This window comes from Neovison vison, chromosome 11 (assembly GCF_020171115.1).
Source record: "Neovison vison isolate M4711 chromosome 11, ASM_NN_V1, whole genome shotgun sequence".
NCBI lineage: Eukaryota > Metazoa > Chordata > Mammalia > Carnivora > Mustelidae > Neogale > Neogale vison.
The window spans coordinates 175,740,266-175,884,444 of record NC_058101.1 but is presented as its reverse complement, the minus strand read 5'-3'; the positions used below and the strand labels follow the sequence as shown (position 1 = coordinate 175,884,444).

The 144,179-nt window shown below is 38.2% G+C and overlaps 2 protein-coding genes across 2 annotated transcripts; both read left to right on the top strand.

The window, feature by feature from the left end:
- Window positions 1-33,067: 33,067 nt before the first annotated feature.
- On the top strand, window positions 33,068-48,180 carry IDO1 (indoleamine 2,3-dioxygenase 1). The gene is made up of 10 exons (XM_044268199.1): window positions 33,068-33,368; window positions 37,604-37,699; window positions 37,827-37,946; window positions 40,838-40,956; window positions 42,130-42,144; window positions 43,877-43,976; window positions 44,766-44,883; window positions 45,932-45,983; window positions 46,448-46,596; window positions 47,594-48,180. The coding sequence occupies exons 1-10, from the start codon at window positions 33,270-33,272 to the stop codon at window positions 47,905-47,907; spliced, it is 1,182 nt and encodes a 393-aa protein (XP_044124134.1). The 5' UTR covers window positions 33,068-33,269; the 3' UTR covers window positions 47,908-48,180.
- A 15,165-nt stretch (window positions 48,181-63,345) lies between these two features.
- IDO2 (indoleamine 2,3-dioxygenase 2) lies at window positions 63,346-119,344 on the top strand. Its single transcript, XM_044225333.1, has 10 exons — window positions 63,346-63,574; window positions 78,419-78,514; window positions 88,623-88,742; window positions 91,223-91,341; window positions 93,578-93,592; window positions 94,849-94,948; window positions 96,314-96,431; window positions 110,620-110,671; window positions 117,008-117,156; window positions 118,347-119,344. Exons 1-10 carry the CDS (start codon window positions 63,476-63,478, stop codon window positions 118,700-118,702), a joined length of 1,224 nt encoding a protein of 407 aa, XP_044081268.1. The 5' UTR covers window positions 63,346-63,475; the 3' UTR covers window positions 118,703-119,344.
- The last annotated feature ends 24,835 nt before the right edge of the window (window positions 119,345-144,179 follow it).

Below are 144,179 nucleotides of genomic sequence, written 5' to 3'. Positions count from 1 at the left end.
AACCAAAAACCTCCCCAAAGAGAAAAATCTTGCACCATAAGATTTCAATGATGAACAATGCCAAGTATTTAAGAAGATTTAACACCAAACTTTGTTAAACTCCTCTAAAAAAGTCAGACAGGATGAGACACTTCCAACTGTGTTTTATGAGGTCAGCATTTCCTTTAGAGCAAAGCCAAACCAACGTACCACAAGGACGTGGTCTTTTGTTCTGTTGACTGTAACCTCTTAGACATTGGCCACATCAACTTCTTTCAAGACTCAGCTCCAAAGGTAAGGGAAACAAAAATGAAAATGAACTTTTGGGACTTTATCAAGATAAAAATCTTCTGCACAGCAAAGGACATCACCATAATAGACTAGGGGACATAAATATGATCATTTCAGTTGATTCAGAATAAGTATATAACAACATTTAAGAAACATTTAAAATAAAAACTCTCATAAAACTAGAAATAGAAGAAAACTACATCCACATAATAAAGGTTATAGAGGAAAAGATCATATACCCAATAGTGAAAGATTGAGAGCTTTTCTTCCAAGAGTAGGAACAATATGACATGCCTTCTTTCACCAGTTCTATTCAATTCAGTGCTGGAATTATAAGCCAGAACAAATTGATAAGAAAAAGAAAAGTAAAAATATCTACATCAGAAAGGAAGAAGTAAAATTATTTCTATTCACAGATGACATAATTTTATATCTGTAGAAAACGCTACAGATTACACACATACACACACACACACACACACACACTGTTAAAACTAATAAATTCAGCAAAATTCAGGATATAAAGTCAATATTCAAAAATCAATTGCATGTCTGTACAATAACACTGAATAATATGAAAGGAAAATCAATAAGACAATTTATTTAACAATAACATCAAAAATAATGAGATAATTAGAAATAAAATTAACCAAGGAAGCAAAAGACTTGTATGCTGAAAACTGCCGTACATTGCTGAAGAGATTTTAAAAGATATGAACAAGTGGAAAGACCCTGGTGTTCACAGATTTGGAGTTTAAATATTAAGATGTCAATTCAATGTAATCCCTATTAAAAACCAAAGGGTATTTTTTGGAAAAAATAGAAAACAACATTTTATAAGATTTAATTATTTATTTGAGAGAGAAAAAGAAAGCACAAGCAGGAGGGGCAGAGGAAGAGGGAAAGAAAAAGTCAAGCAGACTCCCAATGCCAGGCTTGATCTAGACCTTGAGATCACAATCTGAGCTGATACCAAGAGTCAGACATTTAATCGACTGCCACCCAGGCACCCAAGAAGAAGCATTCTAAAATACATATGGAATTTTAAGAGATCCTGATTAGAGAAAACTATCTAGAGGGAGCAAACTTGGACACTCATGAGTTCTGATTTCAAAATTTAATACAAAACTGAAGAAATCAAAATAGTATAATTCTGGCATAAAGATAATATAGAATACTGCAATAGAGAGCTCAGAAAGAAACCCTTATCTATATGACCAAATGATTTTTGGCATAAGTACCAAGGCCATTCAATGAAGAAAAGACAGTCTTTTCAACAAATGGTTCTGGAAAAAGTGGATATTCACATGCAAAAGAATGAACTGGATTTTTATACCATACATAAAAGTTAACTCAAAATAGAACAGCAACCTAAATGTAAGAGCTAAAAGTATAATATTCTTAAAAGAAAACATACATGAAAAGCTTCACAACATTGGATTTTGCAACGATTTCTTGGAAATGACAACAAAAACACACCAACAAAAGCACGAACAGGTAAGTGAGAATATATCAAACCCAAAAGTTCCTCCACAGCAAAGAAGAAAAAAAAAAAGTGAAAGGCAACCTATGGGTTGGGAGAATATGTTTGCCTACTGTACATCTTATAATGAGTTAATGTCCAAAACAACAAAAAACAAAACCAGAGAGTTTGATTTTTAAAAGGGGAAAGGTCTTGAACAGACATTTCTGCAAAGAAAACAAACACACAGCCAACAGATGTATAAAAAGATCTTCAATCACTAATAATCAGGGAAATTTGAATCAAAACGATAATGAAATATCACCTCATATCTATTAGTAAAATTAATAAGAAAGATAGATAATCAATGATATATAGCTAGAAAGGTGATGGATAGATGATAGACAGATAGATAGAAGATAGATTAAAAAAGGAAATAACCTATTGGCAAGGATGGAAAGAACTTAGAAAGCTTGTAAACTATTGGTGGGAATATAAAATGATATCTTTACTTCGGAAAACAGTATGGAGGTTGCACAAAATAAGAATAGAACCAGCATATGATCCAACAAGACCAATTTCAGATATTTATCCACAAAAATTGAAATCAAGTCCTCAAAAAGCTATTCCACTCCAGGGCACCTGGGTGGCTCAGTGGGTTAAAGCCTCGGCTTTCGGCTCAGGTCATGATCTTGGGGTCCTGGGATTGAGCCCCACATCAGGCTCTCTGCTCCGTGGAGAGCCTACTTCCTCCTCTCTCTCCCTGCCTGCCTCTCCTGCCCACTTGTGACCTCTGTCAAATAAATATATAGAATCTTTAAAAAAAAAAAAAAAAGCTATTCCACACCCATTTTCTTGGCAGCATTAGTAACAATAGCAAAAGGTGAAAACAACCTAAATGTTTGCTGATGGATGAATAGATTAAAAAAAAAAAAAGGTCAACTAAGCATCCAATTTCATTATTTTGCCTGTGGATGTCCAGCTTTTAAAAATACCGCTTGTTGGGAGCCTGGGTGGCTTAGTCAGATAAGTGTCTGCCTTCAACTCACGTTATGATCCCAGATTCCTGGGATGGACTCCTGCATCTGACTCCCTGTTCATCTCCCTCTATCCTTCCCCTAGCTTGTGATCTCTTTCTCTCTCTCTCTCAAAATGAATAAATAAAATATTAAAATACCACTTATTGAAGAGGCTTTCCTTTCCTGATTGTGTATTCGTGATCCATGAGTTGGTCAATTTTTTGTGTTTCTTTCTATGCTCTTAATTTCCTTCTGCCTACATGTCTGTCTTTATTCCAGGACCATGCTGTTTGATTACTGTAGATTTGTGATATGTTCTGGAATCAAGAAGTGTCAAACCTCCAGCATTATTCTGCTTTCTCAATATTGTTTTGGCTATTTGAAGACCTTTGTGGTTTCATATGAATGTTAATTATTTTTTCCTATTTCTCTAAAAAGTGCTATTGAAATTTTTATGGGAATTGCATTGAATCTGTAGAGTGCTTTTGGATAGTATGAACAACTTAGCAGTACTTAGCAGTACTAAATTTTCTAATCCATGAACATGGAGTATCTTTTCATTTAATTGTGTCTTTTAAAAATTATTTTCAGCGATGTTTACATTTTCAAATGTACAAGACTTTAAACTCCTTGGTTAAATTTATTTCTATGTATTTTATTCCCTTCAGTATATTATAAATAAAATTGTTTTCTTAATTTCCATTTTTAGATTGTTTTCCACAAGTGCATAGAAATGCAACTGATTTTTGTGTGTTGATTTTGTATCCTGTAACTTTGGTGAATTTGTTTATTATTTTTAACAAATTTTTGTTGAATCTGCAGGGTTTTCTACATTTAAGATCACATCATATATGAACAAAAATAATTTTACTTCATATCCTATTTGAATGCCTTTTATCTTTTTCTTAACTAATTACTCTGGTTCAGTCTTCTAGTACATTGTTGAATAGAAGTGGCAAGAGTGAGCATCTTTGCCTTGTTCTTGATCATAGAAGAAAATCTTTCAGTTTTATACCACTTACTGATATGTCTCCTGTGGTCTTTTCATGTATAGCTTTTGTTATACTGAGGTAATTCTCTTCTATTTCTAATTTGTTGAGTCTTTTCATAATGAAAATGTGTTGAATTTAGTAAAATGCTTTTTCTGCACCGGTTGATTTTTGTCCTTTATTCCCTTAATGTGATGTGTCATATTGATTTACTTCATATATTGAACCATCCTTGCATCCCAGGAATAAATCCCACTTCATCACAGTTTATGGCATTTTTAATGTGCTGTTGAATTTGATTAGCTCATATTTTGCTGAGGATTTTTGCATCTGTGTTCACCAGGGATATTAGTCTGTAGTTCTCTTTTCCTTAGTTTCTTTGCCTTGGTAAGGCTAATGTTAGCCTTATAAATTGAGTTTTGAAGTGCTTCCTTCTCTCCAGTTTTTAGGGAGAGAATTATTATTATTAGAAGAATTATTGTTAATTGTGCTTTAAATGTATAATAGAATTAACCAGCGAAGCTGCCTGGTCTTGGGATTTTCTTATTGGGAGGTTTTTGATCACTAATTCAATCTCCCTACTAGTTTTAGTTCTGTTCGGATTTTCTGTTTCTTCATTAATCAACCTAGGTAGGGGGTTTATGTTTCTAGGAATTTATCCATTTCTTCTAGAGTATCCAGTTTGTTGGCAAATAATCATTCATAGTAGTCTCATAATCCTTTGTATTTCTGTAGTATCAGTTGTAATGTTGCCTTTTTAACTGTGCATATTTTTATTTTAGTCTAAAGGTCTGTCAGTCTTCAAAAAACCAACTCTTACTTTTGTCAATGACTATTCTATTTCCTGTATTGTGTATTTCTGCTCAAATCTTTATTGTTTCCTTTCTTCTGCTAATTTGGGATTATTTTTCTTTTTCTAATTTCTTGAGGTATAAAATTCTACTGTTTAGTTACCTTTCATTTTTTAAATATAAGTAATTAGTGCTGTAATTTCCTTTGGGGACTTCTTTTGCTGTATACCATATTTTGGTGTTTTCGTTTTTATTTTTGCTTGTCTCAAGATATTTTCTAATTTCTCTTTTAATTACTTTTTGACCCATTTATTGTCAAGAATGTGTTATTTAATTTTCACACATTTGCTAATTTTCCAGTTTTTTTTCTGTTATTAATTTCTAATTTCATTTAATTATGGTAGAAAAATGTACTTAAAGTGATTTCAATCTTAAATTTGTGAAGAATGGTGAACTGACATGTGATATATCCTGGAGAATGGTCCATGTATGCTTGAGATGAATGAGTATTTTGTTGCTTTCCGATGGAATGTTCTGTATATTTCTGTTAGGTTCATTTGGCCTATAATGTTCACCTTCTTGATTTATTTATTAATCTGCTATCAGGAAGTTTTCTTTATTATTGCTTTTTCTCTAGTTTTGTTAATATTTGTTTCATATACTTAGGTGTATTGATGTTGGCTGTTTATATATTTATAATCATTATATCTTCCAAGTGAACAATTTTATCACAATATAATGTATTTATCTCTTGTGGTAAAACAAAAGCAAAATGATGTATTTAGGGATTATAACATCTTTACTTCAATCACATAGAAAAATTCTGCACTTTTATTTCTCCCCACCGCAAACTTTGTTATTATGACACATAACATCTTTTTACATTGCATATCCATTAACATATTTTTATATATTTATCTCTTGTGGTAAAACATAAGCAAAATGATGTATTTAGGGATTATAACATCTTTACTTCAATCACATAGAAAAATTCTGCACTTTTATTTCTCCCCACCACAAACTTTGTTATTGATGACACATAACATCTTTTCACATTGTATATCCATTCACATATTTTTATTGTCAGATTATTTTTAACCTCCTTATCTTATATGTTAGAATTGAAAGTGATTTATGCATGGCTGTTTCTATAGTACAGTATCCTGCACTTGTCTGTATACTTGCCTTTAACACAGAGCTTTATACCTTCATATGCTTTAGGGTTCTTTTTTAGCATTGTTATGTCAACTTGAAGGATTCCCTTTGGCATTTTTGTAAGATAGGCCTAGTAGTGATGGACTCTTTCAGCTTTAATGTGAGAAGGTCCGTATCTCTTTCAAATATGAAGGACTTTTTTTTGTCCAATATACTATTCTTTATTGGCAGTTTTTTTTTTTCTTTCAGCACTTTGCATATATCATGCCACTTTCTTTTCACTTTTTTACTGGCAAGTCTTTTTGTTTGTTTGTTTGTTTTTACTGAAAAACCTACTCATTGTTTTATAAGGGTTTTATTTATGTTAAAAATCACTTTTTCTGCTTTCAAAATGATTCATTTGTTTTTAAGTTTTGACAATTTGATTATAATGTGTTTTGTTGTGGGACACTTTTGATTTATCCAATTTTAAGACTTTGGGGCTTCTTGGACCACATGTTCATTCCCCAAATTTGGAAAATTTTTGCCTGTTATACATTTCTTTACTTAAAAAAATATTTCTCCAGGTTCACTGAAGTATATTTGACAAGTAAAATTTACATATTTAAGGGGTACAATATGATGTTTTCATAATCATATACCTTGTGAAATGATTATACCAATTTAACTAATTAACATGTTCATCACCTCACATAATAACACTTTGTGTGTGTGTAGTAGGAGCACAAGATCAATGATCTTTATAAAATTCACATATACAAGAGAGCATTATTAACTATAGTCACCATTTTGTAGGTTAGTTCTCCAAATTTTATTTATTCCCCATAAGTGAACATTTGTACTCTTTGACTAACATCTATCCATTTTCTACACCCCTAGCCCTGGAAACTCCATTCTGCTCTCTGTTTTTATGGATTTTCTTTAATTAGAGTCTACATAGAAGTGATACCAGGCAGCATTTCTCCTTCTATGCCTGGCTTATTTTACTTAACTGAATTTCCTTAAAGCTTATCAATGTCACCACAAATGGCAGGATTTCCATCTTTTTTATGGCTGAATTATATTTTCACATTTTTTCTATCCATTCATCCACCAATTGACATTTAAGACTAGTTCCATATCTTAATCATATCATAAATAATGCTTCAATGAACATAGTAGTGTTATATTTCTTCAAGATACTGACTTAATTTTCTTTGAATATATATACCAAGAATTACAACTCTGGATCATCATTTAGTAATTCTATTTTTAAGTTTTTTAGGAATCTTCATGCTGTTTTCTATAATAGTTGTGTCAAATTACATTCCCAGCAACAGTGAGCAAAGTTTACCCTTTCTGCATTGTTGCTAACATTTGTTATCTTATATCTTTCTTATAATTGCTATTTTAAGAGGTATGAGGTGATATTTCACTGTGGTTGTCATTTGCCTTTCTCTGATGATTAATGATGTCTATCTTTGTCCATTTGTGTATAATTTTTAGAGAAATGTCTGTTCAGGCTCTTATCTCATTTATTTTGTTGTTTTTTAGCTATCTGTTTGAGTTCCTTGTTTGGTTTTGACATTAGCCCCTCACCAGTTATTTGGTTTAAAAGTACATTCTCCCATTCCGTAGGTTACCTCTTCACTCTGTTCATTGTTTTCTTTGTTGTGCAGAAGCTTTTAGTTTGATATAATCGTATTTGTGTAATTTTGTTTCTGTGGCCTGTGCTTTGGGTGTCATATCCAAAAAATCATTACCAGGACCAATGTCAAGAAGTTTTTGCTTGTGTTTTCTTCTAGCTGTTTATAGTTTCAGGCTGATGTTTAAATGTTTAATCTAATTTGAGGTGATTTTTGTATATAATGGGTACTAAGGGTCCAATTTCATTCTCTGTGGATATTCAGTTTCTCCAACCACTTATTGAAGAAATGATCTTTTCCCTATATTGTGTTCTTAGCACCCTTTGTGAAGATCAGCTGATCAGGCATTTATTTTTAAGCATTCTATTCTATCCCATTAGGTAATGTGTCCTTTTGTGCCAGTACCACACTGTTTTGAATACTGTAGCTTTGTAATATAATTTGAAATCAGGAAATATTATGCCTCCAGCTGTGTTTTTCTTTCTCAAGATTACTTTAGCTATTTGAGTCTTTTGTGCTTCCATATGAATCTTATGATTGTCTTTTCTATTTTTGTGAAGAATATCATTGTATTTTGATAGGGATTACAATGAATTTGTAGGTTGTGTAGATTACTTGGAATAGTATGAACATTTTAACAATATTAATTCTTGCAATCCAAAAACATGGGGCGCATTTCTATTTGTATCTTTTGTAATTTCCTTCATCAATGTTTTGTAATTTTTCAGTGTACAGTTTTTTGTGTTTTGTTTTGTTTTTACCTCCTTGGTAGTTTGTTCTTAACTTTAAATATTTTTTATTTTAAAATATCTTAAAATATTTATAAATATAAAAATATAAAAAGTATTTATAAAAATATTTTTAAATATGTAACTTTAAATATTTTTGTCAGTATTGTAAATGGCATTGTTTTTTCTTCTTTTCCTTTTCAGATAGTTCATTGTATATAGAAATGTAACTAGTTTCTGTATGCTACAAATTTGCAGAGTTTATTTATTAGTTCTAACAGTTTTCTCTTGATTTTCTAAGGTTTCCCACATAGGTGATCATTTCATCATCTGCAGAGTGAATTTTATTCAATTTGAATGACTTTCCTTTCTTTCTTTTTTCTTTCTCTCTTTCTTTGCTTCTTTCTTTTTAATCTAATTGTTCTTGCTAGGTCTTCCTATACTATATTAATAGTACTGATAGTGGGCACTCTTGCCTTAAACTGTATCTTATAGGTGAAGCTTTTAGATTTTACCCCACTGATTATATTATCTGTGGGATTATTCATATATGGCCTTCAATGTGTTAAGGAAGCTCTTCTGTACCTAGTTTGTTGAAAGTTCTAATCATGAATAGATGTTGAACTTGTAAAAAGTTAAAATGAACCAAAAAGAAATAGAAAACCTGAACAGACTAATAACAAATAAGGAGCTTGGATCAATAATCAAAAGCCTCCTAACAATGAAAAGCCCAGGAACAGAGGGTTTCATCAGTGCATTCTACCAAACATTTAAAAAGGCATCAATACCAACTCTTCTCACTATGACCAAAACAGATGAAAACAATTTCAAACTCATTTTATAAGGCAAGTATCACCCTAATACCAAAGCCAGAAAAAGACAACACAAGAAAAGAACACTATAAGCAATATCCTTGATGACTACAGATGCAAAAATTCTTATTAAAATGGTGGCAAATTCAATTCATTAGTACATTAAAAGGACTATAAACCACATCCAAATGGTATTTGTTCCTTAGAGTCAAAGATGTTTCAAGGTTTGCAAATTAACTGATGTGATACAACACATTAACAAATGAAAGAAAACAACATATAATCATCTTAAGACAAAAGACATTGGCCAATATTTTTCTCAGTAAGCTTTTTTCTCTTTCTCTCCTTTCCTTTTGGGACTCCTACTATGCATATATTGATCTATTTCATGAAGTCTCCTTAAGTCTCTTAAGGTTTCTTCACTCTTTTTCATTGTTTTTGTTTTTGCTTCTCTGATAGGATAATTCCAAATGTCCTTCCTGTCTTTGAGTTTGTTGATTCTCTCTTCTAGATGATAGTCTGTTATTACACCTTTCTAGTTAATTTTTCAGTTTGGCTATTTTATTTTTCAGCTCTAAAATTTCTATATTTTTTTCTATCTCTACTTGAAAATTTCTAATTTATTCATAAGTTGTTTTTCAGAACTCAGTGATGATCTTTATGATCATAATTTTGAATTCTTTGTTTTGAAATGAAACCCCCTTTTCTTTGGTTTGGGTTTGTAGAAACTTATTTTGTTACTTTATTTGAGCTTTGTTTCCTTGTTTGTTTGTTTGTTTGTTTGTTTTTTAAATGCCCTCAACAATGTTGGTATCTGCATATTTGAAAAAAAAAAAAAAACACAGCCTCTTTTCTTGGTTTCTATGGACTGGGTTCATACATGGGAAGACCTTCATCCATTAGCCTGGCTAGAGGGTCTGGTGGAACTCTCAAAACTTTTTGGTGGATGTGTCTTTTCTCTAAACTCATCCGTGTAAATTCATAGTTTGCTGGTTTATTTTTTCAGGAGTTTATAATATCTTGCTCCCTCTGGTGTCTGTCTGCCATCTTGCAGGTCCGCTGGATAAGTCACATTCCATTAGTTTTTTTGTTGTTTTTGTTGTTGTTTTTAGCATACAATGTATTATTTGTTTCAGGGGTGCAGGTCTGTGATTCATCACTCTTACACAATTCACAGCACTCACCATAGCACATACCCTCTCTGATGTTCATCACCCAGCCACTCCATCCCTCCCACTCCCCTCCCCTCCAGCAACCCTCAGTTTGTTTCCTGAGATTAAGAGTCTCTTATGGTTTATCTCCCTCCCCCATCCTATTTTGTTTCATTTTTTCCTCCCTTCCCCCACGGCCCCCCCACCCTGCTTCTCAAATTCCTTATATCAGTGAGATCATATGATAATTGTCTTTCTCTGATTGACTTATTGCACTTAGCATAATACCTTCTAATTCCATCCACATCATTGCAAATGGCAAGATTTGGGGTTTTTTTGATGGCTGCATAGTATTCCTGTGTGTGTGTGTGTCACATCTTCTTTATCCATTCATCTGTTGATGGACATCTAGGCTCTTTCCATAGTTTGGCTATTGTGGACATTGCTGCTATAAACATTCAGGTGCACGTGCCCTTTTGGATCACTACATTTGTACCTTTAGAGTAAATACCCAGTAGTGTGATTGCTGGGTCATAGGGTAGCTCTATTTTCAACTTTTTGAGGAAACTCCATACTGTTTTCCAGAATGGCTATACCAGCTTGCATTCCCACCAATAGCATAAAAGGGTTCCCCTTTCGCCACATCCTCACCAACACCTGTCATTTCCTGACTGGTTAAATTTAACCATTCTGACTGGTGTGAGGTGGTATCTCACTGTCGGTTTGATTTGTATTTCCCTGATGCCAAGGGATGCTGAGCACTTTTTCATGTGTCTGTTGGCCATTTGGATGTCTTCTTTGCAGAAATGTCTGTTCATGTCTTCTGCCCATTTCTTGATGTGTTATTTGTTCTTTGGGTATTGAGTTTGATAAGTTCTTTATAGATTTTGGATACTAACCCTTTATCTGATATGTCATTTGCAAATATCTTCTCCTTCTGTTGATTGTCTTTTGGATTTGTTATTTCCTTTGCCGTGCAAAAGCTTTTTATCTTGATGAAGTCCCAATAGTTCATTTTTGGACTTGCTTCCCTTGCTTTTGGCAATTTTCTAGGAAGAAGTTGCTGAAGCTGAGGTAGAAGAGGTTGCTGCCTGTGTTTTCCTCAAGGATTTTGATGGATTCCTGTCTCACATTGAGGTCCTTCATCCATTTTGAGTCTATTTTTGTGTATGGTATAAAGAAATGGTCCAGTTTCATTCTTCTGCATGTGGCTGTCCAATTTTCCCAACACCACTTATTGAAGAGATTTTTTTCCATTGGACATTCTTTCCTGCTTTGTTGAAGATTAGTTGATGATAGAGTTGAGAGCCCATTTCTGGGCTCTCTATTCTGTTTCATTGATCTACGTGTCTGTTTTTGTGCTAGTATCGTACTGTCTTGATGGTTACAGCTTTGTAACAGAGCTTGAAGTCTGGAATTGTGATGCCGCCAACTTTGGTTTTCAAAATGTCTTTTATTCTTTTATTGTCTTCATTTTGGCTTTCCACAGCCTCCCTCACTATCTCAGAGCCTTTCAACAGGTTTGTGGATTTCTAACAAAAGGAATTGGTCCATGTTGTTGAATCAGCAGGTTTGTGAGAGCAAGGAGGGTCCAGGGTTTTCTTTTCTGTCTCTTGCTGATTCAGATATAGTAACTTTGAGAAAAAAAGAACTTTCCAAAACTGACCTAACAACATATGGAAAATTGGAATAGGCATATGTTTGTTAAATAAATTAAAACTGTAATTTGAAATTTTTCCATAAAATAAACCCTTAGGCCCACATTGTTTCATTAGTATATCTATGAAAAAGTTAAAGCAAAATAGTATCAATCTCACCCAAATCCATTCAGAGACTATAAAATAAAGAAATACTTCTATGCTTATTCTTTAAAACCTGTGTAATCTTGATATCAAAATCTGGCAAGCATATGAGAAGTAAAAAAGAAAGAAAGAAAACAAACAAAAAAAAATAGAAAGAAACTCCAGAACATAAAATTTTAAATAATTAACAAAATATTAGCAGAGAAAATCTAGCAATATATAACAAGAATAACATATTATGAGAGTACACTTATCTTGAAGAGCATGAGTGATATATGGAATTGTTAAACACTATATTGTACACATGAGGTGAATATTACACTGTACTTTTACTACAATGAAATTAAAATTTAAAAATAAGAGAAAGAAAGGGGAAAATTTTAAAAATATGTATTATGAACAAGAGAGATTTAACCTGGGGATGACAGATAGCTCTAACAGTCATAATTAAAGGTATTAAGTAGAAAAACTATATAATCTTCATGGATTTCGAAATGTGTTCAATAAGGTTCAAAACCAATTAAAAATATTCATTCCTCTCATGAAAGAAAAAAAAAACTTCTTCAATAAGTAAATAGCATTCATACTATATATATATTCTGATATTCAAATACTGAATGCTTTTCTCTAGGTCTAAAATAAGGCAAAAACATGTATCCCATATATTCTATATATTGTTGTCATCAAGGAACTAATAAATGCACTAAGTTAGTTAAATAGATCAAAGCAGGAAATCAAATAGTCATTATTTGCATATGATTTTTGTATATGCAGAGAATCTAAAAGAGTATCAAACCACTATTAGAACAATTAAGAGAATCTGAAAAGGTCAAGGGACAATATGCAAAAATCAGTTGTACTTATATACCAGAAAGAAAAAAAAAACTATTAGAAAATGAATTTATAGGAGATTACTGTCTATAAAAACATACCTAGAAACAATTTTCAAGATTTCCACAGTAAATGCTAATCAAATTTTTTTACACAACTTGAGCAGATAACTAAATTGATGGAGTTGTATTTATATTCGTAAATTATAAGACTCAAAATAAGATAAATTCTCTTCGAATTGATCTAAAGATTCAATGCAATGACAATCAATAACCAAAGAGGTTTTATATTCTACTTTCAAAAAATAAAATGCAGAGGATCTGAAATAGCCAAAAAATCCATTAAAAAATAGTTATTTCAATGAGTGGTGTTGGAACAACTGAATATTCATATACAAGAATAATTAAAAAGAAAGAAAATATTTTTATTCAACAATATAAAAATTAATTGAATGTGAATAAAAAACTATAAAATTTACTAGCACAAAACAAACTAGTCTTCATGAACTTGGTATAGACAAAGTTTTCTTAGATACGATACTGAAATGTCCCAAACATGAAAAAAACTGATATAGTGATTATTTTTAAGATTTTATTTATTTGTTTTACAGGGAGAGAGTATGGGCAAAGGGAGCAGCAGGCATAGGGAAATGTGGGCCTCTATCCTAGGACTCTGGGATCATGACCTGAGCTAAAGGCACCTAAGAGACTGAGCCACCCAGGCACTGCCAATATATTGATCTTTAACTAAAAATCCTTCATCAAATACACCATTAAGAAAGTAAAAAAGCCAGAGACTGGAGAACACGACATGTACCTGGAACAGTATTTGTATCCAGAATGAATCAACAACTCTTACAAGTCAATAATAAAAATTAAATCACATTTTTAAAAATTTTATGAAGTCGTGAATCAGCACATTAGAAAAGATATCTGAATAGCAATTATTACCATAAGGAATCCACAGTGTGATACCACTTACATCTACTAAATTAGCAAGGAAAATGTTGGTGAGAATGTGAAGCAACTACAAATTTTATAATGACAGTGAGAATATAAAATGGAAAACGACCTTGGAAAACTATGTAGCAGTTTCTAATAAGTTATTACATAATAACTCCACTCTTAGATGAACACCTCAGAAAAATGAATTCACACACACAAAGACATGGACCAATGTTCACAGAAGCTTTACTCTTAACTGTCAAAAGCTGGGGACAAATTAAATACTTATAAGGAGAATGGTCAAACAACAAAATCAGTATATTTATATAATAAAAAATGACTGAGCAATAAGAAGAACAAGTTATTAATAATGCAACATGGATGAATCCTCAAAACACTATGCTGTGTGAAAGAAGCCAGATCCTAAGTGTACGTATTGTATGATTACATTTGTATTAACTTTAAGACCAGACACAATTAATCTCTGGTGATAAAAATCAAAATAGTGGTTGACTCTGGGTGAGAAGGGATTGAAAAGAGGCAAAGGGAACATTCTAAATGATGTAAATTTTCTCTATCCTAATCTAGGTGATGGCAAATCTTATTAATCTTTAATGTAACACTATTATTTATTCTGTCAATGGCTCCTTGAGTGCCAGCACCTGCCCGGTATGTTTTGAATTTATCCAGCTATTTCCCATGTCTGGGTTTCTATCCTCAATGTGTGTTGAAGCAATAAGTCTCATGAAGATCTCCCTATTTTATCCCTTTTCTCTTTTCCATATTCAAATATCCAATGTGAATGCTTCCAGGATACTTCAAACTACCTCACTCATGACAATAAAGGTATTTACTCATTGCCCATAGGTAATTCCTCTGCTTCTTTCTTGCCTACTATGATCAAACTTTGGGCTTTTGGAGACTGTGTGGCCATCTGGGTCTATTTTGCCTCTTTTTTTAGAAACTGTGAGTGTAATAAATCCTTTAATTTTATTCTCATTTCAGAGTGTAATTTCACAACCGCACTGAAATGATCCTTAAAGAATCCACAAGGGGGAGTTACTCTTCCATTTACAACACAAATCCCTAACTGAAAATTTAGGTACTTTCCTGTATATGAATTATATACCTATTAAGTCCTGTTTCCATATGAAATTAAATACTGAAAAAATAGCGTTCAAGTGTTCTTACAGACTTTTTTTTTCCTTTTTTTTTTTATCTTTTTTTAGTTTATTTTTTCAGTGTTCCAAGATTCATTGTTTATGCACCACACCCAGTGCTACATGCGGTACATCCCCTCCTTAATACCCACCACCAGGCTCACCCATTTATTTCTCAGAGTCCACAGTATCTCATGCTTTGCTAAGACAACCATTCTTTTTTTTTTTCTCCCAATTTATTTATTTTCAGAAAAACAGTATTCATTATTTTTTCACCACACCCAGTGCTCCATGCAAGCTGTGCCCTCTATAATACCCACCACCTGGTACCCCAACCTCCCACCCCCCCCGCCACTTCAAACCCCTCAGATTGTTTTTCAGAGTCCATAGTCTCTCATGGTTCACCTCCCCTTCCAATTTACCCAAATTCCCTACTCCTCTCTAACGCCCCTTGTCCTCCATGCTATTGGTTATGCTCCACAAATGAGTGAAACCATATGATAATTGACTCTCTCTGCTTGACTGATTTCACTCAGCATAATCTCTTCCAATCCCGTCCATGTTGCTACAAAAGTTGGATATTCGTCCTTTCTGATGGAGGCATAATACTCCATAGTGTATATGGACCACATCTTCCTTATCCATTCATCCGTTGAAGGGCATCTTGGTTCTTTCCATAGTTTGGCGACTGTGGCCATTGCTGCTATAAACATGGGGGTACAGATGGCCCTTCTTTTCACGACATCTGTGTCTTTGGGGTAAATACCCAGGAGTGCAATTGCAGGGTCATAGGGAAGCTCTATTTTTAATTTCTTGAGGAATCTCCACACTGTTCTCCAAAGAGGCTGCACCAACTTGCATTCCCACCAACAGTGTAAGAGGGTTCCCCTTTCTCCACATCCTCTCCAACACATGTTTTTTCCTGTTTTGTTAATTTTGGCCATTCTAACTGGTGTAAGGTGATATCTCAAGGTGGTTTTAATTTGAATCTCCCTGAGGGCTAATGATGATGAGCATTTTTTCATGTGTCTGATAGCCATTTGTATTTCTTGATTGGAGAAGTGTCTGTTCATATCTTCTGCCCATTTTTTGATGTGTTTGTCTGTTTCGTGTGGGTTGAGTTTGAGGAGTTCATTATAGATCCTGGATATCAACCTTACAGACTTTTAATGTGAATAACTGCTATTTCATTCCTAACCTTTTTAAAAATTATGTAATAACAAAAAGTTGTAAGTATATTGGAGGTTCTCTGTATACATTAATCACTTATTCACACCCATATACAATGTGTATAATTTTTATAATTTTTTATAAATAATGTGTACTTAAAAATAAATAGATGCATTGGAAATTAAATGTGCATCTGTTGGCTCTAGTAATAAAAATGTGGTATTTTATATTTTATCCATTTTATTTTATTTTTTTAGTAAATAATTTGTATTGCATTTTTCAAAAGCAATAGTTTAATAGGATTGAAAATAAAAAGAATATCTCATTCTTAACCATAAATAATTTGAGAAGTACTTACCTACAACACATAATTGTATAAGAATTAGTACATTAAAATATTAAAAACTACAGATCAATACATAACTATAAACCTCTCCAATCAAAATTAGCCAAAAGACACAATTATTTCACAGAGTAGAAAATACAGTTTGCCTTAAACATCTGAATAGATTGTTAATCTCACCAGTAATCATAAAATGCAAAGTTAAAAATAAAAGGAAAAAAAACTGAAAAGTCTACATACTATATGATTCTAAGTATGTGACATTCTGGAAAAGGCAAAAGTATGAAGACAATAGAAGATTAGTGGTTAACAGAAGTTTGGAGGGGTTGAGTTGATGAGGCATGGCAATTTCTAGGAAGTGAAGGTGCTCTATATAATACCGTAATGATGGACACTTTGATTATATATTTCTTGAAACCCATGGAATGAACAACATAAAGAATAAAACCTGATCAACTGTTACAAAAGCAGTGACCAGTACAAGATATAAATAATAGAGAAACAGTATGGAATCAGAGTAGAACTGGGGAGAGGGGAACTCTGCATTTTTTTAATCAATTGTTTGTTAAACTAACTCTGTTCTAAAAAAATTAAACATAAGTTCAAAAAGTACAAGCACACAAAGAAATGGCATTTTTTTTTAAAGATTTTATTTATTTATTTGACAGAGAGAGATCACAAGCAGGCAGAGAGGCAGGCAGAGAGAGGAGCAAGCAGGCTCCCTGCTGAGCAGAGAGCCCGACGCGGGGCTGGATCCCAGGACCCTGAGATCATGACCTGAGCCAAAGGCAGCGGCTTAACCACTGAGCCAACCAGGCGCCCCAAGAAATGGCATTTTTACATTAGCCATATGAGCAAAAGTTAAAATTACAAACACTAACAAATATTTGATGAGGTTGAAGAATGTCTCAACAAAAATATGATGAGACATTCTTACACACTTGGTTGGAAAATGTTTTGGCAGAAGTACCTTGTAAAAAGTGGCACATCTTTACCTTTCTATTCAATAGTTCTCCTTTTCTACATGTATTACTTTAGTCACTCTCAATCACGTGCAACTTCTGCCCTCAGGGGACATTAGGCAAGTTAGAAGACATTTTTGGCTGTTAGAATTGGATAAAGAGGCACTACTAGTATCAAGTGTGTGGAGGTCAGCGATGCTGTTAGACATCCTAAAGTGCATATGAAAGCCCCACACCTAACCAAGAGACGTGGCCCAAATGTGAATGAGACAAAGGTTGAAAATTTTTGCTTTAAATAAACTCTTTTATAGATTCACCAGAAGATTTTTGTAACACTGTTCTTTATAGCAAAAACAAGAAAACAAATAATAAAAAAGAAACAACCCAGAAATAGCTTTTATGTACAGAAACATGAAAATTGATAAATGTAACATATTTATAAATTGAATGCAATAAAGCAGTGAAATTTAATGACAATTAAATGTATCAATATGGATGAATGTTACAAAGATAATGATCATTGATAAAGGAAATTGTGAGACATAACCAATGGAGTATCATTTTCAAAAATTTTAAAAGCAAGTAATAGTCAACATATAGTTTAAGATTACATGCAAAACTTGTAAAACTAAAAAAAGCAAAAATAATGTTTAAAAAATGCATTCATATTTATTTAGGTCCACTGCCCATTTTATTAATCATACTGTTTCCTTTTTCGGTGTTCAGTTGTGTAAGTTTTTTATATATTTTGGATATTTAGACCTTTTCAAATATATCATTTGCAAATATCATCTCCCATTCAGAAGGTTGCCTTTTTGTTTTGTTTATGGTTTCCCTCACTGTGCAGAGCTTTTTACATTAATGTGGTCTCAATAGTTTATTTTTGCTTTTGTTTCCTTGCCTTAGAAGACATACCTAGAAAAATGTTACTAGGGCCAATGTCAGAGAAATTGCTGCCTGTGCTGTCTCCTAGGATTTCTATGGTTTCAGGTCTCATATTTATCCATTAATCCATTTTGAGTTTATTTTTGCATATGGTATTAGAAAGTGGTACGGTTTCATTCTTTTCCATGTAGCTGTCTCATTTTTAAAGAATCCTTTATTGAAGAAACTGCCTTTTCACCATTTTATATTCTTTCTTCCTCTGCCATGGATTAATTGACCATAATAATTGTGGATTTATTTCTGCACTCTCTACTCTTTTCCTTCAATCTAAGTGTCTATTTTTTATGCCATTGCCATACTATTTTGATTACTATAGCTTTGTGGTATATCTTAAAATCTGGAATTGTGATAAGTAAGATGTGGTAAACACACACACACACACACACACACACACACTCACAGGAATATCATGCAACCATAAAAAAGGACATGATCATGGCATTTATGACAACATGGATGGACCTAGAGGCTATTATGCTAAAGTGAAATAAGTCAGACTTGAGAAAGACAAATACTATGATTTCACACGTTTGAAATTTAAAAAAATGGAAAAACAAACAAAAAGTAGAATTAAACATGAAAACACAGAGACCAAACTGATGGTTGCTAGAAGAGAGCATGGTGGGGAAATGGGCAAAATGGGTGAAAGGCTTCCAGGTAGGCAAGGAATAAGCTATGGAAATAAAAGGCACATCATAAGGAATACAGTCAATGTAACAGACAGATGGTAGCTACACTTGTGGTGAGCGTAACATAATGTATAAACTTGTTGAATCATTATGTTGTCATCTGAAACTAATGTAATATGCATGTCAACTACACTAAAAAATCTTAATAAGAAAAAATCCCCACACATGCATTCAGGATACTGTTTCCCTGAAATAGGAAGGGGGTCTGGGGGAATGTGATTGAGAAGGAGCATCCAGTTTGGGTATTTGGTGATATTCTATTTCTATAGGCTTGTTTTAGTATTATCCTTTATAACTTAAATGTAGTATTCATATGTTCACTGGTCTTTACCAACATTTCACGATAAAAATATTCAAAATGTAAAAAAAGAAAAAAACAAAAAACAAACAAATATTAGGTGAAAGATACAGTGATAAATAAAAAGAAATTTCCTCAAGAACATGTTCCTGAACCCTGTCTTTGTCTAGTTGCCCCTCACAATACTTTATATTACTGGACCCTAAGCAAAATATTACAAGATCTATTTGGAGAATATTTAGAAGTTTGGGTTGGCAACCTGGCATTCCCTTTGGCATTAGAATGAAGTAATGAACTCAGAAAGATACTTCCACATATGTTTTTATAAATTTATTTAAAAGGAGATTAAATGATAATTTCCTATTGTCTCAGAATTTTGGCTGAAGCTCAAAGCGGAGAATAATGTTCACCTAAATTCATAACAATTCTAATTCACTGATTTTCTATATAGCTGTATAAGTTCTGCTATTTATTATGAATGTTAACTACTACTTTTTCTATACCAAACTTCTGTCCTTGGTTCCTTTTCCCCTTTCCCTGTTTTATTCTTATTGCAAATTGCTTCTCACTTTTCCTTTTATTATTTAATATGTGGATATTTCTAAGTACAGTTAAGTTGGGATCTCTGACTAAAAATACATTTGCTCCATGTAAAAGTGCTCTCTTGACTATGGGATGTTTGAGCTATAAACAAATAGAGGTATACTAGCATAAATTTCACAGAATTATCACAACATGTAATTAGTTTGTAGAAAACCACTCCTGGAAACTTGTGTAACTTGTTAAACCCAGGAGTGAAAGAAAACAATCAAACAAAACCAGTGCTTTGTAGTCTCTTACCGGAGGCTCCATAGCATAACAGTTTTAAAATCATGGACTCTGGAACCAGACTGCTTAAACTCTAATCTTGTTTTTTCACACTTATTTTGTGAACTTGGACAGTTCCTTAAATTCTGCATTTCTGGGGTGCCTGGGTGGCTCAGTGTGTTAAAGCCTCTGCCTTCGGCTCAGGTCATGATCCCAGAGTCCTGGGATGGAGCCCCGCATTGGGCTCTCTGCTCAGAGGGGAGCCTGCTTCTTCCTCTTTCTCTCCCTGCCTCCCTTTCTGCCGACTTGTGATCTCTGTCTGTCAAAAAAATAAAATAAAATAAAATAAAAAAATAAAAATCCTGCATTTCTTATATTTCTCACCAGAAAAATGAGAATAATAGCATACATACCATTTATGATAATTGCAAGGATGATATGATTTAGCACTTATAAATTGTTCAGAAAAAAACTTATTTAAGGATTTCATAATTAAAATATTGATGATGATTTGATTTACAGGGCATTCTTACAAAAATTCATAAGAAAAATTCATATTTATTCCATATAATTTGGACTTCATTTTAGTTAAAATTTGCAACAACAAAAAAAGTGGCACATAGTCTCACTTGAATTTTAATGTTTTAATTGACTGTAGCATTCTAGTGATGTTCCTTTTTTCATTCCCGACCTTAAGATATTTGGTCCTTTATTTTTTTCTTTATTATTCTTATCAGCGGTCACATTTTTTTTTCAAATATATGTATATATTTTTCTTTTTCTTTTCTTTTTTTTTAAATTTATTTTTAATTAATTTTTTATTTTTTATAAACATATATTTTTATCCCCAGGGGTACAGGTCTGTGAATTGCCAGGTTTTCACACTTCACAGCACTCACCAAAGCACATACCTTCCCCAATGTCCATAACCCCCCCCTTCTCCCAACCCCCCTCCCCACAGCAACCCTAAGTTTGTTTTGTGAAATTAAGAGTAACTTATGGTTTGGCTCCCTCCCAATCTCATCTTGTTTCACTTATTCTTCTCCTACCCCCTTAAGCCCCCATGTTGCATCACCACTTACTCATATCAGGGAGATCATATGATAGTCGTCTTTCTCCATTGACTTATTTCGCTAAGCATGATACTTTCTAGTTCCATCCACATTGTCGCAAATGGCAAGATTTCATTTCTTTTGATGGCTGCATAGTATTCCATTGTGTATATATACCACTTCTTCTTGATCCATCCATCTGTTGATGGACATCTAGGTTCTTTCCATAGTTTGGCTATTGTGGACATTGCTGCTATAAACATTCGGGTGCACGTGCCCCTTCGGATCACTACATTTGTATCTTTAGGGTAAATACCTAGTAGTGCAATTGCTGGGTCATAGGGCAGTTCTATTTTCAACATTTTGAGGAACCTCCATGCTGTTTTCCAGAGTGGTTGCACCAGCATGCATTCCCACCAACAGTGTAGGAGGGTTCCCCTTTCTCTGCATCCTCGCCGGCATCTGTCATTTCCTGAAAGATGACAGGTGCTTGTTAATTTTAGCCATTCTGACTGGTGTGAGGTGATATCTCATTGTGGTTTTGATTTGTATTTCCCTGATGCCGAGTGATATGGAGCACTTTTTCATGTGTCTGTTGACCATCTGGATGTCTTCTTTGCAGAAATGTCTGCTCATGTCCTCTGCCCATTTCTTGATTGGATTATTTGTACTTTGGGTGTTGAGTTTGCTAAGTTCTTTATAGATTTTGGACACTAATCCTTTATCTGATATGTCGTTTGCAAATATCTTCTCCCATTCTGTCAGTTGTCTTTTGGTTTTGTTAACTGTTTCCTTTGCTGTGCAAAAGCTTTTGATCTTGATAAAATCCCAATAGTTCATTTTTGCCCTTGCTTCCCTTGCCTTTGGCAGTGTTCCTAGGAAGATGTTGCTGCGGCTGAGGTCAAAGAGGTTGCTGTCTGTGTTCTCCTCAAGGATTTTGATGGATGCCTTTCTCACATTGAGGTCCTTCATCCATTTTGAGTCTATTTTCGTGTGGGGTATAAGGAAATTGTCCAATTTCATTTTTCTTCATGTGGCTGTCCAATTCTCCCAACATCATATATTGAAGAGGCTGTCTTTTTTCCATTGGACATTCTTTCCTGCTTTGTCAAAGATTAGTTGACCATAGAGTTGAGGTTCTATTTCTGGGCTTTCTACTCTGTTCCATTGATCTATGTGTCTGTTTTTGTGCCAGTACCATGCTGTCTTGATGATGACAGCTTTGTAATAGAGCTTGAAGTCCGGAATTGTGATGCCACCAACTTTGGCTTTCTTTTTCAATATCCCTTTGGCTATTCGAGGTCTTTTCTGGTTCCATATAAATTTTAGGATTATTTGTTCCATTTCTTTGAAAAAGATGGATGGTACTTTGATAGGAATTGCATTAAATGTGTAGATTGCTTTAGGTAGCATAGACATTTTCACAATATTTGTTCTTCCAATCCAGGAGCATGGAACATTTTTCCATTTCTTTGTGTCTTCCTCAATTTCTTTCATGAGTACTTTATAGTTTTCCGAGTATAGATTCTGTGCCTCTTTGGTTAGGTTTATTCCTAGGTATCTTATGGTTTTGGGTGCAATTGTAAATGGGATTGACTCCTTAATTTCTCTTTCTTCTGTCTTGTTGTCGGTGTAGAGAAATGCAACTGATTTCTGTGCATTGATTTTATATCCTGACACTTTACTGAATTCCTGTACAAGTTCTAGAAGTTCTGGAGTGGAGTCTGGGTTTTCCACATATGGTATCATATCATTTGCAAAGAGTGATAGTTTGACTTCTTCTTTGCTAATTTGGATGCCTTTAATTTCCTTTTGTTGTCTGATTGCTGAGGCTAGGACTTCTAGTACTATGTTGAATAGCAGTGGTGATAATGGACATCCCTGCTGTGTTCCTGACCTTAGCGGAAAAGCTTTCAGTTTTTCTCCATTGAGAATGATATTTGCGGTGGGTTTTTCATAAATGGCTTTGATAATATTGAGGTATGTGCCCTCTATCCGTACACTTTGAAGAGTTTTGATCAGGAAGGGATGCTGTACTTTGTCACATGCTTTTTCAGCATCTATTGAGAGTATCATATGGTTCTTGTGCTTTCTTTTATTGATGTGTTGTATCACATTGATTGATTTGCGGATGTTGAACCAACCTTGCAGCCCTGGAATAAATCCCACTTGGTCGTGGCGAATAATCCTTTTAATATACTGTTGAATCCTATTGGCTAGTATTTTGGTGAGAATTTTCGCATCTGTGTTCATCAAGGATATTGGTCTATAGCTCCCTTTTTTGATGGGATCCTAGTCTGGTTTTGGGATCAAGGTGATGCTGGCCTCATAAAATGAGTTTGGAAGTTTTCCTTCCATTTCTATTTTTTTGGAACAGCTTCAGGAGAATAGGAATTAGTTCTTCTTTAAATGTTTGGTAGAATTCCCCCGGGAGACTGTCTGGCCCTGGGTTTTTGTTTGTTTGGAGATTTTTAATGACTGTTTCGATCTCCTTACTGGTTATGGGTCTGTTCAGGCTTTCTGTTTCTTCCTGGTTCAGTTGTGATAGTTTATATGTTTCTAGAAATGCATCCATTTCTTCCAGATTGTCAAATTTGTTGGCGTAGAGTTGCTCATAGTATGTATTTCTTATAATTGTTCTTAAAATTGTTTCTTATAATTGTTTGTATTTCTTTGGTGTTAGTTGTTATATCTCCTCTTTCATTCATGATTTTATTTATTTGGGTCATTTCTCCTTTCTTTTTGATAAGCCTGGCCAGGGGTTTATCAATTTGATTAATTCTTTCAAAGAACCAGCTCTTAGTTTCATTGATTTGTTCTATTGTTTTTTTTTGGTTTCTATTTTATTGATTTCTGCTCTGATCTTTATGATTTCTCTTCTCCTGCTGGGTTTACGGTTTCTTTCTTGTTCTTTCTCCAGCTCCTTTATGTGTAGGGTTAAGTTGTGTACCTGAGACCTTTCTTGTTTCTTGAGAAAGGCTTGTACCTCTATGTATTTTCCTCTCAGGACTGCCTTTGTTGTGTCCCACAAATTTTGAACCGTTGTATTTTCATTATCATTTGTTTCTATGATTTTTTTCAATTCTTCTTTAATTTCCTGGTTGACCCATTCATTCTTTAGAAGGATGCTGTTTAGTCTCCATGTATGTGGGTTCTTTCCAAACTTCCTCTTGGGGTTGAGTTCTAGCTTCAGAGCATTGTGGTCTGAAAATATGCAGGGAATGATCCCAATCTTTTGATACCAGTTGAGTCCTGATTTAGGACCGAGGATGTGATCTATTCTGCAGAATGTTCCATGTGCACTAGAGAAGAATGTGTATTCTGTTGCTTTGGGATGAAATGTTCTGAATATATCTGTAATGTCCATCTCGTCCAGTGTGTTATTTAAGGCCTTTATTTCCTTGTTTATCTTTTGCTTGGATGATCTGTCCATTTCAGTGAGGGGAGTGTTAAAGTCCCCTACTATTATTGTATTATTGTTGATGTGTTTCTTTGATTTTGTTATTAATTGGTTTATATAGTTGACTGCTCCCACGTTGGGGGCATAGATATTTAAAGCTGTTAGATCTTCTTGTTGGACAGACCCGTTGAGTATGATATAGTGTCCTTCCTCATCTCTTATTATAGTCTTCGGCTTAAAATCTAATTGATCTGGTATAAGGATTGCCACTCCTGCTTTCTTCTGATGTCCATTAGCATGGTAAATTCTTTTCCACCCCCTCACTTTAAATCTGGAGGTGTCTTCGGGCTTAAAATGAGTTTCTTGGAGGAAACATATAGATGTTTTTTTTTTTTTTTTATCCATTCTGATAAATTTGTCTTTTGATTGGGGCATTTAGCCCATTAACATTCAGGGTAACTATTGAGAGATATGAATTTAGTGCCATTGTAATGCCTGTAAGGTGACTGTTACTGTATATTGTCTCTGTTCCTTTCTGTTCTACCACTTGTAGGCTCTCTCTTTGCTTAGAGGAACCCTTTTGATATTTCCTGTAGAGCTGGTTTGGTGTTTGCAAATTCTTTCAGTTTTTGTTTGTCCTGGAAGCTTTTAATCTCTCCTTCTATTTTCAATGAAAGCCTAGCTGGATATCATATTCTTGCCTGCATGTTTGTCTCATTTAGTGCTCTGAATATATCATGCCAGCTCTTTCTGGCCTGCCAGGTCTCTGTGGATAAGTCTGCTGCCAATCTAATATTTTTAACATTGTATGTTACAGACTTCTTTTCCTGGGCTGCTTTCAGGATTTTTTCTTTGTCACTAAGACTTGTAAATTTTACTATTAGGTGACGGAGTGTGGGCCTATTCTTACTGATTTTGAGGGGCATTCTCTGAACCTCCTGAATTTTGATGCTTGTTCCCTTTGCCATATTGGGGAAATTCTCTCCAATAATTCTATCCAGTATACCTTATGCTCCCCTCTCTCTTTCTTCTTCTTCTGGAATCCCAATTAATCTAATGTTGTTACGTCTTACGGTGTCACTTATCTCTCAAATTCTCCCCTCGTGGTCCAGTAGCTGTTTGTCCCTCTTTTGCTCAGCTTCTTTATTCTCTGTCATTTGGTCTTCTATATCGCTAATTCTTTCTTCTGCCTCATTTATCCTAGCAGTGAGAGCCTCCATTTTTGATTGCACCTCATTAATAGCTTTTTTGATTTCAACTTGGTTAGATTTTAGTTCTTTGTTTTCTCCAGAAAGGGCATTTATATCTCTCGAGAGAGTTTCTCTAATATCTTCCATGCCTTTTTCGAGCCCGGTTAGAACCTTGAGAATTGTCATTCTGAACTCTAGATCTGACATATTACCAATGTCTGTATTGATTAGGTCCCTAGCCTTCGGTACTGCCTCTTGTTCTTTTTTTTGTGGTGAATTTTTCTGCCTTGTCATTTTGTCCAGATAAGAGTATATGAAGGAGCAAGTAAAATACTAAAAGGGTGTCAACAACCCCAGGAAAATATGCTTTAACCAAATCGGAAGAGATCCCAAATCATGAGGGGGGAGAAAGGGGATAAAAAGAGGTTCAGAAAGAAAGAAAAAAAAAGAAATAAAGAAAGAAAAGAATTAAAAAAAGAAAACGAATAAAGAAAAATATAAAAAAAGAAAATATATATATATATAAATTAGATATACTAGTTAAAAAACATTAAAAAAGAAAAGGGTAAAAGTTAAAAAAACATTTTAGCAGAAGAAAAGAAAAAAAATGAAAAAGAAAAAAATAATAAATTAACTGCAAGACTAAAGAATCATAGGGAGAAAGTCATGAGTTCCGTGCTTTGCTTTCTCCTCCTCTGGAATTCTGCTGCTCTCCTTGGTATTGAAACTGCACTCCTTGGTAGGTGAACTTGGTCTTGGCTGGATTTCTTGTTGATCTTCTGGAGGAGGGGCCTGGTGTAGTGATTCTCAAGTGTCTTTGCCCCAGGCAAAATTGCACCGCCCTTACCAGGGGCTAGGCTGAGTAATCCGCTTGGGTTTGCTTTCAGGAGCTTTTGTTCCCTGAGCGCTTTCTGTAGAGTTCTGGAGGACAGTAAGATAAATGGCGGCCTCCTGGTCTCCAGCCCGGAGGAGCCGAGAGCCCGGGGCCCCACTCCTCAGTGCGCCCTCAGAGAACAGCACCCAGTATCTCCCATCTGCCTGACCTCCAGTCACGCTCTGAGCTCTCCGAGCCTGTGACCGGTTCAAGGTAACCTCGAGCTGTGAGCTCACTGTCGGCTCTGTCTCTGTAGCCAGCTTCCCCGTTCTAATACCTGCAAGCTCTGCGACACTCAGACACCCCCGATCCTTCTGTGACCCTGCGGGATCTGAGGCCATGCTGACCCCGCGTGGGCTTCACCCCGGTTTAGCCTCTAAAGCAATATCCCTCAGCGGAACAGACTTTTAAAAGTCCTGATTTTGTGGTCTGTTGCTCCGCCGCTGGCCGGGAGCCGGCCCCTCTCACTGGGTCTATCTTCTTATCACTTTGGATTCACTTCTCCACCAGTCCTACCTTTCAGAAAGTGGTTGTTTTCCTGTTTCTAGAATTGCTGTTCTTCTTCTCTTCGATCTGCCGGTGGATTTGTAGGTGTTTGCAATCTTTAGATAAGCTATCTAGCTGATCTCCTGCTAGCTGAAGTAGTTTCAGCCTGCTACTTCTCCATCATCTTGACTCCTCCCCCTATATTTTTCTATTTTTTTAATGTCTTCACTTATCTACCTCCTTTCACATCATTATTTACATTTCCCAAAATCATGAGAATAGATGTAGAGTCTTTTTTAAATAATTTATGCATCATAGATTATGCATTTTCCTTTCAATATGACTTTAGCTGCATCCAGAAATTTTGGTTTTTTTTAACCATTATTCAAATAAAAATAGTTTCTAGTTTCCGTTTTGATGGGTCTTTTGACCTATGAATTATATAAATTTATGTCTTCATTTTCAAACATATTTTCAAGTTAACTTTTTGTTATTTATTTCACCTTTGTTAAAAAATATATTCTGTAGGATTTAGTCTTCTGGAATTTTTGAGATTTGACTATGCACCTGCATGTACAAATACAGTCATTTTCTGTAAATATTCCATTGTACTTGAAAATAATACATATTCTGAAATTGATGAATTTGATATCTATACATCTTAATTAGATCAAGTTCATTAATCCTGTTTTTTAAAATTGCTTATATATTTAATGATTTTTGACTAGCTGCCAGTGAGAATTTAAATAAAAACCAAAAGTTGAAGTCTAATTATGGGTATATCTCTGTCTTTTGTGTTCCATCCCCATCAGTTTTTGCTTTACATGGTTTGAGATTATGTTGTTAAATGTATAGAAAATTTAGTATTGTTATTTATATCATCTTTGTAAATTAAACACTGTATTATAAAGTACTCCCCTTTTAGCTCTGTGATACTTTGTTTTATGTCAACTTGGCTTAGCTATAGCACCCATTTATTCAAGTAAACACTAAGTTAAACTGTTCTGAAGGTATTTTGTAGAGGTAGTTAATATCTATAATTAGTTGGCTTTAAGTAATAGAGATCAGATGTGATAACTTGGGTGGGCCTCCTCTAATCGTTGAAAGGACTTAAGAGCAAAAACCTAAATTTCACTAAAAAAGAAGAAATTTTGCCTATGAACTGCAACATTAGATCCTGTAAGAGTTTCCAGTTTGCTGGATTTCCCTCCAGATTTCCAGGTTTCACACTTCCTAGCCCCCACAATCATGTAAGTCCATTTCTTGATATCTGTTTATCTATCTGTAAATCTACATTACTACCTATCTGTCTATCTACCTATCATCATTATAATCATCTATCTATCCTCCATCTCTGTCCATCTAAAATATCTCCTTATTGGGCCTGTTTCTCTGGAGAACTCTAACAATAGTACAATCTCTAGTACTGTTTGGACTATGCTACTTAGTATTCATATAGGTATGACAGATATTTGTATTAGTGTTTGCTAATATAATATATATTTGTTATTTTATTTATTAGACTTTTTGTAGTCTTATATTTCCAATTTTATATTTCAAACAGCATATAACTATGCTTTCAAAAGTGCAGTCTGATAATCTTTGTAATTTTAGATGAGAAGGCTTGGCTCATTTATATAAAATATAATTACTGATATATATGATTTTAAATCCAATGTTAAATTATTTGTTTTCTTTTTTAAATTTTATTTATTTATTTATTTATTTAGCCATTCATTCATTCATTTATTTGTTTGTTTTGAGAGAGAGAGTGAGTGAGTGAGCAGGGGGAGGCTCAGAAGGAGGGAAAGAATGAGGGAAAGAATACAAAGCAGACTCTTCATTAAGCATGGAGTTCAATGTTGGGCTTGATCTCATGATGCTGAGATCATGATCTGAGCAGAAATCAAGCATTAGATTCTTAACTGTCTGAGCCACCCAGGATCCCCAGCATCTTTTTTTTTTTAAATGTTGATGTTTATTGATTAAGATTTACTTATTAATCATTTTTTCCATCTATTGGCTTGTTGGTTTTCATTATTACATTATTTATCTGTTGTAACCCTAGGGATTAAGACAAATGTATGCAAGTTTTCAAAACCTTTATAAATTAGTTCTTATCAGGAAATGCAAGGAATTTAATTATGTTTCTATCCCTCCTCATATTTATACTGTTGTTGATGTATATTTTTAATTCAATCCATCTATCTGAATAATAATTTATCATTTTTTGTTATGCCTGAAATTAGTTTTCCTTTGTAAAAATAAACACACAAACAGAAAACCTTAATTTTTCCTTGATTGTGGGTTAGCTGGTAATACATTCTAATCTTTTGTTTGTTTAACTGAAAATATTTTTATTTGATTTACATTCTTGAGTATTATTTTTTGTGAATATATAATTATGATTTGATTTTTTTCTCAGCATGCTTTTAAGATATTATTCCATTGTCTTCAGGTCCCAATTGTTCTTTGAGAATTTAACTGCCAGGCTTTTAGCTTCTTTGAAGATAACTTGTTATATTTTTTTCTAATTTTAGAATTCAAAGATTTTGGGGCTGCCTGGGTGGCTCAGTTGGTTGAGCATCCATCTTCAGGTCAGGTCATGATCTCGGAGTCCTGGGATGCAGCCCAGCATCTGGCTCCTTGCTCACTAGAAAGTCATCTTCTCCCTCTCCCTTTGCCCCTCCTTCTGGATCATGCTCTCCCTCTCAAATAAATAAATAAATACAATCTTAATGAAAAATAAAATAAAATTTAAAGACTTTTATCTTTTTTTTCCTCTTTTACTATTATGTCTATAGGTTTCGTTTCATTTAGCCCTTTTAAATAGTGTTTGTCTATTTGTGACTTAGAGTCTTTTATCATGTTTAAAATTTTCTCAGACTTATTGCTTCTCTCTACCTTCTATCTTTTCTTCCTTCGAGACTGAGATTGCATCTATGCAAGATTTCCTCACTTTACCCTCTCTCTATGTTCTTCATTCTATTTCTCTCTCTCTTTTCCATCTCTTTTTTTTTCCTCTTCAGGCTTTAATCCATATTTTCTTCTGCTATAGCTGCAAATTCATTAATTCTCTTATCAGTGATGTCAATTCCAGAATACTCATTTGGTTTTCACATTTTCTGAAAAATTTCCCAATCTTGTCTCTTATTTTTTTAATATATTAAACAAATTACTTTTAAAGTCTGTTTCCCTTTTCTTTTATCTAATTCCCTATGGGTCTCTTCTATAATTTGTTGTTTCCATGATACTACACGGTGTGCCTGATTATTTATCTAATAACTGCCAGATCTCTATAAAAGTGACAGAAATACTTAGGGGTACTTCTTTCAAGGGAGTATTTAATTTTATTTTGTTCAGGCAACTAGAGGCACAGGAAATCCTGAGCTACCTTAATTTCTTCTTAGGGTTATCATGAGGATTTCCTCATAAGATAATAAATGCATTAAAAAATCTTAAAATTCCTGACACATATAAGTATTCAGAAAATTTTTAATATTATTAATGTAAACAAAAAACAGTAGAAAACATAAAAGCTAAACATTAATGGTGAATGTCAGTGGATATCAGTATTTCAGTGATTTTCTTCATTCTTCTTGTATGCTTTTGATCACTTTATTTTTTAACTGAAAAATCCTTTATTTAAAACAAAGCTACTCTCTACGTAAACTAGCATAACTTAATGGCAAAGAGACACTTGAATTATCATATGTGATCCCATGTTATCATGGAAAATATTTGTGTTTATCATGGTCCTGGATAAAAGTCCATTTGTAGGTCTCCTCACAATAGTTCTGATATTGTGCCCTATGAAACAAGATAACAGAATTTCCAGATGGAGATGTTTACCAGGCAATTGGAATATAGTTTATAGCTGTGGAGATAAGTCAGGCAGTACAATTATTATCATCAAAACGGGTGATATATACAAGATAGATTTATATCTGTCAGAGCTGGGAGGCTGTAGAGCAAAATGCTGAGTTTCAACTTTCAGGAGCCTTCTCTCACAATGAGCTGGCCACAGGTAAAAAGTGAAAGAAAAAGATAAAGAATCTATAGATAATAGTAAGATCAAGATGTTTTTCCAAAGGGTTGCCTGGGTCAGGCATCTAACTCTTGATCTCCACCCAAGTCTTGACCGCAAGGTTGTAAGTTAAAAAACAAATAAATAAATAAATAATGTTTTTTGGACACCACGTGAAAAGGGATTTTCTTTTTTTCTTTTTTTTTTAAGATTTTATTTATTTATTTGACAGAGATCACAAGTAGGCAGAGAGGCATGCAGAGAGGAAGAGAGGAGGAAACAGGCTCCCTGCTGAGTAGAGAGCCCCGATGCGGGCCTCGATCCCAGGACCCCGAGATCATTACCTGAGCTGAAGGCAGAGACTTTAACCCACTGAGCCATTCAGGTGCCCCTGAAAAGAGATTTTCAATGAGATGTGATTATTGCTGAAGAAAAAATAAGACAAATGAGGACTGAGGATCAATTGAGAATGTAGTTTCAGAAATATGAAAAGGGTAAAAGTGTGTAAATAGAGATAAATAGGTAAAGAATGAAGCAGGATACTAAAGTATTATTGTTTCTGCAGTCAAAGGTAGGATGGATTTTTTTAAAAGATAGATTTATTATTCATTATTTATTTAATTATTTTAGAGAGCGGGTGTACAAGCATACATGAGAAGGGGAAGGGGTACAGGAAGAAGATTCAGCACAGGGCTTGAAGTGAGTATCAATCTCATGACCATGAGATCATGACCTAAGTCAAGTCAAGAGCTGGATGCTTAACCTACTGAGCAACCCAACCACCCCCCCAAAAAGTAGGACAAATTTAATGAAGTAGTTGGATAATCAGAGTCAAGAAAAGTTTTTATCAAGCTATGCTTCTTAAAAAAATTCAGTCTTTTTCAAGACAAAATTATCTGAAACTCCATTCCTTGTATCTTTTTTTGACTCACCCATGAAAAAAAATTCAGGTACAAAAAGTGAAAAACCATAGGACTAACACATTCTCTAATTCTTAAAAGTTTTTTGGAATTTTTGGCTTTCATATAGACATGATAGCCCAACATGACACATTTTTTGTTTCTTTTGCCTTGGGCCTGTTTTCAGGAACATCAGCCTTATGAATCATTCATTTTCAAGAAGCTTAGCCAAGTGTTCTCTTTGCTGTATAATTTTGGTTTCAATTTCTCTTACTTTTATTATCAGGAGACCATATTCTTATAAAACTATGATGTAGAGGAAACCCATGATGTAAGAGGAAAGAACAGTGTGAGAGATATTCTAGAATGCAAAGTCATGCACCATCAAAAATTACTTCAAGTACTGATAAGCTGGATTACAAAACTGCATTTTTATAATGTACTGAACACTAATTTCTCCTTTTGATCATCAAAAAGAACGATATGGTTTCTGCTTTTGCTTCAGCTTCATTAATAAGATCGAACAACACCTGTAAGGGACCACAGAACTGCCTGCACCTCAAAAACTTTTACCAAATGCAGTTTTAACTTACAGTTTGAAAGAGACATTTTCCGAGCATTTCATCCTTTATTTAAACTTCTAACACATCACAAGCTCTCTAAATGTGAAAGACCGTTGCCTCATCATCAGTCCTGAGCAGTTAAATATAGTAGAGATGCAGAAAAATCTTCCTAAAAAGGACTTTTAAGGAATAGGAAGAAGAAAGAATTGTATCATTGTGAGCACAGATAAAAGACTGGGTAAGAAAATGGGGGTGTAGGGGTACTATCTTAATTCCTCATGTGTTTCCATTTTTTGCTAGTTTGGAGTCATCAGTTGGTTCAGTGTACCACAGATTGCCTTTTAGGGCTGCAAAATAAGGCACTAAAATGTTCAAAGAACCCTGGAGACTTTAAGGAAAAACCAATGACAGTGCTGACTAAGTGATGGTTTAGGACTTTGGCCTAGGTCAAATTTGTTATCTTAATTCAAAGATTTAAATGGTCCCATAAAAAATGTTTTTTTTCTGCTTACCTATTTACATGGGTTTGATTATTTCAGTTTCCTTCTGACTTCCCTGATGGCAGTAAACAGATGACGTTCTCATTAATAAACACTTCATAAGAAAAGAAGCTTTCAGTTTCTTCATGTGATGAATAGAGATGCTTTTGTGGTTTTATTGTTTATCAAATTACAAAGAAAGAAAATGAAACTATTCCAAAAGTGGAAGTAATTTTTTACTGCCTACGTGTTAAGTTTGTGGTCATTGGCTATGGCCACCTTTATAATAAATAGATGCTCTGAAACCCCATCAAACTGAGAAGGACCAAAGGAGAAGACCGCAAAGATGGCACACAATGAAACAGTTTTTATGGGAAGTTCTCAGGAAATTTTTGAAAAATACCATATAGATGAAGAGCTGGGCTTCGCTCTGCCAAAACCACTGGTAAGATGGGGGTACTGAGATATGGGCAAAAACGTTTTATTATCATTGCTAACCTGGACAAGTCTACTTCTATTGAACAAATGTGGTTCAGTAATTTTTACTAAACAATTGGATAAAGCAGTGCCAAAGTTAGAGGCAGATTTTAATAAACTGTTCATACTTAACTTAAAATTTTCTGCCTAGAAATTTAGATGCAGTTTTTAGTTACCTTACACAGATAAGGAAAGTGATGTGATAAGGAAACTATCAAAGTTTTTTGTTTTAATACAACTGCATTTTTGGGGGGCATTTTGAAAAAGCCAAAATAATAAATGATCCATGAGTCAAAGGAACCCTCTTTCTTGGGTGATATATCATAAACTGAATGAAGTATGTGTGCCTGCTTTGATTAGGTTTTTGAGATGATCTATCAAGCAACTTTGTGTTGTATTAATAGTGCTTGTTGTTACTAAGCGTAAGATTCAAGTGAGTCTAAATTACCTTTAAATTACCTTTAAAAAGAGGTAATTTAAGCTTTGCTTAAAAATAGTAAAAATAGTAAGACATGTAAACGTTTGCCTTTAAAACTACATTTTTCTAAGTCATATTCCAAAGAATGCCATGAAAACCATCTTATTATCTATTTCAATTATCAAATGTTTATATAGCATCTTTAAGCAATTTATAAATATTTTTACTTCATCTTTACAAACATGCTAAAAGGTATCCTAAATTTTCCTGATGAGAAATTTAAGTCATGAAGAATTTAGGTAATTACCCAAACTCATACAGCTAACAATGGCAGAGATGGAATGTGAACTTGACTCATCTGGCTCCAGAGTTAATGATCTTAAAATTATTATAATATGCTGCTTCTCTTAAGAGAAGAAGATATCATAAAGCATTACTTTCTCCCTACCCCACTCCTGAGTTTAATAAGGCTCATGAGATTTCAAACGATTTCTAAGAACCAGTTGCATGTTGTGACAAGTCTATGTACAAATATGTATCTATTTATTGTGGCTCAGACTCTGTATTCTAGAGGACATCTTTTACCTTAGAGAGAGAGAGAGAGAGAGAATGAGCGAGGGATGGGCAGAGGGAGAGAGAATCTCAAGCAGACTCCCTGCTGAGTGCAGAGCCTGATACAGGGTTCAATCTCACTAAGCTGAGATAATGACCTGAGCTAAAACCAAGGGTCGGACACTCAACTGATTGTGACATCCAAGTTCCCCTATAGGGCATCTTTAAATGCAGCAAATACATTTTTAGTAGAGATCCAATTTGACTGTACTTAGAAATAACATCCTGTAAATACCTTGTATAAATAAAGGCAAATCTAAAGCAAATTCTTCCTCCCAATCTTATTCTTCTCTTCAAATTATTAATTTAATTTAAATTATTACTGATAAAAGCACCTAGTTTGCCTTATATTTGCAAATCAGTTAATACTCAGACTTGCTACTGTTTCATTCAAGAACACCAAAGTGAGAGAATAAGATGATTTTGAACATGTACAGTGGTACAAGAACAAAAATCTTTTTTCAGGAACTGTGAAACCTCATATCACTTTTCCCCCACAGTAAGTTCTCTTAAAATTAAGACAGTTGGGGTGCCTGGGTGGCTCAGTGGGTTAAAGCCTCTGCCTTTGGCTCAGGTCATGATCCCAGGGTCCTGGGATCAAGCCCTGCACTGGGCTCTCTGCTCAGCAGGGAGCCTGCTTCCCCTCTCTCTTTGCCTGCTTCTCTGTCTACTTGTGATCTCTGTCTGTCAAATAAATAAATAAAATCTTTAAAAAAAAGACAATTATGACAGTTATGGAGACCTCTAGAACAGATTCCCAGGGGTAAAGCAAAACCCCCAAACCAAAGCAAAACAAAACCCTTCCTGAACTGTTTAAAAAATAATGTTGTGGGGTGCCTGGGTGGCTCAGTGGGTTAAAGACTCTGTCTTTGGCTCAGGTCATGATCCCAGAGTCCTGGGATCAAGCCCCACTTTGGGCTCTCTGCTCAGCGGGGAACCTCTTTCCCTTCCTCTCTCTCTGCCTACTTGTGATCTCTGTCTGTCAAATAAATAAATAAAATCTTTAAAAAAAATAATGTTGCTACTTAAAATCTTAGGAAGTTAGATCATGTCCCGAAACAAGAAAAATAAATTAGGAGCTATTTTTATTTCTTCACTGAAGATACTTCCTTGAAATTATAAACTCAAAAATGTCCATTTCACCTCATATAATCTATTAGCTTTCTATTCCAAAGGAAAATTATGTGTCTTCTAATTCTACATAAATACAAAATACATTATATAATCTAGCAGTAGTTGAATGACCCGCTGCGTTATTTTTCACTGATTTATATTATCCCATTTAAGCACCCTCTGAACCAGAAGTGTGTGTGTGTGTGTGTATACACTTCTTATATATCTTTAAATATATATATAGTTAAAGATTTTATTTATTTATTTATTTGAGAGAGAGAGGGAGAGAGAGAGCACAAACAGAGGGAGCAGTAGGCAGGGAGAAAAGCAGGTTCCTCACTGAGCAAGGAGCCCAATGTGGGACTCGATCTCAGAACCCTAGGATCGTGACCTGAGCTGCAGGTGCTTAACTTATGAACCACCCAGGCATCCCTGAACCAGAAGTTATTATTGATTGAATTTCACGTCTGTTGATAGTTCTGTCAAACAGGAGGCTAATCATGATATATAACCAAAAAAAGAAAAAAGAAAAAAAAATCCATTCTTTGGGGAAAATAGTAACAACCAAAAATTCAGTTATGTTAGATGGTAGAAGACAAAACAAAACAAAACAAAAGATATGTGTATTACTAAAAACACTAGATGATAGCATTTTTTGTGGATAAGGAGAAAAGTTCAGAGAAACAAGAAAGGTGACTATCTAGTGCTTGGATCTTTCATTGTTAAAAATCTGCCCTGACAGAGACAAAGACTGTTCAGTTACCTGCAGCCCGTGAAAATGTTTGAATTTTATGTTACATTTGCCTTTTTGTTTTATAGCTTACTTATAATATTAACTTTGTTTTGTAGCTTAAAACTTCATCTACATTGGTTTGAGTTAATCTAATGTTGCTATGTCTCCATAGTTCAGAATTGATGACCTCAAGGACATGTCTGGAAACAGCTTAATGAAGGAGGAATAGGAAAGAGCATATAGGAAGTTGTGCAGAGATCTGAATCTCATTTCAGGGTGTTGTCTAGGTCTTTGTTACATGTTTTCCTTTGAGATGAAAGTACAAATGTAATAAGAGCCAAGGAGAAACTTTTGTTTGGCTTTTATTTGCACTTACTGGTTGAAATATAAGCCTATAGTACCAAAGCATACAATCAATATGGAAATATATACAGCATTTCCTACATGTCCAGTATTGTCCCAGGTTCTGTGAGAAATAGAAAATTAAAAGCATGATAAAATCCTTGCCCTCAGATAGTGGGATTTTAAGATTTTTTTTTTTATTTATTCGACAGAGAGAGATCACAAGTAGGCAGAGAGGCAGGCAGAGAGAGAGGAGGAAGCAGGCTCCCTGCTGAGCAGAGAGCCCGATGCGGGGCTCGATCCCAGGACCCTGGGATCATGACCTGAGCCGAAGGCAGCGGCTTAACCCACTGAGCCACCCAGGTGCCCCAGATAGTGGGATTTTAAAAGAGCATTGATTTTTCAAAGCTGGAAACACTTATATATTCAATGACAATAAACTACATATTGGAAACAACTTCATAAACTGAGCTTTGTTTTCCTTATTTATGAAATGGAGATAACAATAAACATTTTTGGTCATTATAACATTTAAATATTTATTGAGCAAAATGTCTAGTCTATTGGTGACATCTAAAAAAAAATCTCATTTTTCTTCCATTCAAAAAAATTTTTAATTTAGCCAGGAAGAAAAAATAAATAGCAGATAACAATAAATTACTTAATCGTGTAAAGGTATAACACATAGGATGCATAATTGGGGCTATAAGGGTAGACAGGAATAATCAGGATGATTTCAGTGGCGCTTTGGAGATGAACTGTGAAAAAGAGGCAGGTGAAAGCACTTGAGAAGAGAAAAAGAAGGTTGTGAGCTCTGGGTGTACAGGTGGCCATGCAGGGACTGGAATTACTGGACCGGGAAGTGTGTGACAGTACAGCATTGCACAGAACAGATCTAGAGGCGAGAGAGACTATCAGTCAGAAGCAAAACTATTTTATAAAAACTCTTGATACTACATAAAAGTCCCCTTTCTTTTTTTTCAAGGAGGAGCTACCTCCACCTTATGATGAATGGATTTCCATCGCTAAGAATCTACCGGAACTGATTGAAAAAAATAAACTACGGGAAAGAGTTGACCAGGTCTGGAAAAGCATTACATTACATTATATTACGTTACTCCTATGATAGCTTCTTAACATTTTTAACCTGGCTTTGAAGCTGTGCTATCCCCCATATCGATTTGAATCAACCTCTCTTTTATTTTCAGTTACAAATTCACAGTATTGATGGCCTCAAAGATCACAAGTCGCAGCGCCTTGCACATCTGACCCTGGGGTATATCACCATGGCATATGTGTGGAATCAAGGTGATAAAGATGTTCGAGAGGTTTGGAGATTTTTTTGATATTTCTTATGGTACATGACAATTGACATCCAACTTAATGTAAAAGCATTCTGAAAGTATTATAACTAGATTTTGTGATGCTTGGATAACAGGAAAAAAATAAAAAGGAAAACAATCATTCACTGATTGAATATCCAACTGCTATCATTATTGGATTTTTAATCTCTTACTTATGTAACACACTTGCTCTATCCTGTGTATATAGGTGTATGTTCTGTATCTTTCTCTGAAAGTATACTGTAAGCATTTCTTAGTTACTACACAGTCCTTCTAATCATCATTCGAAATCACTTTATAGTTTTTTAATGAGTTCCTGAACTTCATTTATTCTGTACTTATTTTTAATATTTTACCATTGTAAATGACACCATAATCAATATATTTGAATATGAAATGTTTTTTCTATTAATGAGTTTTGGGAGATGTGAACATATTATGGCTTTTCTTAATATTAAAGTGCTATCTTACATCCATCAACATGGAAGAATATATGGGTTTCACTCTACTCCCATGAACAATAGATAACTTTAGATTTAAAATATCATCTTGTATTTTATCTGACAATTCTAATGTCATAAAATCAGTGCAGATTGTAATACTGACTCTTTAAACCACAAAGAGATAAAATAGATTCCAGAAGCACCTTCTGCCATTTAGGGAATATTTTTTTCCCTGCTTGACAAAAGTAATTGGAATGTTATCTTGTTTGTCTTTCCACATGCTGTTTAAATATACAACAACACATATTGTCCACCTATGTGATATGTCATCCCCTGATATCTAAACAAAAGGAAAAAGCTTCTCTGCATAATCATGGGATCATCTTATATTTCTTTATAATCATTAAACTATCATGTCTAAATTTTTGATACAAAGGTATTAGATAGCCTGACAACTTAAGCACCTAGCCTCACTAGACTTGCTAAAATCTGAGTCTCGCTAAATGTGTAAGCATTATATAGAAAGATCATCAATAATAAAGGCAGCCTGTGCTAGATGCTGAAGCACGAGAGCCCAGAATAGCTAGAGTAGTTGGTATAATAATGAAATTGGGAAGGAAGAAGCGGGACCTGAACTACTTCTTGAAAGATTGGTAGAGCTTACCCAAAGAGGAGAGGAACAGAAAAGAGAAAGAAAGGACCAGCAAAAAATATGGAGACCAGAATGTACATGAATTAATCAAAAGACAATAAATTTATGAGAGTGAAGTCAGAATTATAAAATAAAACATGAAAATATATTTTCAATTTATCTAGTTTTTATATACTACATTATTCCAAAAAGGATTTTAAAAGCCAGCAACAAATATATTTAAGTGAGAAAATTGTAGAAAAGTAAAGTAAATGGATAAAAAATAAGATACATCAATATAAGGCACAATTTTCTTTACAATGGGCTAGAAACTAGCATCTGAGTTTCTTAGTAACTGCATGTCTCTAATAGATTAAGATGTGTTTGAGCATTTCTTTTTCCTAAGTCATTCCAAATTAACTTTTTAATTAAGCAAGTTTCCTTTTGTTTCCCTTTGATCTTTTCTTTAATTCAGAAAGAGCAAAAAATTTCCTTTTGAAACAAGTAAATCAGTTGCAAACCAAAATATTTCAATTCCCAGAGGCACAAGCTCTGTACCGGGAAGCACACATCCAAGTGTCACTTTGATAGCCAATGTTTTTCCTTCTAACATTTTGTTCTTTGTTAAACCATCATCTCCAGGTCTATTAAGTTAATATAAAGCCACTTAGGTTATAGCTCCCATGAGTTTTGCAGAACTATGGAGAGGACCTCATCATCATACCGCCTCTACCATTGCAATCTCCAGATGAGCTACACATCCCTGTCCTTTGCCTGGTTGGATACACATATTCCAACCATCAGCTGCTGATGACAAGTGTGACCTTAATTATTATATAGGACCATCTTAGTTATAAACCAAATGATAGTTAGATGAGGAAGTCAGGGAGATAAAGAATAAAAGGTCAGCATTATGATTAATAGGGCAGTTAGAAAATATGGCTTGCATGTGTGGTAAAAATGGGCCTGCTAGAAAAGCATATACCCATCAGGATTGCCCATGGGGGCCTTTTAGAGTGTGGCCAAGCACAGAGCAGATCCAGAGTAATGGGGTCAGGAAAAAAGAGTTGAAAAGAGTTGAAAACAAAGTCTGCTGAGCAGCAGTCCCACTCCCACAGTCAATGGTCAGATAAGCCTCTATACCTCCTCTGAGGAAGGGTGAGTGAAAGAGCCCAGTGTCAGTCCAGTTGGTGTACTCTGCATGGAAACAGAAAAGAAGGCTAAAGGAGATTCCTTCGGCTGACACAAGCAAGTCTTCAAGGATGAGCCCCAATGTTACTCTCAAAAATCATCCAGGAGAGAGTTTCTGTTAGCGCTGTGCTCAAGGGCAGCCAACCACTTGTCCTTTTACGATGTATAATATCCCAAAGTCTTAATTACAAGTGATTTTAAGTTTCTTGAAGACAATTGACTTTATTCTTATATTGCCTGTACATAAAGAGCTCCTCACATAGAGAAGCCATCTAACAAATATTTATGGGATGGATACATGAGTAAATAAATGACTACAAGTAACTCCAGGCCATTAGAAAGTCAAGGATGCATCCTTGTTCCTTGTACCCTCTACGTCCTTTTGCTCTGACTAGATTATGTACACAACCCACATCTAAAACATAAACATATAATGATTACTGGGACTAAGTTATGAAACGAGGGAGAGAAAATTATGATTGTTTGGTTTCAGAGTGCTGTGATGAACAGCTCATGTTTTGGCACTCATAGAGTAGTTGGAATGGTAGCAGGAAGCAGAAGAAAATGTAAGACACTTCGAAGGTTAATACTAAATTTTGTGTTTTCATTAGGTCCTGCCAAAGAATATTGCTGTTCCTTACTGTGAACTCTCTGAGAAGCTCGGTCTGCCTCCTATTCTGGTTTATGCAGACTGTGTCTTGGCCAACTGGAAGAAAAAGGATCCCAATGGGTATGTGAATTGTGATTATGATAGGAACTAAAGAAGCGCATGCTATTTTCATCAATAGGGCACTAGCCATTGGTTTAATTTTCGGCAGCACAGCTTTCTTCTCTGTTTTGGGGGTATGATTACTTTTGCTGGCATATAACTAAAAATATATAAGAGAAAGTTGTGTAATTAACATAGAGTGAAATGCACCATCCTAACTGTTCAGTTTGTTGATTTTGCCTGTTCTATATACAGGGTTAGCTCTAAGCAAGATACAGAATATCACCTCTGTGGCTCTTTCCATTCAGTTTTCTCCTCTACATCCATTCTGATTTGTCATATTAAAAATTAATTTTTTCTGCTATTGGATTTCATATTAATGAGATTATAGAGTATGTACTCTTTTTGTGTCTGGCTCTCCTTAATTAACACGTTTTGGAGATCCTACAAATTTGTTTTTTAACTATTCAGTTAAGTTAAGAGTTGACACATTTTCAGCAGTAGAGATGGCAATGCCTGGGCCTTCAGTGCCATCTGCTGAGGTTCTAGGCCCCTCCTCTCCTTTAAGCAATGCGATCTGTTACTATAAAGGGACCTGAGACTTCTGGTGTCCCAGGACTCTGGGTGTGTATCTGCAGAGGAGTACTGTAGACAGCAAAGTGTAAACCAAAAGGATTTGATCTAAAAAAGAATAGAAAGGTATCAGAGAAGGAGACAAACCAGGAGAGACTCTTAACTATAGGAAACAAACTGACGGTTGCTGGAGGGGAGGAGTGTGAGGGGATGGGGTAACTGGGTGATGGACATTAAGGAGGGCACATGATATAAGGAGCACTGGGTGTTATATGCAACTGATGAACTGCTGAATTCTACATCTGAAACTAATGATGTACTATATGTTGGCTAATTGGATTTAAATTTTTAAAAAAGTTTATTAGTAGCAACTGGTTTTGACTGACCATGTGTGTTCCTTGAATATTTATTTTTTTACTTACAAAGTCCCAAGTGTTTGTAATGCATAGTTGATATTTTTAAAAACCACACATGAATATATTTTTCTCTTTTATTTATATCTTACCTTTGATAATTCAGTAATATTAAATTGAATAAGAATAACTCAAAGCTATTTTATTTTTAAATTGATTTTCTCTTTCTCTTCTAATTGATCCATTGCTTCATGGCTGTTTTCACAAGGCCCATGACTTATGAGTAAGTATTTGCTTCTTACTTTATTATAAGAATTGTTATTCAAAGTGAGTATAGGTTTATCAATATCCTCTAAATGTACTTTTTAAAAGACCAATTGAATTCAGGCAAAAAATAACTTGAGTAATTGTTTAAAGAGCAAATAATCCCAATCCTTAACTAGTTCTATGACTGTGATAGGACTCTGTCTGCTTGATATAGCTATAGATATATACAAAAATAGCACATGCATATATAAAAATGCAATTAATATGCATAAATGCAAAATGCATATACATCTGTGTGTCTTTGACTTAATGACCATAATGCCCAGATACATAAACCTGTTCTTTTTGACCCAATCCTTACCATTTTGAGTTTATGTATCGAGCAGAGGCTAGGAGTTAAGGATACAAAGGTAAATAACCTAGGAATAATCCTGCCCTAGTGAAGAAAGCAGATATAGGAAAATTATGTAAATTTCTTTGTGATTAAGAGGAGAGTAAGAGGATAAAGTACTGGGAACTCCAACTAAATGAAAGGGATGAATAAGGAATCCCTGTAGCGAGTTATTCAAGCTGAGTTCCGAAGAGCAAGTAGGAAGGAATTAGCTAGAAGGAAAAGATGAGTGTCCATAGTGGAGGAAACAGCAAGAGTGAGGGCCTCAAAGCGATGAAAATTGTGTTGCATTATCAGAACTGAAGGAAGGCTAATGTCACTGATAAGTAGTGACTGATGGACGTAGTAGAAAAGGGATGGAGAAGTAAACAAAGCAGAAAGATTATATAGGACTTTTGGCTATGATGAGGGGTTTAATCTTAAAATCAATGGGAATCTATGGGAGGTTTTTAAATGAGAAGATGATATCATCAGTCTCCTTTTAAAGATGAGAACAAGGAGGCAGAAACATGTCACGCAGCAAGTTAAGTTGCAGAAATGGACTGGCTTCAGAGTCTGTGAATTTAACCACCATGAATGTATAGATCTACAGATATTGAGACCTTGTTTGCTCTAGTGCAAAACTACAATAAAAGAGAAAATGGCGAGGGGGCACCTGGGTGGCTCAGATGGTTACATGTTTGACTCTTGGTTTCAGTTAAAGTCTTGATCTTATGGGTTCTGGGATCTAGCCCCACATAGGGCTCCACACACAGGGCAGAGCCTGCTTGAGATTTTCTCTTTCCCTCTGCTCCTACCACTGCTCGAGCTGTCTCTTTCTATTTATCTGTCTTTCAAATAAATAAGTCTTTAAAAAAAAAGAAAAGAAAGAAATTAGGGTCTAATCAGTTATTTGCATTTCCCAAATTCATGTAAATCAGGTAAACCACTGAAAAATTGAATCAGGTTCACAGACAAAAATATGGACATAAATATATTTATTTAAAGCCAAAAGACTACTTAAAATTATACCTTACAATTGTCTCCATAAGCATTGAGTATGTATAAACATACAAATACAGTAATATATATGCATGTGAGAAATTAATGAGAGAATAAAAACAGAAATGGTCTTGGTATTTCTAGCCCTAAATTCTAAAATGGAATTTCAAGTCCCAATTTACCCTACTGTTAGATCTTAGACAATGGACCTAACACTCATATTCCCAACAATGTAACATAGATAGTAAAACTTATGCTTAACCTCACAAGATTTTTTTTGAAACTAGAATGGAATAAAAATACTTGAAAACTACAAAGCACTCAAATACACCAGTGTTACTGCTCAATTCTTGACTTCCTTGACTTATTTTCTTAGGAACATGGATGTTCTGTTTTGGTTTCCTGGTGGAGACTGCTGTAAAGGATTTTTCCTGGTTTCACTATTGGTGGAGATAGCAGCTGCTTCTGCAATCAAAGTGAGTCCATCCCTACGAGCAGATTTTTATCTCTATTTGCATAAGCAGAGCAATGACTTAGTAACTGAACTATATTATGCATGAAATATATCTTGATATATGTAATATCATAAATATTATGATTTATAAACATGTAAATCATAACATAAATAAATAAATACTACATTCGATTATTTAATTGGCTGGTAAGTGAACATCTGGTAGAAATATTTTATTTTTGTGTATCACCTAAATAAAAAATGTAAGACCTATTTATTTATTTATTTATTTTAGAGAAAGAGAGAGCACAAGCGGGAAGGGGCAGAGGGATGGAAAGAATCTTAAGCAGGCTCCATGCCCAGCATGGAGCCTGATGGGCTGGATCTCATGACCCTGAGATCATGACTTGAGCTGAAATCCAGATTTGGATGCTTAACCCACTAAGCCACCTAGGCACTCCAAGGCCCATATATTTAGAATTAAGTTTAAAACCTTAATAAGAGAGATTTTTAATGCAGGTTGGCACTGAAACTAGATCACATAGTGACATAAATCTAATGGTTTTGATGATTAGAAATAGAAATGAAACTATATAAAACTATATAGGTTTATCTCTAAGTGATAAATAAATAAAAATAAAACCAAACTTAATTAAATATAAGGAGACTAGTCAAACAATAAAAGGATACTCAGCCCAAAAATGAAGTGGAAATCCTACATTTAATTTAGGGATTAAGAATTAGGAGAATTTTATTCTATGCCAATATTTAATGCTTGTAAACCTTGTATGTTCATCTTTTTTTTTAAAAGGTAATTCCCGATTTATTCAAGGCAGTTACAAACGAGGACCAGAATGCTTTGCAAAAAGCACTGCGTTATATAGCTTCTTCTCTGCAGCAAGCCCGTAAAGAGTTTGAAAAAATTCATAGTAAGTATTGTATACCCGAAAACATGCAAGGCTCACAGTCACGTGATTCTGATTTTCTGAGACTAGAGTTGTTGAGAAAACGGAAGAAAAACACTCTCACTTAGTGAGTGTGTTTTCACTTTATCTCCCTAAATGACTATATTTTCCTGTGGAAGGTTTTATTATGTGCATTTTATGGATAAGGTAATCTAATGGAGAGATAAGATAAGTGGCCCAAGGTTACACAGGTAGTAAATTGTGAAGCCAGGTCTGCTTAACTGTAAATAATGTCATTGCCTCTCACTGAAATCATGGAGAAACCTGCGGAAGGTTCAGGCTGTTCTAAGTTCTGAAGTACTTAGCTTCTGCTTTATAGGAACTCCCCCAAAATTCTGCTTTCTCACAATTTAAGTAAGAAACAACATAGAAAAGCCACTGAGCTCAAAAGTTATTACAAAATTAAGAGCCAAAAACCAGCAATAACTAAAAAAGTATGTAAACAAGGATTTACACACACACACACACACAAATTGTGCCTTGCTGGACAGCCTTAACAATATGTGATTGTGTACCACTGGGCTTTGAGTTACTACTGATTCGTCCTTGGCAGAAAGATTGACCTTTAAATCAGAAAAGTTAGTAATGTTTGGGGAGGGAGACTCAGGGATGGTGTCCATAGAGCCCCTGAGGCTCTTGTTTCTGCTTTTCATTTTGTGTAGTTTTGTTTCCTTATGTAAGTAGTTGATCTGTTCTATCAGTAAGCAGATGAAATAGCTTTAAGGAAACGTTGACAGTTTAATTGCTCTCCGGAAGACGAGTCTTGGGTGGGCCTATGTTCTTTGACCCAAGCTGTGTGTCAGCTGATGGCAGACCCTTTGAGTAGATGTGGGCTGCCCTCGAAAAGGTCAGGTGAATGAGAGCTTGTTCTCAGGGACTTGTTCTGCACAGGCTGACATAATGCCTTTCCTGCAGCCTAAACCAAAACCCATTATCAGTTGTTTACAATATCTTGATCTCCTCTGAAAATTCTGATAACTGCTTAACTAAACACACCTCATCTTTTTTACAGAATATGTGGATCCGAACACATTTTACAATGTTCTTCGCATATACTTGTCTGGGTAGGTAATCTTATGCTTGAATTTGTTTTAAACAATTCACATAAAGTACACATCAAATTCCCACTGATAGTCCCCATTATCCATTGGGTTTAGGAAATAATTCCTATCGTAAAATACATGTTATAGAGAAAGAATAGACTGTCTCTCTGTTATTCCTTGACCAAGCATGCACTGGAGTATGAACAGGAAAGGTAATCATTTAGAAACAAACAAACAAAAAAAGAATGACCTTTGCTAGTGCAAAGGTAAAATTCCATTTTTAGACTACTTTTGCCAAATTTGCTCAGACCATGTTATTTGTTATTTGTCTTTCTCAAACATGAACATGACTGGAAGGGGAATGTGGAAGAAGAATAATGAAGTTGATCTTACGTCACTTTCCATTCATCCTCTAGTATAAGATTTTATACCAGAAAATTTGGCAATTATCCAAATAGTGATTATTTTTTTCCTTCCTGGCCTAGGTGGAAAAACAGCTCCAAACTGCCAAAGGGTCTGAAGTATGAAGGTTTCTCGGACACTCCAAGGGAGTATGCAGGGGGCAGTGCTGCCCAAAGCAGCATCTTTCAGTGCTTTGATGTTCTGCTGGGCATCCAGCAACAATCTGGTGAAGGTGAGTGGACAATGACAAATAATAATCATCTCACATACAATAGTGTTCTGATGTCTAAAAAATCAGCATCTCGTCTGACCTTATCTGATACTTGTAGAAGAATTTGTAAGGCAAGACCATATTGTCATCATCCCATTCCACAGACAGCCAAGCAGGAACTTCTAAGTTTCTTCAGAGGATAAGTGATAGGCTCCTTATTAACCAGCTAGAAAGTAGTGAAGCCAGAACCAAAAACCAAGTTCATCACCCTCTCAATCTTGAGATTTGGGCATGTATATCAGGTCCGAATGGTGAAGCCCCTAGCACGTGTTCTGGAAATGTACGAGATGAGTTTAAGAAAGGGAAAGTCCCCTGCAAATGGGATGGGACTGAAGTTGGGGAGGTGGAGACCTCAGTGATAAGGGGAGGCTTGGCAGTGCTCTTGGCCGGCTTACTGTCCCATTCACTCAAATTTTAAAGATGAACCAAAGGTGAAAGATGAACCACATTCATTATATTCCTTCTAGGGGTTTAGAGCAGGCAGAAGAAGCTCCAGTAAGAACTTTTGTACTTTTCTCTCTTTTCCTAAACTTCTACGTAATTGTCAAAGGGAAAGATATTGACATAAGTGAAAATATGCTTTTTTCTCTTAGTTAATTCATTTATGTAAAAATTGTCCCTTAAACTCTCTTGGACTCAGTGTCATGATCTGTCAGGTATAGATTAAATATACCCTATATATATCATCAGTTTTTTAGAAGGATCAGATACAATAGGGAAGTGAGAAAGGGCACACAAAAAACTTTATTATGAAAGGATGAGTTCAGCTCATGTGGTTTTCAGCATTAAGTATATATTACAATAATTATCATTACTAATAGCAAGACCAATAGCATTAATAGGATAGTTGTAAACTCAAGCTGCAATGGTGATGTGTGATCTCCTACCCACTCTTCTCACATGCATTGGGGGAACACTTTGGCTTCTCTTCTACCTAATCTCTCTCTTGTTCTTTCAGAATCTGCTGCCAGATTCCTCCAGGAAATGCGAAAATATATGCCACCAACTCACCGGAAATTTCTTCTCTCATTAGAGTCAGGCCCCTCAGTCCGTGAATTTGTTCTTTCAAAAGGTGATACTGAGCTGCGGGCAGATTACAATGAGTGTGTGAAAGCTATGGTTTCCCTGAGAAACTATCACCTAGAAATAGTACGTAAGTACATTGTGGATCCTTCATGCCAGCAAGCCAATAAAGGAACTGGAGGCACTGACCTCATGACTTTCCTGAAGAGTGTGAGAGATACTACTAAGAGCTTCAAGCTTGAGAAATAATTACTGGAACTCAAACAACGGCACATTTTGCCAAGACAAAGATGTGTGTGTGTGTGTGTGTGTGTGTGTGTGTATGTGATTTCTTATTATACCAGACCCGTGAATTGATAATATACAACTCTTTAATAGTACTTGTAAAAATTTTCAAAATGATTTTCCAGTATCTGTGCCTTCATTGTATGAATGTAATAAAAATAAATTAGATTAGATTATAATCTATATTATGTGATTAGAATATAATGATGAAATTCAATAAAAATTGATATAATAAAATGTCTAAAAATTATTTAGTCATAACTATAATTAAATACTCCTCCAGATAAGACCTCATCTACACTGTTATCTTTAAAGCATAGCTAATCAATTTCTATACTTTTCCTACAGTAATATCACACTTGTTTATAAATACCTGTGTACTTTTCTATTTTCTTATTACATGTTAAATAAGCTTCATGATATCAGGTATACTGACCCATGCATCCCCCAACCTTAGAAAATGCTTCACAAATATCTGTTGAATAAATATATAAAAGATTGAGTGACCTCATGAGTATATTAATCTGGGCTAACAAGAAGAGGGCACTTTTGAAATATAATTTCTCCTGGGATGTCAGGGTTATTTGACACTCACAGTCTGGCATGAATTTACTTAATAATGGAATCTAAAAATGCTGGAGAAAAGCTTAAAAATTATATAAACCAGATTCATTTTAAAGATGACAAAGTTGAGGTTCAGAGGAGTGAAGTTGCTTACTTAGGGTCACACGGTTACTTATAAATGGGAGGAAAACTTAAGTTTTTGACAGCTCTCATCTTTTTCACTGGACTTGACGTAGACCAGGTTCAAGAGGAAGGGAACTTGGGAAGGAGAAGGGGAGGGAATGATATGACTTGACAGAATCTCATGAAGTAGTAGGATATGATTAGCTGGAGTTTGGGTGTGCTAGTAAAGAAGAAAAGAGGTAAAAGGCACAACAGTTGCCTGGATGCAGAATTAGCAAGAACTTTCAAGCCCAGGTTGAAAAGATGGGTTGGGTGTACACAAGCAGATTCAAGGAAGGAAATGTAGTTACATATTTCTAAGGTCAAACATCTAAAAACTATTTTAACTTTTTTTTTTTAATATTTTATTTGTTTATTTGACAGACAGAGATCACAAGTAGGCAGAGAGGCAGGCAGAGAGAGAGAGAGAGAGGGAAGCAGGCTCCCCGCCGAGCAGAGAGCCTGATGCGGGACTCGATCCCAGGACCCTGAGATCATGACCTGAGCCGAAGGCAGCGGCTTAACCCACTGAGCCAAATACACCCTAACCCAGTAAAATTAATGAAATCTCCCTGCTCATAGCAATGTTCTTGATTCTGGAGAAAATATACTAAGTGTCAATGGTAATAGGTTTTAGGTGCATGGGACACATTTTCTCCTTCATTCTCTTGTCATTATTTCTGCAATGAGCATAAATAAGATTATAATTTAAAAAGTATGGAGCTGCCTGTGTAGCTCAGTCAGTTAAGCATCAGACTCATGATTTCAACTCAGGTCATCATTTCCAGGTCATAAGATCAAGCCCCACATTGGGCTCCATGCTGTGCGTGGTTTCCACTTAAGACTCTTTCCCACTCTCCTACTGTCCCTCCCCACTCCCTGCTCATGTGAAGGTGCAATACACACATCATCTCCCTCTCTCTTTCTCTTTCTCAAACAAAAAGTATGCACGCATGCATGAACATACGCATGTAGACTAAATACACATATGTCTGTAATTTTTAAGTGTTGGCCAGAAAGATCATCATGTCTTAGGATTTGATATAGTTCAGAAAGCACTAAACTTAGACTCAGGAGACCAAGATGTGGGTTCCATTTTGCATATCTATCACCTTTGAGACCTCAGGCAATTCACTTTGTATTTCTGTACAATGAGCAGCATGATTCCTGTCCTGCTTCATTGACAAGGTTACTACTGAAATATAGTGTTGAAATATTAGAAAAATACAAAGTACTACTAGAATATAAGTAAATAAATTGCTAAATTTGTTGGCTCCAAGTTAAGAATTTTTCCTGTTCTGTCTTTTACACCGATCACTCTGGCTTCACAACTACACACCTAAAGCTTACACATTAGGAATTTCTCCTCCAGAGCTGGTTTCACCTAATTAGTAATGAATCACCTTGACATGCAAAACATCTTTGATTCCTTCAGCCGGACCCTGCACCCACATCTTCCCTTTAAGAACATCATTTATATCTGAGCTAGAGGGATGAAAAGTAGGGAGAGGGAGGGAGAAGCAGGGGGCATTGTCCCCAACACAGCACTGTTGTTAGATAAGTAGTAGACAGACTGAAACTGGGCTTCAAGTTCTCCACAAGTTCTCCTCCATGCTTATTCCTCAGAGGCTATTCTCTTCTATCTGTCCAAATAATAGAAATCATGATTCTTGCTTTACTTCTCACTCATTCAACTCTAGACTAGAATACAACGAAATACTAGATATGTTTCTAAAGAAGTACTGGTATTCTTGCATCCATGTCACGTGGGCTCTGCTCATCACAGTGAGTGCTCCTGGAAGAGGGGTCATTGAGTCACTGGAAGAAGAAGAGAGTCTACTACCATAAGAGAAGGTTTTTAGCTAAATTCAGTCGATTCTTAGTAACATGGGTTCTATTTGAATAGAATTTAAAATGGATTCTATTTGAATAGAATTAACAATAATTCCATCCCACTCTATGTCTTAGGAAAATTAAAAGTGTATAGTGGCATATTCCTCAAGGAAAACTTACCTAATAATATGTATCTTTTTCATATCAAATATTCAGAAAAGTAAGTAGCCCCTCCACCCTTCCTTCTATAATATCTTCTGCACAATAAATGATTGAAATTCCTTTCATAAAATTCATATATTTTTCTCACTCTGATATATTAAATATAATATTACATCATAGAGAGGGAATATTACTCAATTCATACACTCTGGATTCCTCATACATTCCACAAGAGTGGAATTAATATTTAATTATTAGTAGTAATTATTGTTATGTTATTATTGTTATGACTAAAGCAATTTTAAGACATTTTATTATATCAATTTTTATTGAATTTCATCATTATATTCTAATTACATAATATAGATTATAATACATCTAATATAATTTATTTTTATTACATTCATATAAGGAAGGCACAGATACTGGAAAAATATTTTGAAATTTTTTATAAGTACTATTAAAGAGTAGTGTATTTTCAATTCATGGGTCTGATACAATGAGCAGTCAAACACACACACACATCTTTGTCTTGGCAAAATGTGCCCTTTTTTGAGTTCCATTAATTATCTCTCACAGAGATATACCGTTCTTATGGTGAGCCATGAACTAAAGATAGGAATTTATTCATTTTTCACAGAATTGTTTTATATAACAATAAACAACTGAGGAATGCCTGGGTGGCTTAGTTAGTTAAAGTCACCTTCAGCTAAGGTTACGATCCCAGGCTCCTGGGATTGAGTCCCACATTGGGCTCCTTGCTCAGCAGCGAACCTGCTTCTCTCTCTTCCTGCTGCTCCCCCTGCTTGTGTTTTCTCTCTCTCTCTCAGACAATAAATAAATAAATAAAATCTTGAAAAAAAAATTGAAAAATCATTTCAGTCAGGCTAAAAATTTGGCATATAAACATGCACTTGGGGGCACCTGGGTGGCTCAGTGGGTTAAAGCCTCTGCTTTTGGCTCAGGTCATGATCCCGGGGTCCTGGGATTGAGCCCCACATTGGGCTCTCTGCTCAGCAGGGAGCCTGCTTCCTCCTCTCTCTCTGTCTGCCTCTCTGCCTACTTGTGATCTCTGTCTGTCAAATAAATAAATAAATCTTTAAGCATACACTTGGTGGTCTCTAAGGTTCTTGCCAACTATGAGATATAATGGCCCATACAACATATGAATCCCTCTCCAATGCCTCTAACAATATAGAAAACCATTTGGAGCTTATACATATCAAATCACTTAATTATTTCAATGGGCCAATGAGATAAATACTAGCTACTTTTAAGGAAATTGAGACTTGATGTAGTTCAGTGGCTTTTAAAAGCTACATAGCTAGTGTATGGCAAAGTGAAAGATTAAACCCAGGCAAACTGACTCCAGAACTGTCAAACCATTACAGAGTAAAAACTCCACTAAAAGAAAAACTGTCTGTACACGGAAGCTCTACTTCTTTTGACCGTTGAATAGAAGTATTGGGTACTTGATTGCATGGGCATTCCCCCAAATTTCCAATGCATGCATGAATTTTTTATTATGTTGTAGTAATGAGAGTAATGGAGGTCAGAAGGTATTATTGTTCCCATGACTGCTATTTTGCAAGCCAGCCTTAGTTTTCCAAAATGGAAGTTCAGAGGCATAATCCTAACTTGGAAGATGTCTTGGAGACCTTTTTGTGGCTGTGTTTTTGCCATTAGTACTGTAGCCATGGGTAGCCTAATGGAAACTGAGCTTAATAGGAGCAAAGCCAGTGTCTGGAAATATGTGACCTCTATGGGAGAAAAGGTAGGAAATTTGAAAGTTGGAAATCTGCTTGGTAAAGGATCATTTGCTTGTCTACAGAGCTGAATTCATTCATACCGACCTTGAAGTTGCAGTCAAAAAACAGATAAGAAAAGAAGAATGGGTAAAAATAGTCTAAAAGGAGGTAGAAAGGCATTGCCAATTGGATCAGCCTTCTACTCTAGATCTTTATAACTATTTTGAAGATAGAATGTATGTGTACTTAGTATAACTCAATGCTGTAAAAGCCATATATGAAAAAGTCACAGCGAATATCATCCTCAAGGAGAAAAAAATGAGGACTTTTCCCCTAAGGTCAGGAACATGACAGGGATGTCCACTCTCAACACTGATGTTCACCATAGCACTGGAAGTCCTAGCCTCAGCATTTAAACAAAAAGAAACAAAAGTTATCCAAATTCCCAAAGAGGTTAAACTTTCACTCTTCAAAAGACTGCACCTCAAAAATGCTAAAACTCATACAGGAATTCATCAAAGTGACAGGATATAAAACCAATGCCCAGAAATCAGTTGCATTTCCATTCACTAACAATGAGACAGAAGAAAGAGAAATTAAGGAATTGATCCCATTTACAGTTGCACCAAAAACTATAAGATATCTAGGAATAAACCTAACCATGAGGTAAAGTATTTCTACTCTGAAAATTATAGGATACTTATGAAAGAAATTGAGAAAGACACAAAGAAACGGAAAAACATTCCATGCTCATGATTTGGAAGAAAATATATTGTTAAAATGTCTATGCTACTCAGAGCAATCTACACATTCAATCCAATCCCTATCAAAACACAATCAACATTTTTCACAGAGTTGGAACAAATAATCCTAAAATTTGTATGGAAAAGAAAAGGCCCCAAATAGCCAGAGGAATGTTGAAAAAGAAAACCAAAGATACTGGCATCACAATTCTAGACTTTAAGCTATATTACAAAGCTGTCATCATCAAGACAGTATGCTGGCACAAAAACAGACACATAGATCAATGGAACAGAAGCAAGAACCCAGAAAGGGACCCTCAACTTTATGGTCAACTAATCTTCAACAAAACAGGAAAGAACATCTAATGGAAAAAAGACAATCTCTTCAACAAATGGTGTTGAGAACATTGGACAGCCACATGAAGAAGAATGAAACTGGACTATTTTCTTATGCCATACACAAAGATAAACTCAAAATGGTTGAAAGACCTAAATGTGAGACAGGAATTCATCAAAATCCTAGAGGAGAACACAGGGAGCAAGCTGTTGACCTCAGTTGAAGCAACTTCTTGCTAGACACATCTTCAAAGGCAAGGGAAACAAAAGCAAAAATTAATTGTTGGACTTCAAGATAAAAAGCACAGCAAAGGAAACAGCTGACAAAACCAAAAGACCACCTATGGAATGGGAGAAGATAATTGCAATTGTCTTATCAGATAACAAGTTGGTACCCCAAATCTATAAAAAACTCATTAAACTCAATACCCAAAAAACAAATAATCCCGTCAAGAAATGGGCAGAAGACATACAAATGGCCAACAGATACATGAAAAAATGCTCAACGTCACTCTGCCTTGGGGAAATACAAATCAAAACCACAATGAAATGTCACCTCATACCAATGGTTAAAATTAACCAGTCAGGAAAAAACAGGTATTGTGTTGTGGTGTTGGTGAAGTTGTGGAGAAAGGGGAACCCTCTTACACTGCTGATGGGAATGCAAGGTGGTATAGCCACTCTGGAAAACAGTATGGAGGTTCCTCAAAAAGTTGAAAATAGAGCTACCCTATGACCCAGAAATTGCACTATAGGGTATTTATCCAATGTCACAAACTATGGAAAGAGCCAAGGTGTCCATTGACAGTTGAATGGATAAAGAAGATGAAGTGTATATATATATTTTTTTTCCAATGGAATATTACTCAGTCATGAAAAAATGAAATCTTACCATTTGCAGTGATGTGGATGGAACTAGAAGGCATTATCCTAAACAAAATAAGTCAATCAGAGAAAGATAATTATCAAATGCTTTCACTCATATGTGGAATTTAAGAAACAACACAGAGGATCATAGCAGAAGGGAGGGAAAAATAAAATAAGATGAAATCAGAAAGGGAGACAAACCATAAGAGACTTTTAACTCTAGGAAACAAACTGAGGGTTGCTAGAAAGGAGTGGCTGGAGGATGGGATGACTTGGTGATGGGTATTAGGAAGGGCACTTGATGTAACTCCACCTCTGAAACTAATAATACATTATATGTTAACTAATTGAATTTAAATGAAAAATGAAATGTATTATAATAAAAAAATATGTAAAAAAAAAACTGAATGAAAGCCTTTTAAAAAGCAAAGTTATGCACCAGATGGTCACAATAATATTGTATCCTCATTTCCATTACATACTACCCTAGGAACTCTCCTCTATGTAAAATGTGAAGATTAAGATGGCCCATTTTATACTAGCAACTTAATTGAAAATGACATTATAAAAAAGCACTATAATTTATTTGATACTCATTTACCCAAGAAATTGCAACTCAAATTGCACATGGACTTGGATAACACTTGGTCCATGGGCTGTAGGCTTTAGACATTACTTATTTGGAGGACAGCTTTGACACTGACATAGTAAAAAATGCATTAAATAAAGTAGTATTGGCAGATTATAAAACGCTAACTCTTTTTTTTTTTTTTCCTGAAGAAAGCGAAACCTGAGGTGTGGAACCACAGTTGTGTTATCAGAAATGTACATTGTAAACCATCACATCTTTTTTTAATTAGTTACAGGTTAAAATCAATCAGACTGAAAACCATAAATGTGTTGTGAATATGCTTTATTCAGAGAATGGGTGAGCAAATTTTCTAAAGGAATTCATAGATCTGCTCTTTGAAATGTGATTATTATTTATTACCCAAATGATGTAAAAAGTTTTCTCTTGTTCATAGAACGTGCTTACCTGCTGACAATATCATAGGTGCAGACTTGACAAATTACCAGAAGTATTGCAGGAAATAGGAATATACATCCAGGTTCAGCTTATAAGATCTAAGACTCTAAAAATCACCTACTATGCAAGGTAGTGTAAATGCACTTTGATGGAAAAGTATTCTGTGTTGGCTTTGAGGTTTGGTTTTATGATGGGCCAAAAATACCCCAAAGAGAATATTTAAGTCAGGTGGTTGATACAACTGGGAAATCTTACACCTTCATAGCAGAAAGTAAAATTAATAGCTTGAAAGAGGACGTGAAAGATATATATGGTCCATGTCATTGAAAGTCATTGCATTTGCTTCACATTGGGACCCATAATTTGAGGAAAGGAAAATAAAATTTATGTCTACACAAAAATGTGCACATGGATGTTTAAAAATTGTTTCATATTTATTTATTTATTTATTCAGAATTGGCACAACTTAGAAAAGAGCAAGATATCCTACAACAGGGAAATGCAAAAAGAAACTGAGTTACACCATAGCGATGTAATATTATTCAGCACCTTATTTTTTATAAATAAAATAAATCTTTATATTTTATAAATAAATAAATCTTTATTCATTTTAGAGAGAGAGAGAGCACAAGTTGGGGGGGGGAGCAGAGGGAGAGGGAGAGAGAGCATCCCAAGCAGACTCCCCACTGAGTGTGGGCTCAATCCCACCACCCTGAGATCATGACCGAAGCCAAAATCACAAGTAGGATGCTTAACCTACTGAGCCACCCAGGTGCCCCTTATTCAGCACTTTAAGGAAATGAGTGATCAAGCAAAAAAAAAAAAAAGAAAGAAAGAAAAAGGTGGAGGAAAACACCATGCATATTAGTAAGTTAAAAAAGTCAATCTGAAAAGGCTATATACTGCATGATTCCAACTATATGACATTCTAGAAAAGGCAAAAGCATAGAGACAATAAAAGAATCAGGATTTTCAGGGGTTAGGGAAGAGGGAGAGATGAATAAGCAAAACAGGATTTTTAGTTCAGTGCAATTATTCTGTGTGACACTACAATGGTGGATACATATCATTATACATTTGCTAAAACTCATAGAACGAACAACTCTGGGAGTGAACCCTAATATAAATTATGGACTTTGGATAACAGTGATGTGTCAATGTAGGTTCACTGATTTTTAACAAGTGTACCCCTCTGGTATGGAAAGCTGTGCTTGTGGGGGCAGATTAATGGGAATTCTCTGTACTTTCTTCTCCATTTTGCTATGAATTTAAAACTAATCTAAAAAATAAAGTTACTAAAAAGAAAACAACAATGTGAGCTTAATAATTCACTTACCTTCACTGGTCTGTTTGTACACTTGTAAAAGATCAGAAATAAATAGACCATCTTAAGGTGATTTCCAACTATGATTCAATCATATATGTGACCTGCAAATTCATCCATGAAAAAAAATCAAATGACAGTCTGGGTCAATCTAATGGAAATTTTAAACAACCTAAAGTCAACATGTGTTCAATTTTAGAACAGCACTGATATTTCTTCTAGATTACAAAAACAATGATTTTGATGTAACAAATATTTTTATATATTTGTATATTTTACAAACTTATAAAGTCAACAGCATGGTTTCCCATCAGTAACCCTGCCAGTAAATCACCACTGGCAGGGTTATTGATGGGAAACCATGCTGCTGATTTTATGGAAATTCTTTTCATTTTTTGCTAATTTTGTTTTTGTTAATATTTTAAAGTTTATTTATTGGAGAGAGAGAGAACGAAAGCAGGGGGAGCAGCAGGCAGAAGGAGAGGGAGAAGCAATCTCCCCACTGAGCAGGGAGCCTGATGTGAGACTTGATTCCAGGTCCCTGGGACCATGACCTGAGCCAAAGGCAGATTCCCAACAGAGGCACCCAAGCACCCCTATTTTTTGCCAGTTTTCAAAAATGTTGGTGGCAGGATGAATGAGGAAAGAGCAGTACCAGAATAACCTATCTTTGGAAGAGACTGTCTTTTGAAGAATATGCATTCCAGGCCCTCCAAAATTCTAAGGATGCGTAAAGCCTTGTGAACCCTGAGAAGAGCTCCAGTGATCATGCTGATACCACCACCTCCCACATATTCATTTCTATTTGACAACCGCTATTTTAGGCCATTGCCCAAACCCAAACTGAGCTGAAAAATCAACTTGTAGGGAAGTTTCTCTCAACTTTCTTCCCATAGAGTTTTAAAATTCTATTTTCGAACATGTCAGTTTTGCTCTTATATTGTGATTATGGCACTCTCTGTGGGGTGTGTGTGTGTGTGTGTGTGTGTGATCTCAACTGCTAATTAACCAGTTTTCTATAGATGGGCTCCATGGCTTTCTCACTCTTACATCATAGCACTTAGCAAGGCATTTAAAATTTTGGCTGCTAAGAGAAGAAATACACAAATGTGTATCGACTCAAGCATAATTTCATTAATGGTGTTAAATCTTACCCTATACACATCAGAACTTCTACCCTAATTACTCATCTGTTCAGTAACTATTTAGTGTGAAAACATGGTTTGCTAGTCCCTAAGCTAGATAGTAGAGATAGAAAGATTAAGAACACTTACCTTACTTTAAGGAGCTCACTAGTGGGGAAAGGGACCAATGAAATAATTCAAAACAATGGGATGGAAGCTATGCAAATACAAACAGAGAGAGCCTTTGCCCCTGCCTTCATGAAAGTTAACTTAGGATGTGTTCTATTTGTTCAGATTTTCATATGGAGCTTCCATGGAACAGTCAAGTGAAGACATCTAATAGATGGCAGAAGAGATCCAACTAGAAACAAAATGTTGAGAATCATCAGTCTAGAGATGACAGCCAAAATCTTTGAATGGATGAAGTCACCGAAGAGGGAGCAAAGTAAGGAGAGGGAGGTTGGGATCTGAACTCTGGAGATCACCAACAGTAAACTGTAACTAGAATTAACAGGAGAGAATAACCAAAGCAGGGAAGTCCTGCCCCTACTGGCTAGTAGTGGTGAGTTTATTTTATTTTATTTTTATTTATTTTTAATATTTTCTTCCCTCCACCTCCCCTAGGAGTGGTGACTTTTTTTTTTAAGATTTTATTTATTTATTTGGCAGACAGAGATCACAAGTAGGCAGAGAGGCAGGCAGAGAGAGAGAGGGGGAAGCAGGCTCCCTGCTAGGCAGAGAGCCCAATGTGGGGCTCGATTCCAGGACTCTGGGATCATGACCTGAGCCAAAGGCAGAGGCTTTAACCCACTGAGCCACCCAGGCACCCCAGAAGTGGTGACTTAAAAGTCAGATTGTTTATGTCCCAGTCCTTACACCACTTATAAAATGTATGACCTTGGGCTTTTACTTAAGTTTTACAAGCTTCAGTTTCTTCAACTAAATTATGGGAATAATAGGACCTAAGTCTCAGGACTGTGTGAGGATTAAATGAGATAATTTGTTGAAGAAGACTTGTCATAGGAGATAAATCACTGAGTATTAATTACTATTTTTTCCTTATTATTTTTAAGTACAATCAAACCAGAAATAATAGATGTCCTAGAAAATGTCAAGAAGAGGAGAGTTAAAAAGAAAAAAAAAAAAAGGATAGAGGGGAAAGAGAAGAAGAAAAGGCAAAATACCAGATTCCCACATGGTTCATCAAAGAGGAATGAAAAGTCCCACTGAAATTACAAAGAAGGGATTGATGAGCTATACAGGAATAGCCCCAGTGTACCAGCGCTATTTGGGTTGAATGTTGGCGACAAGTCAGATGAACTTAATCAGTTTGAAACTGAGACTAAGTATATCTGAAATTTCCACAATTAAACATATAAATGATACCTTGGGGTGCCTGAGTGGCTCAGTCAGTTAAACCTACTCTTCATTTCAGCTGAGGTCATGATCTCAGGGTCGTGAGATTGAATCCCACATCAAGCTCATGCTCAGCACAGTCTCTTTGTCCCTCTCCTCTGATCCTCCCTCTGCTTGTGGTTTCTCTCTCTCACTCAAATAAATAAATAAATAAAATATCAAAAAATAAAATAAACATATAAATGATGTCTTAAAAATTTCAATTCTGAATATTTTCCTTTTCTGAAAATCCCTCATTCCATTTCCAAAAGGCCCTAATACCCAGTAGAACAAAAGAACGCTTGTTGCACACGGATTCTATTGTAATCTGTGAGAAAGCTGATTATTGAACCCAAGACTCTAAAATTCCAAACCTTTCTCTTAGGAGAGGAAGTTCTTGTTCTCAATTATATTTCACCAACTTCCTCTTAGTAAATAAGAAAGATGCCAGGCAGAGGTTCGTGGACTGTGTGGCCACTGTGTTCCTTAGGGCAGAGTAAGTCTCCAGGGTGGGGCCAGTACAAACTTCTACCTGGCATCAAGACACTGGTTCTAAAAATATGAGGTCCACCATGAGACTCCGAGAGACCACTCACTTAACAAAGACTTCTTTTTTTTTTTTTTTAAATTTTATTTTTATTTATTTATTTGTCAGAGAGAGTAAGTACAGAGAGATAGAGTGTCAGGCAGAGGCAGAGGGAGAAGCAGGCTCCCTGCGGAGCAAGGAGCCTGATGCGGGACTGGATCCTAGGACGCTGGGATCACAACCTGAGCAGAAGGCAGCCGCTTAACCAACTGAGCCACCCAGGTGCCCAACAAAGACTTCTTGAGCACCAAACATTGGACATATGCTGCTAAAGGAAGATGCAAAGTGGGTATGAATTCTTCAAGCAGCTTGCAGACCTAACAGAAAAGATGAGATAAATATGTTGGTAACTGTCAAACCAGAACTTGAAGAACTTGAATGGGATATGAAAGAAGTCCAAAGTGATTATTGAATTTTGCACAGCTAGAAAGATGATAAGGTGTCAGACAATGAACATTATTGAATGCCAGATCAAAAAACTTGAACTTTATTTAATTTACAGTGAGGAGCTCTTTTAAAAAAAAATTATTTATTTGAGAGAGACAGAGAGAGAGTGCACGGAGGAAGGGGCAGAGGGAGAGGAAGAGAGAATTTAGGCAGACTCCACACTGAGTGCAGAGCCCCATGTGGTGCTTGATCTCGTGACCCTGCCCCTGAGATCAAAACCTTAGCTGAAACTAGGAATTGGATGTTTAACCGAGGGCACCACCCAGGCCCGCCACAGGGAGGAATGCTTGAATGATTTTCTGGCAGGACCTGAGATGTTGTTCACTGACCCACAAGTAAACCATAAAATCTAAACCTTGGGAGCCAGGAAGTTCAAGACTGAATATGCAGGGCTAGGAAACTAGGCAGATAGAATTGATAGCTAAGATCTGATGGAAATGCATAAGCATACTGAAGTAGAGAATAGTTGTAATAACACTACAAATATGTATACGTTCAGGGCCAAAATGTAAAAAAAAAATAAAAGGAGTCAGTGATTGAAATAGAAGAGGATATAATTGGAATTTTTATAAGAGAGAAAACCAGAGAAACATATTAAAAAAGGATTTCCAGGATGAGATGAAAAGAAAATGAGGTAAACAGCATTTGCTATAGTCTGATAAGTGCTTCACTGAATGGTTTCCCGTTTATTTATCCCAAAATGCCTCTAGGATAAATATTACTATTTCCCACAGAGGTGGACAAGAAGGCTCTAAGCCACCTGTTGAAAAGCCTCATGGCAGATAGGTGATAGAAATTCACACTCCTGGGGCGCCTGGGTGGCTCAGTGGGTTAAGCCACTGCCTTCGGCTCAGGTCATGATCTCAGGGTCCTGGGATCGAGCCCCACATTGGGCTGTCTGCTCAGCAGGGGGCCTGCTTCCCTTCCCCTCTCTCTGCCTGCCTCTCTGCCTACTGTTATCTCTCTCTGTCAAATAAATAAATAAATATCTTTAAAAAAAGAAATTCACACTCCTGCTCACCAGGTAGGCCCCACTGAATCAACAGTGAGAAATACTGGACAGAGAAGCAGCAAGTCAAAACCCCAGTCCAATTCTTATGTTCACTCCCAGGGTAGCATGTGATAAGCCATTTCACGCCCATAAATTTCAGGCTTTTCATATATTTAGTGAGGTGTTGAACTAGATCATGTACTCTACAATGTTCCTTTTTAGTTCTGATATTTTATGATTCTACAGTTTTATAATTTTACAGTAAATTCTGGAGAGGATACAGAGGAAATGGATGCAAACTAACATGATTAGCATCAACAAAAACAACTGGGACTTCTTTTCATCTGAAAATGAGGGAGAGAACAAAATGATTAAACATATAAAGCTGGAGACATTGCACTTAGAAGGCAGAGGAGACAATTTCAAGACTGGTTGGATATTGGGTGGAGGGAAAGTAGACTACTAAAAATGGCTATCAGATGTTTGATGAACCATAAATCAATTGGGCTGCTTTTGACATACATACATGGAAGTTTAAAGTTTAAACTTCCATGGGAATGGTTCAATGAATGATCAGAGAACTTCCGAAGAGAAAGAGTATGTATGATGGGTGGGGGAGAAACAGAGGGGAAGGGGGAGACTGGAGGAAAGAATCTCAAGCAGATTCTGCACTGGAGCCAAACTTGGGGCTCAATCTCACCACCTGAGATCATGACCCGAGAAACCAAGAGTCCCGTGCTCAACCCTGTGCCACCCAGGCACACTTTAGCTTTTCTACTTCTCTTAAAGAAAGGGAAGAAGGGGAAGATGTGTTTAGATAAATTAGCTTCCAAATAAATCTGTTTAAGGGGCGGTGCTCCTGGGTGGTTCAGTTGGTTAAGCATCTGACATCGACTCAGGTCGTATCTCTGTATGTTGGGTGTTGGGATCAAGTCCCATGTAGGGCTTCCTGCCTGGTGGGGAGTCTGCTTGTCCCTCTCCCTCTTCCTCCCCTCCTCCCTCAACTTCTACACATGTGCTCTCTCTAACTCTCTCTCTCTTTCAAATAAAAAAATAAAATCTTTTAAAATACATCAAATAAATTTGTTTACAACATTATGAACCAAGTTCAGGGTCCATCTGAAAAAAGGCAGAATCTTCACAATTTCCATAGTGCAGATCTATGGCCTGGAACATATAACTGGGCTGCATAGTTAAGTGAATTCAGACTCTGATAGCACTTTTAAAAGACAGCCTGGTATCCTGATCTGGTGAACACAGTAAAGGCTTGGAAGTCAAGATACCTCAGCTCTAGTCCTCTCTCTGCCAATAATTAGTGGAGTGACAATAGACAGAGTTATTCACATGTGTGTGCCCCAATTTATTAACCTGTAAAATAGTAAAATTAGTAGGTACTTCATAGGTAAAATCACCTATCTTAGGGGTAGGTTCTCAAAAGATGGTGGATAAACGGAGCTGGTTAAGTCAAATCATCTGTTCAGGCTCTTAAGTTTGTTAATATCCACTACCTATTCATTCAACTTAAAAATATATATGCCTTCCTTATTGTGCTTAATGATTTTGGAAAATGATTAAACATTATTTCTCAAAGAAAATCAAAGCAATTGTGTGTTAGAGTATGTTGTTCAGTGTGTTGGAGTATGTTGTTCAGTGTGTTAGAGTATGTTGTTGTTTGAAACCCTCTTTGGTTCTGACATGCATTTAGAGTCTTCCTCTCCACGCCAGTCATCACCAGCAACTGAATTATCTGTCTAAATGGAACTAACATCCAGTTTTAACAGTTTACTCCTTGGAGATAAAGACCCAGTGTGTCAAAAGTCTATAAGGTTACTGTCAGAGTGTATGGATCAGTCACTACCAAAGTTCTAGTTTAGTTTTCCTTTTCCAAAGGAAAACATACTTATGTCTGAATTCAAAACCAATCTTTTCATATACTACACTTTTGAGGAAAAAAAATATATTTTTTTTCTGTTGTGGTTTTGTTTGCCTGTTTGTTTTAATCAACAGTCTCTAATTGTTTACTCAGCCTTGTGTCAGAGAAAGTTCATGGCAGTCTGGAATTCAACCTCAGACCAAGGTCCTTCTCCATTGCTGAGGCACTTGCACAATTAACCTCAGAGGGAGGATGCTATTCTGAAGGTCCCTTACCCCAGACCTTTGATATGTATTGGGGAGAGGGCACTCAGGAACTTAGGCTTTAATGTAGATACTTCAAACAAAATTATGGAGCCTCCAAGTCAGAATGTGAAGACAACACCATTATTATCTTTAGGAAGATTTCACATTTCTGAAGAATATGGCTTCCTTCTTCCAAATCCTCTGGTAAGTATAGAGCCTTGGACCAGGGCAGAATAGGTTTCTCAAGATGCCGATTTGTTCCTTCTTTTGTTTGCTAAATTTATGTGGGCATCGGGAGACAGGTGATCTAAATCCCTGGACAAGACGTGACGACTTAACGTATAATTATAAACAAAAGACAAGTGACAGTCCTGGCTCAGCATAGCACAGCTCAAACAGAATGTTTTAAGGCCAGCCGCTTTTAATAGATTGTCAGTCAGTCCAATAAACTTATGAGAAAATCTGTAGTTACCAAGGAAAAGTCGGAACTTATAGATCAATTAAAAGAACAAATCAGTTTTTCTTGGCTTGCTCGTGGGAGAGCAAAAAGAACTCTGGAGGTCGGGGTACTTTGGGCATTGGTGGGAGGAATCAGATATTCACAGACATTGATGAGGAGAGGAAGTAATCCTTGAGAACTAACAATACTTATTTCTTAATTCTACTGAAGTTACAATGTAAAGAAATTCTTTCATTACTTAACTTTTAACAGCACTGCTTACTCTCTAGCATGTTAAGCTGTAAGAGTGATTAGAAACCATCGTGTCCCAACTTCCTGCTTTTACATTTGGGCTACCTAAAGTTCAGAGGAAGTGACTTGCCAAAGTCATATAGTGTCAAAAGCAGAACTAGTACTCAAGGCTCTTAACACCTTTTTTTCCCCTACTACATCATAGATAAGGTCCAAACTACTTGGTTGAGAACGAGGGGTCCAATATTGCAGTTATTGCAATAACTTAATAGATCTAATTCCCCCCCCATAAGCCTAATTTGTCATTTAACTACGATTAAAGAATGGTCTAGAATTCAATGAGCTTTTATTGAATACCTACTCTAATGCTCATTTACTTTCAACCGTTATTTGAAGAATACCGATGAAGATATCATCTATTCATTGGTCTCGAAAGCTGTCTGTAGAGCTATTAGTTGAGAGAACAGGTCTTAGAGCTACAAGTAACTTGAACATCAGAAGTAATGACTTCAGCATGTTGTGGAGAGTAAGGCTGTAGCCCAGAGTACAGATTGTATTCTCTGACTGCCACTGGGTGACCAAGAATTTGCTTTTGCAAGGGACTTAGAGGAGTCCCGAGATGTGGGTCTTTCAGGGCTAACGCAGGAAAATCCCGGGCAAACCAGAAGTGGTCAGTTGCCCTGACTTGTACTTACTAACTCTTGTAACCCTGTGTTTATCACAAGAATTGCCTGACCCTGTTTTCACATGGAGTGGATGGAGATCTAGTGCCCCTCCCACTGGACTGCTGTGGAATGAAACATTTAAAATAAATCCAGTGAGAGACTAGAAGCAGTTCTCCTGCCCTTCAGTCCAATGCTCATTACGAACTCCATTCTGTGCGTAAAACTTGATTCGGGAATATTCTCACCATCCCCGGTTCACAAAGAAGAAAAGGCCAACAGGCTAACACACTCTTACTGGGATTGAATGTGTAACTAAGCTGAGGAAAAATAATCTCATAAAGTATGTAACTTCATAACACCACAATGATTGAGTTCCACTCGGTGTTTCCTTCTTGACAAATAAGAGAACTAGATAAGAAACAATAACTGGTATCCAGTGTTTGTGATATCCGGAGCCAGATCGTGTTTATCTTGTGACTTGGTTAATGGATAACCCCGTAGAAAAAATTTCCATTTCTGAGTTTATATAAGAAAAAAAAAAAATTCCCTGGCAAACTGGGCCTTCTTTTGGGTAGTCATATGTCAGATTTCTGAAAATGTGATTCTGTGTTTCAGTTTTAGTTTCCTTTGATTTGTGTGACAATTTTAAACATCTCTGTTTCTGGGAAGAGGTTTGAGGAAGAAGTTCTAATCAGAATCTGCCCCAGGTTGCTCAGTCCATCAGAAGGGATTTTTGTCATCAGGCAGCTGGTGTTGAAATTGGTACCAAGAGAGGTGTTGAAATTGATCACAAATTAGGAAGTGTCTCACACTGACTTTGCTAAGGGCACAAACAGGTCTTGCTTCCCTTTAGTGTAAAGGCAAGTGGTGGGAGAGCTTTTCTGTCACGTTGACTAACCCAAAGATACTCTTTCAGCAAGCTTGGATGCTTACTATGAAAATTTACTTCAAGACTCTGAAGAAAACAGTCAAGCTAATGAATAAGCAAATATTGTGGCTTTAGGGAAGGGGACTGGCTCCAAGAGTGTTAAATACTCGACCCCACTGTTTTGTCCACTCTCAAATATTTCCTGGGGCTAATGTTTCAGTGTGGAAAATGTACACCTGTCAGGCTCCTGTCCATAAATATGTTGCAAAAATCATTTTCCAGATCATGTGTCCTGTGCCTCTGTATGTGTGTTTGGGTGGAGGGAGGTGGGAAGTCATTTTTCTTTAGACATAAAGAATACAAGGAAACCAGTCTGGCAGAAAAGGAGGGACCTACAGTAGATTACAGGCATAGATTAGATGAGTACGGAACAGAGATCTCCAATGTTAGGCTCAGGAATCTGTATTTCACGCATCTGGCTACTGAGATAACCCAGCTGGTGTTTGAATCTTTTCCCAGCAGGATGTTAAGTGCAGGGTGAATTAGAGCAGCAGTTCCTGGACTGCACACCAAAATCATTTGGGGGGCTTTAAAAAATACTGACGCCAGAGCCCCACCCCAACAGTTAATTCAGAATCTCCAGGCTAAATGGCTTGTGCTTGAAAGCTACAAAATGCATCGAGGACAGTGCAGGTCCAGGCTAGAGATGAAGGCTGTAGAAATAAAGTTGTCATGGCTACAAGAAGCACTGAGTAGAGCTCAGAAGTATTCAGTACAAAACCAAAGGATGCTTCTGTGAACATAAGCTTCTTGTCAACTATTATCTTTGATTTACTATTCTTACAAGGGCAGGAAAAACACTTGATTCTTTCCTTCCTTTCTTTCTTTTTTTTAAACCGTTCCCAGCTAAAGAGTTAGTTCCCAGGCTTCATCCAGAAGTAACTCACAAGTGGAGAAGAAATGATGGAATTAGAATATCGCTATCTCTCCAAATGTACCAAATGTAGGCATAGCTGTCACACACACACACACACACACACACACACACACACACAAGGCCACAGGCAGCCCTGTTCTTCACTACACACTCCTGCTCCAAGTAACATTTGAGTACCGTGGTGGGTGCTGGTGGGTGTGATAGAAATCCGGTCCTGCTCCTGCAGATCTGGTCTGCTGGGGGTGTTTCTCTAATGGGGAGGACAGGATGGTCAGTGGAGTCACAGACTATGCAGGACGACTGCCATTAGGGGAACCTCCTGAGAAAAGCTTTGCTGAGGAGTGAGTTAGGGGAAATTGGAGGGGGAGACAAACCATGAGAGACTGTGGACTCTGAGAAACAAACTGAGGGTTTTGGAGAGGAGGGGGATGGGGGGTTGGGTGAGCCTGGTGGTGGGTATTAGGGAGGGCATGGTGTGGTGCATAAACAATGAATTCTGGAACACTGAAAAGAAATAAAATAAAAAAAAAAAAATTTTTACTGAGCCCAGCCTTAAGGAGAAAGGCAGCACTGGGCACTGGGAAGGGCGCGGTGGTGAAGAGTGGGAAGAAGACAAGAAATTCATTTGTGAATCAGATGTTGTCCCTGCATTCTAATCCTCTTTGGAATGCGGGCTGTGCTGTAGGTATCAGAGAAGGAAAAAGATGGGATCTGACCAGCCCTTATTAAGAAGGTTCTGAAAGGCAGCGGCAGGGGTGTTGGGGGGGAGGCACATCTGGAGTACAATGTCTGTCAGGTGGCAGCTACTGGAGAAGCAGCGACAGCCTGGAGGCAAAGGCACCAGCAGCAAAGGAAAGGAGGCAGGAGCATGAGGTCTTCCCTCTGCAATGGGTGGGAGGGTGCTTTCTGTCAAAAAGATTCTAGCGCTGAATGGGAATTTAGCTGAAGGAGGAGGACTATAATGCTAAAGGTCTACAGGATGACATGTGGGCAATGGTAGAAAGGATTAAAGCTGTTCTGGAGAAGAGAACTTTAAAGAGTTTCGAGGTGATCCTGGTGCATACCAGAAGTGATGGGGAAAGCTTCCTGGAGAAGACAGAACTTGGAGCAAGTTTGCAAGGTTTGGGGTTTTTTACTTAGTTTAATTTTGATCAAAATATTTATTAAACATATTTTATGTGGGGAAAAAAAGGAATATCACCATCTTATTAAAACCAGTGACATAATAGACGGAGGAAAGAATCGTCACTGGTGGCTCAGAATCAGACACAATGCATCTCCTAAGAGAAGTGCACATTCCTCACTGCCTGTGAACTATTCTTGACAAAAATTCTGATGAGGCTGGCGGTGCTTCTGATGGCTCAGCATTCTCAAAGATGATCTTTGTCCAGGGCTCAGAAGTTCTCACTGTTTGGCAATAAACCCATAACTGATCCTTTAGCACACACACACACACACACACACGAAACAAACTGAGGATTGTTGGAGGGGACATGGATGGGGAGATGGGGTCACTGGTTGATGGGCATTAAGGAGGGCACTTGATGTGATAAGTACTGGCTGTTACATGCAACTGATGAATCACTAAATTCTACCCCTGAAACTAATAATACACTATATGTTAACTAAATTGAATTTAAATTTAAAAAATTTTTTAAAAAAAGGAAAAGGGGAATTTTAAGTGTGCCATGGAGCAGGAGAAAAGGACTGCTGCCAATAGTCTTAGGGATGTTGGGAACTTTATTCTTTTTTTGGACTTTTTTTTTCATTTTTTAATTTAAAATTTAGGTAATTAACATACAGTGCAATATTGGTTTCTGGAATAGATTCAGTGATTCATCACTTACAAAGGACACCCAGGGCTCATCATAACAAGTGCCCTCCTTAATACCCATCACCTGTGTAGCCCATTCCCCTGCCCACCTCCCTCCATCTCCCCTCAGTTTGTTCGCTGTCATTAAGAGCCTCTTATGGCGTGTTTCCCTCTCTCCTTTTTCTCTTTTTCCCCTTACCTGTGTTCATCTGCTTTCTTTCTTTAATTCCAGATATGAGTGAAATCATATATTTGTCTTTCTCTGACTGACCTATTTCATTTAGCTTAATAAATCCTAGCTCCCTCCTTGTCATTGCAAATGATAAGATTTCATTTTTTGATGGAACAGTAATATCCCATTATATTTAGATACCACATCTTCTTTATCCATTCATTAGTTGATGGACATTTGGGCTCTCTCCATAGTTCGTCTCTTGTTGATAATACTGCTATAAACATCTGGATGCTTCTCATTTCAAAAACTGCCTTTTGTTTTGTTGTTTCCTTCACTGTGAAGTCCCATTAGTTCACTGAACTTTATTCTTTTATAGGGATCAAATAACTGTTTGGGAAAAAGAGACACATATATACTGCCCTGTAGAAATTCACAATCTTTGATGGAACCCCAGATGCCTAGAAGGAGGAATAGAAAAATAATTGCTTCAGTACTATTTTGTAGCATTGGAGGCTATAGTTTTCAGATAGAAGTTGTAGGTAAGAAATATTCATATATTTTCTTGAGAAATTATTGCCACCTCCCCTAGTTTCTGGGGCATGCCTGATCATGTTGAAGGGGGATTTGAGGTAGTGATGGCAACAAAGTAAAGGCAGAGACCAAGAGATCAGATTTCATAATAGGTAATGTAGATCAATATGGAAAAATGTGTTTGGGGGAAGGGAGATTGGATGGTATAATTCTGTACCAAAATTAAGGAACCAAGAAAGGTCGGGGCAGGGGGGCGGCTGGGTAGCTCAGTCAGTTAAGCAGCTGCCTTCGGCTCAGGTTACAATCCCAGAATCCTGGGATTGAGCCCCACATCAGGCTCCCTGCTCAGCAGGGAGTCTGCTTCTCTCTCTGCCCCTCACTCCACTCTCATGCTTTCTCTCTCTCTCTCTCTCAAATAAATAAATAAAATATCAAAAAACAAAAAAATAAAGGAACCAAGGAAGGTAAGTCAAGCCAAAGGGGAAATTGGCAGACAGAGATAAGCAAGTAGAAGCAGGGGTAGCTAAGACAGTCCTCTGAACACTGGAATTTTAAACACTGATGCCACTTTAAGTTTTCTGGTGCAGGAAATCTCATCTGCAGAGAAACATGTGATGATAAGGGGAGACAAACTGACAGATGCTAAGAAAGAATAAAAAAAATTGGCCATAGGAAAATACAAATATGCTCTTTTCACTCAAAAGGAGGCTCAGGGCATTTATTTGTTTCCCTGGACTGCTGCGACCAAGTTATCACAGTTTGGTGGCTTAAAACAACAGAAATGTATGCTCACAGAATGCGGGAGAGCAAGTCTGAAGTCAGGGTGTTGGCCAGACTAGTTTCCCTCCAGAAGCTCTGCAGGATCCTGACTGGCCTCCCCTGTCTTCCCGTGGCTCCAGGTTTTCCACTTTCATGGCAGAAGAGCTCCATTCTTGGTGTCGACCTCCATGTGGCCTTCTTTGTGTCTCTATCTTCTTCCTCCTCACTGTCACTCTTCTGAGGACACTTGTCCTTGGAGCCACCTTAATCCAAGATGATCTCATCTTGCAATCATTAACTCAACTACACCTTTCCCCAGATAAGGTCACTTTCGCAGTTTCCACGTGGGTCTAACTTTCTCTCTCTTTCTCTCACTTACTCTCTCTTTTCTCTCTCTTTCTCTCCTTCCTCCCTCCCTTCTTTCCTTCCTACCTTCCTTCCTTCGTGGAGGCATACATTCACTCCACCATGGGAGTGAGGTGAAAAGATAAAAGCATTCCAGGGAGAGAGGGACCTGAGCAACCAGAAATAGGATTGTCCATGCACGCATGGGACGATGAAGACAACAAAGCAGGTTTATGGCCAAGCCGAGAGCCAAATACGGGGCTGGATCCTAGGTCCCGGGGATCATGACCCGAGCCGAAGGCAGACACCTAACAACTGAGTCACGCAGGCACCCCTGGCTCATTATCATCAAGCCTAGTAATTTGATTTCAACATTCTTTTTTTAAAACTCTATAAATACCCAGTTTAACAAGTGCTTTTGAACCAACTTTTCCATCCTGCTGATTTCCTCATTAAGGAACCAAATGTATTTTGGACATACATTCTCTATTTGTGTCAGCAATTTTTTTTAACTTTTTGAAAATTATACTTTGACAGAGGTGTAATAGGAAATCGGTTTTTATAAAGGAAAGAAAGCCAAAAATTTTATTATCTTTGCCCATCCCACGCCTGGATCTTCCAGTTATTGGAATGAGAGTGAGAAAAACACACAAGTTTCAATCTCCTACCCAGTTACACCCATCTTCCATCCCCCTATGTCCTCCATTCTCCCTGTGTTTACTCCGAGGTGGTTGGTGTTAGTGCACTGAACTCTGAGTCAGAGTAGGTTGGGTAACCTCAGGAAAGCAGAAAGTCATCCAACATCCCTGGGCTCTATTTCAGGATGGAAATGAGGTAATATGTTCTTTTGTTATTATCTTATTTATTTGAGAGAGAGAAAGACAATGAGAGAGCACAAGTGATGAGGGGAGGGAAAAGCAGGCTCCCCGAGGAGCAGGGAACCCTATGTGGGGCTCCATCCCAGGACCCTGGGATCAAGACCTGAGCCGGGGCAGACACTTTGACAAAGCCACCCAGGCATCCTGAGATAATACATTCTAACCCATGACATGTTCAACACAAATGTAGATGGATTACAGACATAAGCATCAACAATTAAACTAGAAATAGCCTAAAAGAAATATTGTTGGGATGGGAAGAAGTTTCTAAAGCATAATGTAAAAACCCAATGGCATAAATGAAAATATCGGTTCACTTGACTATCCCGTTGTGAACAGCAGTTTCACACACTACACAAAATGTAATGATCAAAGCATATGAAAAGATATTCAGTCTTGTTAATAACCACTGAATTATAAATGTATACGATAATATGATAGCATGTACAATTTCTGGAAAACTACTCAAGAAACTTGCAAGTGTTGTTATAACTAGATAGGAGGATGAGAATTAGGGTACTTTTACTTTTCATCTTATAAGTTTTGTGCTTTTGAAATGTTTTGCTATAAACATTGATTGCATTATTTTTAATTATCATTTCCAAAAAAATATATTTCTTGTGAAGTTATTTTAATAAGTTTATTAAACATGAAAATCATTATAGAACTTTAATGCAATCATACAATACATATCCTATCTTCAAAGCATAACAAAATGAAAAAACATTTGGTAATGCCCCTGTCTAGAATCATCGCTAAGCAGCACCCCCATTATATATCACATACTATAATGACAATTATAAATTTATGTAATTTTTCTGTTAAAAAATCAAGAACTGGTTTTCAACCTTTCCATGTAAAGAATCTTTAATCCAGCAAATCCACTTTCAGAGATTTGTCCTAATAATAAGAAAATATCCAGAAATATATGTATAAGGATGACTGTTTCAGATTAGTTAATAGTGAAAAATTAAAAACAATTGGTAGTATTCGTTAATAGAATACTGGAATACCATACAAGTTTTTAAAACAGATGTGCTAGATATGTGTGAACTGACAGAAAAAAAGGTGCTAGCTTATGAAAAACTCATCAACTAATCCTGTCTCCTACCTTGTAATTAAAAAAAAAAACTGGCAATCAAAAACTAATTAACAATTCAATACTTTCTTCTGTCTTTAGAGGAAAAGCTAGAAAGAGATGCTACATTCTTAACAGATGGTGAAATACCTTCAAAATCCTTTCTCTTCTTCTTGATCATTTTCAAGGTCCCACATCAGTGGTTTTCAAACTTTGGAGCACATCAGCTTCACCTGCTGGGTGTGTTTTAGCAAACCCTGGGCCCCATCCCAGAATCTCTGATTCAGTAGGTCTGGGGTGAGGCCTGAGAACATGCATTTCTAACAAGTTCCCATGCTGTTGGACTAGGGAAGCACAATTTGAAAACCCAGATCCTCATGAAAGCATGGTTTTCTTGTGTTTGTGTGATGTGTGAATCACAAACATCAGAACTTTTAATTTTTTCTTTTTTTCTAATTGTTATCGAAATTCTGTTTAGTGAACACACCGTGCACTGCTGGTTTCAGGAGCAGAATTCAAAGATTCATCACTTGCGTATGACACTCCGTGCTCATCACACCTAATGCTCTCCTCGATGTTCATCACTGCCTAGCCTCTCTCTCCCTGACCCACCTCCCTCCATTCCCCCTTGGCTTCGTCTGTGTTTTTAAGAATCTCTTATGGGGGCGCCTGGGTGGCTCAGTGGGTTAAGCCGCTGCCTTCGGCTCAGGTCATGATCTCAGGGTCCTGGGATCGAGTCCCGCATCGGGCTCTCTGCTCGGCAGGGAGCCTGCTTCCTCCTCTCTCTCTCTGCCTGCCTCTCTGCCTACTTGTAATCTCTCTCTGTCAAATAAATAAATAAAATCTTCAAAAAAAAAAAAAAGAATCTCTTACGGTACGTCGTTTCCCTCTTTCTAAAGAGGGGAGAGGAAAAATCCAGAGGAAGGCAGAGATTCCTTTAGGAATCTAAGGGAAAAGAAAACATAAATACTCCGCTGCAGCCTAGCTGAAGGCAGAAGGTAGTATGTATGGATTTCCATGCAGGTGAGAAAAGCAGAAATCCAGATGCCTCCATTTAATTTTCAGAATAGGATCGCTAGCCTAAGCATCAAAGGAAGGCTGAAGGTGATGATTTTGTTACAATTTTCCTTGTTAAAAACTACTTTATTTTATTTTAAAAATTTTATTTATTTATTTGAGAGAGAGTGAGTGTGTGGCGGGGGGAGGCAGGAACAGAGGGAGAGAGACCAGTAGACTCTGTGCAGAGCACAGAGCCCCACATGGGGCTCAATCCCTTGACCCTGAGATCAAGACCTGAGCCAGAAATCAAGAGTCAAGACAGTCAACCAACTGAGCAATCCAAGTGCCCCTTAAAATCCACTTTAAAAGGACTCTTTGAATATTGTAGCTCTGCGTCTGTTTCTTTTATGCAGATTATATTCCATTGTCTCTGTAAAATTGCATTCACTTTTTGTTCATAAAACAGACGTATTATACAAATGAGATGACAAACAAGTTGCCAGTTCAGAGTCCGTTTACCATAAATGTTTCTGCCTTGATTCCTGCTAATAGTCAACTCTGCGTCCGCTCTGTAAACCCCCAAACTTGCGTCAGCGTAATTATCAGCCCTCTTCGGCTCTGCACCCATCGCTGAGCAATGCTTGGGAAGATTATACTACCATCCTTATAAACTTTTTCCCCCAGGGAGAAGAGCACAGAGCAAGGCAGATTCCTTCCCAGAAGCAGGGGTATTGTGTGAAGAATGTGTGAGGATGGGATTCCTGGGTGGCTCAGTTGGTTAAGCATCTGTCTATAGCCCAGCTCATGATCCCAGAGTTGTGGGATCAAGTCTCACATCTGGCTCCAGCAGGGAGCCTGCTCCTCACTCTGCCTCCCACTCCCTCTGATTGTGCTCTCTCCCTCTCTCTCCCTCTCTTTCTGATGAATAAATTAATAAAATTTTAAAGGAAAAAAAGAAAAAGAGAACACCTGCGGAGGAGAATGTGATGGAATTTTCTTTCCATGACATCTGAATCTATAGTAAAAATAAAACTAATATGATGATGGGGCGCCTGGGTGGCTCAATTGCGAAGCCTCTGCTTTCAGCTCCGGTCATGATGTCAGGGTCCCTGGATCAAGCCCTGCATCAAGCTCCCAGCTCAGTAGGAAGCCTGCCTCTCGCTCTCCCTCCCTGCCTGTTTGCATCCGTCCCCCCACCCCTCTCTCTCTCTCTCTGTGCCAAATAAATAGATAAATAAAATCTTTAAATAAAAACAACATCATGATGATGACGGTATAATCTAATTTGTTGTGAAAACTAGTAGGGGATTCTTAGTTTGTCTTGAACTGATTCCGTTTTAAAGATAGTGAAGACAGGATTAAATAAAGTCTAATTTTCAGAGATTATGGATGGGACATTAGATTCACCCACGTTATGAATTAATTAGGAGTTTGAACCGCAATTTGTCTCACATTCTGAGAGACAGAAGACCGCCTCTAACAAGTAATTTGTGGGTAGCTTATAGTTCCATACCTCTTCAAACTGTGCTGGGTCTTATATAGTATTATAATACAGTATAATGTACATAATATAAGACAGTGTACTGTTCATATTTTTATGTTTAATTTCCCATTCCTTCTCCCATCTATAATTAATTTAACACCAGCCCCTTTCTTCAAGTCATAGAACCTGGGCTTCAGTCCCCTTTGGTGAGAAATTGAGTGCATAAAGAGCAAATTCCCTCCAACTCCAGACTTTCACCTTCTATCACTTCAAAGCCAGGTGCTTCATTTGGCCTTTTACTCCCCTCTTCCCCTTCTTCCCTGACATTTTGCCTGTGATTACTCTTGTCTGTCCTTTATCTTCAAAATCTTCCTCTTTTAAGACTAAACTGCTCAATGTTCTCATTTTAAAATTGAGATAGCTCTCAAACCCACATGACTTCTTGCTAAGGCCCAAGACTCTCCTAAACATAGTAATTTACTCTTTCAGTCTCTATGGGCTCACTTCCTCAACACACTAAAATTTGAACCCTGCTTCCATGACCCTGACCTAAATTTATAAATTTATATATGTGTGTGTATATATATATATATATATAAAAGGTACCCATGTATATATCAGTCTTTCTATATATATCTATATATAACATAAAATAAATCTATAAAAAATCTATCATAAAAATAATAAATCTATATCGATATAGATACAGATATAGATATAGAAAGACTGATATATACATGGGTACCTTCTTAATTTTTTTTTTTCCAAAGTGGACAGTCTTCCTTTAACTTTCCATGGAAACACTTGACCTTCTGATAAGTCCCTTCTTTGACGTCTTCTAATGTCTAGACTTCTGTAGGGGGATTCTCTTCTGGCCCACTGAACCTCTTTTTGATCTGTGCTGCTGGATTCACTTCTTCTGCCTGCTTTGTCACTGTTCCCCAGTGTGTGCTGATCTGGGCCTTCTCCTTTCACTTGGGGACTTCTCCTTAATGACTTCATACACTTTTGTGGTTTTAATTTCATGTGAAGTTTTTACCACAGTAACTGTGCATTTCTAATACTAATTTTTTTCCTGAACCTCATACTGCAAATGCACTTGTCCAGTATGTGGCCATATCCTGACATTCTAGGCTATAAATACTGAACAATAAACTCACTATTTTTATGCCTTCTCTTTGACTCCCCTTCATTTCTGTCTCAATCTGTGTTCCCATTGATACATTCAGTAACCTATTTCCTAAACATGGAAATCATCCTTACATGGCCTCTCCTTCTTAACCCACAGACACAACATTCAGTTGCAGTTTATATTCTAAAAAAAGGAGGTCCAGACCATAGGGATAGATCAGGAGTTGACAAATTTTTTCTATAAAGGGTCAAATAGTAAATACCTGAAGTTTTGCATACCATATAGCTTTCTTGTTTCAACTCCTTGACTCTGCTGCTGTAATGTGACAGCAGCCGTAAACAATATGTAAACATATGAGTGTACGGATGAATGGATAAGGAAGATGTGGTCCATATACACTATGGAGTATTATGCCTCCATCAGAAAGGACGAATATCCAACTTTTGTAGCAACATGGACGGGACTGGAAGAGATTATGCTGAGTGAAATCAGTCAAGCAGAGAGAGTCAATTATCATATGGTTTCACTCATTTGTGGAGCATAACCAATAGCATGGAGGACAAGGGGCGTTAGAGAGTAGTAGGGAATTTGGGTAAATTGGAAGGGGAGGTGAACCATGAGAGACTATGGACTCTGAAAAACAGTCTGAGGGGTTTGAAGTGGCGGGGGTGTGGGAGGTTGGGGTACCAGGTGGTGGGTATTATAGAGGGCACAGCTTGCATGGAGCACTGGGTGTGGTGAAAAAATAATGAATACTGTTTTTCTGAAAATAAATAAATTGGGAAAAACAAAACAAAAAAAAATAAAAATAAAGTGCACTACATAAAAAAAAAAAAAAAAACATATGAGTGTAACCGTGTTGCAATATAAGTTTATTTACAGCAAAAGGTAAATTTTTGGTAAAAAAGGTAAAAAAAAAATTCCATTTCCTGGGATGGAGCTAGGATTGCTGAAACTCAGCCTATGTTCTACTTGGCTAAACCCTGGGTCCAGCACAGTCAATGCTATTAGACTAGGAGTCATCTTGCCTTCAGTCCTTTTCTCTAAGTTTAATCACTCATCATTTTAATTTTACTTTCCAAATATATCTTTTTTTAATTAATTAATTAATTTGAAGAAGAGAGTGCAAGCTGGGAGAGGGTAGAGGGAGAGACACACAAGCATTCTTCCCCTAGCCTGAGATCATGACCCTGAGATCACCCTAAGCTTAAATCAAGAGTTGGACCAAGATGCCCTTCAACGGATGAATGGATAAGGAAGATGTGGTCCATATACACTATGGAGTATTATGCCTCCATCAGAAAGGACGAATATCCAACTTTTGTAGCAACATGGACGGGACTGGAAGAGATTATGCTGAGTGAAATCAGTCAAGCAGAGAGAGTCAATTATCATATGGTTTCACTCATTTGTGGAGCATAACCAATAGCATGGAGGACAAGGGGCGTTAGAGAGTAGTAGGGAATTTGGGTAAATTGGAAGGGGAGGTGAACCATGAGAGACTATGGACTCTGAAAAACAGTCTGAGGGGTTTGAAGTGCGGGGGGGTGGGAGGTTGGGGTACCAGGTGGTGGGTATTATAGAGGGCACAGCTTGCATGGAGCACTGGGTGTGGTGAAAAAATAATGAATACTGTTTTTCTGAAAATAAATAAATTGGGAAAAAAAAAAAAAGAGTTGGACACTCAACCGAATGAGCCACCTAGGTCCCCTTTCCAAATATTTCTTGAATATCTTCTAAATTCATTGTCATTGTCCAAATTTAGTCCTCAAGTAGTACTTCAAAGCTTTCCTAATCTGACTTTATATCTTCAAATCTTATCAACAAAATTATCGTTCTGAAATTCAGATCAAACCATGTCATCAACTACATGAAAAGAAAATTCTTTTGCACTTTATAAAAAGCACATTTGATCTGATTTTCTGGCCTCATCATCAATCACCTTTTCTCTTGAGCTTTATATTGCAGTAACACGGAGTCACCTGTAGTCCCAGGAAGCACAGCTTTCTCCTATATCCACTAACACTTCTGTTTTACTTCCTTCCCATTTTCAAATTTCCCCCAGCAAAGTCACTTTCAGACTCTAACACTGACCCCCATTGTCATATATCTATAAATACTTCCCTTTTATTTCCCACAACTGTTGACAGAATTAACAATTTTCTCTTCTTTGCAAGTTCTTAAGCTTGCCCACAAGTCATTAACTGAAAATATTACACTGCATTGGGATATATCTGACTACATTTTTTTTTTCTGACTTACTAGATTACATGCTTCTTAAACCCAAGGACTGTATTTCAATCATCTGTGTGTTTGTAATGCTTAGCACAGGGCCCAGCATAGAGCAAATTTTCAATACTTGTTGAACTAAACTGACCTGAATTCTAATTTAAAGCTGAAATATGAAAGCAGTTACTCCCCCAAGCTGCTTCCCAGAAAGGTCTAAAATACTGAGATGGGGGTGCCTGGATGGCTCCATAGATTAAAGCCTCTGCCTTTGATTCAGGTCATAATTCCAGGATCCTGGGATTGAGCCCCACATCGGGCTCTCTGCTCGGCGGGGAGCCTACTTCCTCCTCTCTCTCTGCCTGCCTCTCTGCCTACTTGTGATCTCTGTCTGTCAAATAAATGAATAAAATCTTTTAAAAAATAATAATAAAATAAAATACTGAGTTGTTTCCATTTTGAATGCAGAAAGAACTTCCAGATCATTTTAGGCCTTGGATGGAAATCGCCAATGAACTGCCTCATTTGATTGAGACTCAGCAGCTTCAAGCTCGAGTAAATAAGGTATATCTTTTTCATTCTTCTCTTTAAGTTCTTTTTTCTGTTTAAGTTCTTCTCATCATCGTATTTTCATCCCCACACTACATTTCTTTCTCAGAATTATGAAAGTGGGTCAATGGACCCAGGGACACCAACAATTGCCATTGAGATTACCAAGAAAGCTACCTCACCTTTTCTGAAGAGTGGAATGACTTGTTCCTCATATTACACATGCATTTCCTTAAAATTTCCACAACCTGCACAAAATAATTTCTGAAACACATTAAGCACTGAACAAATATTTGTTTACAGAAGGAAGGCCATCTGGTTGGGAATTATAGGTAAGCTGATGGATAAGATCTAGCTGGAGAAGGGTAAGCATTGAGATTCTCAGTGTCCTCCTTGTATGTCGCATGGTTGGCGCTCCTCTCCCTTGGGTTCTGCAGAAACAGTTGATAAGAGGAGCATTATTTCCCAAGAGTGAGTAAGAAACAGTGAAACTTCTTGGTCCCTGGAGCACTGACAGTATCCCACAGTAATAAGTAAGATGATGTAACAAGAAAACATGACTTTGATTCAGGAATACCTGAGTTTGAATCTTGGCTCTATTATATAGTAGCTATCCAACTTGAAAACAAATTATTTCACCCCTGTAGTTCTACCTCCTTTTTTTACAGAAGGGGAGAAGTTCTGGTCTCATGGAATTGTTATAGGGACTAAATCACTTCTTCTGTCCCTGCCATACAGCAGCATTGAGTATATATTTATACTTCCCTCTGGTCTCTTCTCTAGTTTGGAGTGCTGTGAGATTTCAGAGATACAAGAAAGCTTTCCCATGCTCCCAAATTCTCCATCACTGACTTAAACATATTTAATATCTATAAATACTAACGGATTTAAAAGTACTTTCTAGATGCCTGTTAAGTGCAGGCACAAGATTGGAAATCCTGTAAGAGATGTAAGAGACTGACTTCAGTGTTTATGAAGATAGCAAACTAAACCTAAGAATTTATTTTCCTGCTGCATGAAGTGTCATTAATAAGACCAAAGAAATAAAAAAAAAGAAGAAGAAAAATAAGAAAATATCTTTAAGTGCGGGGGACAAGAGAAAGTACCAAAAATGGATGAAACTTTAAGAATGTTTGTTTCATATTAAGCAAATTTTATCAGAGTGTATTGTACCCACACAAAGCATACCACCAAAGCAAACTGAACCTCTATAGCCTCCTTCTCCCAGTTCAGAGTAGCAAGACAAAAGCAAGGTGGATCCAAGAACAACTTGTAGAAGGACAGATTAAGGTTCTATTTGTGAACTACACAGTTCTCTGCACCAGGCTTTCCTTAGGCTTTATTTGATTACACTGTCAAGAGTGAAGTGAAGGATTCATTGAATTGGTGCTCCTCATATGTGAAATACCAGTGAGAAAAGGCCAGGAGTGTACAGCTGACTTCTGGCTACTGAAAACATGGAAGTTGGCAAAAGAGTTTAGTACAGCTATGAAAATAATCCCCTGACACTTCTACTGGGTTGAATAGTGTTTCTCCAGAAATTGTCCACTTGGAACCCAGGACTGTGACTTTATTTGGAAATAAGGTCTTTGCAGATGGAATCAAGGTAACTGAGGTCATACTGTATTAGGGTGTACTCTAATCCAGTGTGATTGGAGTCCTTATAAGAAGAAGGAAATGTGGACACAGACCCACAGATACACAGGGAAGAAGACCATGTGAACATAGGGGCAGAGAGAGAGAAGAGATGCATCATCTACAAGCCAAAGTGTGCCAAGAGTTGCTGGTAATCACCAGACACTGGGAAGGGAAGAGGGAACAGATTGTCTGTCCTTCAGAAACTCCAGAAGGAACGAATCATATAAATATCTTAATTTCAGACATCTATTGCCCAGAATTATGAGAGAATACAGTTGTATTGTTTTAAGCTTCTGAGTTGGTGTTTGATTGTTGAGGTGGCCCTAGGAAACTATTACAACAATTGTGGCCAGTCTCTACATTTCTAATTACATATAAAACATCTAATTACATGAATCCGCTTTTAAGACTTCACTGGGTCCCCTGGGAGGCTCATTCAGTAGAGCATGCAACTCTTCATCTTGATATAGGTTCAGGCCCCACATTAGGTGTAGCAATTATTTAAAAATTTAAAAAAAAAAAACTTAAAAAAAAAAAAAGACGTCACCAGCACAGGCTGGTGACTGAATCAATTGGAAATCAGTCATGAAAAGCAAATAATATGGCTTCCAGGACCAGACATGGAGCTTCAGACTAAAAAATTGTTCTCTTGAGCCCTTTAGTTGGCACAGATAACACAATAACTGGATTTACATTTTTTTATCTTAAAGTACCTCCAGACCAGCTACCTTGCTCTTAGAAAGCCCCAGTATTTTTTTTCATATTTTATTTATTTATTTGACAGACAGAGATCACAAGTAGGCAGAGAGACAGGCAGAGAGAGAGGGGTAAGCAGGCTCCCTGCTGAGCAGAGAACGCAATGCGGGGCTTGATCCCAGGACCCTGGGATCATGACCTGAGCCGAAAGCAGAGGCTTTTACCCACTGAGCCACCCAGGTGCCCCCCTATCCGTATTTTGGTAAAAAATCAATCAACCAACAAACAAAACTTGTTTATTTGTTTAGATACATCCTTCTTATTCCAGAAAGAGTCCCCTTTCTCCACTCCACTGTCACAAAACACTATAGGCAACTGACTTGCTCCCAGAAGCTACACAAGAGGAGACTCAGCAGCATTCTGGAAACATGATTAAGGAACGCTTTAATAGCTACTAGTTATGATAGAACTGACCACAGTCCCTGACCATGAATCGATAATAACAAATTACCATGTCATATGAAAAGAAGGAATAAGTCAAAACACAGTAGGAAGGGATTGGACATTCACAACTAATGGATCTGATGAGATCAATGTTTTTGAAATTCTAATTAATCTCTCCAGTTTATTTACTTTGTAAAAATAAGTGAAGTTGTACATAAAAGGAACTATTGGGGAGCAAAGAAATAAACAAGCAAAAAACTCAATATAATCTAAAATAAATCAGAGAAGCATTGGTTATAGAAAAAGGGCACACTTTTCATAAAGTATAAAGCAAAAATTAAAGAAACATCAACGCTCAAAAAAATAAAGTATGGAAAAGGAGAAATGGATGACCCAAATCTACAAAGTAGAGTTCCCCAAAGCAGAGTGGCATAGGTGGAGGAAAAGCAAAGCTTCAAGCACATAAGAAAAAGTTTTCAGATCTTAGGAAAGATTTGAGTATTTTATCAGAAAGATATTGGGGTTGGGAGGATACATATAGACATCCCTGTGAAATTTCAAATTTTTTAGAATAAGAAGAAAAATTTTCGAGTTCTAATCAGGAAACAATAAAAAACAAAACTGGTATACTTATGGAGTAACAGGATTATTTATAATAATAAGTATTAAGAGGCAATTTAACACCCCTTTGAATAACTAAAATTACAAAAGAAAATTCAGCATTATCAAGTGCTGATGAGGATATACACCAAAAGGGACACTCTTTCATTCTGCTGATGGGAATACAAAAAAATAGTACAGCTACTTTGGAAGATGGTTTGGCAGATTCTCAGGAAGTTGAATATAGACTTCCCATGTGACCCAGCAGTCACATTCCTAAGTATCTACCCAAGTCATGTGAAAATTAATGTGCGTGGAAAAGCTTGCATGTGACTGTTTATAGCAGCTTGATTCATAATCCCCCAAACTGGAAATAACCAGCCTGTCTCTGAACAGGAGAATAGTCAAATTCTCAAGAGTACATGGACTGATTGTAGATTTTGAACTCCTAGTTCCCAATATGATGGTATTAGAGGGTGGGGCTTTGAGGAGATGAATTAGTCAGGGTTCTCCAGAGAAGCAGAAGCAAGAGGATACAGACATAGAGAAGAAGATTTATTAGCAGGGACAGGCCCACATGGCTATGGAGACTGCAACCTGCAAATCAGAGACCTAGGAATGGTGAAGGCCAAGGAAGCCAAGAGTGTTAAGTCCCAGCCTGAGTCTGAAAGTCCGAGCACGGAGAGCACTAATGTTCCAAGCCAGGAGAAGATGGCTGTCTCAGCGTAAGCAGACAGAAAATCCATCCTTCGCCTACTTTTTTATTTTATCTGAGCTCTGATGGAATGAAGGAAACCCACCTGAATTGCTGAGCACAATGTTCTTTATTCAGCCTACAATTTAAATGCTACTCTCCTCCAAAAACACCCCCTCGAAGACACACCCAGAAATAATGTGTTTCCAGTTACCTGGGCATCCCTTAGCCTGGTCAAGTCAGCACATTAAACTGACCAGCAACAAAATGTAGCTAAAGTGGTTCCTGAGTGCTCTCTGGCCCTCTTCAGCTACAATGTGAAGATACACCAGAAAGACAGCAGTGCACAACCCAGAAGAGGACCCTCCCCAGAACCCAGTCACGCTGGGCCCCCAGCCTGATCTTGGGCTTCTAGTCTCAAAAATTGTAAGAATTAAGTGTCCAATAGTTATAAGCCACCTAGTCTGTGCTACTTTGTCATAGCTGCCCTGACTAGATGAGACACTGAGTTAGAGCCATACAACGGAATGCTACTAGGTGTCAAATGTATCTTGCTAAATGAAATATGTCAGACCCAAAAGACTGTATATTGTAAGATCCGGTCCAAATGACAGTCTGGAAAAGACGAAACTGTAAGGACAGAAAACTGATCAGTGATTACCAAGGACTGAGGCGGAAGAAGTGGGTGGTTGGCTACTGCAGGAGGAGTTTTTGTTCTGTGGGGTATTCAGGGGTGGCGAAACCCATAGAATTGTATATCACAGAGTGAATTGTACGCAAATTTAAAAAGCCAATTAACCACATGGGGGCTTAAGTGGGTAGGAGAAGAATCCATGAAACAAGATGGGATAGGGAGGGAGACAAACCATAAGTGACTCTTAATCTCACGAAACAAACTGTGGGTTGCTGGGGGGATGGGGGTTGGGAGAAGGGGGGTAGGGTTATGGACATTGGGGAGGGTATGTGCTTTTGGGTAAATTGGAAGGGGAGGTGAACCATGAAAGACTATGGACTCTGAAAAACAATCTGAGGGGTTTGAAGTGGCGGGGGGGTGGGAGGTTGGGGTACCAGGTGGTGGGTATTATAGAGGGCATGGCTTGCATGGAGCACTGGGTGTGGTGAAAAAATAATGAATACTGTTTTTCTGAAAATAAATAAATTGGAAAAAAATTAAAAAAAAAAAAGCCAATTAACCAGAACTGGGGGGGAATCTTGGGGTGGAATATAGACTACAACAAATGAGTATAACTGTGTTCCAGATGCATGACATCATTTCATGGGGAGGAGTTGGGGAGAAAGGAGCTGACCTAAGCCATGGTGGGAAATGATGCTGTGGCTAGAATCTGTATGGCCAAATGGAAGAGGAACTGCACAGTATCACTATACTCCAGCTGGGAAACTGGTTTTCCTGTGGGGGTATGGTTTAACAATTCTGAAACTGCTTTATATGTATACTAGATTGAGCAGATAAATAAATGGATGGTGGATAATACTTTGCTGTCAGAGATGAAAGTTACAAATTGGCCAAAGGGGAATTTGAATTAACCTGCAGCACTGGATTAGAGCTGGAGACAGGAGTGTAAAGTCACGTTTAGCTTACTTATGTGGGTAAATAGATAAACGTATGTGGATAAATCAATATTATATGGATATGGATAAATATAATATGTGTGTACACCCATGCACACCCACACATGCCGTAGCTTTGTCCCGTGAGGACCTAGGAGCAGTGGCACCCAGGAGGAATGGGCAAGCCCAGTGTGGGGACACTGTTCTCCAAAAAAGGAACAAGGGCTCCTTGGAGAAAGGGCTGATTATAAACTTGGGACAGGGCAAATACAAGGTGAACAATGTTACACTGCCAGGAAGTAAAGCAATGCTAACAAAGGGAATAGTTGGGGCATGTCAAATGGGACACAAAAGCCAACCTGAAAAGAGCCCCCAGTGGCCAATATGGAACAGCATCACAAGCAAGTAAACAAAGTAGCATTGGGTTATGATCCAAAGTATAAAATAAATATGTATCTGTCTATATTGATATTTTTTAAAGATACTGTATGAATATTAATAAGATTTTAGAAAAAGGTGTTTAGAACCCAGATTTTATTAATCATCCATGAGCACTAAAAAAAGTAAATTATCAATCAAATCAAGAAATAAGAAAATACACTATCCAAACACTTTGTCTCAAATGTTCAGAAATTACTGTAGCATCACGACTCCAAATCAGAATAAAGGACTCAGGAAAGACAGAAAAAAAAAAAAAGTATTTAAGAAAGACTGCCAAATAATGAAATTAATGAAATATATGGTCAATTTTCTTGGGGGCGGGTAATAGTTACTTCTTAGTAGTCACTGCTAATGTGTCTGTGAAACAAGAAGGAATTTCTAAAATAGTCTGTGCATGCATGTGTGTGTGTATGGACATAATCTTTTGGCCAAAGTGCATTAATATGATGATGGAGTTAAAATTATATTTTTATTTTAAACAAGATGTTAAAAAAATGTGGAAGTTGTGAAAGTAAAATAATTCTTAGTTCATCATACATGTTACATAATAAATGAACAAATATATGTATATTTAACAACAGCAAGTTGAGAAGATTTGCCTCATCAATTATCATGACATAATATAAAACTACAAAAATTAAGATCAGATGATATGGGGGGCAGCAATAAAAAGAGAGGACCACTGGATTGGCTATTTTTATCATAAAAATAAGTTCATTCCAGATAGATTAAGAATTTATATGTAAAAGACAAAAATTTAAATGTTATAGAAGAAAATTTAAAAGAATATGTACTTGGAGTAAGGAAGATTTCCTAATGACTAAAACTGGGATATTTTTATGATATACTTAATTTCATTAAAAAGAGCCTCCAGGGGTGCCTGGGTGGCTCATTGGGTTAAAGCATCTGCCTTCGGCTCAGGTCATGATCTCAGGGTCCTGGGATGGAGCCCCGCATCGGGCTCTCTGCTCAGCAGGAAGCCTGCTTCCCCCTCTCTCTCTGCCTGCCTCTCTGCCTACTTGTGATCTCTCTCTGTGTGTGAAATAAATTGAAAAATCTTAAAAAAAAAAAAAAAGACCCTCCATTCATCAAAATAGACCATAAAGAAAATGAGAAGCAAAACCATAAACTGGAAGATAATGTTATCACATATATAGCCAAGAAAAAGATTGTATTCTGGATATACAAAGTCTTGGAGATAAAATAAGAAAGACAAACAACCAAGTTAAAAAACTGCTGTAAACATGAACATTTTACAAAATAGCAAACATGAATGACCAAGTAACATATGAAAGATGCCAACATTTGTTAACAATCAGGAAAATGAAAATTAGAACTGTAATGAGATTGCATTTTACAATTTCTGTATTTACATTCCATCTTATAATAAAACACAAATATGAAATCAAGTTCATTACTTTAAATTCAGGAAAACATTAAGTTTATGACTCATTCTCTCCCTAACCATTTCACTATTTTTTGTAGAAAAAAAACTTCCGTTACAAAGAGTATTTGTTGTTGTTGTTTACTTTTTTCTAAATCATTTTTTTAAATTATTTGTGTTTGATTGGAAAGGAGAGCCCAGGGACTCTGGAATGTGCAAGAAATTTCCAAAACGTCTCTAACCAAGTGCCACATTCCCAAATCAGACTTTGTTCCTTTACTCTAAGATGGCACTATAGGTAACCAACAGGGCTTATGGCTACTGAACATCTGAAATGTGGTTAAGACAAACTGATGTGTAAGGTATTCACTGGATTTTGAAGATTTACTATAAAAAGAGCAAATTATTTCAATATTTTATACTGACCATGTGTTAATAATATTATGGCTATACTGATGTAGAAAAATATATTATTAAAATAAATTTCATGTTTCTTTTTAGTATTTTTTTTACTGTCCCTGCCAGAAAATTTGAAATTACACATGTGGCTCTCATTTCTACCAGGCAGGGCTAACTTGAGAAAGCGGGACAGTGGACGGAACTACAGTAGTACCCTGGTTCAGTCCCTCCTGAGTCTGTGACCCTGTGCTTATCCTGTCTGACTCAGTTTTGGCCTGTGCATTTGGGGGAAAGCGGAACATGGCCTGCCCTGGGAAGTTTCTAGCATCCTGCCTCAGGAATAGTTTAGTTAAGAGGCTTATAACAAGTACTCAATAAATAACTATTGTTACTATTTTCTGGCTGCTTCCCGTTGAAATGAAACATCTCAGCAGCCACCCCCAACCCCATACACACAGGCAAGCACGTGAACCTAGAGCACATTGCTTTCGGGACTCTTTCAGAGCCAATTTTAGAAAGAATAAACATGCTGCTGAGTGGGGAGTACAGACACGGAAGGGCTGCCCTCTAGCAGAGAGCAGAGGAAGGATTCCATGAGCTGCTGGTAGGGAGCCCGGGAGGGAGGAGCAGCGGGTCAGAGGCTGCTCTGCCATGCCTGGAGCTTAAAAGGATACAAGATGCCCTTCAGCAGATGAATGGATAAAGAAGATATGGTCCATATATACAATGGAATACTATGACTCCATCAGAAAGGACGAATCCCCAACTTTTGTGTCAACATGGACAGGACTGGAGGAGATTATGCTGAGTGAAATAAGTCAAGCAGAGAACGTCAATTATATGGTTTCACTTACTTGTGAAGCATAAGGAATAACATGGAGAACATTAGGAAAAGGAAAGGAAAAGCGAATTGTGGGAAATCACAGGGGAAGATGAAGCATGAGAGACTGTGGACTCTGAGAAACAAACTGAGGGTTTTGGAAGGGAAGGGGGTGAGGGGATGGGTCAGCCTGGTGGGGGGTATTAAGGACAGCAAGTACTGCATAGAACACTGGGTGTGGTGCATAAGCAATGAATCTTAGAATACTGAAAAAATAAAAATTAAAAAAAAAAAAAAAAAGGATACACAAGACATTCGCCACCACCTTTTGTGGCAGTTAAGGACCCCAGAGACAGGAAGAGCTGGATCGGTGGTTTCTAGAGCTGGGGCAGCCATGGGAGGAAAGAAGGAGAGCAGAAGGAGGGGGCGTGCCAGGAACCTGCAGCTCCTTGTTGGTCGGTGTCAACGAGGACAGGCAAGGCTATTCCAAGCAAAAGTGAGAAACTGGTCCTTGTTTAGGCAGGGTAACTTGTGGGCAGGCTGTGACTTTCATGAGGACACCATCTGTAAACTTCCAAGTGACACATTTCCACCAGGTAAAGGGCATGAAGAAGAGAAAACACCCCTCCAGGGTCACTGGAAGGGTTCCAACAAGGACTGCCCAATCCTTTGGCCCAGCTCAGATAATGCCCTCTAGGGATTTGGTCAAATTCCCAAGTCCACTGGGCCTCCTTTTAGGAGGGAATGAAGCTGAAAGAGTAAGGCCTGCAGGACAGGTCTGTCATCTGTCTGTCTTTTATGATGTCGAGGGAGCTGCCACAGTTACACTCCAGGAAGGAAACAATCCTGGTCTGGGGAATTCATTATGCAAGAACACTCTGACCAATCTGTCAGCTCCTTGGTGGATGTGATGGCCATTTGGATGTGACCAGGGGCTGGCACTACCATGGGGGCCATTTGGGAGCTTGGATGGAGTGGTTCAGTACTTCGTTATGCAAGAACACTCTGACCAATCTGTCAGCTCCTTGGTGGATGTGATGGCCATTTGGATGTGACCAGGGGCTGGCACTACCATGGGGGCCATTTGGGAGCTTGGATGGAGTGGTTCAGTACTTCGTTATGCAAGAACACTCTGACCAATCTGTCAGCTCCTTGGTGGATGTGATGGCCATTTGGATGTGACCAGGGGCTGGCACTACCATGGGGGCCATTTGGGAGCTTGGATGGAGTGGTTCAGTACTTCCCAAACAATGTTCCTGGAATCCCTCCATTCTGCGGGGTCCTCAGATCAGGGGGAGAATGGGAGTGCACGGAGGCTCCTTCTCCCTCCACAAAAATATAAGCTGTTCCCTATATGCGAAGAACCCTTTAAGTCAGAGATGCCCTGTGCTCAGCCTCAGCCCTGCAGCTGATAATGTGTGGGTATTGCATTTAACAGATGCCCCTCTTGAACTGCCAGTTCCTCCAGAGTTACCGGGAACAGCGCCTGGCCCACTTGGTTCTGAGCTTAATGACCATGGGCTACGTCTGGCAAAAAGGAGAGACACAGCCCCAAGAGGTAAAGGACAACCAGATGCCCACCTTGTCTTCTGCCTGTTCTGCTGCTCCTGGAATACACTCCCTGTTTGGCCCCACACTGTGTTTCCGAAGACAGTTCCCTTCTTGTTCTTTTATCTGGCTATCCGTTGGAAGAAGGACAAGTAGCCAACTTCAACGAAAGAATTTTTTTCCTTAAGAAACTATTTTTTTTTCTGTTTTAGAACTTGTAGCCATTTCTCCCTTTCATTAGCTTTCACATCTATTTTCTTTCTGGCAATAATGCTTCCCAATGCATTGAAGGCAACAGATGAGGTCTCAGTACTTAATGATAGCTTACCTCTTAGGGTATTTTGTCTGCCTCTGCACTACATTATCTCTTGATTTTCACAATCCCATAAGGTAAGTGAAATTCTACTGTGCCCATTTGATAGATAGCTGAGGACTACAGAAGATAAAGTCCCTGTCCAGGGTCAGAGAGCAATTGCGGGTAAAATCCAAGTCCACGTTCAGAACTTCTGATTCACCAGTGTAACCTTCTTTCCCTAGAGGCACTCATTGACATGAACAAGATTAATTTTAATTTTTAATACTTCTTTCTTTCTACTGATTATTGGTCTCTTAATAATTTATTTAAATCTCTTCTGAATCTTAACTTCACATTTTATGGTTTCAACCTGAAGATTATAACGTGAAGTCTCTGAGTTCCACGAAGCAGTAGAAAAGATTACTCCCTTTCATTTTGCAGAAGTGTCCCTTTTCCAGGAATCAGAGTTAGCACTGTTCTAGTACTTCATGTTCACTGAGCAGCCCTGGCCTATTTGGTTTGCTTGATTGATCTTGCCTCTTTCTTACAAGTAAACATGAGAAACTCCCCATGAGAAAAGGAAGGGAGGCCGAGAAAGGAGAGAGGAAGAAGGTATAGAGTTGCTTCAGAGTTTTTTGGTTTTTTTGAAAAGATTTTATTTATTCATTTGACAGAGGTCACAAGTAGGCAGAAAGGCAGGCAGAGAGAGAGGAGGAAGCAGGCTCCCTGCTGAGCAGAGAGCCGGATGTGGGACTCAATCCCAGGACCCTGGGATCATGACCTGAGCCGAAGTCAGAGGCTTTAACCCACTGAGCCACCCAGGCGCCCCTGCTTCAGAGTTTTTAAATGTCAAGACAGCTTATTTTTTTTTTAATTGTATGTCTGATATAAGAAAGTTTGAAATCTAGGCACACTACCAACCATTCCACTAGGCTCCCCTCCCCTCTTGTGTTCTCCAAACCATAATCATATTAAAGAATTGGAAGAAATGGGGCCATCTCGTCTCTCTAAATAGATCTGAGCTCTGGGAGAAGAAGGAGTCTCTAACTTCAAGGTCTGTTCTTGTAGTTCCAGATGAACAGGGAGCCCCTGTCCACAGTCTCAGGTCATCTCTTTCTCTGCATCTCATCTTTTAACTTTTCACTAAAATAGACACCTCCCTTCTGTACTGCCCTCCTCATTCCCTGATTCCCAAGGGACTCTTTAAAGTTCTTTATTGCTTTCTACCTAAAGAACAGTTCTGTCCCAAATCTAACCTAAAATCTAAGGGAAAGCAAAGGCAGAAGAGGGACTCCTTTAATTGAAACTTTTATCTTAGGGGGAAATAAAAATGGAAGTGGGAAATAGGGAGCATGAGAATGTTCTTTTGAATCTAAACTAATTTAGCCTTGTCTGCAGTTAAAAAAAACCCCACAGGTCCCCCATAGATTCTGGACTTGTGGGCAGGTAAGTCTCCTTGGAGCAGTCCTCAGACATTTTAGGGGTTGAAAGGGAACTGTCTTGAGGTGACTACTTACTTGAAGTTATTATTGGGTTTGACTTACGAAATGATGGACAGAGTTGGCTGCCACACAGGATGAAATGTTCTATCCTCCCCATAACTCTTCCCGATTGACACATAAACACGCACATGTGCGTGTGTGTGTGCATACACACATGTGTATATGTGTTTGAGGTCTTATACACATAAACAGATACATCAACATATTTATGTAGTCGTCTGTGTCTATAGATAAGTAGATAGATACAAAGATTTTTGTCTTGCTACTTATCAACTCAGTCCCCAGTTCATGCTCAAAACATTTAGTGATGCCCTTTTTTGCAGTCAACTTTCAGAGATTATTTTATACTGTATCTGTATGTATGTGCTTCAGCTTTGTAATATTCATATAAATTTCGGCTTGTACTTATAAACAATAGATCCACTAGAGTAAACAGAAAAAATATGAGAGCATAGTGTGCATTTACAGATCACTCAGATAATACCAGTTTTATTGCCCAGGTCCTTTCTCCGCCACAGGATTTCTGGAATAGAGGGCAACCATGATTACCTCCTCTGCTGCATTTTTCCTAGAATATACTAACTGTATATTCTGTTGTATCATATAATTGTCATATGTATCTGGATTTATCTATCAGCCATATATTCCGTCTATCATAATGTAATCGCATCTATCTGGATTCGTATCTGAAAGGTTCTGCCAAGAAACCTTGCCCTTCCCCTTGTCGAAGTCTCCAGAAACTTGGGGCTCCCTCCGATCCTGGTCCACTCAGACCTGGTACTGACAAACTGGACCCCTAGGAATCCAGAAAGGTAAGACGCGGAGTGAGTGCTTTGGATGTAAACAGACTGAAACTGAGTAAAGGGCAGGCCTGTGACTTTTACTCTCCCTGAAGTAAAGTCCCTGGCTTTTTCAGCCCCTTGCAATTAGAGATGTTCATATTTATTGTCTGCTTTACGGCTGTAAAGAAGGATGAACCTGAACTCAAGTTCAAAAATCACATATCCCAGCAGTTTCACTCTGAATACATTGGTACAGGCTACATTTTTCTTGTTTGCTTCCATATCTCATCTGAATTTCTCAACTTGACCTTCAAGCTCCTGCATAATTAGACTTCGCTCATACTTTCTCACCGAATTATCTCCTGTTTTCTAAGATGGCCTCTAGTCCTGTCAAATTAGGACCAGTGCCTTCAGTAAGTGATCATGATGTAGTTATCATAAATGAATGATTATGGGTGAATAAGGGTTCTGAATTAGGGCTCTAGATAAGCTGGATTGAGAATTTGATGGCTGATACTACCTCTTCTACCTATCCAGCATCAGTCCTCTGAAAGTTGGGCTGCGAATGTAGGTAGGCATCAGTCTAAAGAAGAAGTAGCATGGGTTTTTAGCAATCATTAGAGTGGGTGGAAGAGAGAAAGTATTAATTTCCCTTTGAACTTTATTATCACAGCCAAATTTATTTCAGGCTGTAGATGCAAGAGATAGTGCTTTCTGACTTAATAAAATAGCTAAAGGGACATTTAGGTCAAATGCAGGGAGGTACTTCCTCAGCATAAGGTTTGTGGGTAACCACAGGATTTCAGAGGAGATGATGGGAATCTGTTCTAGAGGATTAAACACTTAACAAACAATGTAACTTTCTGGACTAATCTGTGTCCCCCTTGGAAGACACGAGGCCATCTCATCTCTCTAAAGTAGCTCGGAGCCCTGAGAGGATACATTTTCCATAAGTATTAATAATGCTCTTTGACCAATTCTGCTTTCATAATGAAATTGATGACCAATATTCTCATTAAAGCTGCTGAATCTGGCTCAGAGTTTTGACAGAAAAAAAAATAATAAATATATGTGTAGAAATGATTCTGGCCAGGGCGCCTGGGTGGCTTAGTTGGTTAAGTGTCTGCCTTTGGCTCATGTCGTGATCCCAGGGTCTTGGGATCAAGTCCTGCACCAGGCTCCCTGCTCAGTGGGGAGCCTGCTTCTGCCTCTCCCTTCACTTGTGAGCTCTCTTTCTCTTTCTGACAAATACATAAGCAAAATCTTTAAAATTAAAAGAAAAACCTCATTAAAAACACACACACACACACACACACACACACACACACACACGTGAATTACCCCATTAAGAAAAACTAAGTTCGGACTTATTAAAAAAAAAAAAAAATCAGGAAGCACCTTGGTGAAGGGGTGAAATTCATCTAAGGTACGTGCTAAAGGTGAGTAAGAGTAGAAGAGTTATAACAGAAATGTGGGTTTGTGGTAATTACAAACATACAAAAGGAAGGAGATAATTTACAATGCTGGCCACTGGCTAAACGTTCTGGGGCTCCTGTAGGAGCTGAGATTTGGCTCCTTCTTTGTCCCACAGTGGCTTGAGGGAGAGGAAAACTTCTCCCTTCTTCCCTTTTAGTTCTTTGGCTGATCTGATCATTAAATTGACATAAGAGAGGTTAATAAGAGAAAAATGAATTTAGTTTTGTACATACGGAAGCCTCTAAAAATATGAGACTCAAACAAGTGACCCAAACAAGCAGCTCCTATACCTTTTAGACAAGAAAGCAATACAGTTGGGAAGACTTGAAAAGATGAAAGGGTTTGGACTTAGGGCATCAAATTAGTGAAAAAGTAACAAGATGTATTTCCTCGGGCTTCTCAGCCCTGAATTCCCTACTGCAGGTGATAAGGACACTTTCTATTCTCCTGGTACAGGAAGGTACCTTTCATGTAGCAGATTTATTTCCTGCTCTCAGGGGAACAAAGGAGGTCAGAGTGTCCTTCTTGGACCAGCCCGTTCTGAAGTAATGCTAGTTCAAATAAATAATGTGCCCAAGGGGGCATTTTGGGGTGGCATGTTCTGCTCACAGTGTAGTCACTCCCTGTGACATCCGAAGTGTGCATGGGTGTGTGTGTGCTGTACGTGCATTTGCACACAGTCGTGCATGCCTGTGTATAAACTGATAAACAGCTTATAACTGTATAAACAGCTTATAAACTGATTTGTCCTTTTATTTTCTTTTTCTCTTTGTGGTTGCCAATACTGAAGACCCATGGAAATTGGGTAAGTTCTCAGAAGTCCTTCACTCACTTTTGAATCCATACAAACTCATAGCTTACAAATAAACATAAAAGAAAGCATACCAGTTTTTAGGTAGGGTATGTAATCTAAAAATGCCCAAAAAAAAAAAAGATGGGAGGACATGTACCAAAAATTAACAGTCCAATAGTTAATGGTGGTGCCTCAGCTTTGTAAGGACTAAGGGATTAATTTTCTTTGCTATGTTTTCTAATCTGTGTATAATGAAACAAATAAAGTGCAATGCAAAAAAAAAAAAAAAAAAAAAAAAAAAAAGAACAACAATAAAAAAAAAAACCTTACCAGTTTTCTAATTTCCTGTGATTCTTTGAAGTTTGAGGATCTGAAAAAGATCTCTGGTCTCGCCATAAAGTCTGTGAATGGCCAAATGGCAGGCCGTTCAGAAGAATGCCTTTGAAATGTCTTGTTTTGCATGGACTGGTGCTCGTGGGCCAGACATCCTCAGTCTCCTCTTTACCCAAAGAGCAAAATCAGCCTCTAAATGAGCCAAACCTCAGCTCATGAGGGGGTTCAGTATAAAAGCTGTACCTCAGAAGAGGGAGGGTGGAAGGGCAAAGATGCCACTTTCCATGCTAGTGACCCTGACTGCACGGTGGAGTTCCTGACTTATTTTTCTTTAGTGTTTGTTTTTCATCTCTTGTCATGCATAAGATGTTAGAGGTAGACGTGATTAATGGATGAAGTTTTCAGTTTTAGAGACTGGATTGACCTCTGGGATATTTGAATCTATGTGATGACTGCTCATTTAAAATTGATCCCTGTATAACAGTCTTTCTGTCATTTTACTATAATATATGCGGACTTGTGGGGGAGGGGGTGGGCAAGAATCACTGATGAGAAAGCGCTCTAGTCTGATTTAGGAGATCTTCCTGCCCTGGTCCAGTGACTCATTAGCGACATGACTCTGGGGAAAACATCATGCTTCTCTGGGCCTTAGTTTCAGGTCTAAAACAGGCACAGGGAATTAGCTCTGGCCTGTGGTCACAACAGCTCTGGGACTCTCTGCTTCTGATGGGAATGATGTGATGAGCCCCAGGTTGGCCCGGTGGATAATCAGCAGTTGGAGGTGGATGCTCCTCCCCAGGGCTGTCCTGTGGAGCCCTGAGGATTTCTCTCAGAGTCCATTTGCTCTCACGGTTGTCTGACTCTGAGGAGGCCTGGGGGCTCTGCGCCTCGCTGTCTCCAAGCCTCACTAACCACGTGGTTATTTCCTTCCCAAGGAACTTGGACATCATTGTCTCATTTCCTGGGGGAGAGAGTCTGCGTGGCTTTATACTGGTAACTGTTTTGGTGGAGAAAGCAGCAGTACCTGGGATTAAGGTATTTTCTCCACAGGACTTTTTTTTTTCTTCTAAATGAGAAATTAGTGTGAGATTTACTTCTTGCCAAGTCCCTTTCCCTGTGGTGAACCAATCAATACAGATGAGCACAGACTTTGTCCTAGCTGGTTTATGTCTGAGAAAAGAGGTCTGAGTTCTAGCCCGCAAAGAAACCTGCCATTCATCAACAAAGGTAAAACTTGGAATGACCATTTGTCCATTCAGCAGACAAGTCTAGTTCTGAGCAATGAATGTCTTGCGGAATCAGAGAGACACTGTTCTGGTGCCCACAGAAGCTCACCATCCAGGGGAGGAAGATGGACCGATGCACAGGGTAACAAGAAAAAATAGTCAGTGTTTCATGAAAAGACATCTAAAACCTAACCCAGACTTGTAGGGTCAGGCACAGGGAAATGAGAGCTGGAGTTGAAACTCAAGTGCTGTACAGAATTAAGCAGGAGGTGGGAAGAGGGGGTTCCTCCTGGCCCAGAGAATGGTTATGCAAAGCCTCAGAGGTCAATGAATCACCACTGAGATCTCCTTGCCCCAGGGGGTTGCCAACTTGAACTCCTTCAGGGGTCAGGCAGGTACTGGAAAGGTCAGTTGTAAAACAAAAGAAGGTGAAGTGGCTGATGATCAGCAGCTGTTTTGTGCCTTACCTAAAGACACCTAAGTGAGATTTGTGTCCTTCCTTTCCCTTGCTTGCTGCCTTCCCTGGTGAGCATGCTCTGAATGCTTATTGTGTCCTCAGCGGTGTGAGCAGACTGTGGTACAGTTATTTTGACACCTCTCTTGCCCTCTCAGAAGTGAAACTATATGGTTACTCTACTTCTCATTCCTGTGTTTTGTTCACTAAAAGACACGTAGTGAAGTATTGGTCTTCCAGATGTGGCTTACATTAGGTGGAGACTGCTGGAGACAAGGAAGGCTTCCTAATGGAGGGGACTCCGAAGCCGAGGGATCTATAGAGTCTGATTTTACGTACAAAAGAGATCAAGAGTGAAGGTGCCTCAGTCCAAGATCACAGAAGGAGCAAGCAGAAGTAGAAATGATCATAATGTGAGATAAATCCAGAAGAAGGAACAAAATTGATGGGGTTATGTCCTTGAGAGTTACAAGAAGTAGCAGCCAATGGGAAAGGTCCAGAAGGATTTAAGTAGGGATCTATCTGGGAGGTGCCTAGAAAGATTCTGGCTCTCAGGAAGACCTCACAGCACATTTAGTTCAGGAATGGCCCCCAGGGAGCCCTGCCAAAGAACCCAGCAGTCGGAAGGGTGCCCTTCCTTTGGATTCCCATAGCTCTGCAGCTCACTCCCCCTCAATGGACTGAATGATAATGAATTAAGAGAATGAATCTTCTTTTTAGGCACTCACGCAGGGAGTGAATGCCATCTTGCAGCGCAGCCAGAACTCCCTGCTCCAAGCTCTGCAGCAACTGAGACTCTCCATTCAGGATATCACCAGAACCTTAGGACAAATGCATGGTATGAGGCTCCTGAAGAGAGGGGGCTCCACTTGGGTCAAAAGGGCCTGGAGATTTGGCAACGTCCACAAGACAGTGTTGGTGCATTAGCTTTGTTTTAAGGCAACCAATTGTTCGTGCTCCTGGGAAACAATCTCTGTGGTTTCTTCTTCTAATTGACCACATATTTCTTTCCATGTCAAGGTCTTGTATGAAACTGGGGAGGGAGGGGTGGAGCACAAAGCATTGGTTATACACGCCTCTACTCAACAACCTTTGGTTGGTCCAAGGGAGTTGGTGCCTAGTCTCTAAAGCCTCTTTGATTCTTTGTTCTGACGTGGGATCTGAGATGACTGACCTTGGCTTTGGGCCTTATCTGAGGGCCCTTGCAGTGCTCCTCCTCTGTGGCTAGCTTAGGGTTGGACAGCTAAGTGGTCCACCCTTCCTGTGATTGATTATATCTTATTCTGATGTCGGCAGCTCTTCAACTTCCTCTGAAAGAAGAATTGAGAAAACGTAACTAGTGTGTGTTGAGGAAGGTATGGGAGAGGGGTGTGATCTGTTTAACAAGGAGTGAGGATCTAAGTATCATTTTCCCCAATCACTCTTCACTGACAGATGGAGGGAATCCAGGAAAGAAGAGATTTATGGGAAACAGGACAGGCGGGAGGGAGGGAGGACATAGGGTGGTGCCCAGCTTTATTGCCTTCTATTAAAGGAGTAAATTTATTTGCCATCTCAGGTTCACGGCACAAGTGGAAATTCATCTGAAATCACCGCATGATGTATTATGTAAATGATACATTAATTTCAACTTCTTATTTTATATTTCAGATTCACATTTCTTCCATTTCCCTGAATTTTAATTTCAAAGCCCTCCTGATTACATCAGGAGGTCTCCTGCCAAACAAGCTCTCCACACTGAATGACATGGCTTTTAGCCTTGCCAAGGGACCCTGAGTTTATTACTCAGGACACCAAGACCAGGGGAGGCATTTTGCAGGTGCACTCAGATCGTATGAATGAGTCAAAGTGAGGCCCTCCACCCCATCACAGTGCCCGCGGTGAGATGGCACAGCGCTGTCCATCACAGGCTTTCCTGGGGCCCCTTATCAGAGGCACTTACTTTTCCAGCCCGGGCCAGCCCCACTGCTCTCTTAACTATCATCTGTAGGAGGTTTGAGGCCCTCAGAGGTACCAGAGCCACTTCCCTTGTTTCCCCGAAAAGGCAATTTTTCCCACACAGACAATTTCTTTTAAAGGTTTTACCTGGAGTCACTGCGGTGAAATAGATGAATGCATAAGTCTGCATTTTCCAACGCGATTCTGACATGCCTGTGGTCTGTGTCCTCGCATGTGATGTGGGCCAGCTCGGGACATGCCTGTCATCAACAGCATGCAGCGGAAGTGACCCCATGTGAGCTGAGAACAGGCTAGAGGAGGGGCTGTGACTGCCATGTGGTAGCCAACACGCCAAAATGCCACCCACTCAGGGCCCACGGTGCTGTGAATGAGGGTGTAGGAGCACACAGGGAGGCCACATGTAGATAACCCCCTTGGCCCCTGACCTGGGAGTGAGTGAGCCCTTGGCATCTTTCTAGGTTCCCACCTTCGGATCATCCTCAGTCTTCAAGTCTTCCCACCCAAGGACCCAAACAGCGTGAAGCAGGGGAAAGTCATTCCCTGTGTCCTGTCCAAATTTCCAACCCACAGAATCCATGAGCATCATATACTGGCTGTTTAATGCCACTGGCTTCAGAGTGGTTTCTTATGCAGCCATAATAAACAGAGAAATGAAATTATAAAAATAACAAATACTAGAAACTGCAGGATCGACAGAATCACACAGATGTGTTAGTCACTGTGTCTGGTTTATGGTTATTGACTTCTTCCTGCACGATCAACAGAGCTCAGCTGCCCTTCTTCCCTCTGTTTTCTTCCCACTAATGGAGCTCTCCCAAAACTTCTTTCTTTCTGAGCTCAACTTTGGCAAGAGCGGTGGGCTCTACTCCCTTGCTCTATACGTACCTCACTGCCAGGCAGGACAGTCTGAAAACATGCCCAAAGCAGAGGAGAAGGTACTCTTTAAGCCAAGCAGAGAGAGTCAATTATCATATGGTTTCACTTATTTGTGGAGCATAACAAATAGCATGGAGGACATGGGGAGTTAGAGAGGAGAAGGGAGTTGGGGGAAATTGGAAGGGGAGGTGAATCATGAGAGACTATGGACTCTGAAAAACAATCTGAGGGGTTTGAAGTGGCAGGGCGGGGAGGGGGGGAGGCTGGGGTACCAGGTGGTGGGTATTATAGAGGGCACGGATTGCATGGAGCACTGGATGTGGTGAAAAAATAATGAATACTGTTATGCTGAAAATAAATAAATTAATTTAAAAAAGAAAAAAAAAAAAAAAGACCACGGTTTTCTTTGCTGAGAACCCTTTGTCCAGCCCACACGTGACTTCTACCTCATAGCCTTATGGAATCCTCAGTCTGTTTTCACAGCCTGACTCTTTTTAAGGCAGAAGTCTGTACCGGCACCACACTAACCACCTGTGCCCACCCCACTGCGTTGTTTGTGCTGCCAGTCGACCCTGGGCGCCTGGGGGATCCGGGCCTAGCGCTGCTTTACTTGGTGATTTGCAGAAATCTCAGCCGGTCTGAGTGTTGTGCTTTGTTGGAAGGCTAAAATATGTTCAGATCTCCAAGCATATCTGATTACACTGGCGTGTCTTTTGGTATGTTTCTCAGTAACTCTTGTTTTTAAGAATTAATTTCCTGCTTGGAACAGCTGAGGGATAAATTGCGTTCCAAAAAGCCACGGAAATTTTTACCTTGTATTTCCTTCTGCATCAACACAATTTCTAGCCTCCCTGACCGATTGGTAGCTGTTAAGAATTTTTTCTTTAGTACTAGAGCAAGGAGTCAAACGTTTCCTTCTGACAGTTTGGTATGTGTTTAAATCCGGGTCCTAAATCAGTGAATTTGTGCAAAATGGTAGTGGCAACTTCAGAGACTGTCCCCATATGATTGTCCATTTAATTTTGTCTGAGGGCTTTTTTTTCCCCCTAATTTGAAAACCCACTTTGTCTAAAACCAATTGGAAACAAAATTCTTGTTTCCAGTTTTATTTTAAATTGAAGCTTAAAAGTGGCGTGTAATTAGGACATTAGATTTGTTGAAAGCATTTTTGATATTTGTATAAAACAATTTGTGATAAAGCTGCATATCCAGGTGCTCAACAAAGAACCGCATAACAACTAAGTTTTGTTTTGTTTTGTTTGTAACTGATCTGTTTTCATGCATTTATAGTCAGTATGAAAGACTGTCTGGATGTTGGGGCAGCTCTGTGCTTTGGGTCTGTAATCACTAAATTCAGTATCTTAGATTTATGTTTAGGTCTTAGAACTTTCTTGATGAAAGTTACTCCCCTTCCCTTCAATACCTACTGGTATTTCTCTTAACTGACTTCTGGAGCCAGAGCTCCCGGTGCTGTCTGCAGAAGGTTTTACAATTAGAACCACGTACAGGTGAGACAAGCCTCTGCTGGCAATAAAAGCTGTCCAGCTTAAGGACAGCTTATTCGAAAAAATTTTAAAAAAGATAATAAGTAAACCAATCAGAAAATAAATTAACCCAGAATTCTTCCTCTAGTAAATACCACGGGATAATAAAAGCACTTGCATATTTCTAAAGTTGTCTTCTCTCATGGATTATTTACACACGGTAATCTGAGTATACCCTGGTCATCTGAGCCACTGTATTTTATCTTAAATCCAATTTAGTATGTCACTGCATCAAATCTAGAAGCATGCTGACACAAAAACAGTTCTCCAAATACTGAAGAGTACCATAAGTCTTCACAGAAGTTACAAGGAAGAATGTACATTGCATGTCACACATCAAAAATATCCAGAAATATACAATGATGATTATTGTTGCATATGGTTAAGATTCACTCAGATTTGCTTATATATTTATAACTTTTTTTTTTTCTTCTCCCTCTGACTCTCTCTTACCTGGCTTGCGCTTGTCTTCTCTCTCTCAAATAAATAAATGAAATCTTAAAAAAAAAAAAAAAAAAAAAAAAAACTTTACACTCCATCACACACATTTCTTTTGCCACTAGGATTTCCTCTAGCGAGGGCCTGCTGCTGGCAAACTCTCTCGTCTACCAGCTGCCGGATTCACTCCCATTCCTGAAGAATATTTTTGCTAGCAGCTGTATTATTTCAGATGTTGAGCAGATCACTATAATTTTGGTTTCCACGGTCACTATTGAGAAGTTAGATGTCAGTCTGTTACTTGTTTAGGGCAACCTATCTTTGCCCCCACTGCTTGTGAGTTTCTCTTTATAGGTCTGTTTTTCCCCATTGTCCCATTTACTATGCGTGGGCTTCACTGTGCTTCTTTAACTGATACGACTTGTCTTTCTGGAAAGTCCTCTTTGGGGTGCCTGGGTGGCTCAGTGGGTTAAAGCCTCTGCCTCCGGGTCAGGTCATGATCTCAGGGTCATGGGATCAAGCCCTGCATCGGGCTCTCTGTTCAGCAGGGAGCTGGCTTCCTCCCCTCGGCTCTGCCTGCCTCTCTGCCTACTTGTGATTTCTCTCTCTCTCTCAAATAAGTAAATAAATAAAATTTTAAAATACAAAATGAAATAAAACCTGGAAAGTCCTCTTCAACTAGCTCCTTGTGGTTGTGCCTCGCTGTCCTCTGACTTCCTACCGCAGCTGTGACTCAGGAGGTTGGATCCTGCTCCGCCGTCCTCCATGCCTTAAAGCCTTGCTGTTTTGTCCCATCTCTTCATTTCTCTGTGCTGCATTCTGGATTAATTCTTCTGATCTAATTAATTCTCAGCTGCTTCCAACTTCAACTGTATCTTCAACCTTCTGCTGAATACACACATCCGATAGGTTTTTGTCTCAGTTCCCAAAGTTGTATTTTATTATTTTCTAACCCATTCTTATTTTACAGTGTTCTGTTCTTTGTAGACATTTTCAAGCTTGCTTTTGGTTCTCTTCAGCATACTATGTATGTGTGGCTGTTTTAGATTTATATGTGATGATTCTAATATTGGAAACTTGATTCTTGTTTCTTCCTTATTTCTTCTTTCCTACTGGTTCTCATTGCTGGCTGTCATGTTTTCTTATGTCTGTGCTTGCTTTTTTTGCTTTTCTTTCCCCTACCCCACTCTCCCAAGTATTGCTTATCGTCCTCGAAACCTTGTTTGTAGGCAGTCTTTTGGAACTGGGGTAAAGAAATCCAGTTCTTCCTGGTTCTTGGGGACATTAACATTCTGGACTATCTTGAATCAAGTTCAGCGAGCGAGGGCCCAAGTACCAATCAGGCAATTAAATTTAAGCTGAAAATGTGCAAAAAAAAAAAAAAAAAAGTCATAGCTTTGCAGGGACAAGTTTTGTTTGTTTGTTGTCTTCCTGTTTTGCTCAATGCCAAGGTAGCTCTGATTTTATCTCCTAGGGCAAGCAGTGGCAGGGTGGGAGCTCTCACACACACTGATATTGAGATATACGCAGTTGGGACCCCAAGATTAATATGAGCAGGGTATCCTGTAAAATGTCTCATCATGGCTGGGATCAGAGTCTTATTTATGGCACATACCGTTCAAAGCCACCAAAACCAAGCCCCGGTGTACCTGGATTGGCAAATGCCTTCAGGGAAAAGTGGTTTTGCCACTCTAGTTTTCTGCCTCCCTTTCTGGGGGTTCCCACTTTCCCTTAGTTTTTTGCTTGTGTGTTCCTTGCTATTTCTTCAGCTCCCTGATGTCTTTAAGATGTTTGCATCTCTTATCCCTCTTTTTGGATTGTTTTTAGTGGAAGGAGCAGTCTGAGTGACATAGCACTCCATTACCCCAAATGGAAGTCTCTGGAGAATCGTCTGCATCCCTTCCTTTCTCACTGTTTCCATTACTTGCTTTGGACCTGGGTCTCCTCACCACTTGCCAGGACTCTGCAGCGACCTGACCTTCCACAACTCTTCTCTCATTTGCCCTTTTCCTAGTTTAATTCATTCTCTACACACAAGCTGGAAGTGCAAGTTCCACTACTCTTACTGCTAAAACTCTTCAGTTTCTCTCCTGGAACGGTGCAGGAAGGTAGTCTCTAGCCATTTGTGGCTACTGAACATTTGGAATGTGACCAGTGTGACTGGGGAACTGAATTTTAATTGTATTTTATTTATTTTAAACAATTGAAGTTGACATTTGAAAACGGATCAATGTAAAATAGTTTTTTGTTACACAGCTTTATTACTGAATGGTCACATTTCACTCAATTGTTGAAAATTAAGCATCCAAGCTGAAATGCAGTATAAGTTTAAAATACTTTTTTAAAAGATTTTATTAATTTAACTATTTGAGAGAGAGAGAGAGAAAGCGAGCAAGGGGGGGGAGACAAAGGGAGATGGGACAAGCAGACTCTGCACTGAGCAGGGAGCCTGAGATCACGACCTGAGGTAAAATCAAGAGTCATTGGCTTACATGTGGGGTCCAGCCTCCCTATGTGTAAAACAAATTTTAAGTGTGTAAGCATATACAGAAAATTTTAAAAACTTATTACAAAAAACACATTAATAATTTTTATATTGATTATCTTTTGAAATTAAAATATTTGGGGTATTGTGGGTTAACTAAAATATAGTATAAAATATAGTATTGGTATTAATTTTACCAACTTTTGAAATATGAATACTAGAAAATTTTAAATTACATATGCCTGTCACATTACATTCCTATTGCCAGCACTACTTTATCCATTATTTTAAGAATAAGCCCAAAATCCTTAATCTGTTCTGCATGACTCAGAATGATCTAACCCCAGAATTTTAATTTCGATTTATCTTTATTTGACACCCTGTTTCCTTTCACTTGTTCTGACACTAGCTTTTAGTTCCTGAAAAGTACTTTTTTTTTTTTTAAGATTTTATTTATTTATTTATTTCACAGAGAGAGGCACAGTGAGATAGGGAACACAAGCAGGGAGAATAGGAGAGGGAAAGCTGGCTTCCCTACGAACAGAGTCCAATGCAGGGCTTGATTCCACAACACTGGGATCATGACCTGAGCCGAAGGCAGACGCTTAACGAATGAGCCCAGGCACCCCTTGAAAAGCACTTTTCTCAAGAGCATGCTATGAAGACACACGGATGAGTTGTGTCTTTCCACAGCATCAGCTTTATCCAGTCCTAAAGCAAAGTTAATCACGGTTGTAAATCAGGTTCGGGATTCCAAACTCAGTGACAATTCACCAAGTGATTAAACCTGGCTTCTTACTCAGCACCTGGGGCAGGAGAGAAGACAAGTCACACAACCAAGATAACAGAAGGGCGCAGGCAGTGAAGGCACCAAACCCGAAGTCAGTCTGTGGGCGTGTGGTTGAGATAAAGCCTTGGTCTCCACTGGGTCCACACTCTGCTTTTAACTGCTCCTCAGGTTCCAACAGTATTCGCAGGAACAGGGTATCTCTAGAGGATAAGGATCTTGGTTCTGTTCCAAGATCACTGAGATCAATGGGCCAGAGCCTTGGGGGCAGTTACCTTCTTAAGTGGTCGGACAGAATGGGGTCACATCTGAGGAGTCTGAAGGTTTGCGGCCAAATTCCTTACCTTTTGAAAGGGATTAAATCAGTTTGGGGTCTCTGCAGACCTCCTCTGGTTCTTGGTGATCAGTTCTAGGGATCAGCTGATGTGGGTGCCCGCGCTATCTCCTAGCTGCAGTACCTGAACTGCTCCTGTCACTGCTTGACACAAGCCCCTGCTTGACGCGGGAGACTCCATTTTGCTCTCTACAACTTTCTTCAACTTCAAGGCTAGTTTACACAGTATTCCTTCTGCTTCGTACATTCTTTTCTATTCGGCCTCTGCCTGGTGCACTGCTGCTCCCATAAACATCAGGGTTAAGCCCTGGAGTCATCCAGGCATATGCAGCCGCTTACCCTCCGCCAACAATGCTACCAAGTCTGGGCAAAGGGGAATGGACTAGAGCAGTCACAGCCACAGAAGAGATGAACCACAGACATCAAGGAAAAGGACAAAGGATTGGCACAGTGTAGGTATGATCAGAGACAGAAAGAGGAATCCAGGAAGTAAATGTGATTTCAAAACTGTTAAAAAAAAAAAAATCACAATGGGCGCCTGGGTGGCTCAGTGGGTTAAGCCGCTGCCTTCGGCTCAGGTCAAGATCTCGGGGTCCTGGGATCGAGTCCCGCATCAGGCTCTCTGCTCAGCAGGGAGCCTGCTTCCTCCTCCTTCTCTCTCTACCTGCCTCTCTGCCTACTTCTAATCTCTCTCTGTCAAATAAATAAATAAATAAAATCTTAAAAAAAAAATCACAATGCCTCTGGTAAAGACTTATCACTTGGAAGATTGAATCAAGTTCTGCTTGATGGGTTGATTGGTTTTCAAAGTAACTAGGGACACAGAGGAAGGATGATGAACTTGCTTTGAGATAGGTCATGCTTAAGGTGATGACAAGACATCCAGCAGAGGGGCGCGTGGGTGACTCAGTGGGTTAAGCCTCTGCCTTCGGCTCAAGTCATGATCCCACGGTCCTGGGATCGAGCCCTGCATCGGGCTCTCTGCCCAGCAGGGAGCCTGCTTCCTCTTCTCTCTCTGCCTGCCTCTCTGCCTACTTGTGATCACTCTCTCTCTGTCAAAAAAAAAAAAAAAAAAAAAAAAAAAAAAGACATCCAGCAGAAATATGTGGCTTTGACAGTTGGAATTACATGAAAAACTTACAGTTTGGTGGTCATGAACATCAGATGTATGGTTCTGTTATCCATCTAAAATGCTTTATTGTAGGGGGCAGAGTACCTGCTGTGTTACTTCCCTGAGTGGGACCAGATGAATGTTACTAAAGTAATGTGAAAACACTAGTAATTCCATGTGTGTGGTTTTCCAGCACTGATCCAAAGCAAAGGTTTTCTAGCTTTGCTTTGTGTAAAGACTACTTCTCAGTATAAAATCTAAATCTCTACCCCTGAAAACTTTAACAGCAAGTCTCCTTAGGTTTTCCAAACAAATCAGAAATAATGCTTAGGACACAAAATTATTATCGGTGTAAATGAATCAAAAGCAGACATTATATTTCTCTAGAGATTCACTTGGATTTAAAAGAGGATGCTTGACGCACAGGTTTTGTATTTGGCTGAACACAAGCAAGGAAACACTGGAAGATGCCTGGCCAGGCACTAAATGGACCTGCAATTAGCCATCTGGGCAGAAGGTGTAGTCGTTGGTGCCTTTTCTCACTTTACTGGCAAGCCACGTGGAAGGAAAAGGAGGAGGTGTAACTCAGGTGTGTTCTTAGATTCTCTGTGACACTGGCTTTTAAGAACCATCCTTCTTAGCACACCTCAGACCCAGAAGCCAAAGTGCTTACGTGGTTCTCCTACCTTACATGTAATAAAGCAGGAAGTTTTCTACTTGTTATTTTCTGAACAGTGTTCAGAGTGTGTCACCAAAATATATTTCCTAGTTGTCTGTTCTTTATGATTTTTACTCTCTGTTGAAGTTATTTTGTTCGTGTGTGGTTCTCTTGATTTCACTGAATTGCCTTTCTGTGTTTTCTTTTTTAAAATTTCAATTCAGTTAATTAACATAAAGTATTATTGGTTTCTGAGGTATGGGTCTGTGTTATGTAATACCCAGTACTCATTCCAACACAGACCCTCCCCAAAGTCCATCACCGAGTTACCCCATTCCTCCATCCCCCTCTCCTCTAGCAACCCTCAGTTTTCTTATAGTTCACCTAGCTTCCTTAAAACCAATACTTTGAATTAATTTTATCAGGCAAATCACAGGTCTGCGTTTCTTTTGGGTCTGTTGTTGGAAAGGTATTTTTTCCTTTGGTGGTATCATGTTTCCTTGCTTTTTTTTTTTTTTTTTTTTAACGTTCCACGAAGCTCTGCATTGCTTCAAGAAATATTTGAAGAAGTATTCACTTCCTCCAGGATTTACCCACTGGTTTCAGGAGAGAAACACCTTCCTTCCGCCCTGGTAGGGGTTCCAAGGCTTTCTCAGACCCTCTATGGCGATCCCCGCTCCATACTTCTTGCTCCCCCTCGTGGCAAAATTTTTAACCGTGTGTGCCTTTGATCCTGGAGCTGCCTGCCTTCCATTTGCCTTCCCTCGGGCAGTGTCCAAGGCAGGAGTCTCTGTGCTTTCTCCCAGTCCACAGAATCAGCCAGCTCGCTACAGGAGCTCACGAATCTCCGCACAGGCTCTCTCTCTCTCTGCCCTCGGGAGCTCACGCAAGGAGCCGGCCATGGGCTGGGTGAGGCCCCTGAGCACTGAGGGTGTTGGGGCGATCTGCCCGGGAAGCTTTCCTAGCATCTCATGGGGGCGTTTCTGAATGGAACCTGTGAGGTGACCAGTGTGATCCGCGGCCCTTTAATGCCCTCGCTCCTCGCCACGCCGTCTCCCCATCGGCGCAGCACGCCTTGTGTTCTGGATGCGGTGAGAAGGACGTGGGTCTGCTTGCCAGGATTCCACCCAGCTGGGGGACCCGGGCACTCACTCCCAGGCTGCCACTTTCCCTCGCGGGAAGAATCCCAGCCCTGGAAGGGGTCTGTTAGCACCGAGCCGTGCTGCCTTGTGGACCCGGTGATGGGATCCAAGCGCAGTGATCTTAGCCACCTCACGACGGCTAGTTCCGGATCGTTCCGCTCAGGGGCGTGCCGGACGGCGTGCATGACTTCCCGGACCCTCACAAAGCCTCTCTGGTCCACGAGTGATTGTCTGAACAGTGTTCTTTGCGGGGCAGACAGTGGAAATTCCTACTCTGCCATGATGATGACGTCAGTCCAGCAGTCTCTGATTTAACGTGCGTGCGCGTGTGTGCGTGCATGCGTGTGTGCGTGTGCGCATGTGCGTGCGCGTGCTGGTGGGTCCCACCGCTCAAGCCTCTCTTTTGTGAACGCATGTGTTTCCTTAGATTTTTGACGGCCTTTTATCTTTGATCCCTTCGTAAGTTTTTTTTGTACATCCTAGTGGTCTGCTCTTTATGAGTTATATCTGTTGCAAATACTGCGGTTTGTCTCATGACTTTTGAAAACAGAACTTTCTAATTTAGATACAATCAAGGTATCTGTCGTTTCTTTTGCAGAAGTCTGTCTCTTTTCTTAGAAGGTCTTGCCTAAGATATTGTTTCATGATCGTAGATCATAAGTATATTTTCCTGCATTTTCAAACTGTTGTCTTTCACATTTTGTCCTTAATTTACGTAATTATTATCTTTACGTAACATGACATAGAAATGAATTCAGTTTCCTTTTTTTTTTTTTTTAATAATCCCTACTCTGCAATATTGGCACTGTCTTATATCAGATTTTCTGAAATGACTGGCTCTGTTTCCAGGTTCCCTTTTTTTTTTTTTTTTCATTGTCTGTCTTTCCCAGCAGGAATATCATTTGTTTTAAGAACTTTAGCTTCATAGCATTTCTCATTTTCATCTTGCCCTTCTTTTCCAGAGGTAACTGTGCTATTTTTGACCCTTTGCCTTTCATGTAAAATGCTAGAATCAGCTTTTCAAACTGATTGGGAAAAAAATCTGTTAAACATTTTGCTCACATTAAATCCATACATTAATTTGGAGAAAAATGACATGATTCTGATATTATGTCCAGTCTTTCTGTCTTATGATCAAGAAAGTGGAGAGTCAGAGAATAGCACAGAAACACCAACTAGGGTTGTTGGACAAGCCACTCCGAATCTTGCCTTCATATTGTTGGCTACCGGCTAAAATTTATTCAGATAGAGAACTCTTTTTTAAATATATTTCTTCTCCTTGATATTGATACTGAGTTTTCTTCTCTATTAACATAGATTTCTTCTTAAATTCTTGAATTTTCTTTAAATTTCATTCAAAATTAGAGACTTACATATCTTCTAGGTTTTTTTCTTAAAATTACCTTATATTTTTGTTTCTAGTGAATATGGTGTCTTTTTAAAAAGATTTTATTTGTTTATTCGACAGAGAGAGAGGGAACACAAGTAGGCAGAGAGGCAGGCAGAGAGAGAGTGGGATGCAGGTACCACCTGTGCAGAGAGCCTGATGTGGGACTCTATCTCGACCCTGAGATCATGACCTGGGCTCAAAGGCAGAGGCTTAACCCACTGAGCCACCCAGATGCCCCAAATATGGTGTCTTTTGACTTAACTAACTCCTAACTAATGAAACTATTGAACTAACTATTGAAACTATTGAACTAATGAAATTGATATTTGACTATTAACCTTGAACCTAGTACCTTGATAAAAACTCTTACTAATTCTAATAATTATTTGCAGATTACTTGGGTTTTCAATGTTAAAATGATGTTATTTGAGAGTCGTGTTTTGTTCCTTCATTTATAATACTTAATAGCTTTTATTTCTTTTTTTTTAAAGATTTTATTGATTTATTGGACAGATCACAAGTAGGCAGAGAGGCAGGCAGAGAGAGAGAGGAGGAAGCAGGCTCCCTGCTGAGCGGAGAGCCCAATGTGGGGCTTGATCCCAGGACCCCAGGATCATGACCTGAGCTGAAGGCAGAGGCTTTAACACACTTAACCAACCAGGCACCCCATAACTTTGATTTCTTTAAATATATTTTTTCATACTCTTCTGGCTAGGATTCCTAACACTGTGTTGAATGAAAGTGATGATACTTATTTTGTTCCACATTTTAAAACACTTACTTTAAATCTTTCAATATCAAGTACAAAATGTACAATAGGCTATGTATTTCTTTTATCAGTTCAATAATGTTCCCCCTATTCTTCATTGGCTAATTTTTCTATTTGTTATGATCATAAATGGATTTTTTCTATCTTTTGACAATTTTTACATTGAAATTATTTTATATCTATTGACTAATCATTTTACTTTTATGACTATAACGGTCGTTGTTGGTGGTCATTGTTGCTTCAGCAGAAATTTGTATGTAATAGTTAACATTTTTGTGGGAACAGAGCACCAGATGGGGAAAACATAGAAACAGGGCCCACATAAAAATCCAGCACATGGGACATTGTCACAGAAGAGTAAAGAGATTGTGACATCACTCCGGAGCACCAGGAAGTGCTGAGGCTAAAGGAAGATATGAGTGACCTTGGCCTATGGGGTTTCAGAGAACATAGAGATGGAGGAACAGAGAAGGTATGACAGAGTATGACGGTAGAAAAGGGAATTGATGTATAGAGATGACATTATTTGGGTCTCAAAAAAAAAAGATGTTTTTGGGGGTGTTTTGTTTTGTTTTATTAAAATTTTATTTATTTATTTTACAGAGCAAGATGGCACAAGCAGGGGTAGTGGCAGAGGGAGAAGCAGACTCCCCGCTGAGCAGGGAGCCCGAAGTGGGGCTTGATCCCAGGACCCCGGGATAATGACCTGAGGCAAAGGCAGCCACTTGAGCCACCCAGGCACCCCTGTTTTGGTTTGGGGGGGGTTGTTTTTGTGTTTTGTTTTTCTTTCTTTTTTTTCCCCCTCAAAGAGAAATGAGGGAACATAGGAATCCAGGTGAGAGAAACATGCCAGGTCACAAAGGGGCCCTACTATGCGGAGAAGAAGGAACAGTCTTCAAAAGTTAATGAAAAGAAATGTGGCAAAAATGCGAGGATGTGTTTCTTTAAACCCAAGTTAGTAAACTAGTGGAATCAGTTAACCCCACACATTGGCTTAGAGGCAAACTAGCTGCACAGACCAAGGAATGCAGCTCCAGGAACATATACCGGACCTGGGGTAGTTGCCCCTCAGCAAGACACTCTCCGCTCTGTCCTTGGTCGCCTGCCTGTGCAGAACTTTGCTTGAACACTGATGACTTTAGTTTTCCTCTATTGTGAAAGCCTTGGAAGAGATGACTTTTTTTCCTGCTTTTCTTCTTTCTACTTCCTACGTTCTCTCAAATATCATGTCTGTTTCAAAATATTAATTTTTTAAAGATGGCCTTGACCTCTCCTTTTGTTGTTATGAAGTTCAGAAAAGGGAAGTGCCACAAATAGAAAGGGGCAGCATTTGGTACAGTTTAAAAGTTCTGTAAGTGCCAGAGAGGGGCCACAGTAGAGAACATTCCATCCCCCTCCTGCTGCTGTGTTCCTTCCAGTTTCCATGAAGATCAGATAGAGGGGGTGACCCCAGGAGAGCAGCAGGACCCAGGCACATGTAACCAATTGCTTTTTTTGCCTGTAGTAAAGTTCACATTTTGATTGCTTCTCCAGATTATGTTGATCCAGACATATTTTATGCAGTCATCCGGATCTTTCTCTCTGGGTAAGTACAGTTCAACTGTTTTCCTGCACGAGTCCTCTGTAACATATTCCAAATTTATGAGAGGAGACAGAAGTGTCCTAGAGCAAGAAACGCACCAAGAAACCCTTGCTGGCAAAGTGATCATTTGGATCCACTCTGGGTAAAAGAGGTATGGATGGGTACCATCTACATGACAAATGACACTGGAGTTGAACTTTTAAGCTTAGAATAGTTTTCCTTAGACTCTAACCATGTTAGATTCATTTGTATTCACTGAGAATCCCATCTCAATGGCAGAAAAAAAAAGCCCAGTATGCAACCACAAAGCTCTACCATTTATATCCATTCTCTCCCCCTCATTACTAAGGCAGATGGGAGCATAGAAAGTGGCCTAAAAGCTTTCTTCTAAAGATCCTGGAAGAGCTTCCCCAAGTCATTTGTCCATATTTGCAGGTCTCTTTTGTCACATGGCCTGTTAATTGCTCCAGATAGAGAACTCTACCCTTAGATACATTTCTTCCTTTTAATACATGCCCTGCTAACCCTAACCCTTGACATGTTTTAATCAAATTGCTTTCCTACCCATGTTAACTGAGACAATTAAGTTTGTTTGTTTGTTTGTTTTTTAATGGTGAGAAGTGGACAGTAGAGGTAGTGAATGGATGAGGTGAAAAATGTGAAATAGAACTCATCTAGTGTTCCGTCTTGATAACTAGGAGAGGCAAGAATGCTACGGACAGAAAGACTCTGAAGCTGTGCCTAGAAGTAGTAAGAGACAAGTCTAACATCCAAATCAACAGATTTATTGATTTGTCAGTCGATGGAGTGGTATATTACATTGGTGCAAGAAGGGGGTGACAGCGTGAACTCAGTATTTCCTCTAGATCATGTAGGTCTGGAGTGTGAGACAGCCTAAGGGGAGGCCAGCCTGGGTAGGCATTCCTCACTGCAGGGCTCAGAGAGTGGAAGCAGGAAGGATTCTAGAGAATAACTTGAAAAAAAGAGGTACCTGATTGATGAGGAAACAAGAAAAAACGGAGGGGGGGGAGATACAGAATGAAATTGGAAGTGTTTCTCAGAATTCAGACTTTTGCTGTGTACGCATTCAGTCCCCAAATTCTCCCCTAAAGAGATTATCTATCGTTAGAACTCTTCTCGTTCTCTGTGCATTTTGCACGTGTTCAGGGTTCAGACAAAGATCTGATTGTACAGTAGTGATCCTAGCAACAAACGTTAAGCAAAACTTGCAGATAGGTTTTGGTAGAATTAGAGAATAAAAGGTCATTTTTTAAAAACATTTTAAATAGACATTCCTAAATTCCTAAATAGGGATTTAGGAAGCACTTAAATCTGGGAAATCTCTTTGTGCTTCATTTTGGGGTCTAAGTATTAGTCTTCCACTGCATAACAGAGCACCACAAATTAAAATAGCAGTTTAGAACAGCACACATTCATTGACTCACATTTCTGTAGGTCAGAAGGCCAGGCAAACTCAGCTTGGTTTTCCGTTAGGGTATCGAAGCACTGAGGTCAAGCTATCTGCTGGGCTAGGCTGTTATCAGGAGAATCTGGGGAATCATTTGCTTCCAGACTCCTTCAGGTTTGTGGTAGAAACCAGTTCTTTGTGGTTTTGGAACTGAGGTCTGTTTCCTTGCTGGCTGTTAGATAGGATCTGCTCTCTGTTTAGAGAAGCCTCCTGCTTTCCTTGTCACATGGTATCCTGCAACACAGTCATGGGGCTTCCAATTTTTCTAGTACTTAAATCCCTCCGATTTCTCCTCCTGCCACTAGCCAGAGAAAATCTCTGCTTTTAAGGTCTTACGTGATTAGATTGAGCTCACAGAAACAATGCAGAAAACTCCCTATCTTAAGGTCAACTGATTAGTAACCTTAATAACATTTGTGAAGTCTCTTTGGTCTTGTTGTATAATATATCATATTGACAGGTATGATAGCTCATAATATGAAGAGTTCTAAGAATTAGGATGGAAATCTTGGGGCAATATTTTTAAAATTCTACCCATCATGATGATATGGTCACTGCAGGGTGATACTGTTTTCATTAAAATAAATTCAGGGTCAGTGATGCATCTTATCTGTGATCTACATAAATGTTTCTCCTCTGTCTGATCCTCAAAGATATTTTCCATGTAGCACAACCAAGTGGCCAGCACCAAATCTTAAATTTATTGACAAGTGTTGATGGCTGAAATCATCTGGATTGTTAAGAATTCTCAAGAGAGTTGTCTTGAAAAATTGAAATCTACTCCTATATTTTTGGTTTGTCCTATGTTTGAGTTACTGTTTTTATTTACCTCTTAAAAACATTTTTGTTTAGGAAAGTTTCATCATCTGTAGATTAAACATATTCTTTCTATTTCCCAATCACATTAAATTTCACAGGGAAGTCATCAGCCACTGTGGAAAAATGTCATCTCATTTCTTTCTTTCTTTTTTCTTTCTTTCTGTTTATACTTCCTCTTGGGTTTCCTAGAAATATGCTATCAGAAAGACTAAACATAACCTTGTCTACAGAGATTTGAAAGGAAACTAATTCCTTTGCTTTACAGCAGTTTCAGCCTGAAAGTGCGTGGGAGCAATCCTTGAACTAGTCAGAGAAACCCCATTTCCTTTCCTCAGACTAATCTCATCACAGGGGAGAGAACATGGGTTTTGAAAGTAGATCCCCTTGTTTTATCTTTTTTGCCTTACATGCTGGTATTTTCTCTATCACCTTCAATGTGGCTTTAATACATCCTCTTCATGTTGGGGCATCAAAAAGAGATTGATCAACGTCTCTTGGCCATTTGAGTATCTGATAGCTCTTTAAAGCTGGTTAGGTCCTTTCCAGACAAACATTTGGATCCACATAATCTAGATATATAATATGGAATTATAGAATGATATTTTTTTCATTCATTCATTCATTCATTCATTCACTATTTAGTGGATGATTACCATACGCCAGGCACAGTTCCTGGTTCTGGGAATGGTGCAATAAAACAAAACAGCAACTTCATTCCCATGGAGCCTACGTTTTATCTATTTATAAATTTATTTATTTATTTTTATATTTTATTTATTTATTTGACAGAGAAAGAAAAAGAGTGAACGTAAGCAGGGGGAGTGGCAGGGAGAGGGAGAAGCAGGCTCCGCACTGAACAAGGAGCCAGAGGACACCCCTGGGATCATGACCTGAGCTTAAAGCAGATGCTTAACTAACTGAGCCATGCAGGCATCCTGGAACTTACATTTTAATCATGGGAGACAGATAATGCATAAACAAATATAATTAAAGAAAGTATCATAAAATACATGTTACAACAGTAAGTAATATTGGGAAATGTTAAGTAAGACACAGGGCATCAAGGGAGAGGTAGGGGTGGCGGCTGAAGTTTCTTATTTATTTATTATTATCTGGGAAAGCCACACTTCTAGGTGACAATTGTACAGATACCTGAAGGAAGTGAGACCTAAACCATCTAGACACCTGTTCCAAGCAAAAGAAACAAAAATTGCAAGGACTCTGAGGTTGGAGCGTGTTTGTCATGGAGGAATCGTTGCAGTGACACTGTCACTGGAATGGAATATGCATGGGGAAGAACGAGAAAGATACAAGTGATGATGGAAGACCGGATCGTGTTGGGGCTCATTGGCTCCTTTCTACAAGAGAAGAGCAGCAGTAGCAAGTCTGGAGACAAATGACAGGGTCTGTCTTAAGTTTCAAATCATTGTTCCATCTTCTAAATGGAAAATAGACGATTTGAGAACAAGAATGGAACAGGGAAGCATTTAAGAACCTATCCCACAATCGAGCATGGTGCTTGGACTAGCATGGAAGCAGCAGAGGTGCTGAGAAGTGTTCATTTGGGGCATGACTGACGGTATACTTGACAGGACATCTATCAGATTGCTTATGGAAGGAGAATAGGATCAGTTGAAGATAACTCTAAGGTATTGGCCTGATCCCCTGAAAAAATGGAGCTGCCATTTTCTCTGAGGAGGAAGGCTGTCAGAGGAACAAATTTGGCAAAAGGAAGGGAAATTGGGAGCTCAGTTTGGGACATGTTCATTTCTGGTAGAGATATCTATAAGTAGGCAGTTGAATACATGAGTCTGGACCATAAGGGAGAAGCCCAGGTATACGTGTTTGCTTTTCAGTAGTCCTAATATAGTTGCTTTCTAAATCAGTGGAGTTAAATAAGACTGCTTGGGAAGTGAAAGTAGCAGAAGTCCAAGGACTGAGCCCTGAGAAAGTCCAACACACAGAAGTGGTTATGATGAGGAGGGACTATTGAAAGAGACCAAAATGACCATCTAAGATCATCCACAGGATGGCAAAGACAACTCTGAACCCGTGTGGCCACTGTCGTTGCTCCTTTTATGTTTTACATAGTCCTTCCCCATAAAATGTAGAAATTTTATTGAAGCAGTGTCCTGAACTATGACAAGTCATAAACTTCTCTAGAACCTATTTAATAATGCAGCAGCTTTAGGAAGTAGGTGCAAATTAGGACCAAGACTCATGAAGGTGCGTGCAAAGTTAACAACATAATGAATGAAGCGAGCAGGGATTCCAACTTGCTCTGAATACTATAAAATGGCTAATATTTAGCAAATGCTTAGTATGTTCCAGGCCCTGAGTGGGTAGTATTTTAATTAGCTCCCTCAACAACCTCGGTAAGGTAGATCCTAATATCACTCGGATAGGGAACCTGGGGCTCAGAGATGTTTAACTAAGCCAAGGGTCACAGTTAATAAATATCAAAGCTGAGATTACATTGTCTATCTGCCTGAAAAAGAGCCCTTTCCCCCAACAGCTACAACGTGCTCTAATCTTACGATCAAAAACCTTCCTTTACTGTCCTCCGGCTCTGCTTTCTGTGCCTCATCTGTTTCCAGAGCGATAGCGTCCCCACTGCAAAGACAACTCTGACATTCATGCAGTGGCAGACCATACAACAGCTGACCAAACCAGCCTCCAAAGAAAACAGCCCAACTCCTTGTAGCATTTCCTATCTCAAGGAAGTATTGGAAAAAGTCATGAACAGCAAGCTGAGCAGGTTGGCTATGGCTTTTCTATGTGTGTGATGTGGTTCCCTTCTCTTGAACAAAATGACTTTTAGAATTACAGGAAGAAGGTGAGACATCAGCTTAAGCCTGTTATTTAAACTGTTCACAACAGGGACTGTGGGTCATTCCTGGCAATAAGACTATTTCTTAGTAAAAGTGCAAATCCTCATGCAGCGGTCTCGAGAAGATGAAAATAGAAAAATTATAAGTTTGGGGTGCCTGGGTGGCTCAGTCTGTTAAGATCTGCCTTTGGCTGGACATGATCCCAGGGTTCTGGAATCAAGGCCTGAGTCAGGCTCCCTGTTAAGCAGGGAGCCTGCTTCTCCCTCTCCCACTGTAGCTTTTCCTGCTTCTGCTCTCTTCTCTCTCTCTCTCTTTCTCACTTTCTTTCTGTCAAATAGAGAAATAAAATCTTTAAAAAAATAGATATTACAAGTTTGGGATTTCCGTTCTGGTTTCCCCATTTTCTAACAATGTGGCCCTGGAGCGTTAACGGCTTTGGGTCTTTGTTTGCTTATCTGTAAAGGAGGTTTAAAAAACCTGCCTACATCTACTCAAAAGAGGTCAAATGAGAACATGAATGTGCAGGGGCTTTATAGGCTAACACCTTGGAAGAAATGGAATCAGGGAGACAGAAGAGAGGAAGGGAAGAAAACCCATTTTGTGAGAGCAAGACTCAGAGCCTAATTCCAGTCCATCTCCATGTCCCTCTGGTAACCTGCAGGGTTGTACTGTGTTCTCTTTATTGCTGCCCTTGTTATCAATACCTGCTATCAAGAACATATTTGACAAAGGTGTTCCCACAAAGGTAGTATTTAAAACTGATAGTTTAGGATGACAGCTGTTAAAGCTATTTCAGGGAAGGGCAAAGGGGTGTGTGTGTGAGTGTGTGTGTTTGCTCTCAAAGCACTATTTGCAGAGTTAAAGGTATCAGGCCATCCAGGTTGAGATTAGGTAAAGATTTTTCTAGAACCTCTAAGTTGCTCCTATTCATCAGCACTGATAGCATCTTTATAAATGAATTTTTCTAATAAATATGTCATAGGACCCATGCTAAGGATTCCTCTCTAAATATCCTCCACTTCTCTGCAATGATCCTTCAACTGAGGAAAGGAACAGCTGTATTCCGTGGCTTGTTATGAAATCGAAGTATGCTTAATTAAATATGCTACAAAAATATCCAGCCTTGTGCTCTAAAATTACCACTGGAATTGTTTTTGCTTTCTTACTTGCTGTTTCCATATCAGAAAACACGCCTTCTCTTTGACTCTTCCTCTGGCTTAGATGGAAGGATAACCCCGCAATGCCGGTGGGGCTGATCTATGAAGGAGTCTCCACAGCGCCCCTGCAGTACTCCGGGGGGAGTGCAGCTCAGAGCTCAGTGCTTCATGCCTTTGATGAGTTCTTAGGCATTCGCCATAGCAAGGAAAGTGGTAAGTGAGACCCTTCCTTTCTCTTTCTGCTCCTTAACAGGGAGGAAGAACAGAGATGTTTTTAACAATTGATAAGACCAAGTGTAAGTTAAAATGCCATGAAGTCTGTACTCCTCCAAGTTAACCAGGAGGCTGTGTGCCTGCCAGATGTTACTGTGTCAAGTCAATGAATATTCTATCTCAGCAGGAAATTGGGTTTCATGTCCAAATCTTATAACACTGGTGTGTGTGGCTGTTCTCTGTAGTTTTGTCTGGATCCTTAGGTAGTAGCCTCTTTTCTCTAAAACGGGATTGAGATCTGGAGTTTGAAGTCTATGGCATTAAATTACTAAGTCTGGATACAGCTAGGGATGGGTCTGAGCTCTTCCACCAAAGCCTTTCTCCGAAAAAATGCTGTAACCGCAGGCCAAGTCTATTTAGACTAGAAGAGGGGTTTCCCAGTTTAGAAGCTTGAAATTGTTCATTTCCTTACCTGCCAGCAGCAAGCCACTGTTTAATAGTTGCAAAAGGGCACTGCAGACTACAGTTTTCAAGTTAGACCAGGAAAAGAAATGACTAGAACTTTGTGTCATAGGATCCAGTCTCGTCCACAAAAGTCAGTTGACAAGAACCATGGCAGTATTAATGGATATCCTATATCCTAACAGATATCCTATAAATGATCTCTTTCCACATTTCCTATAAATATCTATTCTATTTTTAAACACCTTGACTTCAAGAGGTGATTACAAAAAACGGTTAGTCATTCTTCATTTTCTTGCCCTTATAAACTCTGTTACTTTCCTCCTCCTTAGCACTCCCTCCAAACAAAATCACGTAGGAAGCAAAATTTGGCAGAGTGTTTAGCAAATAAGTTTAAGGGTTTTATGTCTTATATTTGTAGATATTTCTCGTGATGATTAGCAAGATACTTTGCCCCATCTTGTGTATGGGATAAATATTTATACATGGGCTGATAGATCTAGTTCCAACGCAGTGATCAAGGGTGTATTTATTTCTTTTTTCCTTCTCCATCTCCTATCAGTGGTCAAGAATATAGCATTTGACGTCTGTGAGCAAAAGATCTAGCAATGCAGATTGGACAGTTAGGACGAAAGCAAGTTTTTGCTGCACTGATGTCTGGAAGAGCTGACAAGCTCTCTTATCTTTCCATGTGGAACTGTGATATTGTTCTGGTTTGTTTCTTTCAGCTGACTTTCTGCATAGGATGAGGGAGTACATGCCTCCTTCCCATAAAGCCTTTATAGAAGAAATCCACTCAAGCCCGTCACTGAGAGACCACATCTTGTCCTCTGCAAATGTCCAGCTTCGGACAGCCTATAACCAGTGTGTGGAAGCCCTGGCAGACCTGCGCAGCTACCACATAGCTGTGGTGACCAAATACCTCATCACAGCAGCCACCAAAGCAAAGGGCAGGAGGCCAAACCATCTCCCTGGGCCATCTCAAGCCTTAGAAGAGAGGGGCACAGGTGGGACTATAGTCCTGAGCTTCCTGAAGAGTGTCAGGGACAAGACCTTAGAGGCAGTTCTCCCCCAGAATGACTAAGAAACTGCCCTCTGCCCAAAAAGGCAAACCCAGCAAACATGGGTTTTCCTTTACCCTCTCCCCCAATGGAGGGCATGTGAGCCCGGCAAATAAGAATGTCCGGAATAATCTGAAAGGGACCTCAGCCTTAGTTACGCTCCTGCTCTACAGAACACCATCTCCTCCTCTGTTGAGAGCTGTTAGTCTTCACAGAGAAGAATTTTCATGGCCAGAAAATGTCCTTTCCCTACCTGATTACCGGTTAATAGTGGAAAGCTCTGGACACTTTCTCATTCAGAACTCCACGGAGGAGCATGCGTACCCCTGTCCTGTTTGCAAAGTGATAGAAAAATCAGTCTAAATTTCAAAAACCAAATAAAATCTGCCTGTAGACAGATCCCCTTGTCGATTTCTTTAGAAAGCAAGTTAAATATTCATGAATTCATTCATTCAGTTAACAACTTATTGTGTTCCTGCTGAGCACTGGTTTAGGGATTAGAGCAGAGATTTTTTTGGTGGCCCCAATCCAGCCTTCTTCTCCGTGTGTGTGCTGAGTTTGTGGCAGGAGGTTGGACATGCTCCAGTGGTGACGTGGAGGAAAGAGCAGGCTCACATGCGTCTTGGAAGTCAGCAGTATAACAATGAATAGTTAATGATGTGGGAACGGATGAGGCTCTTCCATGTGGTTCATCAATTTGCAAATTCTATTCTAGTTTCCTTCTTTATTTTTAGGAGAATGATTCTTCTAACACTGAAAGTTTGTGTTTGTAAAATGAATTAATTGACCCGTTAGAAGTCCATGATCAAAATGGGAATAAATATTAAATCCACATGTTTAGTGTACAAACAGATGTAACTTTTTATTGATTTTCTGTCTCAAGATCTCATTTCATCCAACAGTAGAAAGCTAGAACACTTAAGTCTTGCCAATTTAGGGTAAACTTCAGTAACTTAGTCTTGCCTCCTACTATGTGTAGGAGGATACATGTGTATGTAGGAGGGTGTATCCTCCTCCATACATACATGTGTCTGGGATAGTATCTACATTCCAGAGGGCCAATCTAGTATCGCGGCCTCAAGGAGTGATCTCTGATGACTGGGGGCAGCCTTTGCCCAGGTTAGCACCTGCTGAGCAGACCCCCATCCCCTCAGGATGGATACTGGTCAAATGGAGCTTGTAGGTTGTCTCATCCTTTCTACGAGGCCTTTCAGATTACTCAGCCCTCAAAGTCCTGTCATGCCAGTTGGAAAAACATCTGACTACTTTCCACATCCCCTAGGCCCTTAATCCCCACTCTGACTATACCTATACATATGCTATAGTATACTATATATATGATAGATGATAGATAGATACTAATTTTAAGAAATTGGCTTATGTGATTATAGAGGCCAGAAATTCCAAAATCTACAGGGTAGACCAGCAGACTAGAGACCTGGGAAGCACCAAGTTGAAAGGCTAACTGCCTTTTCATTTACATGTTCATCTCATCCAAACAAAACACCCTCATAAAAACATCCGGAATCATGTTTGACCAACTATCTGGGCACCATGGCCCAGCCAAGGTGACACAGAATCCATCATTACAAGTCTTCTTGAGAAGAACCTGAATTAGGATACAGTTATGGTATCTGACACACATGCTCCCCATATCTCTGTTAGAGAAGAATCATCCTTTGTAATGATGGAGAGGAGGTAAAAAAAAAATGGTGTGGAGTTTAGCTCCACCCTAAGAGATGCTGGGAAGGGATACAACAGTGCATTGGAGGGAAACCCCAAGAGAAAAGCACGGAATACTGCCCAGAAGAATCTGACCATGTTGCCAACTAAAGCTCCTGTGCTGGGTGATCCATGTAGAATGAAACCATTGTCTCTGTTAATAAAAATAATAACCTGCTGTTTCGAGGTTGATACTATAGGGCTAATGTTCACCTGGGAAAGGGAACAGGCCTTAAAGTCTTAAACCTCGTATATAAGGGTCACCTTCACCTATGCTGCCCCTTGATCTAGTCATGCTTGGGACTTCATACTATGCTCACGTACAGCTAGGATTAGTTTAGTAATTTTTAGAAGACTTTAGAAAAGACTCAGGGATGATTTCAAAAGGAAACAAACAAAAACCATAAAGGAATGTTAGTCAAATGGCATGGGTAACATTCAACGTTCATTCTGTGGGGCACACGGGCCCTACACTTTCTAATTCCTAGGCTGCATGCAGGTGAAAGGGATCTCCCAAACTCTCAGCTTACAGAGCGTCAAGCCAAAACTTGAGGCTCAGAGACTGAGTTTCTCCTCCCTCATTGTTAGTCTGAAATTTGCTTTTTGTTGTCCTAATGCAATCTATATAGGCTTAGAATCAAAATAAAACTAAACACCAAGGGTAAGAAATGCTTGAAACCTGTGAGATCCTATCTGATTTAAGATCTGGGATATAAAACTTGCGGTACCTACAGGCCAATTATTCCTTCTACAACAACGAATTTCGCCCACCAAATTCTGTCTTGCATTTTCTTAGGCACAGATGTACTATTTGCTTTGCTAATGGAAGAAAGGCTCTTCTCTTTCTTCACGTAACGGTGAAGTTAATAAAGAAGTCGGATATCATTGCTTTCTGAAATGCAATCGCTAGTTAATTTTGCAGTTTAGCATCTGCTTCCCAGTAACATTAAAAAACGAGTTCTTGAATGTAAGCATCATCAAAAATAAATGTTTTTTTTTTTTGCAAAGTAATTTCCTTCGTAAACTCACAAATCTATTCGTCCACATGGTTCTATGGCAGCTGTATAGAATTCAAACCATACTCAATTATGGTATTTACCTTTAATTATCCACAAATAGTATTGTTTTTTTTTTAAAGTATCAATCAGAATTTGGCGTCCCTGTACATTAGGAGCCATTTGTAGTGGGGCTTAGGTCATATCTTTCTTCACAAGACAAGGAGTCCTGGGGCAAGTAGAACTTGCCTTAAGGATGATCAGCTTTTTAAAGAACCAGTCAAGGGCACAGCCATGGTAGACAAAATAATGATAATGACAATAATTAATAATAAAATATAAAAATGGATGTGTTATTCATGTGTCACTAAAAGATGAAAAGTAAGCATTCATTTGAAATTATATTACCACATTCGTCATTATTTACTTCTCTTTTGCATAAATGCTATTATTTAAACAAAATTGGCTAGTTAACAGTGGCAGTAAATAGTAATTAGTAAGACTAAACAGATACTTTGTAATTGCTTTCATTTTCATTATCTAAACTTTTCAAAAGAGTTCTGGAAACATGATAATACTCACAATGTGAAAAATCACACTCATACTATCTCAATACAAAACACAAGAGTTAATCCACAGGCAGAGCTGCTGCCTCCTGTTCCTACTCAGAATGAGGACCTCCTTCAGATGCGGACTTTGGTCACATCATTTAGAGGGAGAAGCAGGGGCCATCCATCTTTGTGGACCACAAACTGTCTTTGCCAACAGAAATGATCAGGAGACAGCCCACTTACAAGGACAATGGAAGACAGATGATTTGCACCATATTTATTTCACACTGAAACGGTTGCCAGCATAAGGATTTTTCACTCTTAATCTTCTGACACAAGATTGAAAAGTGGGGCTTTTAACATCCCAGTGAAGGGCTTCACAGGACATGGGACTTCCAGTGCTAAAAGCAAGTCAGATTCAGGTAACCCAGTGTGGTCACCAGGCCTTCCCTCTAAGAGTCCATGCCACCTCCATAACCACCATTTTCCAGATCATGCTTTGGGGGCCTGGAGCTCCAGAATGCACAAATGGCCTCAAGAATTCTTCTGGAACCTGCACAGTCTTGTCTTCTGGGTTTGCTCCTCACCGTGCCATTGGTAATCATGTACCTCACAGGGAAGTCAGGGCTCTTTGCAGGTGTGTTGGTGGGGCTCAGGCAGGAGGCTGGGGTGTCTACAGGAATGATGGAGTGGTCCCTAGAAATTACAGTAGAGCCAGTCTGGAGTGAGGCTAGATCTGAGACTGTCCTCATGTCTCCATGTTTGATACAAAATTCTAAGGACTGAGAGACTTTTACCAGAATGGGCCTCCAGGTTATTTTGAAAGCATGTTTTTCAGTTAAAGATATAACTATCCTATGACCCAGCAATTGCACTACTAGGTATTTACACGAAAGATACAAAAATACTGATTCAAAGGAGAACATGTACCAGGACATTTATAGCAGCATTATCAACAATAGCCAAATTATGGAAAAAAGCTCAAATGCCCAGCCCTGCGATGAATGGATAAAGAAGATGTGGGTGCATATGTACAATGGAATACTACTTGGTCATCAAAAATATGAAATCTTGCCATGGGCATACATACACATACATACATAGAACAACATAACACAGTCTGCTGTGTTATACCAAGAGAAATCAGTCAAGAGAAAGTCAAATACCATATGATTTCACTCATATGTGGAATTTAAGAAATGAAACAGATGAACATAGGGGAAGGGAGAAAAAAGAAAAAGGGAAACAAACCATAAGAGACTCTTCACGATAGACAATAAACTAAGGGTTGTTGGAGGGAGGTGGACAGGAGGATGGGCTAAATGGGTGGTGGGTATTTAGGAGGATACTTGCTGTGTTGACCACCAGGTATGATATCACTAAATTTTACCCCTGAAACCAATATTATACACTAGATGTTAAGTAACTAGAATTTAAATAAAAATTTGAAAATATAAAAAATAAATTTAAAAAGATTATTTTTCTAGGTAGAATAATAGAACACCTTTTATTTATTTGCTGGCCTTATTTATGACTTTTACATATGTGTAGAGCAGAAATGGTACGTGGATGTCCGTTTGCCCCTAGCAAGCATTAGGGATGAGGATTGCCTGGTGCAGGATGAAGCTTGTGAAATTTTTAAACTTTGCTTGTATGTCTGGCCTAAGACCACCAGAGGGCAATCTTGACCTGCAATGCTCAGACCCAAAGCTCCAAGCAAGGTATGGATTCTCAGCTGATATAAGCCAAAGGTTTGTCCTTTTTTTTTTTTTTTTTTTTTTAATATCTCTTTCTCCACAGAAGGACTTGGTCCAGGAATCTGGAGAGGTTATCACCCAGAACCCTGCCTCCAGACAGAACTACGCTTAATCAATCCAGATAGATGTCTGGGTCCAAAATCAAATGATATTCTATTACTTTATAAATTTTAATAGGGATATTCTGGGTGCTAGAACTGTGGATAATTTGCATTTCTCTTTTTATATTTTTCTTTATTAAAAAGAAAAACATTAAATCTTTTTTTCCTTTCTTTCTTTTAAAGCTGGAGAGGAATTCTTTGTCTTACCTCAGTGACTAGTGTTATCTGAGAACCTTTACTGTCAGGGCAGCTTAAATGCTGCCAAATTGTGAAGAGAAGATTAGTAATAGGACTGAACACTGAAGAGAGTGATCACATAAACACAGGAAACAGGAAAAGCCAAATAACTGCCTTAGGCTTAGAAAAAGGTTAGTCGGGGTTTTGTCTATAAGAAAAGAAAACTATCGTAATTCATTAAATATTTCTCTCCTCATGGCCCCCTCACACCCATCCCAACTCCGTGGCATTTAGCCATGTGCGACTGGTGGGGAACACCTCCTATCATAATAGCTCGCTGACGAAATCTGCACCTGCAAGTAGGCGGTTCACTTAAAGATGTCCTATTAGGGCAGGCACAGGAGTGATATGCAAACTCTGGAGAGGGAAATGCAGATGGCCTGAGGCACCAGAGGGCACAGGCAATGTGGCCTCTAGCTGATCTGCTCCCAGTTACCAAGCCCAATCCGCTTTCAAAAAACAAGAGGCATAAAAGAAAACAAACTCAGAATGCCCTTATTTATCATCTTCCTAGTCCATTAACTTCCAATGACCAATAACACCACTCAGCAGAGAACTTGAAATTCTCATATGAAACTAATGAAAACAAATCTACACTATGTACCACTCAATCCCCTGTGGCCACATAATAAACATAAATTTGAGTTTAGGGATCTCCATGCAGAGTAAGAAGCCCACACAAATCTACCCATAACAGCCTTCCTTTCTATGGCACCTGCCTGGGTACAAATCCTAGTTCGTCCATTGAATATAATTGTAACATCTTCATGTGTCCATTTTGGGGGTAATAACCACACTTACAGGATACGATAATTACATGAGTTATTACATGTAAAGCACTTACACCAGTGTCTGTGTAGAGTGAACATGATCTAACTACTTGCTTCTATTACTATTATTATTATTAACTGCCAGGGACTATTAGACACACTGTTGAATTGTGTGGCAGAAAGCCTGCTTTCATAAACCCAAGACAGAGTCCTAGAAGAGTTCCATTTATTTCTGTCCTCTCAGGCTTCACCTGAAAGGAGAAATTTATGATCTAAGAACCCCAGAGGAAAGCCTTTGGAAAAATTGAGAAATTTCTATTAAATTGCTTTCTCATCTCTTTTTTTTTTTTAAGATTTTTATGTATTTATTTGACAGAGAGAAATCACAAGTAGATGGAGAGGCAGGCAGAGAGAGACAGAGAGGGAAGCAGGAAGCAGGCTCCCTGCTGAGCAGAGAGCCCGATGCGGGACTCGATCCCAGGACCCTGAGATCGTGACCTGAGCCGAAGGCAGCGGCTTAACCCACTGAGCCACCCAGGCGCCCCCTTTCTCATCTTTTTTAAGGGAAATATTTTTCTGAGACTGTTTGATTGCTGTCTTGTTCATCCTACAAAAACTTCTCCAACACTCCTTCTAAATTCTAAATAATATAAAATATTTAGTTTAAAATCAAGCTAAAATCATGTCAGTGTTGTGGGAGAAGGGGAGATGGGGAAAGTTTAAAAAACAAACAACTAGAACTAAGGTCAGAGCTAAAGACTCATAAGCATATTGGCAAGAAGGAGTTAATTTTCTGGGAGAAGGAAGGCTGTATCCTACTACCTGATGGGATTGGCTAAGTTGTAAAATATGGGAAGTTTATCCTCCACACTTATAACTTCCCCTCTCTGTGCTGCCTACATCTTGGTGACATCTCCCCTCTCAGGACAATACTGTATTTTATGTAATCAAAAATATCTCAAGGATAAGTTTGTTGTTCTCTCATGTTTTAAAATATCTAGGGATAGAATGGTGGCTCCATAGGGTCCTAAATGACTCAAGTTGCTCTCTCTGTGTCTTGATGTCTTCAGGACGTTTCTTCCACCTCTTGGTTCATGATGGCTGCTGGAGCTCTATCCATTCTATCTTCCCTATAGGTCATAAAAAGAAAGGAAAAGAAGGTGAATTCTATGTGGTTTTTTTTTTTTTTTTTTTTTGGAGGAAACTTCCAAGAAATCCCCTCTTTTTTTTTTTTCTTTTTCTATTGAAAAAGAAAGTCTTAGTCTCACAGCCTTCCTACTACTGGCAAACATAGTCCTTAAGCAGAACAACCACACACCTTAGCAAAAAAATAGTATTCTGTTAAAAAAGGAAGAAGGGAATGAAAGCATCTTGAGGTAGGCAACCAAACCCATTTGTATTCTTTCTTCCTTAGTCAGATTTTCTCAGGGCCCTTCATGTTTCTCAAAACTTTTCTTCAGGGGCACCTGGGTGGTGGTTTAAGCCTCTGCCTTCGGCTCAGGTCATGATCTCAGGGTCCTGGGATCGAGCCCCACATCGGGCTCTCTGCTCAGCGGGGAGCCTGCTTCCCCCTCTCTCTCTGCCTACTTGTGATCTCTCTCTGTCTATCAGATAAATAAATAAATAAATAATCTAAAAAAAAACAAAACACTTTTCTTCAGAAGAGAATCTCAAATTCACTCTTGTAGAAGAGATGGATAAAGAATGAAAAAGTATTAACCTTGCCCAAGGAATTTGAATTACCATAGGATGAAACCCTCAAGTAAGGTTATTAAACATAGCTAGTAAATTTAGCTGGTAAATTTTCAAGGGAGGGAGAAGGAGAATAAAGGGGGTAGAGGCGATGTTGGCAGGAAAGAGTATGAACTCCCTGCACATAGACAACCCCACCTCACCTAAGGCCAGGCACCTGACACTAAAAATCCTGACATGATCTTCAGCTTGAAGGTAGCTACACCGATACAGAAGAAGTCCTGCCTGTGTAAACATCTGCTCTCAGGTTGGAAGAAATTCTACCTGTTCTCAAGGTCAGGAGTAAATGGTTTCAATGAGTTGCATTCCATAAGTGTACAGCAGTCTACATCTGAAAGCTTAACCCTACCTCAGAGCTGGAAGTGTTTAATACAGATCAGGATTCTTATGCAAATGAACACCCTTGTGTAGCTAAATGATTGGATTTCTTCTGTCCGCTGCCCATCTTAGGTACAGGGCCTTGTCTCACTGAATCTCGGTCTCTCGGATTAGGAAGCAAGCTGGCTGCAAGGCATGGTCTCTGAGGAATTCGTTCGGTCTATGATCTTAATTGGGGATTATTCTAAGCCCTAGTTGGTTCATTGGCATTTAGGCCGGACTCTGCTTGTTTGCATTAAATATAAGCAACATTTATGACAAATAGAGCGGTAAATAATAGACTGATTAATCATAGTTTAACAACGGCATTCACCAGAGAAACTCGTCTTCTCCCTACCCCCACCAGCTCCACTGAACAAGCCTTCCCTACGGCGTGGCCGTCTGCTCCTCCCAAAGAGTATCACGACACATCAGAGTGACTATTGCTATTTGAAATAAATGAAATAGCATGTTATCGTAACTCCTCAGCATTTATGATCGCTAACTAAGTCATTCAGTTCCACATAGGGCGAGCCCGGAGTTGCTCAGCACCTTCCCCTTCTGTCTCTTCGTGATCAACTCCCAGGTACCCCTGAAGACTCGGTTCAGGCATCAGCTCCCAGGCCCCTTCCCAGAACAACCACCCCTACCCCACTGCCTGCAGCCTGTCAGCGGCTGAAACCTGAACTTGCGTCTCGTTCCAGATTTGTTTAATAGGGTGGTCCTAATCACCTGTTCTATAACTGCTTCCTCCATGCAGCTATAAATTCCATGAAATCACTGCTGTTTGTCTTATGCCAGCGTAGGAGTATTTAGTAGATAACCTCTCAAGAGTGAAGGAATGAGTAAGCTCAGAGAGTGTTTGGTGAGAACCTATTTGTGGTAGAGCCAACAATGCAAACACAGAACTTCTGGTAAAAGGGGAAAAAACCGCCTTACCAGGAAACAGGAGTCTACTTATCCCTGTAGATTCTGCAGCCTGGGGCAAATTACCTCACAGGTCCTTCCTTCACCAACTTTTATACTAGAAAAATCTTAAAATTTACATGGACCAAAGTTTTAAGTGCTGACAGATTTAGAGCATAAGCATCAGGCGTCGCTCGGATAGAAACATTCAAGGCATACAATCATAGTCATAACAGTAATAATAAAAATATGTGTATAATTTCTGAAGTGCTTTCACAGATATTATTCCATTTGATTTTTACCATGGCCGGGTCAGGGGGGTACTATCTATCGTGGTCCTGCTTCAGCTAGTAAAGAAAATACAGCTCGAAGGAGTTAGGTGTCTCCCCAAGCTCAAGAGCACGGTAAGTGGTGGAACTAGAACCCAACCCAGATTGTTTAGCTCCAGATGCAGTGGCTTTGTACTGTTCTTTCATGACACGGTTTTCAAAGGAGAAGCGATTTTAAACACTGGGGTGCATGTCGTCCTGGGGACAGTGAGAGGAGAATGTCAGTCAGCCCGTCTTTGTCCCTCTCCTGTTTCTCCACAGAGGACTTGGTTTTCTTGCCTCAGCATTCAGTCACTTGGAGTCCTGTCCCAGGGTTGCAGCTCCGAGCTTCTGTTACTCTGGCAGCAGTACCCCAGAGATCCAGGATCCTAATGTGATGGCCCTAATTGGCGAGTCTACATTTAATGGCTTTGGGCAGAGATTTCCCCTACGGTGAATCACCCTTCAATCACCAGTGAGTCAGGCCATTTAACTCTAATCTTAAATTCATACTTCATAAACAGTTCCATTTACTTCAGACGTCTTTAATTTAAGAGCTAAGGGCCACGGGAACAACGATAGCAGAAGTCCCCTCCCAGAAAGAAGAGAGTGGAAAATGAAAGCAGATGTCCCTTTTCCTTCTCAGCAGAAATACCCACTAATACGGCATCTCCCCCTCCCTCTCCACTCTGTGTGGTCACCTCCTGGGTGCCTCAATGGTGAAAGAGGGAACAATCCAAAGTGCATTTGCAGTCTGGCCTCCGAGTTGTGGGATTAATCCAGACATAGGGATCGCCGCTTATGACAGCAGTGAGGGAGGAGCTCCACAGGTGTGACTTGAAATATCCTCTGCAGCGTTCCACGGGGCTTCCCTGGATAGAGAGAACGGAACAACTTTGTTTTGGTGCTTCATCAGTGCTCATCTCTGAAATCCAAATGAAGCCATAAAGCTACAGACTGGGATTATTCTGTCCAAAGAGGAAAAAAAGCCTTGATTTGCTACCCCAGGCATAATAAAAAAGATCCTAGACTGAAATTCTTAACAATACTATCAAAGAGCAGTCTGATGGGGGCACTAATGGGGGCACTTCTTATGGTTAAGGGGCCAAATCATGGTCGGCATATAAGCATTTATGTACAGCACAATAAAATAACAAAGCTAAAACAATTTAGTGATCTTAGGGATGAAAATATTAGGGAATGGATTGTATGCTTTCAAAACAAGGACATACTTCAAAGGCGGGATCTTCAGAGCACTTATTTCTAGACCATCAAATAAATGATAATTTTTGGAACACACTTTACATTATACATGCCAGGCAAGAGAAATATATAAATAATATACATATAGAATGCTCTCAAGACATGTCCTCAAAGAGTTGCTAGTCTATCCAAAAATTCAGATGAAGGGTAAGGTTCACACTACCAGTGTTATGCAGTACTTTGCAAAACACCAGAATGACTCTGCTCCTTGGCTCATACTTAGATCCTTGGGCAGAAAATGGTGCATTAACATTCAGTGTTTATACCAGGCAAAAAACTCCAAAACATCTATCACTCCATGAGTATTTTAATAGGACTTGCTCTATGAGCTCTGTTCCTGGTCTACCCCCATGATGTTTCACTCATTTTTTTTTTTAAAAGATTTTATTTATTTTATTTGACAGAGATCACAAGTAGGCAGAGAGGCAGGCAGAGAGAGAGAGAGGGAGGAGGAAGCAGGCTCCCTGCTGAGCAGAGAGCCCGATGTGGGGCTCGATCCCAGGACCCTGGGATCATGACCTGAACCGAAGGCAGCGGCTTAACCCACTGAGCCACTCATGGTTTTAAGGGCAGCTGCAGACTATTCCAGAGTGCAGGATTTCAGTTTCCTTCATTACTGAGCTGAGGAAGATAGATAACATAGGCTTGATGATCACACTCATTTTCATTTCTTTCTGAGGCAGAAGACTTCTTACTCCGTGTAAGCACACACTGAGACTAACTGCCATGTTCAGAGATAGCCCGGTGCAGTCACAGGGAAATTCAGATATCTTATTTTTCCTCCTTTGACCTTCTGTGTGACTATCTTAATGTCATATCTCTATGTCAAAAGTGCTCCATGTGTGGCCTCCTTCTATACATACCTTTACTTCTTTTTGCTGAGGTAAAATTTTTTTTTTTTGTCTACAGTGCCCTCCTTCACTTCTGTTTCCTTTTATGTAATCTTCTCAAATGTTCTAGTGTATTTATACCCCAGTTCTAATTTCCCACATGCCTGGATCTACCTTACCTGCAAAAGCAACTTCCCACTCCTGTTAGTACTTTAGGATCAAGGTGAGGTTGGCTGTTTTCCATTTCATCTATTACCAGTGGGACCAATTTCAGTTCTCCTGCCCACAGATGTGGGTGGGTGACTTGATCACATGTGAATGGGGGACTCAAGTACCCAGGCCAGTGGGGTTGGTTTGTGACTCAAACAGGGTCAGTCAGACTCTTCTCTGACTTTGGACATCTGGGTGCTGAGAGAAGTTCATGAAAATGTAGGTAAAACCCTGTCTGAGCGTAAAACCAACAGAAACAGGAGGTAGAGTCGAAACAGGGATGGGAGTGAGGAAGGTGGGGGATGGGAGTGAGGAAGGTGGGGGATGGGAGTGAGGAAGGTGGGGGATGGGGGTGGGGAGAAAGAGAGAGAGAGAGATGGAAGAGAGTTTAAAGACGTGCCCCAAGCCACTGTAACTGAACGTGACTGGCACTGTCCTTGGACTTTCCAGTTTCCTAAGTCAATACATTATATTTAAAAAAGAAAAAAAAAAAAAAGCTTGGACACAATGAACTACTGTCTGTAACTATTTGTCCTCACTGTGTACCTGTCCTGGAATCTGCACCTGGCTTCCTTGTTTAACTCCTCCAGATGTGACCTCAGAGTTATCAGCAGAATTTCATGCTCACAGATTCCTGGATGAGGTTTTATATTCTCCCTGGTGCTAAGTGGGTTTCTCATGCTGGCCGTGCCTCTGCCTCTGTTTTTGCTTTAGGTAACTTTTAGTCTGGGCTCTGAACTTCCAGCTACGTCAGCCCATTGAAGCATGCCACACTCCACCCGTCTTTTTCATCCTACCCTTGGTTTTCTCTTCCCACTTGGCCTGAAAGTACACACCAACCTTACCAACCTACACAGCTGATATTTGACACCTATGCAGAATATCAAGTAGTGCTTGAAAATCCCCCAAGTGTGGGAATATGTCCGCGCTAGGATTGCAGCTCTTACTTCCGCATTTTGAAAACAGAGACATTGTAAGTGAAAAGGAATACACGTTTGATTTCAAGCAGCTGGACAGGTCAGGAACTTTCCCAGCATTCTTCAAGCAGGGCCACACTTAAGATGTGTGGTGTTTCCTGCTCTGCTCCTTCTCCCTTATAAGGAGATCTGCTCCATCTATAGTCCCTGCTACCTAGCCAGCCATGTTTTCTACTGTGTTAACCCTGTCCTCTTGGAATTCACGTCAAGCAGCTGATAGCAGAATCGACAGAGAGAAACAACTACATTTCGAATATTTGACTCACACTGAAGGAGAAACACTGTAAGACTTCAAAGAAGGTCCATGAGTAACTACAAATATTGACTTAAAATAGAAAGATTTCCCATACCATTATACATGAAAGAAATTAATGTTCCCCTTTTGAGATCCTGGTGGTTACTTACTTAGCTAGGTGACTTCCTGCCCTTGCAACAAATTATATAAGTCCAATAAATCTAATAGAATTATAGTGTCTCCTTTACCAAATATAAGGATGGCTCTGCTCATCCTGATAGATTAAGCCAAGGCAGAGTGCTTTGGGCAGGGACTTGGGGGTCAGGTTTTGTGTGTGAAATGCATGATTGTGTTCAGCAGGAAGGACAACACAAGTCAATTTTAACATAATCTTATTTTGACATAAGAGAAGAAAAGGACAATTCTAATCTCTGATCCCTTTTCCCATTACATATCTTCTAGAAGTCTTTTTCTTACTCACTTTCCGAGGATGAGATGAATTATTTATATAAATGTTACATATCAGTTAGTGTAATTTGGTTGAAAGCAAGGCATACCACATTAAGCAAGAGAGGGGTTTATTAAAAAGATATTAGGAATTCATGGAACTCAAGAAAGGCTATATGACAAATTATTTTCAAAACTTTATTTAATATAGTTACAGATTCACAAAAAGTTGCATAGATAATGTGGAATGGTTCTGTGTAATCTTCATCCAGTTTCCTTCAATGGTTACATCTTAGGTAATTAATAGTGTTATGTATTGAAACAGAAAATTGACGTTTGGATATTGGGGAGGGTGTGTTTCTATGTTATTGTAACAACTGTGTAGATTGATGTAACTACAACTTGTAATTATGGTACAGAAGTATTTACACAAAGGGACCCCTTTTATTCCTTTTTATGGTGATATAAAATCATCCTCTTCTCCCCCACATTCCTAACACCAGTAACCACGTATCTGTCCTTCACATCTATAATTTTGTCCTTCCAAAACTGCTATATATATGGAATTACACAGCTTGCCACTTTTTCAGACTGACTTTTTTTTTTTCATTCAACACAATGCCCTTGGCATGCATCAAAGTTCTTGATGTATCAATAGCTTATTTCTTTTGATTGCTGAGTGGTCTTCCATGATATTGTGGAAGCACCGATTTTTAAATCATCTACCTATTGTGGGAATGTGACCTGTTCCCTGTTCTTGGCTATTACAAATAAGCCTACTAGAAACAATCATTGTACTGGTCTTTGTGCGAACATCAATTTTCAATTCTCCAGGAAAAATGGCCAGGACTGTGATTGCTAAATTTTAAGGTTAAATGTATATTGTTGTTGTTGTTATTGTTTTTGAGAAGTTACCAACTATTTTCCAAAGTGATTGTATCATTTTACATTTCCACCAACAATGTATGAGAGATCCTGCTTCTCTGCATTCTTGCCAGGATTTGGTATTGTCATTATTTTTAATTTTAGCCGTTCTGAAAAGTTGTAGTGACATCTCATTGTGATCTTAATTTGTGTTTCCTTAAGGGCTAGCAATGTTGAACAGCTTTTAGTTTGCTTATATGCCTGCCTCATATCCTTTTGAGTGAAATATCTCTTTGTGTCTGTGCCCATTTTCCAGTTGGATTGTTTATTTTTTTATTATTGAGTCTTAAGAGTCCTTTATATATTCTAGATATGAGTCTTCTGTCAGACATGTGGTTTGAAAATATTTTCTCCCTGTCTATAGTTTGTCTCTTTGTACCATTACCATGTATTTCATAGAAAAAAAGATTTTAATTTTGATAAGGTCCAATTTATGTCCTTTTTTTTCTTTTACAGATTATGTTTTTGGTGTTATACATTCCTAAACTCAGTAACAAGCTTTAGTTGCGGAGATTTTCCCTTATGGTTTCTTCAAACAGATCTGTGTTTCTGCATTTTATATATATTTTTCTATAGATTTTATTTATTTATTTGACAGAAAGAGAGATCACAAGTAGTCAGAGAGGCAGGCAGAGGGAGAGGGGGAAGCAGGCTCCCTGCAGAGCAGAGAGCCTGATGCGGGACTCAATCCCAGGACCCTGAGATCATGACCTGAGCCGAAGGCAGAGGCTTAACCCACTGAGACACGCAGGTGTCCTGCATTTTATATTTAAATTTATGATCCATTTTGAGTTAATTTTTGTGTGAGGTGTGAAGTTTAGGTCAAAGTTCTTTTTTATTTTTTAATTATTTTTTATTTTTGTCTACTTATATATAATTACTCTAGCATCATTTATTAAAAGAACTATCCCTCCTCCATTGAATTGCTTTTATATTTTGATAAAAAAGTTAGTTGGCTCCACTGTGGTGGTTACTTCTGGATTCTCTGTTATTTTCTGTTGACATACGTGCTTATCGTTCCTCAAATACTACACATTCTAGGTTGCTATTGCTATATAATATATAACTCGGAAAAGGGGTAGTTATTCTTCCCACTTTATACTTCCATCCCCCCAAATTTTTAAGCAATTCTAGTTCTTTTCCATTTTCATGTAAATTTTAGAATAATCTTGTCAATATCTGCAAAATAGTTTTGTGGGAATATTGATAGGAATTGCTTTAAACCTATATATCAATTTAGGACAACTGACATCTTTACTAAGTTGGGTCCTTGAACCAATGAAAACAGTATATCATTCCATTTACTTAGCTTTTCTTTGATTTCTTTCAACCATGTTTTGCAGTTTTTAGTACACAGATCTTGTACATGTTTTGTTAGGTTTATACCTAAATATTTCATATTATCAGGTGATTATAAATGCTATTGTATTTTTATTTCAGTTTCAATTATCTTATTGCTAATGTAGTCAAATACAATTAATCTCCATATGTTGATCTCATATCCCGAAATTGCTAAACTCACTTCCTTGTTCTAAGCGCTCCTTTGTAGACTCTGAGATTTCTACAAAGACAGTCATGTCATCTGCAGATAGAGACAATTTTCGTTCTTCCTTTTCAATCCTTGTTGTATTTATTTCTCTTTTCTATCTTACTATACTGGCTAGAACTTCTAGTATGACATTGAATGGTAGAGGACATCTTTAATTTTTCTTATTTTGGGAGAAAAGCATTAAATCTTTCACCATTAAGTATGTTGGCCATAGGTCTTTTTGCAGATGTTCTTTATAAAATTTAGGAAGTGCTTTATTCCTAGCTTCCTGAGATTTTTAACCATGAATAAATATTGAATTTTTAAAATCTTTTTTATTGGAACAATTTGTATAGTCATGTTTTTTTTTCCCCCTTACCTGTTAAAACAGTGGATTATATCATTTGATTTTCAAATACTGAAACAAGGTGCCTCCTTAGCACAGTAGGCAGTGCCTCAGTCTCAAATACGGAAACATCTTGCATCCCTGGAATAAAACCAACTTAGTTATGGTGCCTCCCTTTTCCCTATGGCTGAATTCTGAACTCAAATAATCTGCTATTATTTGGCTAAGGGTTTTTACATCTATATTCATAAAAAAATACTGATCTATAGTAGAGTTTTTGTAGTATTCTCAATTGATATTTTCAAGTAAGGTCTGTAGTGGTAGCCTTTATTTCTATCGTTGACAACTTATGCCTTCTCTCTTTCTCCATTTGCCAGTCTTCCAAGAGATTTCTTTTCATTTTATTGATCTTTCCAAAGAATCAGCTTTTTATTTCATTAGATTTATCTATTATTTTCTGCTTTCAATTTCATTGAATTCTGGTCTTCATTATTTCCTTCCTTATGTTTGTTTTGGGTAAATATTGATCTTCTCTCTTTATATCAGGAGCTTAGATTATTGATTTTAGACTTTTCCTCTTTTCTTTTTTTTTTTTTAAAGATTTTATTTATTTATTTTTTGACAGAAAGAGATCACAAGTAGGCAGAGAGGCAGGCAGAGAGAGAGAGGAGGAAGCAGGCTCTCTGCAGAGTAGAGAGTGGATGCGGGGCTCAATCCCAGGACCCTGGGATCATGACCCAAGCTGAAGGCAGAGGCTTTAACCCACTGGGCCATCCAGGTGCCCACAGACTTTTCTTCTTTACTAATATAAATATTAAGTCAAAGAATTATCCCTGTAATCACTGCTTTCACTTTGTCCTACACATTTTGATATGTTGTATTTTCATGTTCAATAAGTTCAATATATGCATATATTTTTCCCCTTTAAACTTCCTCTTTGACTCATGGATTATTTGAAAATCTGTTTCCAGGTCTTTAGAGATTTTCCTCTTACCTATTATTGATTTCTAGTTTGACTCTGGTTTTTTTTTGCTAGTTTTCTGAGGCTTGTTTCCTAAGATATATTTGATCTATGTCCTGTGAGTTTTGAAAAAAATGTTTATTCTACCATTGCTGGATGAAGTTTTCTATAAGTATCAATTAAATCACATCAGTTGTGTTGTCAAATTTTTCTATATGCCTGTTGATTTTCTGTCTAGTTGTTCTATCAATTGTTGAGAGAGGGGTATTGAAGTCTGCAACTCTAATTGTGAATTAATATTTATATTTCATATCAGTTCTATCAACATTTTCATCACATATTTTGCAGCTCTTTTGTTGGTGTACACCTAGAATTGCTATATCTTCTAAATGGACTGATCCCTTTACCATATAATGTCCCTGTCTTCAATAATATTTTTGCCTGAAGTTTACTTTATCTAATTTTATATAGCCACTCCTGCTTTTATTAATTAGTATTTCCATGTTATATACTTTTTCATTCTTTCATTTTGAGCCTATCTCTACTGTCATTTTGAAGTGAATTTATTATAGAGAGCATATGGTTAGGTGATAGATTTTATTTTGTTTTTTTTTTTTAATTCGTCTTTATTATAATTTTTTAAAGATTTTATTTATTTATTTGACAGAGAGAGACACAGTGAGAGAGGGAACACAAGCAGGGGGAGTGGAAAAGGAAGAAGTAGGCTTCCCTGTTGAGCAGGGAGTCCAATGTAGGGCTTGATCCCTGGACCCTGGGATCATGACCTAAGCAGAAGGCAGACGCTTAACGACTGAACCACTCAGGTGGCCCTTATTTTGTTTTTTTAATCCACTCTGTTAATTTCTGGGTTTTAGGGTATTTAGAACATTTACATTTAATGTAATTATTGATATGGTAGGGCTTATGTCTGTCATTTTGTTGTTGTTTGTTTTCTTTATGGAGGTTATTAGAACATTTTTAAAGTTTAGTTTTATTCATTTACTGTATTTTAACTATATTTCTCTTTATAGCAGGGTTTTTTTCTTGTATAGCAGTTTTGGTGTTTACTTCTTTATATTATATATACACATAGCACATTATAAATGCATAAATCTATAAGGTCTACTGGTATGAATACTATATCAGTTCAAGTGAAGTGTAGAAACCTCACTATACTTTATAGACCTTTTCCATTTTCCATGTACAATGTGATTTTTTTTAGTATTTCTTCACATACTTTCAGATCCACATCATTGTTATGATTTTTGTTAAAAATATAAAATATAACATAGAAAATTCTAAAGTGCAACTCAAAATACCCTATTACATTTACATATATTTTTACTCTATTTATTGCTTTTTCTTCCTGATGTTCCAGGATTTTTATTTTTTAATGCATACATCCTCTCCCTTCTTCTTAAGGAAGTTCCTTTAATGATTCTTTTAGTGTAGTTTGCTGGTAAATCTTCTTAGTTTTCTTTCATTTCAGAATGTCTTCATTTCCCTTTTATTCCTGAAGAGTATTTTCACTGGATATAGAATTCTGACTTGATATTTTCTTTTCTGAACACTTGAAAATGGTGCTATTTTCCCCTGGCCTTCCTCATATTAAAAATTCTCAAGTTGTTTTTCTTCTATAAATAAGTGTTAGTTTTTACTGCTTTTATGAATTTTCTTTGTCTTTAGTTTTCAGAAGTTTGACTTTGGTGGGTCTATCCTTATTGGTGTTGGCTTGAGTTCTTGTATCTATAAGTCTGAATCTTTTGATAAATTTGGCAAGTTTTTTCTAAAGTACTTTTCCAGTGTCAGCCTCTTTCTTCCCACCCCTTCTAGGACTCTAAAAGGACAAACATTGAATTTTTTTTATTGTTCCACAGACAGCCAAAATTCCATTTATGTATGCATGTATGTATGTAAGTATGTATGTACAGTATGTATGTATGTATTTTATGTGTTTTTTAGATTGAATACTTTTTAATGTTCTAACTTTAAGTTGCCTTATTCTTCTTTCCTCTCCATTCAACCACTGAGTTCATTCATTAAGTTTTTTAAATATGATTATTCTTTTTCTCACTTTCAAAATTTCCATTTGGTTCTTCTTTATGTATTATCTTTCTTTCTTGATGCTCTACTTGTTTCAGCTGTATTTGTAATTGTTTTTTGAAGCATTCTTTTATGATGCCAGCTCTACAATCTTTGTCAGTATATCTGTCATCTCCTTGAGTCTATTGATTATCTTTCTTCATTCAAATTGAGGTTTTCCAGGTCCTTGTATGACAAATGATTTGTGAGTAAACTTGGATACTTTATGTATTATATTAAGATACTCTGGATCTTACATTTTCTGGTGCAGTGAGCCTTCTCTGATATCATTTCATCAGAGAGGAGAGATACCTTCTCATCACTGCTGGATAGTGTGGAAGTCTGAGTTCCTCCTATGTGTCCATCAACACTTATGGAATGGTGATGTTCTTCATTGTGACTAGGAGAATTCAGTATCTGCAGTAGACCTCTGCTGATATTATCTTGGTTGAGAGGTGCCAGTGGATGCCTTATCATTGCTCCCCAATGTGACCTTGTTCCCCAGTGAAGTCATTGGATGGGGATTCCCCATTAGTGTTCTCTGATACCACTGCAAGAGAAGAAAGGGAGGGCACCTCATTACTGTCAGGTGGTGGTGGTAATCTAGGCCCCCAAATGGTCTCCACTGACTTCATGTAGGTAGGAAGGTTAATTACTCCCTAGTGAGGATGAATGTCTTGGTTCTGTACTGTACCTTTTCTGACAATATACTTGTGAAGGGGTTAGAGAGCTTCATTACAGCATATGCTCTCCATTGGTCTTTGTTGGTAGGTGTGGAGGTGGGACAATGGTTTTTCTGTAGCATTTGACTGGAGTAGAGTGGCCAGTTTCTAGAAGTTTTCTGTCCAGCAGGCTGCCCCTATCCTGATCCTCTCAGTAAAGATAGCAGTCTTCTGTTGGCTTTTTAATGTTGGCACCCACTAGCATTTCTGGGCTGCTGGCTCCTCTCATATCCAGTCATGAACATAGGAAACAAAAAGAAAACCTAGTCAATTTATCACCATGGTATTACATGGGTCCTGAGGTCCCTATTCTTTATGCTTTCTTAACTCTGCCTTTCAGTGTCCTATGTTCTTTTACGTACTGTGTCAGGGGATTTTTGTTCTATTTAGCTGGGTCTGTGGGAAGAGTGAAATTATGTATTTTAATTTTTCTACGATTAAAATTCCTATAATCAGATTTGGGGAAAAAAAAAAACAAAACAAAACAACAAATATCTCACCAGGGAACTAAGGAACAAAAACTCCAGATATGATCTCTGTCAAGCTGGTCAATTTGACAGTATTAGGATAAATAATTTCTAACTATTAAAATTCAAAATACAGAGAAAAAATATGCTTTGGCCAAGTTTAGACTATGTGATTCCTAATGATAACAGATGTGAACAGGAGAATCACTTTGGCCTTTCCAGCTTTCACTGCTGAATTAGGCTTCTAGATTTCCTACTCTATAAAAAACCTATCCAAAAAGTCCAGGAGACATAGAGAAACCCCCTCAAAATCATGAAACATAGGTTAATACCTTGACATATATAGTGAAGATTGCAAATTTCAAAAATAAAGAGAAAATCCTGAAAGCAGCTCAGGAAAAGGGATCCTTAACCTACAAGGGTAGACACATATGGTTGGCAATAAACCTGGCTTAAGGAACCTGGCACACCAGAAAAGACTGGTATGATAGATTCAATGTGCTAAATGGGAAAAATGTGCAGCCAAGAAAGGCAGTCATATAAAAGGAGAGATAAAGAGTTTCCAGGACAGACAAAACTAAAGGTATTTGTGAACATTAAACCAGCCCTGCAAGCAATATTAATTAAGAGGATCCTTTGAGCAGAGAGAGAGCCCAAAAGTAAAATGACCAGAATGGAAGGGCGCTTAGGTAGCTCAGTGGGTTAAAGCTTTTGCCTTCTGCTCAGGTCATGATCCCAGGGTCCTGGGATCAAACCCCACATCAGGTTCTCTGCTCAGCAGAGAGCCTCCTTCCTCCTCTCTCTCTGCCTGCTTCCTCCTCTCTTTGCCTGCTTTTCTGCCTACTTGTGATCTCTGTCTGTCAAATGAATAAATAAAACCTTAAAAAAAAAAAAAAGACCAGAATGGAGCAAAGACAATCTACAGAAACAGTAATTTTACAGGTAATGAAATGACATTAAATACATGTCTTTCAAAAATTACTCTGAATGTAAATGGAATAAATGCTCCAATCAAAAGACATAGGGTAAATTGGAAGGGGAGGTGAACCATGAGAGACTATGGACTCTGAAAAACAATCTGAGGGGTTTGAAGTGGCGGGAGAGTGGGAGGTTGGGGTACCAGGTGGTGGGTATTATAGAGGGCACAGCTTGCATGGAGCACTGGGTGTGGTGAAAAAATAATGAATACTGTTTTTCTGAAAATAAATAAATTGGAAAAAAAAAGACATAGGGTATCAAAATTGATTAAAAAAAAAACTAAAAAAAAAACTAAAAAAGAAAAAAAAAAACTAAACAAAACAAGATGCATCAATATATTCCTTACAATAGACTCATTTTGGACTCAAAGACACTTCCTGATTGAAAGTGAGGAGAACAATTTATCATGCTAATGGACATCAAAAGAAGACTGGAGTAGCCATCCTTACATCAGACAAACTAGATTTTAGACCAAAGACTGTAATAAGAGATGAAGAAGGACACTATATTGTAATAAAAGGGTCTATCCAACAAGATCTAACAGCTGTAAATATTTATGCCCCTAACTTGAAAGTAGCCAAATATGTGAACCAATTAATAACAAAATTAAAGAAACATATTGATAATATAAAAACAACAGGAGATTTTAACACCTCACAGCGATGGACAGATCACCCAAGCAGAATATCAACAAGGAAACAAGGCTTTGAATGACACTGAACCAGATGGACTTACCAGATACATTAGAGCATTTCATCCTAAAAAGTAGAATACACATTCTTCTTGAGTGCGTATTTAACATTTTCCAGAATAGATCACATATTGGGTAACAAATTGGTTCTCAACTGGTACAAAAAGATTGAGATCATACCATGAATATTTTCAGACCACAGTGCTATAAAACTTGAAGTCAGCCACAAGAAGACACACTGGACAGATCTTCAAAGGCAAGGGAAACAAACCAAAAATAAATGATTAGGACATCATCAAGATAAAAAGCTTTTGTGCAGCAAAGAAAACAGTAAACAAAACTAAAATCAACCTACAAAACAGAAGAAGATATCTGCAAATGTCTTATCAGATAAAGGGCTAGTATCCAAAATCCATAAAGAACTTTTCAAACTCCACACCCAACAAAGAAATATTCTAGTCAAAAATTGGGCAGAAGACACGAATAAACATTTCCCCAAAGAAGGTATACAAATGGACAATAGACACAAGAAAAAATGTTCAGTATCAAGGAAACACAAATCAAAACCACTATGAGAAAACCACCTTGCATCACTCAGAATAGCTAAAATAAACAACTCAGGAAAACAACAGATGTTGGCAAGGATGCAGAGAAAGATGAAAGTTCTTACACTGTTGGTGAGAATGCAAACTGGTACAGCCACTGTAGAAAACAGTATGGATGTCCTCAAAAGGTTAAAAATAGAACTACCTTACCACCCAGCAATTGCACTACTAGGTATTTACCCAAAGAATTCAAAAATAGTGATTCAAAGGGGTACATGCACCCCAATGTTTATAGCAACAATGTCCACAGTATTACTCAGCCATCAAAAAGAATGAGAACTTACCATTTGCAACAATGTGGATGGAAATAGAGGGTATTATGCTAAGGGAAATAAGTCATTCAGAGAAAGACAAATACCATATGATTTCACTCATATGTGGAATTTAAGAAACAAAACAAATGAACATAGAAGGGAAGGAAAAATAAAACAAGAAAAATTAAAAAAAACAGAGAGATAAAAACAAAAAACAAAAAACAGAGAGAGAGGCAAACCATAGGAAACTTTACTATATAGGGAACACACTGAGGGTTCCTGGACAGGAGGTGGAGGGGTGGCATAATTGGGTTATGGGCATTAAGGAGGATACTTGATATAATAATTACTAGATGTTATACATAACCAATGAATCTCTGAATACCATCCATGAAATACTCTATGTTAACTAAATTGAATTTAAATAATTTTTTTAAAAAGTCTCATAATTCCAAGTCCTGAGAAAAGGAAGCAGTGTGGTTGTAGATAGCAAGTAGATATGTAGCCTTGTGGAACACCAAATCCATTTCTATCTTTTAATACTAAGAACCATATATTCTAGCTGTGGGTAAAACACCATCATATATCAGGTATTACCTCATAATACTAATTACTTCCTCCAGGACAGCATTACAACGTGGCAAGCTTCTGTCTCTTAGCTATGGTACAACAGTTTCTTCAGGGTGATGAGATACAGAATAGGATCAATGAGTACCATTACCATAGAATTATTGTCTTACTACTTTCACAACGAGGCAATAGCTTTGATATCAGGAAAGTATGAGATACCGTAATGGTGTATGATATTTCTACAAGCTCATGGATTATAGTGCTGGCAAAGCCAAGACAGGCATGGAAAGAAAATTTAAATATGGAGGCGGGGGAACAAGGTTGTGCCAGTAAAATCAAATCCTTGCCTCCTTCTTGATGGCCTAAAATGAACAATCTAGCATCATCATGTAAGATGCTCTTATCAGCAAATTGTGCTAAACTGGAGGCTCAGAAATATAGGACCCCTGGATATATTCAGCAGTGGTGAGTTACACATCAGCCTTGATGAAGGGATGTACGTGCTCAATGAATATTTTCCATGCCTGCCAAAATGGCTCCTTTTTTGGTGAGTGTATTGAGCAAATCTGGGGTGACAGGAAAGGATCTTAGTACAATGCAAGTCTGTAGCTGATTATTCAGATCCTCTTTTACAGTGACAGACTGTGGGTGATAATTTATATGAAATAAAAGTTGATTTTATTTAGAGTATCAAACTATCTCACTTAAAAGAAAAAAGTATACTTCCTAGCCTCTTTGTACCTAAGTGTAGTCATGTAACTAAATTCTAGTTGATGAGATATAATGGAAACATTGTTTGAAATTTTCAAGAAGATTGCTAAAAAGAAGCTAATTCAAGTCACCTGTCCGCATCTCACCCATGTGAATTGATAGAAGTTAAAAATTAAAACATGGTCCCTTCCACTTCTTTAGTGAAAGGTATAAACAACAAAAAATGCAAAATCAAGATGTCAGTAAGAAGGGGAAATGAATATTGTATGGACAAAAAATGACAAGTGTTCATTACAGATATTTTGGTAATATTTACCTTATTAGACACAGTAGTGTTATGGAGAAGCTAATAAGATTTCAAGGTCAGACAGAGGTGGTTTAGGTCACAGTTCTACTACCCAGTTGTTGGATGCCTATAGAAAATCACATAACTTTTAGCAACTTAAATTTTCTCATCTATATAAAGGAGTTGTAACACTTGATTTATTAGGTATACGGCCTAAGTATTAAATGAGACAACTTATATAATATACTTAGCACAGCATCTGATTATAGTTGATACTATTCTAAGTCCCATTTTTAAAAAATGATGGTCCTAATTTTAGCTTTCTGTAAAGGAGTCCTGCATTCATGCTAGTAAAATAGTTAAGAGCAAAGAATTTTGAATCAAATAGACTACTATTTACCAGCGATATGATATCGATCAAATTTCTTCTTGGAATATCCATTTCCTCATATATAAACTAAAAAAAAATAAATGCTTCAAAATTATCCAAATCAAATATATTTTAAAAGTTCAAGGAATAAATCAGATGATAACAGATAAAGCATTTAGTACAGAGTCCAAGACACAGTAAATGCTCAAAAACAGCAATTATTATCACTATTATTATTATTACTAAATGTAAGAAGTGTTGGCTCAAGGTGTACTATTTATACAACTTTCTGAAAATATTTAGTGCTATATAGGAATAGAAAAATAACATATCTCAATTCTACAATAGCATTATAAAATAAAAAAAGGAAGCTGCATTTGATAGAGCACTCTGAAACTAGTTTAAATGGATAAAGATAACCATGAATGATTATACCTATTACTCTGTTTGGCTTTATAAAATGCATTACATGCCCAGAGTGTACTATAGATAACATAGCTAGTACTTCCTCTTGGGGACTAATTGTCTATACTTAATGCTACAAACTCTTACCAATTAAGGGATTTGTTTAGAACCTAATTATAACC

Bases quoted from the DNA above. Each gene is read 5' to 3' on its own strand.
- IDO1 (XM_044268199.1), top strand. From the start codon at position 33,270: ATGGCACACAATGAAACAGTTTTTATGGGAAGTTCTCAGGAAATTTTT. The intron at 37,700-37,826 runs GTCTGGAAAAGC...TTTTATTTTCAG, and splicing joins TACGGGAAAGAGTTGACCAG to TTACAAATTCACAGTATTGA. The intron at 46,597-47,593 runs GTGAGTGGACAA...TTGTTCTTTCAG, and splicing joins CCAGCAACAATCTGGTGAAG to AATCTGCTGCCAGATTCCTC.
- IDO2 (XM_044225333.1), top strand. From the start codon at position 63,476: ATGGAGCCTCCAAGTCAGAATGTGAAGACAACACCATTATTATCTTTA. The intron at 78,515-88,622 runs GTATATCTTTTT...TGCATTTAACAG, and splicing joins TTCAAGCTCGAGTAAATAAG to ATGCCCCTCTTGAACTGCCA. The intron at 88,743-91,222 runs GTAAAGGACAAC...CGTATCTGAAAG, and splicing joins GAGAGACACAGCCCCAAGAG to GTTCTGCCAAGAAACCTTGC.